This window comes from Scyliorhinus canicula, chromosome 8, assembly GCF_902713615.1.
Source record: "Scyliorhinus canicula chromosome 8, sScyCan1.1, whole genome shotgun sequence".
Lineage (NCBI taxonomy): Eukaryota > Metazoa > Chordata > Chondrichthyes > Carcharhiniformes > Scyliorhinidae > Scyliorhinus > Scyliorhinus canicula.
Window position 1 is genome coordinate 42,858,772 of NC_052153.1, and position 107,448 is coordinate 42,966,219.

The 107,448-nt window shown below is 44.0% G+C and overlaps 2 protein-coding genes across 2 annotated transcripts; one reads left to right on the plus strand and one right to left on the minus strand.

The window, feature by feature from the left end:
• Nucleotides 1-3,333: 3,333 nt before the first annotated feature.
• Nucleotides 3,334-61,258, plus strand: LOC119970200 (PC4 and SFRS1-interacting protein-like). The gene is made up of 15 exons (XM_038804449.1): nt 3,334-3,615; nt 10,502-10,578; nt 11,880-12,018; nt 17,134-17,268; nt 23,822-23,884; nt 24,592-24,658; nt 27,789-27,867; nt 30,846-31,089; nt 31,979-32,100; nt 46,928-46,998; nt 49,677-49,747; nt 51,346-51,447; nt 56,863-57,094; nt 58,507-58,636; nt 60,362-61,258. Exons 1-15 carry the CDS (start codon nt 3,544-3,546, stop codon nt 60,456-60,458), a joined length of 1,701 nt encoding a protein of 566 aa, XP_038660377.1. The 5' UTR covers nt 3,334-3,543; the 3' UTR covers nt 60,459-61,258.
• Nucleotides 61,259-67,362: 6,104 nt separating this feature from the next.
• Nucleotides 67,363-106,969, minus strand: snapc3 (small nuclear RNA activating complex, polypeptide 3). The gene is made up of 9 exons (XM_038804450.1): nt 106,689-106,969; nt 103,092-103,169; nt 99,797-99,881; nt 96,200-96,304; nt 89,145-89,294; nt 85,424-85,506; nt 82,775-82,939; nt 78,872-78,979; nt 67,363-68,991 (listed from the first exon to the last, which is right to left on the minus strand). The coding sequence occupies exons 1-9, from the start codon at nt 106,937-106,939 to the stop codon at nt 68,844-68,846; spliced, it is 1,173 nt and encodes a 390-aa protein (XP_038660378.1). The 5' UTR covers nt 106,940-106,969; the 3' UTR covers nt 67,363-68,843.
• Nucleotides 106,970-107,448: the final 479 nt, after the last annotated feature.

Genomic DNA, 107,448 nt, shown 5'->3' on the forward strand with positions numbered 1-107,448 from the left:
AATATTTTTAAATCTAAGAGGGCAGGCTGAGCATTGACATAATACCTCATTCAAAAGGAGGTACTCAACAATGTAGCACTCACTCAGCACTACTGGCGTGCCACCAAGTTTTAGACACCCTCTTAATATTTCCTTTGACTCAATTTTAACTTTTGCCTGATTACATTCCTACAAAACGCCTTGGACATTTCACTACGTTGAAGGTTCTGTATAAATGCAAGTTCTTGTTGTTTCCAACTTGGAAGGAGGTATCTTAGAAGCATTCTTGCAGAGGCTGCTAGCAGAGACGGATTTACAATGAAACACACCATTCCTAGGAACAGGGCCGAAACTACTGTTGGGGGGTTGGGAGGAGGTCTGTGCCGGCCGGTGCACTGGACATCCAATCAGAACCTGATCGCTCTGCATTTTCTGATAGGCTCCGATATCAGCAAGCAATGCAGGGCAAAGTCAGATTGGTGAGTCTGAAAGTGTGGGAAAACACTAGTCCAACCGTATTAACGGTTAACTTGAGGCGTGAGGAACAAAAAGAGACGACCAGGCGAAGAGGCAGAGGCTGCTGAGGTTTCACCATTTTTGTGAAAGGCGAGCAGATTGGCGACTCAATCCAGGGTAGGCCAGCAACAGCAAGTCATGAGGAGCCCTAAGCCACCAGAGGTGAGGTCAGCCACTGAGAGGAGCAGCAAGTGAGGCGAGCAAGCGACTCGACCCAGGGATGAGGGCAGGACAGCAACAGCGAAGAATGAGGTGCCGAAAGCCACCTTGAAGTGACATCAGCCACCGAGCGGAGCATGCGAGGCAAGGCGAGCAGGTCTGCGACTTGACCAGAGTGGGCCCTCAACAGCGAGGCGCCAAAATCGAGCCACCATGAGGTGAGGTCAAATGCAGGGCAGGTGAGGCGAGCAGATTTGTGACTCGACCCAGGACAGGGTAGCAACAGTGAGACGCGAGGCCCTGAATCAAGGCTTAGTTATAAGGGGATGAGTGAGGGTGGCTGCCTTGAAGAACCAAGGTGAGTGAGATTGGGAGAGTGAGAGGAAACTGTGATGGGATGGGGAGTGGGGAGAAATAAGTGTGTGGGGGTGGGGTGAGGAGAGGAGAGTGTGTGAGGGGGTTAGTCAGGGTTGCAGATTTGCAGGGAGGCAGAGTTTGTGAAGGCTGATTTGCATTTTGGAGGGAGGGAGAGTGTCTGATGGGGGTCGGGGTCCACTGCAAGGGAGAGTTTGTGAAGGGGATGATGGGCAGGAGAAGAGTAGAGTGAGTGTTGCCTGAAATTCAGAATCACAACTTCATAGTTAAAAGATTAATCCAATTTTTGCAGAGCTTGAAGCTGATAAAACATGGGAATGACTGTGCAAACACCTACTCTTTATTTTTGAAACTGAATGAGACTGTTAAATATATGTCTGCTTCTTGTTGATTGGAGTATTTGCTCCTACACTGGCCTGTGCTGCAGTGATGCCAACGTCTGATTTTTTTTCCACTTCACTGCTGATCAACAAGTTCCATGTTTGCTCGCCTCGAGACACACATTGCAATATTGACCATCTTTACTCTTATTCTGACAAGGTAAGCTTCGATTTCAATTCAGCAATTATTCAGACAGGCGTGTTTTTACAAGCTTAATTATAAATCTATATTTAGATGCGCACTTGCAATGCCAAGGCATTGCTGGAAAATGGGATCAGTTAGGTGCTTGCTTTTGACCGGTGCAGGTGTGATGGGCCGAATGGTCTTTTCTATGCTGTCGACCGGTGGTTTTCAAACTCTGGGCGGGTTATGAGGGCCGCAGAGCAATCAGCCACGTTGTTCCCGATTGCGGAGGGCGCACCCAACCGTTTTTCAGAATGCCAGCCGCAATCGGCCTTTAAATGCGAACGCTGGAGTCTTTCTGCTAGAAGCAGCGGCAGAGATGAAGTCACACGCTCGGTACTTACACTGATGTCACATGTCCTGTAGGTCCATGCTTTGGGTACAAAATCACAGAGGAGAGATACCTTCACTTTGTAGCTGCCAGCAAACAAGCAACAGGACTGTGAAGAACTGAAGATGGGTCATTTTGTAAAAATGAAGAGCAGGCCAGAGACACAAACAAGCCAGATCTCACAGTTGGAATTTGCTGGAGAGAGCTTCTCAGGAGAGTCCACTGCAGGACAAAGCAGTGTTGGTGTGAGCTTCAGGGGCTCTGGTGACTACCCCATTAAGATGAAGCTGAAATCAGAAACAAAGCAGTATAAAGATGATTTCTTAAGGTATGGCATTGTTAATTGTGCCAATGCAAATCAGGATGCACGCCCACGGGTGTTATGTGCAGGAAAGTGCTGGCAAATGAAAGTTTAAAACCCTCAAAACTTTAAAAGCATTTGAAGACTATGCATGGTGAGTTCGAGGACAAACCTTATGATTTTTTTCAAAGGATGCAGCAAGAACGTAAATCATCTGCTGAAGTCTTGCAGAAATGTAACATTGAATGAAAAAGCAATGAGATTATGAGTACTAAGCAGGCTCAAAAGTGGCATTAAAGGTAAGTAATAATGGTGTGTTGCGCAGGTCGGCCTGTTGGTAAAAGTGGGTCCTGGGGAAAAATGTTTGAAAAGCACTGCTGTAGAGTTCTGTGACTCTAAAAGTGATCAATTTGTGTATTTTGTGGCTTCCGCCTTTGCATTCTGTGGGGAGAGGGTGGACGGGCATGAGGGTGAGGAAGGTGCCAGAAGTTAAGGTGAGCACTAGGCCGATGAACTGTAAATCCACCTGTGGCTGCTAGCCAATAAATGTTATGGAAAATGTAAATCCAGAATATTAAATTAAGCTGGAAAGGCCACCAGGTAAGAATAGTAAAAGGTAACTGCGACTAAGTCAGTATTTTGTTCTTGAAGTGGAAGGCAACAACTTAGAATGGACTTCCCAAATGAAGATTGGAACATAAATTTTCAGCAGTTAGAGAAAAATAGATGCTGTAGCAGACTGTTTCTGGATGGACGAACTAATGTGGGCCAAATTATCTTTCTAAATTAAGTCCATTGATGCAAAATTCCAAACAAGATGCATGTTTAAAAAAAATTACATGATGGTAATACCACATCAGTCTAGCTAGGGTGAAATGCAGAAATTAAAAAAAAAACTATCATGGTGCAAAATCTTCCCTCGGCTCTAAATATTTAAATTTTTTTTAAAGTGCGCGCATATTAAACCACCTTATGATCATTTGTTTTCTCAAAGAAATCCACTAACTTGCAACGCCCCGTGCCCGGTAAACCCGTACCCCCGCTTTGCATGGTGCAGTCGCTGGGGGACAGCGCGGGAGAGGGAGAGAGCTGCGCGCGTGCACTTCGGCTTTGCCAGCGGTTGGAACGTCCCCGGGCACAGCACGCGCTCAGGGTCGACGCGCGCGAATAGAACGTCCCCGGGCAGAGCACGCGCGCTATACTCGCCTGCAGCCGCGAGCAAAAGCAAAGGCGGCGGCGGCGGGGGCGGCAAGAAGGAGAGTTAGTGACCGAGGCGTCTCGCTGCGTTTCCATTCCTCCGTCCCACTCCGAAGAGGCCATGACTCACGAGTATAAAGCCGGGGAGTTGATTTTCGCCAAGATGAAGGGTTACCCTCACTGGCCTGCCAGGGTGAGTGATGCATGGGGAGGGACACACGCACGCTGGAAAGCGAAATGCAAATTCCAGGCCGGCGGCCTGTTTGTCATTGTGGTGCTGCACCGTTCACAAGCATTCTATTTTGCAGAATTGCCGCGTTTCTACATAAGTATGTTATGCAAGCCGCAAAATGCATGCTCAGAAAGCCCTCCCCTGGGGAAAAAAAAAAGGGAGCACACGTCTTTATTTGTGGGAGTTAAGAGACTTTTTAAAGGCAGTTTCACAGTTCATGTGCACGGCTTGCAGGATATCACGGTACTACTGTTGAAGAAGGAGGCGGGGTGCTGGAATAAATGGATATCTCGATCCGCACGTGGAGTCCTGTTCAATTGCTACACTACAGATTTAAAAAAAATAACTTTTGTAGTTGCTTTTCGCGGTTTGTTTCAACAAGAAGTTGTGTATTCCGGGCAATGAAGAAATAGTTCAGGATCCCCACTGGCAATGCAATCTGACTTATTAACCTCGTGCACCATTATTTGCTTAGTGTTTCTTTTGTATACCTCCTGTAGCCTGTTGTAAAACATCGAGACCCCCTGTCATTTGATTCATATATTCTTGCCTCAATAATTGCCTGGACAATTAATCGAAACTATTCCTGTCGTAAGTTAACATTTGTGGTACCACAACTGGTGTGCAACACGGATAAATGTTTTGGTTCCAGATTAAAATACTCAAACCTTTTGAAAGTTAGCATCACAAGCACGAATACTGACCAACAGTCCTTTTATTGGACATGTGCTGGGCCACTGAGTGCAGGTACATCCCTGCAAAACAGTTTTGAGGATTGAAAAGACTTAAGGAAAATCAAATATGGATTAATTGATTTTATTTTGTGTTGTGGATTAAAGATTAGCCTGCACTCCAGGCTAATTCTCTTCCAGAGGGGCAGGTCTGAGAATTTTCAGTTGAGCTGCCGAACTTCTGGATAATAACTCATTCTCCTTCCCCATGTTAACCCTTTTCCTTTGTCCAATAATCTTTGTGTAATTTTACGGCCACGAAGTTTCCTGGACTCTAGTCTGTTTGATAGTTTTTATTTTATTAAGGGGCACTTTAGCACGGCCAATCCACAACCTGCTCATAGAATTTACAGTGCAGAAGGAAGCCATTCGGCCCATCGAGTCTGCACCGGCTCCTGGAAAGAGCACCCTACCCAAAGTCAACCCTATCTCCACCCTATCCCCATAACCCAGTAACCCCACCCAACACTAAAGGCAATTTTGGACACTAAGGGCAATTTATCACGGCCAATCCACCTAACCTGCACATCTTTGGACTGTGGTAGGAAACCGGAGCACCCGGAGAAACCCACGCACACACAGGGAGGATGTGCAGACTCCGCACAGACAGTGATCCAAGCCGGAATCGAACCTGGGACCCTGGAGCTGTGAAGCGATTGTGCTATCCACAATGCTACCGTGGGGGTACATAGAAGATAGGAGCAGGAGAAGGCCTTTTGGACCTTCGAGCCTGTTCTGCCAATTGGCTAATCATCCAACTCAAGAGTCTAATCCTGCTTTCTCCCCATATCCTTGGAGCCCATTCGCCCCAAGTGCTATATCTAGCCACCTCTTGAATATATTCAATGTTTTAGCATCAACTACTTATTGTGGTAATGAATTCCACAGGCTTACCATTCTTTGGGTGAAGAAATGTCTTCTCATCTCTGTCCGAAATGGTTTACCCTGAATCCTTGGACTGTGACCCCTGGTTCTGGACACACCCACCATCGGTAACATCTTTCCTGCATCTACTCTGTCTAGTCCTGTTAATTTTATAAGTCTCTATGAGATCCCCCACTCCAGCGCGAACAATCCTAACCTAGTCAACCTCCTCATATGAAAGTCCCGCCATCCATGGAATCAGTCTGGTAAACCTTCGCTGCACTCCCTCGAGAGAAAAGGAGACCAAAACTGCACAGTTTTATGCACAAAACTGCAGAGGTGTGACCTCACCAAGGCCCTGTATAATTACAACAACACATCCCAGCTCCTGTACTCAGCCTCTCCCAATGAAGGCCAAAGGACCATTAGCCGCCTTTATCGCCTGCTGCACCTGCATGCTTATCATCTGGTGCACAAGGACACCTAGGTCCTGCTACACACTCCCCCCTCCCAATTTACAACCGTTCAGTTAGTAATCTGCCTTCCTGCTTTTACTTCCAAAGTGAATAACCTCATGCTTATCCAAATTATACTGCATCTGCCATTGATTTACCCATTCGCCCAACCTATCCAGATCATGCTGTAGGATTTCTGCGTTTTCATCACAATTCACCCTCCCATCCAATTTGGTATCATCTGCAAACTTTGAGATGTTACATTTTGTTCCAACATCCAAATCATTAATATATATTGTGAATAGCTGGGGCCCCAGCACCGATCCCTGTGGCAACTGTGAAAAACCGACCCATTAATTCCCAACGAAAGAGAAAATGCTGGAAAAACTCCGGTGGAAAATCTCAGCAGGTCTGGCAGCATCTGTAGGGAGAGAAAAGAGCTAACGTTTCAAGTCGGATGACTCTTTGTCAAAGCTAGCAGGCAGAGAAAGTGGGAAATATTTATACTGTGGAGTGAGAATGAAAGATGAGTTATAGCCACAGAAACCCAGGGAAACCGGGTGCGAATGGCCACAGAAACCAAGGGGAAAGAGTGCTAATGGCAGCCCCCAGAGAGGACAAAAGATGTGAAAGGTCAAACAGCAGAGAAACTAACATCAGATGAACTGTAGATGTGAGGGAGGGGAAGGGGGAAGCAAAGAGGAGAAATGTAAAGGAAAGGTGGATAAGATTGGGGGGAGGGGGGAATTAAATATATATTAAAAAAGAAAGTAAAAGACCGTTAATATGAAATGAAAACAAATGGGGTAGAGCTGATCATCTGAAGTTGTTGAATTTGACGTTCAGGCCGGAAGGCTGTAGCGTGCCTAACCGGAAGATGAGATGTTGTTCCTCCAGTTTGCGTTGCGCTTCACTGGAACATTGCAGCAGGTCAAGAACAGACATGTGGGCATGGGAGCAGGGTCAACAAAATAAATTGCCCTTACTATCCTGTGGTGCAACTTTCAGCCATTGGGTAACCTGTATTCCAAGGTTCACCTGTTCCTCTATTCACCCAGAATTGCACTCTCCAAGTAATAAGTGACACCCTATTCCTCCCACCAAAGCCGACCACCTCGCATCTATACTTGTTGAACTTATAGTTGTCAATTAATAGTGCGTTCTACAAGTTCATTCATGTCCTCTTGTATAAAGCTCCCTCTTTGCCCCAGTACTACTAATGTGGCATCATTTATAAATCCAGCAGCTATTCTCAAGTGAGATTGAGGTTTAGTGCTAAATTAAGAGGCATTTTCTGTTGCATGTCTATTAAGAATTAAAGTGAGATTGCTCAGACTAGGGTGGCACAGCGGTTAGCGCTGCTGCCTCAAGGTGCCAAGGACCTGGGCTCGATCCCGGCCCCGGGTCGCTGTCCATGTGAGGTTTGCACATTCTCCCTGCATCTGCGTGGGTCTCACCCCTGCAACCTGAAGATATGCAGGGTAGGTGGATTGGCTATGCTAAATTGCCCCTTAATTGGGAAAGAAAAGAGATTGCTCAGGCTCATCTCACAATATGACCCTTAATTGTGCTAGTTTTGATTGGATTTGAATCACAGCCTTAAGAGGTGAAGTGCCTAACCTACTGAAAAACACATTTTGACAGCTCCTCCCAAACCTGTGACATCCACCACATAGAAGGACAAGGGCAACAGGTGCATTGGTACACCACCACCTCTCAAGTTGCACATCACCCTGACTTGGCCATGCATCACCATTTCTTTTCTTTTAAAAAAAATAAATTTAGAGTACCCAATTATTTTTTCCAATTAAGGAGCAATTTAGCGTAGCCAATCCACCTATCCTGCACATCTTTGGGTTGTGGGGGTGAAACCCACGCAGTCACGGGGAGAATGTGCAAACTCCTCACGGACAGTGACCCAGAGCCGGGATTCGAACCCGGGTCCTCAGCGCTGTAGGCAGCAATGCTAACCACCGTGCCGCCCGCCATTCCTTTTCTTAAATTCATTTACGGGATGTGGATGTCGCTGGCTAGACCAGCATTTATTGCCCATCCCTAGTTGCCCTTGAGAACGTGGTGATGAGCTGCCATCTTGAATTGCTGCAGTCCATGTGGTGTAGGTACACCCACTGTGCTATTAGGGTGGGAATTCCAGAGTTTTGACCCAGAGGTAGTGAACGAACAACGGCGATATATTTCAAAGTCAAGATGATGAGTGACTTGGAGGGAAACTTCCAGGTGGTGGTGTTCCCAGGTATCTGCTGCTCTTGTCCTTCTAGATCAGTGTTTTTCAAACTTTTTTACCTGGGACCCATTTTTACCCACCGGCCGATCTTCACGGCCCGAATTTTGCGACCCACCATTTTTGCTTACCTCCAATGTGACAGGTGAGCCTGCTTGGTCCTCATGATCTCACTTACTTTGTTATTCAATGTTACATTTCTGATAATGACTTCAGCTGATGACTTAAGATCTCATTGCATCCGTTGAAAAAAAATCAAGAGGTATGTCCTTGAATTCACAATGCAATAATCTTATGCCTTTGAAGTTTTGAGGGTTTTCATCTTTCATTTGCCAGTGCTTCCTGCATATAAAACACGTGAAGTTTGAATTCTGATTTGCAGTGGCACAGTTAATAAACACACACCTCCGTAATCATCTTTATGCGGCTTTGTTCCTGTTTTCAGCTTCTTAGGTTGTTCACCAGAGACCCTGGAGTTCACACCAGCATTGCTAGCAGCTGCAAAATGGTGGAATATCTGTCTTGCGTTCAAAACACATGAAGCCAGCGTGACCTCTCTGCCGCCGCTCCAGTCAGGAAGACTCTGGTGATTTTATGAAAGAAAAAAATCTGCTCCTTGGTCAGTGACTGACATCAGCAGGAGGCGTTCTGCCTACTGGGCTCCATGCCTGTAAAATGCTGAGAGCCACGCATGCGCAAAATGGCCGGGATTCTGAAAGCTGTCGCGGCCAGCGTTTTTCAAAATCGGTCATGCCCTTAGGCACTACTTTCTGCAATCAAGAACACGGCTGCACATGGCCCTGCGATCGTGAACATTACTGCGCATGGTCCCGCGACCCATCCACAGGTCACGCTTTGAAAATGACTGTTGTAGTTGTTAGTGGTCGTGGGTTTGGAATGTGCTGCCTAAGGAATCATGGTGAGTTCCTGCAGTGCATCTTGTAGATGGTACACGCAGCTGCCACTGTTTGTCAGTGGTGGAGGGAGTGAATGTTTGTGGATGGGGTACCAGTCAAGCGGGCTGCTTTGTCTTGGATGGTGTCGAGCTTCTTGAGTGTTGTTGGAGCTGGACTCATCCAAGCAAGTAGGGAGTATTCCGTTCCACTCCTAACCTGTGCCTTGGAGGATCAGCTTTGGGGAGTCGAGGTGAGTTGCTCACTGCAGGATTCCTAGCCGTTGACCTGCTCTGGTCGCCACAGTATTAACATGGCTAGTGCGGTTCAGTTTCTGGTCAATGATCCCCTCAGGATGTTGATAGTGGGGGAATTCAGAGATGGTAATGCCATTGAATGTCATGGGGCAATAATTAGATTATCTCTTGTTGGAGAGATGGCCGTTGCCTGACACTTGTGTGGTGCGAATGCTACTTGCCACCTGTCAGCCCAAGCCTGGATATTGTTCAGGTCTTGCTGCATTTGGACATGAACTGCTTCACTATCTGCTTCAGTGTTTGAGGAGTCACGAATGGTGCTGAACATTGTGCAGTCATCTGCGAACATCCTCACTTTTGACCTTATGATGGAAGGGAGGTCATTGATGAAATAGCTGAAGGTGGTTGGGCCTAGGATACTATCCCAAGGAACCTCTGCAGTGATCTCCTGGAGCTGAGATATTGACCTCCAACCACCACAACCATCTTCCTCTGTGCCGGGTATGACTCCAACCAGTGGAGAGTTTTCCCCTTGAGCCCATTGACTCCAGTTTTGCTAGGGCTCCGTCAAATGATGTCAAGGGCAGTCACGCTCACCTCACCCTTATGGTTATTAGGTCTAAATCCTGTATTTCTCCACCCATGGATTGTACCAGTTCAAGAATTATGTCCCACCACAGTTGCAGCAAGGACCGGCTGGTCCTGTTGGTGATGTTGATATCTCAATTAGTTTTTAAAGTTGAGAGAAGTTTTAACACTTCCACATGCATTCCTCCTGTCTCCTGGGTTGTACCACCTGTCTTGGATACGGAGCTGACAGCAACAAAGGAATTTCCTCTGGGCCCCAATCGAAGTCCAGGAGTCAAAAGGTAAACTTTTTGTTCTGCCTTGCCTATTCCTTGTAGATTAAACTGGGTTGTGCTGGAGAGCTTTGAGAAGTAATAGTTGGAAATTTCAACACCATACCATTAGAATCGGGCCTGAAAAAGGCGATACTGGTCCAGAAAGTACTGATTTAAGTTCACTTTAAACGTAGATGGATAATATACTTGAAATAAGCAAAATGTGGACGCTGGAATCTGAAAGAAGAGCAGAGCATGCTGGAAAAACTCAGCAGGTTTGGCAGCGTCTGTGGAGAGAGGAAACCCGAGTTAATGTTTCAAGTCCGAATGACTCTTCATCAGAACTTCTGGTGAAGAGCCAAACAGACACTGTTTTCTCTCCCTACAGATGCTGCCAGACTTGCCGAGGTTTTCCAGCATTCTCTGTCCTTGTTGGATAAAATACTCTTGAGTAGTTGTACCAAACTTTCAAGCAGTGCTTTATGGCCAAGTACTGTTATCACTGGTGGGGGGGTTTCACAACTTGTAATCTGATGAGTAATGGAAATGTCTTCTTTCTTTAGATTGACGATTTTTCGGATGGAGCAGTAAAATCCTCAACAAATAAATATCCCATTTTCTTCTTTGGAACTCATGAGACGTAAGTAGTGACGAATACTTTTGGTATTCGTGGCAGAAGTGGTTTTAAGATCTTTACTGTCTGTCAGGCCAGAATTCACTGTCGCCTACCCATTTTGAAGGGAAACGAGCAATATTGCCCCATGGATTGTTCAGCTTGGTGTCAGCCTCTACTCAAGTGATAAGCATTCTGGTCTTTCAGGCAGAAGGTTGTGGGCTCAAGTCCTACATCAGAGACTTTGGGTGCATGCTGGTACTTCACACCTCTTGATGCTGTCTTTCAGATGAAGCGTCAAACGGAGGTCCTAACCGGCCACTTGAATGGGCCTCTTGATATCATGAAAGACGCTTTATAAATGGGAGGTCCTTTTTATGTCTGCCTTTCTTTAAAATCTTTTTGTGCGCCCCTGAGTTAGGTTAGGTATTTAGTTTGTTAATGCCTTGTTGTGAATACTTGCTACAGTAAAGTTAGTATGAAACATTCCTGCGAATCATATTGGCAGTTAGCTTTTGAAGCATTTAATAAAAGATAGCTGCTGCTCTAATATGGGCTAGTAAATGAGCTGGTAAAGAAAGAACTTGCATTAATATAGTGTCTTTCAGAACATTGCAAATGCTTTACAGCCAATGAAAATCGCTTATTGTCACGAGTAGGCTTCAATGAAGTTACTGTGACCCTAGTCGCCACATTCCGCCGCCTGTCCGGGGAGGCTGGTACGCAAATTGAACCGTGCTGCTGGCCTGCTTGGTCTGCTTTAAAAGCCAGTGATTTAGCCTGGTGAGCTAAACCAGCCCTGAATTAAGTTCTGTTAAAGTGTAGTTACTGTTATATTATGAAGAAACATGGCAGCAATTCAGTAATGATTAGATTGTTGTTGGTTGAGGCGGTAGAACTCCCGTGCTCCTCTTTAAGTAACACTGTTGGATCTTTTAGCTGCACCTGAGAGGGCCGATCTAACCTGAAATCAGTGCCTGAACTGGAAGACCATACCTTTTGACAGGTGTGAAATGCTAGTCAGTCTCTCACGTGATAACGTCTGGAGTGGTTTGAACCCACCACCTTCTGACCCCAAAGTAAAAGTGCTATTGATGGGCCACAGCTGACTCCTAAATAATTTTTTAATATCAAAATTAGCAATAAGAAGATGTGTGCGTGGAAATATAATAGTTCCCTTCTGTTTACGGATTTTATGTTGTAGTTTTCTGTGGCCTAAGGGTAATTTTGCCAATTGCAGAAGAAGGGTTGCAATGCTTGACGGATATCGCTCTGACCTAGAAAGTGTCGAAGCTGAGCATATTTTCATTTTTAAAAAAACTTTTCAGTGCCTATTTGGGTCCACGGGACATTTATCCATATGAAGAAAACAAGGAGAAGTATGGGAAGCCCAACAAAAGAAAGGGTTTCAACGAAGGACTGTGGGAAGTTGAAAATAATCCTACTGTCAAATTTCTAGGACAGCAGGTGAGTTCAGCAATTAATTGGTGCAAAATGAGTAACGGCAAGTAACAGAAAATGGTGGAAAACTTGTAGTTAGCAAAGTACACCACTGAGTTGGTGTATAAGAAGACGGAGGGGGATTGGTCAATCCTTTCTGTCCTCCATTTCCATAAAACCATAAGACATGGGAGCAGAATTAGGCCACTCGGCCCATCGAGTCTGCTCCGCCATTCAATCATGGCTGATATTTTCTCATCCCCATTCTCCTGCCTTCTCCCCATAACCCCTGATCCCCTTATTAATCAAGAACCTATCTATCTCTGTCTTAAAGACACTCAGTGAATTGGCCTCCACGGCCTTCTGTGGCAAAGAGTTTCACAGATTCACCACCCTGTGGTTGAAGAAATTCCTCTACATCTCTGTTTTAAAGGATTGTCCCTTTAATCTGAGATGGTGTCCTCTGGTTCTAGTTTTTCCTACAAGTGGAAACATCCTCTCTACGTCCACTCTATCCAGGCCTCGCAGTATTTTGTACCTTTCAGTAAGATCCCCCCTCATCCTTCTAAACTCCAACGAGTACAGACCCAGAGTCCTCAGCCGTTCCTCATACGACAAGCTCGTCATTCCAGGGATCATTCTTGTGAACCTCCTCTGGACCCTTTCCAAGGCCAACACATCCTTATGTAATGTACATTCCAAATGTAATGAGCTTGGCTGAGCATTAATTCTAATGGTGTGATGAGGCGAAACAAAGTTCTTGTATGTTTTGACAAACAATGTTAAAATTCCAGCTCAAATCAAATGAGTTCCATCCTTTATCAAAGTTTATAGCACTGGCTTTATAGATGCATTGGAATGGTTACACCACAGAACGAGGCCATTAGGCTCACTGTTTCCATGCTGCTCATTTAAAAGGCGGTAGTGGTCGCCAGTCTCAATAAATAAAATACCGATAGCGGCCATTGGGCGCTTCTCCCGTGATCGAGACCACCGTGGGAACGTCTGCCCTGGCCAAAAGCGGGTGCCCTACCGACATCGCCTGCCACCCACCCGCGAGTCTTGGCCCGCACTTTGAAAATGCCTGACTTCGGTAGTTGTTTTGAACTGGCGCAGACACAATGGACTGAAGGGCCTTTTCTGTGCTGTTGGCTTCTGTGACTCTAAAGTCATAGGGCTCAGAGACCCTGGATGCCAGGCCAGGCTTAGGAAATGTAGATGGCTGTTCTATATTTCCCTTTGAATTTGTTCTCTGGAGCCCACAGGGGTCGCTAGTGTCTCTTCAGAGATAGTGAGGCACAAGGTGCTGCAATATTGCCATATAGCTCTGATTGTTTGAGGGTAACAGCCAGACTTAAGTTTGTTGTTTTAAAAGGCCCTTGTCCAGCTTGTAAAATTTTAGAAAGTAACTACTATGTATTATGTGCGGCCAGTGAATGCTTGGAAAGGGCTCTCGCGGGCTTCCGGGCATCTTCACGCTCGCGGGATCCACCCAAGTCCAGCGAGGTGCCGGAGTCAGAATCCCACCCACAAGGGATGTGACTAAGCAGCGAGTCCCGAAGCCGGTTTAAAACCGACTTTGGCAACCTTACCAGCGAACCACTGGCCACGTGGGATCTACCGACCTCCCCAGCGAGGCCGCAGGCTGTGCGCCGTTCAGCACTGGTCCACACACGTGAACCAGGTGGGACGGCACCCATGGCGTCTCCCAGGCCATCGGAAAACCCCTGGTTGGTCAGGGTCAGTGCAGGGTGACTCCCTGGCCCTCCCCCTCGAATGCGGATACCATGGCACTGCCACCCTGGCACTCCCTCGCTGCCCGATGGCACTGCCAAACTGGCTGGAGCACTGCCTGGGTGTCAGTGCAAGGGTGCCCAGCTGCCAGAATGGCATTGCCAAGAGTCAGGGCCCAAGGGGGGCCATTCCCATGAAAAGGGGGTGGGGGCTAAACCGGTGAGAAACTCCCCAGGCCCAAAAGTGTCATTGAATAGCGTTGGGAACTCGCCGGCGGGGAACTCCCTGAAAAACCCATCATAAATTAACTTAGAAATTTTTTGGAAGAATCATGCCCAAAGTGTATGATTGGCCCCTTTTCATCTCTCTATAATTTTCCTGCAAATTTGCTTCTCTAGGCAAAATTCGAGGGAATACACCCAATTGTGTAATGATATCTCTATTATTGTTTCTTAAGTATAACCAAATAGATTCTGTCAATGGCCCTGCACAGACTTATTTCTTTCAGAACTAAAATATTTCCCTTAATCAATGCTGTCACCCCTCTTCCTCTTTCCTGAACACCTTGTATCCATAGAAAGGTTACAACTCCGGAGGAGACTATTTGGCTTGTTGTGTCCGTGCCGCTGTCTGCAAGAGCAGCATAACTAGCCGTGCTCCCTTGGCTTTCCCCCATTCCCCTGCAATTTTTTTTCTTTTCAGATAATAGTCCAATTCTATTTTTGAAGGCCGTAATTCTGCCTCTTTCCACATTGATAGGCATTGCGTTCCAGATTCTAACCGTTTGCTGCATAAAGTTGTTCCTCGTGTTGACAATCATCTGAAATTGGTGTTGTCTAGGCCTTGATCCTACCATCAAGAACATTTTTCCCCCTACTCTGTCCAGACACCTCATGATTTTGAATACATCTATCAAATCTCCTCTTGATCTTCTCTTCAAAGATAACAGCTTCTCCAGTCTATCCTCATAATTGAAGCTCCCCATCATTGGAACCATTCTCTCAAATCTTCTGCACCCTCTCTAAAGTATTTGCTTCATTCCTAAAGTGTGGTGCCCAGAACTGGCCACACTATTCCAGTTGAGGCTGAACCAGTGTTTTATACCATTTATTATAACTTTATTGCCACTCTATGCCCCCTATTTATAAAGTCCAGGATCACATATGGTTTATTAACAAACATGCCCTGCCACCCTCAATGATTTGTGCACATATACCCCGGTCGCTACGCTCCTGCACCCTTTTTAGAATTTTACTCTGCACTTTATATTGTGAATTTTTGTTTCACACTTCTCTGCATTAAGTTTCATCTGCCATTGTCTGCATATGTCCTCCTGAACTCTTGCTTTTTTTGGAAAACACTTTTATTGAACTTTAAACATTTTATACAAATCAAAACAAGACAACAGTAAAACATGTATCAACGCCAATAACGACAAACTCCCATCAATAACTATTAACAACATTTCCCCCCCCCCCCCCCCCCCCCACACTAACAGCGAACAAATCCTTAAAGTGCAATATGAAAGGCTGCCATCTACGATATCTATCTACCCCCTCAGTGAAGTTGACCTTCTTGAAGTACAAAAACTCCATCAAATCACCTAGCCACCATGTGGCACTGGGTATCGCCTGCCTTCAAATCAGCAGAATCGGCTGCCGAGCCAGCATTGAGGCGAAAGCCAAAGCATCTGCCCCCACATCCGTCCTCAATTCCAGCTGGTCCGACACCCCAAGTATCTCTATTAATGGACAGGGCTCCAGTTCCATGTTCAGGATTGTCCATATGGTGTTGAAAAAACACTTGGGGTCGGACCAGAACATGTGCGTGTGGTTCACAGGCCCTCTCGAGCACCTCTCGCATATACCTGATGTGCTGCCCTTCTCCAACCCCACACTGGAGAATATCCTTTCCAAGTGGATGGCGGCGCATCCGGAAAGGTCAAAAAGCCCACAGAACCCAATTGCAGCGCAAGAAACTACCTGAATACCCCACCCGCTCCCAAAGTCCTGCTCTCCTTCAGCTCCCAGCTAGCAAACTCACCCTCCAAATACAAGTCCCTTACCCTCTCCAACCCCTTGCCTTTTTCCACATCCCAATTCTGATATCCAATTTTGCCAGTATGATCAGATGGTTCCTACAGATAGCTACCGACAGCTTAAAATGCTGGCGGAGTTGCTTTATAACATGGTGATGACCCCCAGATTCAAAGAATATTTCACTGGGGCAAGTGGCAGAGATGCCATCACTAACGCCTCCAAGCAAGATCCATTGCATGACCCCGACTCCATCGTGCCCAAGTGACTTCCTAGTCTCCAAACGAATTCAGTGCCTTCTCCACATTATCTGCCCAATAAAATATCAGGTACGCAGCTGACTATCTTATTCATCACGCTTTGTGCATTTCCTTAAATGATCTGTAAACCTGAATTAAGTCTTGTACCTCAGTGCCTTACTATTTGTGCAAATTGCTGTTCAGATTTAATGAGGCAGCAATCCTAACACGTCTACTGTAGCTGAAATTTGTTTTGTGAATGGAAAGGAGCAACTTGTGTGATACTTCAAAAATTAATTTCTGACTGGTGAAGTAATATTGGACTTAAAGCCTGTACTGCTTTGCAGTATGGAAAGCACTTTCGATTAGGCACTTTTAATGGCTATATTCTGAGCAATTAGTTTTGTGTCCCAAACCTATATTTAGAACATAGAACAGTACAGCACAGAACAGGCCCTTCGGCCCTCGATGTTGTGCCGAGCAATGATCACCCTACTCAAACCCACGTATCCACCCTATACCCGTGACCCAACAACCCCCCCCTTAACCTTACTTTTTAGGACACTACGGGCAATTTAGCATGGCCAATCCACCTAACCCACACATCTTTGGACTGTGGGAGGAAACCGGAGCACCCGGAGGAAACCCACGCACACACGGGGAGGACGTGCAGACTCCGCACAGACAGTGACCCAGCCGGGAATCGAACCTGGGACCCTGGAGCTGTGAAGCATTTATGCTAACCACCATGCTACCGTGCTGCCCCTTACTTCCATAGTAACGTTACTTTCTTTATACCGATGCTGGCTGGGTAGTAATGACATTCTTCTCTTCTCTTCTCCTCTCCTCTCTCTCTCTTCTCTTCCCCCCCCCCCCCCCCCCCCCCCCCCGCCTGCATGCCCCCACTATTTGTTGCTGCCTCAGCTAACTCGACAGATTGTGTTTAAAACGTTTTGCCTTTCCATGACCGTTGTAGCTCAATGGTCACTCACTGAATCATCAGAGGAGTTTTTAACATTGGCACACTACTCCATGACTAGCAGTGCATAACATCCAGTGGGATGGCTGGGGTGGTGATTGAATCTGCTCCTGCAGTGTGTGTCAACTAGTTACAATATTTGGTTACATTTTAGGGTTCTAATAAACGCGCTCGCAAGTTGTCAACCGACAAAGATGCTGAAGAGGGGAAGGAAACAGTTGGTTCAAATCTGGGAAAAGAGGAGTCTGATGCTGCCAGTTCACCAGAGTTCGATAAGCATAGTGATGAAGTAAGTAATGCACATCATCAAATGACCATTGTGTGTAACGGCCTGTACTTATGAATATGAATTAAAGGGCACAGTGTTTGGTGTTAAGAATTTACAATTTTTTCCTGGTTTACCATGTCTTTCTTTGCTGTGTTTTGGGTTACTCATGCAGGTAAGACCTAACTCATGGTAGTCTGAATGTTTCACTTCTAATTCCCATCAGACTAACTTGATTCATCGAGTGGCAGTAACATCATAAACAGTCCAAGGTCTTTCAAGGAGGGTAATCACATAGAAATTGACACCAAGCCAAATAAGGTTCTGAAAGGTAGGGAAAGTGGCAACAGGAAAATGTTCATGGAAGCACCTTCAGTGGGTGAGACCAAAATGGCTGAATACTGGCCGGATGGAGGAAACATGGAACCATAGAATAATACAGCACAAAAGGAGGACATTGGTCCATCATGCCTAGGACGTGCTCTTTGAACTATTAGTCCTACTTGTAGCCCTGCAAATGTTTCCCATTCAACTAAGTCCCGAAAGATGTGCCTGTTGGGTGAATTGGACAGTCTGATTTCTCCCTCTGTGTACCAGAACAGGCGCCGGAATGTGGCAACTAGGGAATTTTCACAGTAACTTCATTGCAGTGTTGATGTAAGTCTACTTGTGACACTAATAAAGATTATTATTATTTATTCAATTTCCTAACCTCCCTTTTTGAGTCCTCTGGTTACTGACTTGCTGCCACCAGAAACAATTTCTCCTTATTTACTCTTATAAAAAATACCTCATTTAAGTTTCCGGCTTTGAAGAGGAGCCCCGGTTTCTTTAGGGTCACCTAGTAACTTGCGTGATGAATCTTTAGGGCGGCACGATGGCGCAGTGGTTAGCAGTGCTGCCTCACGGCGCTGAGGATCCAGGTTCGATCCTGACCCCGGGTCACTGTCCGTGTGGAGTTTGCACATTCTCTCCGTGTCTGCGTGTGTCTCCCCCCCCCCCCCCCCCCCCCCCCACAATCTAAAGATGTTCATGGAAGGTGAATTGGCCACGCTAATTTGCCCATAATTCAACAAAAATGTTTAAAAAGTGATGAATCTTTAATATCATTCTTGTAAATTTGTGCATAATCTTTGAACTGTAACATCTTCCTAAACTGTGGTGCCCAGAATTGGACAGAGTGATCCAGCCAGGCCCAATGAGTCACTTATGAAGGTTTAACACAGTTTATTTTTATCACTCCACTTTTACGCCTCTATTATAAAGCCAAGAACTTCTGCTTGTATGTTTTTAATAGCCTTCTCAACCTATCCTCTACAGCCAAACATTTGTATGAATATATATACCTTCAGATATATATCTGTTCCAGCACTAGTTTGTTTACATTGCCTTCCCTCATTCTTCAACCAGAAGATATCACTTCCATATGTGTGTGTGCGTTTCACCAGTTTTATGTCCATGAGTCTGTTGGTACCACTAAGATTTGCCTCCATTCCAAGTTTTAGTCATCTGCAAACTTTTAAGTAATGCTCTGTATCTCCAAGTTCAAATCATCAGTCTATATCAAATAGACCAGCAGCTCTAATACTGACCACGAGGAACACCACTGGATACACTTTCCTGCACTGTGGAAAACAATTGTTGACCATTACTCTCTGCATTCTGTCCCTTAACCAATTGCGTATCCACACAGCTAGTGACGCTTTAATTCCATGGGCTTTAGTTTTGCTAACAGGTCCATAATGAAGCATTTTATCAAGTGCTTTTTGAAAATCCGTAAATACAACCTGAACCTTTAAAGAATTGTCAAGTTAGAGGTACACAATTTACCTTTAACAAATCCATGTAATCTTTTTTAATTATTAACCTATATTTTTTTCAAGTGACAAGTTTTTTGTTGTGGATTATTGTCTCTGCTAGGTTTTATCCTCTTACATTTTTGAACAAGGGTGTAACATTTGCAATCCTCTGAATTTAAAGAGTGTGACCAGAGTTGCTATCAGCAGCCTGATTTACCTTGAGTTGGAGGCCAGTGATGTAATGATGTGGGAAGAATTTGAACATGGGTTGGGATGAAGCTGTGGAAGGTTTTCAACAAAGCCAGGACTTTGAATTTATTGTGTTTATTAGAGACCTGGGGCGGGATTCTCCGACCCCACGCAGGGTCGGAGAATCGGCGGGCAGCGGCGTTATTTCCGCTCCCGCAGGGTTTTTAAATCTCCCACCAGCCAAAAACCGGCGTTGTGCAAATCCCGCCGGCAGCCTCTGAAAACAGCTGGCGCCGGCGGGATTTGATTTTTTCTTAAGTGTCCACAAATCTCCGGCCCGGATGGGCCGAAGTCCCGCCGACGTGGCCACGGGTCACGTCGGCGAAAATCACAGTTGCTTTAAAACGTCGTCAACCATTGATGATGGTTGACGCCGTTCAGTGTCGGGGGGGGGGGGTTGCTGCATGGGGGGGGGGTTGCTGCATGGGGGGGGGGGTTGCGGCATCGGGGGGGGTTGCGGCATCGGGGGGTGGGTTGCGGCATCGGGTGGGGGGGGTTTGGGGGCAGCGGCGTGCAGAGAGGGGGGGGCGACGGATGCCCGGGGCCAACACACCGTCGCCCCCCCCCCCCTCTGTACGCCACTGCCCCCTACCCCAACCACCCCCCCCTCACCACCCCTACCTCCCTCCAACGCCCCTACCCCCCTCCCCACCACCCCTATCCCCCTCCCCACCACCCCAACCCCCCTCCAACGCCGCCCCCCCATCCCCCCTCCAACGCCGCCCCCCCATCTCTCGCAACGCCGCAACCCCCCACCCTCAATGCCGCAACCCCCCCTCATCGCCGGGTCTCCCCCCCCCCCCCCCCCCTCCCTCAACGCCGGTACCCACACACCCCCCCCCCCTCTCTCCTCCTCCCCCCCCTTCCTTCTTCCTCCCCCCCTTCCTTCCTCCGTTTGTTGGGGGGGGGGGGGTGCGGCGTTGGAGTGGGGTAGGGGTGGTGAAGGGGGTAGGGGTGGTGAGGGGAGGGGGTTGGGGTAGGGGCAGCGGCGTGCAGAGGGGGGGCGACGGTGCGTTGGCCCCGGCATCCGTCGCCCCCCCTCTCTGCCCCTGCCGCTGTCCCTACCCCAACCCCCCCCTTCACCACCCCTACCCCCCTCCAACGCCCCACCCCCCACTAATGAGGAAGGAAGGGGGGGAGGAGGAAGGAAGGAGGGGGGGGGTGTGGGTACCGGCCTTCAGAGGGAGGGGGGGTGTGGGTACCGGCGTTGAGAGGGGGGGTTGCGGCGTTGCGAGAGATGGGGGGGGCGGCGTTGGAGGGGGGTAGGGGGGGGCGGCGTTGGAGGGGGGTAGGGGTGGTGGGGAGGGGGGTAGGGGCGTTGGAGTGAGTGGGGGTGGTTGGGGTAGGGGGTAGCGGCGTACAGAGGGGGGGGGGGGCGACGGTGCGTTGGCCCCGGGCATCTGTCGCCCCCCCCTCTCAGCACGCCGCTGCCCCCAACCCCCCCCCCCCCCCCCCCCCCACCATGCCGGGTCGCTCTTCTCCCCCCACCCCACTGGGTCTCTCTCTCTCCCCACCACACAAACGCCGGGACTCGCCACTTCCGCAGCTGGAGAAACTGACGCCTATCGCGTCAGTCCACTGCTGGCCCTTCCGGGAACGGAGATTGCCAGTTTAAAAGAAGGCCCAGACGCCGGAGTCATGCACACCGCTTTTTCCCGCCGGAAATGGGCGTCCCGTCGGTCCACGGAGATTTTCGCCCCTGGATTCGGAGGAGGCTTCGAGTGTAGGTTGGTGAGTAAAGAAAGATCTGGAACAGAAAGTAGGCAGTGGAAGTTTTGAAAGCTAGTTTGTAGAGGAGGACTTCAGGCTGTTGATTGAAAGCTGTATGATAGAAGAGTCTTGAAATAGTCTCAATAATTCATTAGGCAATAAACCTGATATTCTGACTAATCCATTCGAGATTAGAATGAGATCCATTAGTCCCATGGTAATTTAATCTCTACTGTGAACTAGTGATTTCTCTGGTAAATTTTAAAATTACATATTAACAAACAGTGAAACCTCCAATATCCAAGTTCCAGTTATTTGTCCTGAGTAATCCAGCAGACATTTCACTCTGAACGTTAATTTAAAAAGATAATAAATTTAAAGTGCCCAATTCTTATTTTTCCCCTTGAGGGGCAATTTAGCGCGGCCAATCCACCTACCCTGAACATCTTTGGGCTGTGGGTGTGAGACCGACGCTGACACGGTTAGAATGTGCAAACTCCACACGGATAATGATCCAGAACCGGGATCGAACCATGGTCATTGGCGCGATGAGGCAACAATGCTAACCACTGCATCACTGTGCTGCCCCTCACTTGGATCATTTAAATGCAGCATTTTTGCATCGTACTTGCCTTTATGATGTGTAGATTAAATGTGCAAATTTAGACTAAAATGTCAGTGCCTACCAGAGATCTTTTAATTTATTTGTTCACTGAATGTAGGTTTAATTTGTATGTAGGTGTAGCTTATCTGGCTGGCATTTATTCTTTATCTTGGCTACCCTGAAAGAGCAGTGGTGACTTTTTTTGAGTTATTTTTTGTTGCAGTTTGATACAGCTAGGAATCTGCTAGGCCACTTCAGAGGACGGTTAAGAGTAGAACTGAAATTACATATGATCCAGACTGGTTAAGGACAGCAGATTTCCTTTTTATAGGACATCGGTGAATTAGCTGCATTTTTGTGACAATCCAACTGCTTCAAGGTTACTTTATAAGTCGGGATTTTATTTGCAGATTTTCTGAACTAAATTCAAATTTGCAGATTGCCACAGTAGAATGTAAACCTGCATTCTCTTAATTTATTAGTCCAGACCTCTGGGTTGCCCACACTATGACATCCCTGTATTAAATTAGGTTTTGAAAGTTATACTTTAGATCCAGATTTCATATTGTTATGGGCCAGCGTTTAAAAACTTCAAAAGTGTATTATGGAGTTCACCTGACCTATAACTTTTTGTTGAATTTGGCTGGGATGAGCACAAGAGCCTTCACTTGAGGTGTGATTCAACAGTCTTCCTAGACACTTAAATCAAAGCAAGCTTTATTCTTTAAAAAAAAAAGTTAACATTTTTTAAATAAACAGCAAGAATTTTTATTAATTACAAACATTAAAGACAGCTACAGTAATCTATGTATAACACTTAATGAATTCTCCCTTAACTGTTCCAATTTAAAAAACAAAATCCCATAAATCACAAACCCCTTTTCAAGGGCGTGGCCCAGCACTCTGCATTCTCACTTGAATGAGACTGGCTTTCCCTGAGATTCTAATCCTGTCTCGCCAGCAGATTTAACTCCTTCCGGAAAGCAAACTATATATTTTAAGATGCCTAAGCAGGTAACTATAATCAATGTTTCTTTTCCTGGAATGACTCTTTAAAATGAAAATAGGGAGAGACAGGCCAAAACACTTATTTTCTCTGTCTGTAGTACACAGCAGTCAAATCGAAATGAAAGCGAAATCAAAATCCTCACAAAGCCACAGCCCAGCTCCACCCACACAATGACATCACTGAAGCCATGTGATAAGCCAAAAAAAGTTCTTAAAGGAACACTCGCTTGACAATATGATCGCCTCCAGTGGTTATGTTTCATCCCTGTGTGACATCGCTGACTTTGTAGTTCCACAGGAAATAGATTAGCGTGTAAAAATTAACGCCCTGATTTGTTTACCCAGCTCCAAAAATGAAGTTGCGCTTCTTGTGTCCCTGCAGTGAGGTTTGTAGCATTTTAACAATGGGCATTCAAGTCATTGCCCTCTGTTGCCAGAGTAGTCTTGAGCATCATCACTGAGACTAGGAATCTGCTGCTTGATATTTTTCGGTGCAAATTCAAGTGGAGTACATAATCCTAATCTAGTGGAGTGCATAGGGCAGCACGATAGCATAGTGGTTAGCACAATTGCTTCACAGCTCCAGGGTCCCAGGTTCGAGCCCTGACTTGGGTTACTGCCTGTGCGGAGTCTGCACGTTCTCTCCGTGTCTGCGTGGGCTTCCTGTGGGTGCTCCAGTTTCCTCCCACTGTCCGAAGATGTGCAGGTTAGGTGGATTGGCCATGCTAAATTGCCCTTGGTGTCCAAAATTGCCCTTAAGTGTTGGGTGGGGTTACTGGGTTATGGGAATAGAGTGGAGGTGTGGGCTTGGGTAGGGTGCTCTTTCCAAGAGCAGGGGCAGACTCGATGGGCCGAATGGCCTCCTGCACTGTAAATTCTATGATAAACCTACTCTCATTTCCAGAGGAGAAGTTGTGAATCTTCCCCACAAACCTATTGCTTTCCATTACATTTGAGCAGGTCTAATCCTTTGCTGGGGAACTTTGATTTGTATCAGACTGTAGAATTTGAGATGAGTTATGTAATATCCCACCATGATCTTTTGCTTGAAGTAGTTACCTTGTTCTTCCCTTGATGCCTAGGTCTAGATTAATTTATACCCCCAAGAAAGTGCACTTCAATCGTGTCATATTTCTCTATTTAAATTGCCGCAGGTTTAAGCTTGTGGTTATTCGGTACATTTTGATGGCTTTTTGTTGTTTAATAGGAGACTCCTGCAAAGAAAGCTCCGGTCGTACAGACTCCGAAGAAGAGGGGAAGAAAGCGAAAGGTAGAGCACATCTTATTGGTTTGTACGAATGCTTAAAGGAATTTGCCAGTTTCTGTGCTATCTTTTGGATCTAGATGTGTCAACAGTGAACACTAATCTGGCTCTGATGTTGTGTACAAGTACCTATATCTAGGTTTATTCGTCAAATCCATGTGAGTGGGTTAAAATGGACCCCTATTGTAACTATTACTTTAAATGTTAAAATGTAGCATTGTTGTTGCATACAGAGCAGATTGGATATTGTTGTTTTGGTGTTTGTTGACATTGGATTGAATTGTTACAGGACCTACCTAGCATGAAATCTACTTCCAGAGATGGGTTTAGTTTGTCCAGACCAATCTAGTTCATAGAATTCACCCTGACCATCAGTTACCCGCCACTGATGACACACGCTGATCAGTGGATGGAGGTGTAAGAGTCTGGCCTCTGCTTTGCACTTTACCATGGGAGTGCAGTTGGGTTCTGAATCACAATGAACATTTCGTTTCACAAAAAGTTGGGACTAAATATGCCAGTCCTCCCTGCATCATCTGTGCGTGATGACAATCTGTGTTGGGCATGCAGCGAGAGATTATCTTCTTGCAGTTACCTGCATGTATGGTGGAAAGGAAAATTTAAATACTGCTAATACACATTCTGCTTACCGGTTTATTCTCGACTTGAGTTCACTTTTGATCTGAAATGTATAAACTCTCCTTTAATTTTAGATTGATCAAGTGGAGGTTGGTTCAGAATCGGAACTTGAAAAGCAGAGTGCCAAACGGAAGAAACAAGGTGCGTAATCTCTTCCAAACCTTCAGTCGAACTCAGTTGAATAATTGGCCAAGTTGCAAAGTGTGTCAAACTTGCCAATCAAGGAATAAATGCAATTGGCAAAAGGCAAAATATTACAGAAATCTGAAATCAACAAAAAATGTTGGAACCACTCAAACCTGAAAAAAACATCTGTGGAGTGAGGAAAAACAGTTGATGTTATAGGTCTGATACCTTTTTGGAGGACTGGAAAATTTTAATAATGATACCCCCACCAACCAATCCCATATTTATGCAAACCACTCCCCCTTATTTGCTGATGACGACCAGATCCTTAAAGAAGGAAATAAATGGCATCCATCTCTAATAGAACCCCTCCTGTGACCCTCTGGCGTATTTTGATTTTTTTTCCCCCAAGTACAAAAACATGCCGTTGTCCTAGGCGGCTCCGATCCACTCCACCCAAGAAGAACCAGCCTCTGGACTCACAAAGAGGTGAAGGCCAGGACATCAGCATTTTCTGCAGCCCCGGCTCATCCGATACCCCAAAGATCCCCACCCATGGGCACGGCTGCACTGTAACTTCACAAATCTCAAAGAAGGAAGCCCAGAACTCAACCAACTTAGGGCAGGACCAAGACAAAAGCGAGTGGTTCACTGGCCTGGTGAACAACGCTCACATCTATTCTCCACTTATGGAAAGAACCCGAGTGATAGTCATGTGTGTCATATGCACCACTTTAAACTGAATCAAACTCAGCCTTGTGCACAAGGAAGTAGAATTAATCCTATGTAATACCTCGTCCCCAAAGTTGATCCTATGCAAGAAGTCTCCATCTGCCTCCAAACCAACCCGGGGTCCACAACCTTCCCCCATGCTTCCTCAATGTTTGCCATCCAGTAGCTCCTTTTCCCCTGTTGATTCACCGGAAAACCTCACTCTTGCCCACATTCAATCCACATCCTTAGAAGGAACCAAACTTATTTTTAGCATCTCCATTATCTTTCCCATGTTAGAGAGAGGTTCTGTAATATACAATAGTAAGTCGTCCGCGTAATGGAACACCCGATGCTCCCTACCTTCCTCTCTCCCCTTCCACTCAGTTGACGACCTAAATGCGATAGCCAATGGCTCAATCGGCAAAGCAAAAAGTAACGGGGAAAGTGGACATCCTGCTTGTACCCCTGTACAACGAAAGTACCCCAAACCTAATGCGTTGCTGCAAACGCTCGCAGTGGGTCCCCTATACAGCCATCTGAGCCATGAAATGAATGTAGGCCCAAAGCCAAATCGCCCGAATACCTCAATAATGTACCCTCACTCCATCCGGTCAACGCTTACTCCGCACCCATGGAGATAATTACTTCCAGCTCGACCCCTGACGAAGACGATAACACCACATTCAGGAGTTGGTTGATAATTACTGACCCTTAACAAAATCCCTTCAGATCCTCAGAAATTACCCCCAGCAGACACTCTTACAGACGTGTTGCCACCAGCAGCTTTGGGTCTACATAGAGATGGGCCAATATGACCCACACTGCACAGGATCTTTATCCTTCTTCAGGATTAAGGAAATGAAGGCTTGTGCCAATGGGGCCGGCAGTATCCCCCAAGACAATGAATGGTTAAACATGTCCCAACAGATGTGGACCTCCGCTCCGTTGTAAATTTTTTGTAAACTTCTACTGGGAATCCATCCGGGCATGGTGCCTTCCCAGACTGCATAGGACAGATAGACTTTGCAATTTCTTCCAGCCCGAGCAGCATTTCCAGCTGCACTCTTCCTCTCCGCCACCAGAAAGACCAACCCATCCAAGACCTGCGCCATAGTTGAGTGTTCCTCCAGAGGCTAGGACCTGTACAACCCCCGGTAAAAGGTTTCAAATATCAGCCTCCCGGGCACCCTACCCTGATCAGCCATATCTCAACCGCAAGGAAGTACAATAAGGCCCCACCTCACCTAGGCTCAAGGCTTGCCCAAGATGGTGATGGCCACTGCCACCCTCCCCTCAAACTAGTATCCCCACAACAAAACATTCAGTCTTCAGTAGCCCGTTTTCCCCCCTCCCCTTGAACACCAAACGAAACAACTCGCCCATCAGCCCTCTTTCATCCCACAAAAAGAAAACTCAATGACCCCAGCCCCCCCCCCCCCCCCCCCGTAACCATCCACAGCTCTCTTCTCCCACTTCTCACCCGTTAACTAGCACCTCTGATAGCAGGGTGACACCCACCTGGGGGGAAATACCAGTTCTACGTGGAATAATACCACAAACAGCCCCCCTGCCAGAACCCTGCATCCTGTCTAGAGTTGCCCGAATTGGCTCAACCACCTTTGCCAGATCGTCCATGACCCCTGCCTCTGCTTTTAAAGAGTCCACTGGCCTCTCCGTTGTCAACTGAGAGGGCAATGACGTCGCCAAGACCTCTGCCATTTTCTCCCCTCCTACAACACTCGAGCCTTCAGAGTCTGAAGAGGAGCCTGTATTAGGCTTTTCTTCAAATTTAGCTTGCAGCCATCTCGTGCCGAAGGAGGACCCTAAACTCTTCAACTGCTCCACTTTTTCACCTGTTAAACTGGCAAAAAGGGCTATAAACAAATCCCAAGCAGGAGCCACCTTATCTGTGACCTCTCACTTCATGGTGGTCACCGGGAGTCCATGATGCGTTTCTTTATTCATAAGAATTGAGAGGAGTCAAATGATTTCAACCGGGTGGGGAATGATGGCGGGGGGTGGCCAGAATCTCATTTCACCACCACCCTCTACCTGGCTGAAAAAATCATTGTTTTTCATATAAACTGGTTAATGAGTTACCAGTGGATGGAGTAGACTTGCTTTTTGGGAATGATTTGGCAGGAGTGAAGGTTGTAGCTCCGAGGGAAGTACTGCGGAGATGGCGCGTGAGATATCAATGGCAGGTGTGGGAATTAGGAAATCTCACTGGGCATTAAATGACTCAAAAGAAACGTTGAAAGACACAAATTAAATGACAACGGTAGTGAATCTGATTCTGCTGATACTAATGAAATTATCTCTAGGAGAATGACTCCTCACAGAAGTCTGCCAAAGATAAAAGGCAGTGTTTTGAGTGTTGCATTTCTCAAGGTCTCTAGTTTATGGATCACTTTGTTCTTTCTGCCTACAGCTGTTGAAGTGAAGACTCCAAAGCCCAGAGGAAGGCGGCCCAAAGTCATGGTGATGCCTGCACGTTCAGGCAATGAAAGGTTAGTGGCTAGTTAATCTGCAAATAATTCACTGGTTAAGACTTTCAAGGTTAGCGAATGATTTGTATGATCTTCATTTAGTATCATGGTCTCAACAGAAACCTGCATGAGGACTTTCTCTACTTTTTATTTTTTGAGAAATTATAACTTATAAGCAATTAACTACTTTCAAAGAAAGGTTTGCAGTGTATTGTACGACCTGAGGATACCCCAAAGAACTTTGCTGCCAATTAAACACTCCTAATCACTCGTAATGCAAAAAACATAGCAGACTATTTGTTCATTGCAGGATCAGCTAACAGCAAGTGTAATCAGTATTTTGTGATCAGCATTCTGCCATCAAGCAAATTAACAACATTTTTGTTTTTAGTGATGCGAGTTGAGGAGTATCCCATGCAAAGTAGTGTCATGGGATCTTTTTCAGGGCTTTGGTTGAACATCTCATCTGAAAGATGTCCTAAAGAAATCTCCAGTTGTACAATTCCCTTGACCAGGAGAAACTCGTGAATGATGTTTTTGGGAGGCTAAAGCTGGGAGCATAAAAACAGGAGTGGACCAATACAGTTCCTTGTGCTGTCCTGCCATTTAGTTAGGTTATGATTGATCTATACCGCAACCGCATTTACCCGTCTGTTCTCTGTATTCCTTTGTCGTTGTTTTTTTCAAACTTTTTTCACGGGACCCACTTTTGCCAGCTAGTTGACCTTTGGGGCCCACTTGATGGCCAGCACAGATACGATGGGCCGAAGGGCCTCTTTCTGTGCTGTAAAATTCTGACACTATGAAAGTAGAGAGATATTCAAAGTGCAGAGGGGAGCCACGAGGTTGATGTCAGTGTTTAAATTATGGTAACACAAGATGTGAATTTTGCTAGCACCTTCGCAACTATATGAGCACAAAGTATTTGCAGCCAATGAAATACAGTCGCTGCTGTAATACCAATTTATGCTCAGCAAGCTCCCACAAACAACAAATCAATAAAGAGCAGATAATTGTTTTTTTGTGATGTTGATTGAGGGATAAATGTTAATTAGGACATCTTAGGATCTTATTAGGATCTTATTGAATGTGCCATGGAATCTTTTCCATCCACATAAGAGGCAGAGCCTCCATTTAACATGACATCTGGAAAACAGCATTTCTAACGAGGTTGCACCCCTGCAGTACTCCATAGGGCTGTTGGCCTAGATGTGGAGGTGAGCTCACAACCGTCTTGTCTGATGTAGATGCAAGCGCATTACTCGCTGAGCCACGACTAACCCACAGGAAAGACTACAGAAGTTTAGGCTTAACAACCCTTAATCTGAAAGGTAATCTTGCAGGAGAAGATAACGTATGCTAATAAATGGTTGGGAAAGGTGAAACCAGAACTATTTTTTTACACTAAACTGAGTGTAAGACGAGCGAATACAGGTTTAAACTTGAGAAAGCTGCTTTTAGATTGATAGCAATAGTTATTTCACTTACAATGCAATGTATATTTGGTGGGTGGCGGGGCAAGGGGCAGTCACAGACAAAGACAGCGCGATTCCATAAAGTTCGAGGGTTTTCCTTCAATTGCTGTTATGAAAGAGTCTGTGTGTGATTGTTCTGTGCCAGGTTTAATACAGTAAATGCAGTGTGTTTTGCTGCGGGTGAGGATCAACACCCAGACCCAGATAAAAAGCCTGTTTTCTCCACACCTTATTGTCCCTCCAGAAGGTTCTGAATGGGTGCATAAACTCTTCAACCTGGTGTTTGGCTTCCCAAAAGTTCCTTCCAACCGGAGTACTGAGAGAGTGTGTATATATGTGGAGGGCTTGCAGGGTGATGGTCTCTGCTAGCTCCTCTACAGAAATGAGAACTGAGTCGCTTGGTGGGTGATCCTGAAAAGCTACTCAATTTAGGGTTAGTTAATTGAAAGACTTCAGTTGAGTGAAGAATCGGACTGATTAGTGTGGATGGAAAAGATTCCGTGGCACATTGAATAAGATTAGGGATGATCAGATGTCCCTTTACTCGGCTTCAGTCTTGTGCATGTGATGTTTCTAAATTACAGTTAACTGTTTGGCTTGCTGCTGAGATTACTTTCAGCCGGCCAGTCCACTCTGCTTCTCACCCCTGGGCCATGCATTCTCTCGTATCCCTCGTATCTCCCCTCACAAAAAACATTTTCGTGACACTCTTTCTGTTTGCCATTCTGCTGACCTTATATAGAATTTACAGTGCAGAAGGAGGCCATTCAGCCCATCGAGTCTGCACCGGCTCTTGGAAAGAGCACCCTACCCCTACCAAGGTCAACAGCTCCACCCTGTCCCATAACTCAGTAACCCCACCCAACACTAAGGGCAATTTTGGACACTTAAGGGCAATTTATCATGGCCAATCCTCCTAACCCACACATCTTTGGAATGTGGGAGGAAACCGGAGCACCCGGAGGAAACCCACGCACACACGGAGGATGTGCAGACTCCGCACAGACAGTGACCCAAGCCGGAATCGAACCTGGGACCCTGGAGCTGTGAAGCGATTGTGCTATCCACAATGCTACCGTGCTGCCCACGGTAGGGATACTTGTGTTAATTTCAGGATTAATTTCAATTTCAGCGATTTCAGGATTCGCTCGCCTTACACTCAGTTTAGTGTAACCCTAACACTAACCCTAACCCTTTATACACCCGCCCGCACCCGCGGGTCATGACCCCCACTTTGAACAAGCTTGGTCTATGTTCTTGCCAAAAATAATCTTATCAATTTTAGCTTTTAAAATTGCTACTTAGCATTCCCAACCTTTTGGAGAAACAAAATAATTGAAGAATGGCGATTTCCCTCACAAATGGCCTACGTGGTGTGGAGAAAGTGATAGGAAATGTGATTTAGAATAGAAATCTCTGATCAAATGGCTGTCTTGTCTACTAAAACCTCTTGTTTTTAAGTTCTGCTGGAGCTTAATTTCAAGTTTGAATGTTATGTAACTGCTGTGTTGCATGTACTGCCAGTGAGAATGATGCTTTGAACAAAGTTGAGGAAAAGAAGGCAGTCACAGAGGAAAAGCGGAAGAAGCAACAAGAGCAGAAGAAAGTAAAAGAGGAGGAAGAGAAGAAAGAGGAAAAGAAGATTGACAAACCAAAAAAAGTAGTTAAAAAGGAAGGGAAGAAGGACCTCGCGGAACCCAAGCGAAGGAGGAATACCAAGACTAAGTCAACTTCAGAGTCTGAAGAGGAGGAACCAGAAGATGAGGAAGTATGTACAATCTGATATCTATAAACATGGATTAGAACTTTATTTTATTTTAACCTGATTCGGGTTTACTCACCTTCCTCCGATCAAACTAATCAGGGCGTCAGTATATCTTTTAGGATTTGCTAGATTCCGGTTTGAAAATCAGTAACTTGATTCGACAATGCCTCTGTTCCTGAGAAGTAAAAATTGGATTAGAAATGCATTTTGGAAGTTGGCTCTTTGTTGTACTAACTGGCGGGACAGATGTTTCCTTTTTTGGGTGTTCCTGCTATGAGAGAAACCTTGAAAACCATGTAGATGGAATCTTTTCCCAAAACGTAGGTAAATAAGTGACCTATGTTTTATGCTGTGGTCCTACAGTAACTATAGCTGGTGCATACAGATATAATTATAAAGGGCTGCTACATTTTTGAAGGGCTACCAAAAGCATGTAGTTCCATGTTCTGTTATGGTCCTTGAAAGGCGTGTTGATACCCCACTTATTGTCTGAGTGAGCAATTTCCTTCAACTGACATACCCGACCCCCTCCCACAAAGTTTTCCACCTGAAATAGAGACCAGGATCATGGTCGTTGTTCAGTTGTCCACTGGGTTTAATTATAGAATCAAGATCTGATTTTGCTGCTGAATGTGATTGTTCATCATTGTGGACTGTGCAGTTGTTCAGTTTGGTCATTGCGAAGGAGAAATTGTGGATTTCTGTGAAAACTGGAATGTTGCAAATGTGTCTCGGACACTAACATCTTGAGACTAAGCTAATAGGTCAGCTTATGCTCAACTGTAAACTTCCATCAACGAACAGACCTGTGTGCATTTCTCTAATACACCTTTTATCTTGTATCCTCTTTACCTTCACCCGTCTGCAACACTTGTTGACTTTGTATTGAAAGGAAGAGAAAAACAAGAAAACAAAGTGGGATGCTGCTAATAGACGAAATCTACTGAAAAAGCAAAATGAAAAGGAACAAGAAGAAAAGCTTCGCAAAGTGGAGGAGAGCAAAAAAGATGAGCAGTAAGTACCACTTTCTGTTGATGCACTTCTGTGCATTGAACAAAATGACATGTTGATCTATTGAAATACTTTGCATCAAATGTCAGTACTTGATGCCCTAATAATTAGGCCAGTTACAAACCATGATTATTCCAGAAAATTTTCTTTCTGTGGAGCTAGAGGATTGTTGCACAGGAGGAAACTAATTGTTGTGTCAGTTGTTTAGTCTTGTTCTCTTTCTTCTCCCCCCCCCCCCCCCTTTTATTTCCTCTGCATCAAATTTTTAACCACTTTTTTTCTCCTGAACTGCTCCTTGTGGCACAGAATTCTGTTTCATTGACCGTGGCTACAAGCAGATTATTGATGCCTAATTATTATTTAGGCAAACAATTTTGCCATATTCCTTACTTAACTATCCATCTCCAACTAAAAAATTTATGTTGAATACTAGTTACCAAAGTTTGGGAAACTTACTGCATGTTAGTGAGAGCTAAAGATTGAAGTATATGCAACATTTGTTGGGTTTCTGATGGTCATTGCAGTGAAATACGTAGCTACATAGGACATTGGCTGTCTGGAGCCAAGTAGGAAGAATCTCAGTCCCCAGTAACTGATCCGTATGTTAGACTGGCTAATAGGTTATCAGCAGTACCCTGGAGTATGGTATCATTACCAAATCTGCCATAGGATTAATTTGAATACCTTATTACCAAGCATATTAGTTTGAAAGCATCTTGTTTCCTCCACCTCACCTCACCACTCACTCACCACAACATAATGGTGTTATGTTCTTGCAATTTATCTTGATGCCCATATTCAATGCTGTGTGCCTTATTTGTGACTAGGTACTTAAACCAGGATTGCACATAAGAGACTTTAGCAATAAGATATGTCCTTACTGAGGCTGACTTTCCTCCTCAGTATGTTGGGTGGCAGGTCTATATGGACTGGTTACCCTTACTTAGTAGAAATCTAACTCCCAGACTGATCCTACATGTAGCACACTGGGAGCTACCCTGTAAAGCAGTCCATAACACAGGACCGCTTTATAATGTCCTTTCAAAAGCACCATGCCAGTAGCCGGAATAAAAGAACAAACAAAAGAATGGGGGGGGGAAATAAAGTAATTTTTTTTTCTCTAGTATCCGAAACATGAACATATATATGCAATCGGTCATTATTAAATGGATGGACATGTAGGAGAATCAGCAATTTTTACCTGTTCACATTTATCCATTGCCCCTGCTTTTGCTATATTTAGCATGTGTCACAGGTGCAACAGTTGATTCTTCATTGGCTCTCGCCATCTCAGCTTCTTCTAGGTAATGGATGACTGTCGGGGATTGGTCTTTGCATTATCTTTTTTAAATGTATTTTCTTCTGGGGAGCCCCTGGGGCGAACCAGAACCAAGAATGGTGGACCCAATAGATCCGCCAGCCCAACCAATGATGGGGTTCATCATAACGGAACTCCAGAAGCATAGAGAAATGGTGAAAGAGGATCTCATGGTGGCAGTGAGGTCAGCAGTAGAGTCTGCGTTGGTCCCCATAAAGGACAGAGTGGAGCGAAGACTGGGGGCCCAAGGGGCAACAGTGCGGGACCTGAAAATGGTAGGCACCGACCAGGGGGAGCGGATCATCTCGCTCGAAGCCGAGGTGGCAATTTGTGATGACCCAGAAGGGACTGAAGTGGAAGTTAGACGACCAAGGAAATGGGTCCCACTGGCAGAACCTGTGGAGTGGAGGGGAGGAACCTGACCGAATTTGTGGCAGCGATGCTTGGAAAGCTGGTCGGGAAGGAGGGCTTCATTAAGCCCCCAGAGGTCGACCACGCCCACGGGTCGCTCCAACAGAGACCCAAGCCGAGAGAATCACCAACGGCAATTATAGTGAGGCTCCACAGATTCCAAGACAAAGAACGGATTCTGAGTTGGGCAAGTGGGAGGAACACAGCGTTCGCTTGTACCAGGACATTGGAGCGAACTTGGCCAAGCATCGGGCAGAATTTAACGGGTCAAACCCCGTGCAGTTTAAAAACCAGGTGTGGTTTGGCATGCTGCACCCGGCTAGACTATTGGTCACACATTGGGGAAAAGAACGCTTTTAAAAAAAAGATTTTTATTCACATTTTCACAAAAAAGAAAACAATAACAGAAAATTCTAAGAACAAAAAGAACAGACCCCCCCCCCCCCCCCCCCCCCCCATATATACTAAAGAGAAACAACAAACCAACGCCCGTCGTTGGCAAAAAACAGGTATTCAACCCAAAACAAAAACAAAGAGACAACCCCCACCACCCCCCCCGGGTTGCTGCTGCTGCTGACCTTTTGATTTTACCGTTCTGCCAGGAGATCTAGGAATGGTTGCCATCTCCTGTAAAACCCCTGCACTGACCCCCCCCTTAGGCAAAATTTCACCCTCTCCAATTTAATGAACCCTGCCATATCGTTGACCCAGGCCTCCACGCTTGGGGGCCTCGCATCCTTCCACTGAAGAAGAATCCTCCGCCGGGCTACTAGGGACGCAAAGGCCAGAACACCGGCCTCTTTCGCCTCCTGCACTCCTGGCTCCACTGCAACCCCAAATATTGCGAGTCCCCAGCCTGGATTGACCCTGGATCCTACCAGCCTCAATACCATCCTTGCTACACCCTTCCAAAATTCCCCCAGTGCTGGGCATGCCCAGAACATGTGGACATGGTTTGCTGGGCTCCCTGAGCACCTAATACACCTGTCCTCGGTCCGAAAAAACCGGCTCATCCTTGTCCCGGTCATATGAGCCCTATGCAGTACCTTAAACTGTATGAGGCTAAGCCTCGCACATGAAGAGGAGGAGTTCACCCTTTCTAGGGCATCCGCCCACGTCCCCTCCTCAATCTCCTCACCCAGCTCCTCCTCCCATTTATCATTCAGCTCCTCCACCGAGGCCTCGTCTACCTCCTGCATCACCTGGTACACTTCCGAGATCCTCCCCTCTCCAACCCATACCCCCGAGAGCACCTTGTCCTGAACCCCACGCGGCGGCAGCAGAGGGAACCCTGCCGCCTGACAAACGCCCTTACTTGCATGTACCTAAAGGTGTTCCCCGGGGAAGCCCAAACTTCCCCTCCAGCTCACCCAGGCTCGCAAACTTCCCGTCTATGAACAGGTCCCCCAGCCTCCTGACACCTGCCCTGTGCCAACTCAGGAACTCGCCATCAATTCTCCCCGGAACAAACCGGTGGTTCCCCCATCGAGGCCCCACCTCCCCCCTGTGCCGCCTCCATTGCCCCCAAATCTTGAGGTTAGCTGCCACCACCGGGCTCGTGGTATACCTCGTCGGAGGGAGCGGCAGCGGTGCCGTTGCAAGTGCTTCTAGGCTCATGCCCACACAGGATGCCATCTCCATCCTCTTCCATGCTGCCCCCTCCCCGTCCATTACCCACTTACGCACCATCGCTGCGTTGGCAGCCCAATAATACCCACAGAGGTTGGGCAATGCCAGCCCCCCCCCCCCAATCCCTGCCCCGTTCCAAGAACACCCGTCTCACCCTTGGAGTCCCGTGTGCCCACACAAACCCCGTAATGCTCCTGTTAACCTGCCTGAAAAAGGCCTTTGGGATAAGGATGTGGAGGCACTGGAACAGGAACAGAAATCTCGGGAGCACCGTCATCTTGACTGACTGCACCCTACCCGCCAAAGACAGCGGCAGCATGTCCCACCTCTTAAATTCCTCCTCCATATGTTCCACCAGCCTTGTGAGGTTTAGCTTATGCAAGGCCCCCCAGCTCCTGGCCACCTGAACCCCCAAGTACCTGAAGCTCCTGTCCGCCCTTTTCAGTGGGAGCCTCTCAATCCCCCCCTCCTGGTCCCCCGGGTGTACCACAAACAGCTCGCTTTTCCCAACGTTAAGCTTATACCCTGAGAAATCCCCAAATTCCTGGGGAATCCCCATCACCACCAGCATTCCCCCCACCGGGTCCGCCACATACAATAGGTCGTCCACATAGAGCGACTCTCGGTGCTCCTCCCTACCCCGGACCAGCCCCCTCCAATCCCCCGACTCCCTCAGCATCATAGTCAGGGGTTCAATTGCCAGAGTAAAAAGTAGGGGGGACAGGGGACACCCCTGCCTCGTCCCTCGGTATAGTCGAAAATACTCCGACCTCCTCTTATTCGTGGCCACACTCGCCATCGGGGCCTCATACAACAGCCTCACCCAACTGACAAACCCCTCCCCAAACCCAAACCTTTCCAGCACCTCCCACAAGTACCCCCACTCGACTCTATCAAAGACCTTCTTTGCATCTAGCGCCACCACTATCTCCGCCTCCCCTTCTACCGCCGGCATCATAATAATGTTCAAGAGCCTCCATATATTAGTGTTCAGCTGCCTCCCCTTCACAAACCCCGTTTGATCCTCGTGGATAATCTGTGGCACACAATCTTCTATCCTCATGGCTAAGATCTTTGCCAACAACTTGGCGTCCACATTCAGGAGTGAGATCGGCCTGTATGACCCACACTGCAGGGGGATCCTTGTCTCGCTTAAGGATCAAGGAGATCAGCGTCCGAGACATCGTCAGGGGCAAAGACCCCCCCCTCCCTCGCCTCGTTGAAGGTCCTAACCAACGGAAAAGAACACTTTCAACACGGCGGTGCAGGCAAACATGTTTGGAAGAAGCAGTGAGGGACGACTACCTTGATATGGACTTTCACGATCAAGGGTGAAAGGGATAACTACTTGGGCACACAGAGTGTGGGGGGGGGGGGGAAATGAGAGGATGGATATGAACAAATCCATTTCCAGGCGGTAGCCACCACAGTAGTGAGCAAGCTGGTGAACGGGAGTAAAAGGGTGGGGGTGCTGCAATACAAATCCCAGGAGGGAAGGAGTGCCTGGCAGGGGGGGGGAAGCAGCAATCCAGGGGGGAACGGGTGAGAGACAAGGGATGGGGGGACCACATGGGCAGAGGGGGGAGGGGAGGAGGAGGAGGAATGCTGGTTGCAACAGGTTGGAGATGGTTGGAAAGAAGACGGTGATGGTCCACGAACAAAAGGGAAACCCCGATGTGCAGGGGCACTTCCACAAGGTAAGTATGGCGGACCCCATAGGAGGGATGTGACAGAAACGCCCCCCCCCCCCATCCCCAAAAAATGAGAATAGTCACCTGGAACGTGAGGGGACTCAACAGATCAGTGAAAAGATAGTCTTCACCCATCTTAAGAGCCTGAGGGTTGATGTAATCTTTTTGCAGGAGACACATCTAAGAGGGAAGGACCGGCCGAGAGTAAGGAAAAGCTGATGGGACAGACTTATCAGGCATGCTTCGACTCCAGGGAGAAGGGGGTGGCCATTTTGTTTAATACAAAAGTAGCATTCACAGCGCCAAACACCCTACTGGACAGATTGCTAGTGCCGGACTCTTGCTAGGGGACAGATATATACGGGTGACTGTTCGAAAAGGTTAGGGCTCCACTGGACGAGATGCAAAAGAGATGGGGGAACGAACTTGGCATGGAGTTGGGGGAGGACTGGATCAAAGCTCTGCACAGGGAGGACTCCACCTCCACATGTGCAGGGCTGAGCTTAACACAGCTAAAGATGGTGCATAAGGAGCAGTTAACCACGACAACGATGAACGGGTTCTTCCTGGAGGTGGAGGAGAAGTGCGAGCAGTGTCGGGGATCTGACAACCACACCCACATGTTATTGTCCTGCCTCAAACTCACCCAGTCCTGGACCGCCTTCTTTGAGGCCATGTCCAGAGTGGTTGGAGTGAAGAATGAGCAATGCCTGTTAGTGACGGTCTTTGGGATATCGGAGCATCCAAAGCTCTTTGTGGGGAGGGGGGCCAGTGCCCTGGCATTCGCCTCCCTGATTGCCCGGCGGAGATTCCTGCTTGGATGGAGGTCGGAGCCTCACCCAAGGTCTCAGACTAGCTATCCGACCTAGAGGAGTTTCTAAAATTACAAAAATTAAAATATGCCATCAGGGAATCGGAGGATGGTTTCCACCACACGAGGAAACAATTCACCAGCCTCTCCAAACACCGATTCATGACCAGCAGCTAGAGGGGGAGGAGGAAACGGAAGTGGGGGTGGAGGGAGAAACAAGCTGAGGTGGGATATAGGGAACGGAGGAGGGGGCGGGGAATGGGGAGGAGGGAACACCCATACCACGCAAGGAGAAGGAGAAAGCTGCAGAATATAGAGGGTCATGAGGGGCCCATGCATGGCAGCACAATGCTGCCATACATAGGGTGTAACAGCTGTGCCAGAGCTCATCTCTGGTTTCGCTCCATCCTGGGGTGCGGCACTCGCTCAGTATCCATCGCCTCTGACCACAAAGGGGCAGTTCGGGCCTTACCCACATTAGCTTAGCTCTTTTGCCAAATGTTTTTCTTTTTTGCTGTCTTTTTTTGTTTGGTAACAGTAATGTAAATTTCAACCACATGTATAGAAAAAGGGTGTTAATTATCTAATCTCAGTTATGAGTAATGTAACTACAATTGAACCGTATGATGTTAGACTTGCCTGTCATAAATGAAAACATTGTTTTTAAAAACTCCTCTTGCTTTCAAGTAATAATTTTTACTAGTATCACAAGTAGGCTTAACACTACAATGAAGTTACTGTGAAATCCCCGAGTCGCCACACTCCAGCACTTGTTTGGGTACTCTTGAGGGAGAATTCAGAATGTCCAATTCACCTAACAAGCACGACTTTTGGGACTTGTGGGAGGAGCCCGGAGCACCCGGAAGAAATTCACGCAGGCCCAGGGAGAACATGCAGACTTCGCGCAGACAGCGATCTAAACCGGAAGTCGAACCTGGACCCCTGGCACTGTGAAGCCTTCAAAATCCATCACCTGTCTGAAATGTAGCACCAGGGCATGTTTCCAGGAGTTTTTGACATAGCCGATTAATGTTCTTTCCCAGGCTTGTAGATTCTCTTTTTTTCATATTGATTTCTTCAGACTAGTTGTCCTGTCTTCCTTACTGTCTGCTGTTCTCTACTGCTATTAATGTTGGGGAGACGGTAATGTGCCAATGCCACTGGACTCGCAATCCAGAGTCCCAGGCTGATGATCTTGGGAGATGCACCAGAGCAGTTGGTGGAATTTGAATGAAATTAATAAATCTGGAATATAAATCTAGTTTCATTAATGTGACATGACGGCTATCATTGTTTGTTGTGAAAACCCATCTGATCCACTAATGTCCTTAACCACTCTGGCCTGGATGTGACTCCAGGCCCAGAGCAACTCTTAATTGTAGTTAACTATTGCTAGCCCATTGCAGAGGGCAGTCCGATCAAGGGCAACCACGGAAGGACACTAGGAAGCTCGGAGGATCTTGAGATGCTTGTCCTCAGATCCATGACGGAACACTTGCCTTTATCAGTCATGGCACAGATTCTTAAGAGCAGGGAGGTTATTTTTTTTAAATTATTTTTTTTATAAATTTAGAGTTCCCAATTAAGGGACAATTTTGTGTGACCAATCCATCTATCCTGCACATCTTTGGGTTGTGGGGTGAGACTCACGCAGGAACGGGGAGAATGTGCAAATTCTATATGAACAGTGACCCGGCCAGGATTGAACCCAGGTCCTCGGCGACATGAGGCAGCAATGCTAACCACTGCTTCACCGTGCCGCCCAAGAGCAGGGAGGAGGATATGTTGGAGCTGTTAAAATGTTTGGTGAGACCACAGCTGGAGTACTGTGTGCAGCTCGGGTTGCCTCACGATTGGAATGATGTGATTGCACTGGAAAGGGTGTAGTGGAGATTCACCAGGATGTTGCCTGGGGTGGAGCATTTGAGCTATGAAGAGAGGTTGGATAGCTTTGTGTTGAAGGCTCAGGGCATTTTTGAGTTGTATGAGATTGAGGGGCATGGACAGGATAGATGGGAAGTGTAATGATATGTACAGTACCACTGTAGTAAAGGGTTAACACCTGAAACTGTAAATCAAACACTAGATGGCATTACTAATTCACTGTATATACGACAGCATCTCTAGGAATTCTGGGAGAAGCTGAAGAGAACATGAGAGCAGAGTGAGAATTGAATGTAGTGATATAGCACGAGGTCAAGTCCTAGTGTAGTTTAACAGTTAGATAGAATATTAATTGCTGTACTACAGATTGAGTATCATTAGTTTAGTATCTGTAACTCAGTAGTGTGAGCAAACTTTATTTAGTTTAGTGTAAAATAAATTTGATTTGATTCAAACTTCTTATTTTTATGTTCTTTGTCAACACTGCATATCTTGCTATTTAGGAGGAAAAGGTAAGGAATATAACATGGTACCAGGTTACTGCTGAAGTTATTCAGATAGATTAATTAGAATCTGTCTAACAAAAAAAAAACTAGGACACGACTCAGACTTCGAAGAACAGACTGCTTACAGACCTGCTACTGTAAAACACAGAGCATTCTGAACTCGGAGAAAGTTCAATCTCTACGACAGCTCACAATATCTAGTAAACTAGATGTAAACTGGAAAGTTTTTAAACCATAGTTTCAGCTACATCTGTCTGCATCTGATTTAGACAATGCGAGTGATAATCTGAAACTAGCATTATCCTTAACGATGGCTGGTCCACAAGCCATAGAACTGTATAAGTACTTTCAATTCGCAACAGATGAAGATAAAACGAAATATAATGTTGTCATAGAGAAATTTGATCTACACAGCAAGACTCAAATAAATCAAACATATGAAAGGTTTATCTTTAAGAAAAGGATGCAAAAAGATGGGGAATCCATTGAATGCTTCATAACAGATTTAAAGCTCAAACATGTAATTTCTGCATATTATCTGACTATGCAAAGATCAGATTGTCTTTGGAATCGTAGATGAAAAGCTCGGAGAACATTTGCTAAGACAAAAAGATCTGAAGCTCGAAAATGCTATTGAAATGTGTTGAGCGCATGAATTGTATAAAAGTCAGTATTCTGAGATTCTGAAAAAAGAAAAGTGCGCGAAAACGTGCCTCTAGACCAACTGCGTTGGAGCTGTGTTGCAGTTCAGGAAAATGCGGCGTTCGGACGGCAGCTATGTTGCGCATGCACATTCCCGACCTTCACCAAAAGACGAGAGATGGAAGAAGGCCGATCTGCACATGCCGAAGACACTGCGCGTGTGCGTGACAAAACAAATGTCATGACGTGTGGACGCTGCGGACACACCCACCCACGTAAAAAATGTTCTACACTTGGAAAAACGTGCTCAAAATGTTGCAAACTCAACCACTTTGCTGTGCAATGCAGAACTTCACTTAAAGCAGCACAATTTAAATCTGCAAATCTACCGAAGACACAGAAACATAAGTGTAGACACAACTGGAGAAACTTTTAAAAGTGGTCACTCTGACAATGATCTTGATGTTTATTGCTTAGAAGATTCCTTTTTTCCCCCGGCATAATTGAAAAATTTGATGCTACTGTAGATGTCTCCTCCTCAAACAGTACAATCTAGTAACACGGAATCCGAATGGAACACACCGCTTCAAATAAATAGTTCTGAAATCATTTTCAAGCTGGACACACGAGCTTCCGCGAACTTGATCAATACAAATGACCTTTTGCAATTTAGTCAACCTCCTAAAATACAGAAAACAGATTGTCAATTGTGTGATTGGGATCATGCTATCTTGTGACAAATCACAACACCGTTACCTCCTTACGATTTGAGATTGTTTAATCCAATGGATCTTCTCTCTCTCAGGTGCACAAGCCTGTCAGGATCTTCACCTAGTTCAAAGGATTTATAGCACAAGTACACCTCTTTCACCTGTCAGGTGGGTGTACCTTTAAGAAATGGATGTTTATCAAATTGCTGCAGTGATGTTAGTGTGTGGGTGCAGCTGGGCTGTCTGTCTGGCTTTTACTTTTGTTTTGAACTGGAAGCTGCAGTGTATTTAGTTTATTTTTCAGTTGGAGAGCTGTCACAGCAAGAAGATGTTCTGATCGCTCTCTGCAATCTAAAGAATGTCTGCAAATCACTTGATGATTTCAAAGTAATACCTGTTTCTGTAGAGAATTTAAACCTGCTGTCTTTATTTTAAAAGGGTTTAACTTATGGATGTTGTTTGGGAGGTTATTAAGGGTTATCTATAGAGTACTGTATCTTTTGGGGGGTTGGTAGTTGATAAACTGTTTACTGTGTGTTTATAAAATATTAACTGGATTCATAGAATAAACATTGTTTTTGTTTAAAAATACTTTTAGTTCACTGTTCCATCACCATACCTGAAAAGCGCGCCCTGTGCTCCCAAAACCAAAATATATTTAAAGTTGTGGGTCAGGTGAACTCCATGGTATACTTTGGAGGTTTCTAAACCCTGGGCCATAATACACCTGTTCAGGAAGATATTTGAGGAATTCGTGATAGATTTCCTCATGTCTTTGAAGGCGTGGGTACTCTTCCTTTTCAATATAATATACAATTGAAACCAGATGCCAAATCAGTGGTACACCCTCCTCGAAGAGTTCCTGCCCTGCTTTGTGAAAGATTAAAGCAAGAACATGCAAGTGTGCAAAAACTTGGCAAAATCTCCAAAATGATTGGGTCAGTTGAATGGTGTGCTTCCAGAAACCATCTGGAGAATTAAGAATGTGCATAGATCTAAATAAAAATATAAAGCATGAACATTATCCAATACCCAAGCTTGAAGAGGTCACCAGTGAAATGGCAAATGCAAACATTTTCTCTAATCTGGATGCCTCCAGAGGATTTTGGCAAAGGCAGTTAGATGGCACAAGCAAGAAATTGCATACGTTCAACACACCGTTTGGTCGATACTGTTTCAACAGAATGCCACTTGGTATTATTTCAGCATCGGGGATATTTCATCGTGCGATGGAACAAATGACTGAAGGTATTGATGGAGTACGAGTTTACATGGGGCTGGTTTAGCTCACTGGGCTAAATCGCTGGCTTTTAAAGCAGGCCAGCAGCACGGTTCGATTCCCGTACCAGCCTCCCCGGACAGGTGCCGGAATGTGGCGACTAGGGGCTTTTCACAGTAACTTCATTGAAGCCTACTTTTCATTTTCATGGATGATATCATCGTCTGGTCACCTAACGTGAAGAGCATAAGTCTACAAGTCTATAAGACTACAAGTCTTCCAATGTATACACAAATTTCGTTTTAAAACTAAACAAGAGCCAAATGCGATTCTGGTATCTCAACTTTAAAGTTCCTGGGAGATCAAATTTCGGAACGTGGTGTGCAACCTAACGAGACAGGATTGCTGCCATACAGAAGATGACAGTCCCAGAGGACAAGAAAGCAGTGTTGATATTCCTAGGCATTGTAAATTTCCTTAGAAAGTTCATTCCAAACTTCTCTTCCAGAACTATAGCTTTGCGACATCTCGCCAAGAAATCTACTACATTTTCATGGACTGATGATGTGGTTCTGAGATTACAGCATATTCTTATGAAGTAACGACGATACGATTTTCAACTTGTCTACACTTCAGGCAAAGGTTTAATAATTGCTGATGCATTATCTCATTCTGTCAACTCAAAAGAACGACCACCATTCAGCACATTGAAGCTCAAGTACAGCTTCGAGCTGAAACCTTGCCTGCGTCAGATGTCAAACTTAAACTCAACAGCGATGAGACCAACAAAGATCCAATGTTGCAACTTGTCATTAACCATTTGAACAATGGTTGGCCCAAAGGACACTCTTCCAAATACAGAAACATTCAAGTTGAACTCCCAGTTGTTGATGGTTTTTTACTCTGTCTCGATCGCATAGTGATTCCTTTGACACTTAGACATGTGATACTACAAATAATACATGAAGGTCGTCTAGAGATAGAGAAATGCGAAAGAAGAGCGAGACGGGCAGTATATTGGCCAGGCATCAACGAGGACATCACTAACCTGATTCTTGAGTGTGAAACATGCAACCAATCGACTCAATCCAAAGAAACACTTCTACCACATAATCTTGAAAAGACTCCATGGTCAAAGGTTGGAATCGACTTATTTCACTTTTATGTTCGTGATTATATTCTAATCATTGATTATTTCTCAAACTATCCTGAAGTTATCAAACTGACTTAACTGCTAAATCCGTGATCATGTCTAGCAACTAAATTTTTGCTAGACATGGGATACCGTGCAAAGTCACCTGAGGAAGGAGCAGTGCTACGAAAGTTATGTTTGAAACAAACCTGTTGGACTTTAACCTGGTGTTGTAAGAATTCTTACTGTGCAACGTCATGACAGATAACGGACCTTGTTTTGATAGTTATGAATGGACCGAATTTGCTGAAGCATATAATTTTGCTCATATTCAAGTTCTCTCTATCCAAGTGGAAAAGTTGAAAAAGGGGTTCACATCATGAAACAACTTTTCAAAAAATCTCTTGATTCTGATTCTGACGTGAACCTAGCTTTACTTAATTATAGAGCAACTCCTCTTGCAACTGGTTTCTCTCATGCTCAACTATTGATGAACAGAGCATTGAGAACAACTCTTCCATGCATTAGACTTCTTGATCCAGATCTTCAGCCAGTCATTTTTTAAAAATGCAACATCTACAAAGCATTCAGGAGAAATACTACAATCAACATGCAACACCACTGGAACCACTGAATCGAGGTGATCGATTCGTATTCCCGCTGGAGGATGGTCTACTATTGCTAAGGTATTCGTCAAGCAGAATCACGCTCATACACCATTCACACAAATTAAGGTTCAATTGTTCGAAGAAATTGAAGAGCACTTATGAAAATTCGATCTCCCAGTACGATCTTTCCTGATCTTCAAATGAATTAAGGTTTATTTCATACTATATTAACATCTTCCAAGATACCATAAGACTTCCAGAAAACGTTCAAGACTTCTGACATTCCACTTACTGGGTTGAGAAGATCACCCAGAATAAGAAGGAAACCGAACAGACTTAACTTGTGAAGACTCACAAATGAACTGTTTGATTAATATTTTTTCTTACTCGCCTGTTAATTTAAATATATATATATATATATCATGTATTCTGTAACAGTGTTATATATTTTTTTTCTTTTAGTCGTATAGAAATGTCTTTTTTTTTAAAAGTGGGGGTGTAATATGTATAGTACCGGTGTAGTAAAGAGCAGCACGGTAGCACCGTGATTAGCACAGTTGCTTCACAGCTCCAGGTCCTAGGTTCGATACCTGGCTTGGGTCACTGACCGTGCGGAGTCTGCACGTTCTCCCCGTGTCTGCGTGGGTTTCCTCTGGTTGCTCCGGTTTCCTCCCACAGTCCAAAGATGTGCAGGTTAGGTGGATTGGCCATGCTAAAATTGCCCTTCGTGTCCAAAAAGGTGGGATGTGGTGGAGGTGTGGGCTTGGGTAGGATGCTCTTTCCAAGGGCCAGTGCAGACTCGGTGGGCCGAATGGCCTCCTTCTGCACTAAATTCTCTTTACATCTGAAACTATGTGAAAATCAAACAGTAGATGGCATTACTAATTCACTGTATATAAGACAGCATCTCTAGGAATTCTGGGAGAAGCTGAAGTGAACATAATGAAAGCAGTGAGATTGGAGCGATAGAGCACGAGGTCAAGACATAGTGTAGTTTAATAGTTAGATAGAATATTGATTGGTGGACTACAGATTCAGTGTCATTAGTTTAGTATCTGTAACTCAGTAGAGTGTGCAAACTTAATTTTGTTTAGTCGTGTAAAATTAATTCATTTTGATTCAAACTTCTTATTTTTATATTCTTTGTCAACTCTACATATCTGGCTATCTTGGAGGAAAAGGCAAGGAATATAACAGGAAGCTGTTGTGCCCCTTAGTTGAAGGGCCAATAATGAGAGGGCATAATTTTAAGGTGAGGTTCAGAAGGGATTTGAGGAAAACCCTTTTCACCCAAAGGGTGGTGGAAGTCTGGAATGTACTGCCTGGGAGGTAGTAGAGGCAGGAAATCTCCGCAGACCATTGTTCTCCTTTTATAAACTTGCAAAATACTGCACTGGCTCTTGCATCTTGCTAACTATCCTTTTCTGGCTCCAAAGTCTACTGGGCATTGGGATTTCCATTCATTTGTTGGCAAAACCTCTTGACCTGAGCTTGAATAACAGGTCTAGATATGGGATTTCCCAATGGTTCTCTGCTGCGTGACGCATGTGTATATCACCTTGTCAAGAGGTATGCTGTATTTCGGACTTTTCCATCTTGCTTGACAATCTTCATCCATCTCCAACACCTATTGCAACTTCTCTGGACCTTTGAGCCATCCACAAATCATTGATTCAGCAATCCACATTCTTTTGTAAGATGAATGTTTGCATAGTGCCTTCCTTGATTTGAGCAATGATTTTCAACTTATTGCGAAGGATTTAAGATTTTCCCTTTTATGATTCTGTATGCAAGCTACCTCGTATTAAGTTGATCTTTTCTCTACACCCTAGCTACGACTGTAACATTACATTCTGCAGTCTCCTTCCTTCCCTGTGTATGGTATGCGTTGTCTGTATAGCATTCAAGAAACAATACTTTTCACTATACTAATACATGTGACAATAATAAATCAAATCAATTTTGCATTGAGCATTCATTATATGGGCCTTAATGCAAAGTTTTCAGAGAAAACTGGCACCTTAATAACTCATGAGGTTGCCAGCTTGTTGGCTGGTTCATAATGATTTGTGAAGTATTTATAGATCAACAATGTTCTAAATGATACACTTGCTTGAAACGTTTGGAGTCCCGATGTACTTGGAAATAATTATGCTATTGCATGCAAAGTTCTGAACTTGGTTGCAGAATTTGTTTCTCTTTATTCAGTTATGAGAAATCGTGCAGGTGCAGTTCATCCGTTAAAATTCAGATTTATTCTTCCACCTAGGCAAACCAAAGAGGAGAAAGAAGGAAAGAAAGAAGAAAAACTCAATTTCAAGAAAATAGAGAAAAAGAGAGGTATCGATCTGCCTGTTTAATGCACCATTATTATAATAATAATATTTATTAATGTCACAAGTAGGCTTACATTAACACTGCAATGAAGTTACTGTGGAAATCCCCTAGTCGCCACACTCCGGCACCTGTTCAGGTACACTGGGGGAGAATTCAGAATGTCCAATTCACCCAACTTCTCTCGGGACTTGTGGGAGGAAACCGGAGCACCCGGAGCAAACCCACGCAGACACTGGGAGAACGTGCAGATTCCGCACAGACAGTGACCCAAGCCGGGAATCAAACCCGGGTCACAGAAACATAGAAGATAGGACCAGGAGGAAGCCATTTGGCTCTTCGAACCTACTCTGCCATTTATCACGACCATGGCTGATCATCCAACTCAATGGCCTATTCCTGCTTTGTCCCCATAACCCTTGATCCCATTTGTCCCAAGTGCTATATCTAGCCGCTCTTGAGTGTATTCAAATCTTAGCCTTTACTTCCTGTGGTAATGAATTCCACAGGCTCACCATTCTTTGGGTGAAGAAATGTCTCCTCATCTCTGTCCTAAATGGTCTACCCCGAATCATTCAACTGTGACCCCTGGTTCTGGACACACCCACCATCGGGAGCACCCTCCCTGTATCCACCCTATCTAGTCCTGTTAGATTTTATAAGGCTGTATGAGATTCCCCCCCCCCCCCCTCCCTCATTCATCTGAACTCCAGCAAAAACAACCTTAAACTAGCCAATCTCTTCATACGAATCAGCCTGGTAAACCTTCGTTGCACACCCTCGAGAGCAAGAACACCCTTCCTCAGAAAAGGATACCAAAACTGCACACACTATTCTAGGTGTGGCCTCACCAAAGCCCTGTATAATCGCAACAACACATCCCTGCTCTTGTACCTGAAACCTCTCGCAATGAAAGCAAACTTATCGTTTGCTGCCTTTACTGCTTGCTGCACCTGCATGCTTATCTTCAGCGACTGGTGCACAAGGTCATCCAGGTCCCACTGCACACTCCCCTCTCCCAATTTACAATCGCTCAGATAGTAATCTGTCTTCCTGTTTTAGCTTTCAAAGTGATTAACCTCACACTCATCCAAATTATACTGCATCTGCCATTGATTTGCCCAGTCACCCAACCTGTCCAGATCGTGCTGAAGGATCTCTGCATCCTCGTCACAGTTTTTCCTCCCACTCAATTTGGCATCATCTGCAAACTGAGATGTTACGTTTTGTTCCCTCGTCCAAATCATTAATATATATACTGTGAATGGCTGGGGTTCCAGCACCGACCCTGTGACATCCGACTAGTTGCTGCCTGCCAATTTGAAATGGACCCGTTAATTCCTACCCTTTGTTTCCTTTCTGCCAACCAGTTTTCTATCCATCTCAATGCACTTCCCCAATCCCATGCGCTTTAATCTTGCACGATATTCTCTTATGCGGGACTTTGTCAAACACTTTCTGAAAGTCCAAATATACACACTGACTGGCTCCCCCTTGTCAACTCTTCTAGTTACCTCTTCAAAGAATTCCAATAGATTTGTCAAGCATGATTTCCCCTCCATACTGACTGTGTCTGACCCTGCCACTGTTTTCTAAATGCTCCACTCTAAAATCCTTGATATAATAATCTTTATTTTCACAAGTAGGCTTACATTAACACTGCAATGAAGGTACTGTGAAAATCCCCTAGTCGCCACATTCCGGCGCCTGTTTGGGTTCACAGAGGGAGAATTCAGAATGCCCAATTCACCTAATAGTTTTCCCCACTATCGACGGTCTATAATTCTGTTTTCTCTCCACCTTCCCTTTTGAATAGTGTAGTTACATTAGCTACCCTCTAATCTGCAGGGACTGCTCCAGAGTCTATAAGAGTCCTGGAAGATGACCACCAATGCACCCACTATTTCCAGAGCCACCTCCTTAGGTACTCTGCGATGTAGATTTTCAGGCCCTGAGGATTTATGAGCCTTCAATCCCATCAATTTCCCCAGCACCATTTCTCTACTAATATTGATCTCCCTCAATTCTACCCTCTAACTAAATCTTGCATTTTCCAACATTTCGGGTATCCGATTTGTGCTCTCTTTTGTGAAGACAGAGCCAAAATATTCAATTGCTCAGCCATTTCTTTGTCCCTTATAATGCATTCCCCTGTTTCTGTCTGTAGGGGGCTTACATTTCTCTTTATCAATCTCTTTCTCTTCCCATATCTATAGAAACACTTAGTGTCGGTCTTTATGTTCCCTGCAAGCTTGCTTTCATACTGTATTTTACCCTTCTTAATCAATCCCTTGATCCTTCTTTGCTGAATTCTAAACTGCTCCCAACCCTCAAACCTATTATTTTTCTGGGCCAATCTGAATGCTTCTTCCTTGGATCGGATAATATTTCTAATTTCCTTTGTAAGCCATGGATTGGCCCTCTTCCCATTTTACTTTTGTGCCAGACAGGAATGAACAGTTGCCGTAGTTCCTCCGTGCGTTCCTTAAATGTTTGCCATTGTCTATACAGTGTCATCCCTTTAACTCTCCCCAATCTATCAAGGCCAACTCACGCCTCATATCTTCATAGTTTCCTTTATGAAGATTCAGCACCCTAGTTTCCAAATCAGTACTTCCCTGGCGCAAAACGGTTAAGTGGATTTTATTTCATAAAATCTGACTTTCTTTCTCCTTGGTTCACAGAAATGTCAATGGAACTGAGACTTCAAAAATTGCACAGTGAAATTAAGTTATCACTGAAGATCGACAAACCTGTGAGTACTGAGTAATTTGAATACAAAACTGATTCAACTCCTAACTCTGTAGTTTATGATGAAGAGAACAATCTGTAAGTTCCATTTAAGAATAATAGAACTATGCCAATTGTCTATATTACGAACATATGAATTAGGAGCATGAACAGGCCTCTCGAGCCTGCTCTGCCATTCAATAAGACCATGGTTTATCTGATTGGAACTTCAACCCCACATTCCTGCCTAAACTTTCATCCTATTATTAATGAAGAATCTTATCTGGTTCTGCCTTAAAAATATTCAAAGACTGCGTCCACTGCCTTTTGAGGAAGAGTTCCAGAGACTGACAACTCTCTGAGAGGAAATAATTATCTTCATTTCCATTTTAAATGCGCACCCTATTATTTTTAAACAGTGACCCCAAGTTCTAGATTCTCTGACAAGAGGAAACTTCGCTCCACATCCACTCTGTCAAGACCCTTCAGGATCTTAAAAGTTTTTGATCGTGTCGCCTCCTACTCTTCTAAACTCTCTAGAGCATACAAACCTAACCTTTCCTCATAAGACAAACCCCCCATTCTTGGTATTAGTCTAGTAAACCTTCTCTGAACTGCTTCTAACGCATTTACATCCTTCCTTAAATAAGAAGACCAACATTGTACACGATACTCCAGATGTGGTCTCACAAATGCCCTGTACGCCTGAAGCATAACCTCCCTATTTTTGTAATCCATTCCCCATACAAATTATAACATTCTATTTGCTTTCCTAATACCTTGCTGTCCCCGTGTATTAGCCTTTTAAGATTCATGCATTAGGACACCCAGATCCTTCTGCACCTGAGCTTTGCAATCTCTCACCATTTAGATAATGAGGTTCTGTTTTATTCTTCTGCCAAAATGGACAATATCACATTTTTCCTCATATTCTAATTGCCAGATTTTTGCCAATTCACTTAACCTATCCATGCGCCTTTGTTAGCCTCCTTATGTCCTCTTCACAATTTGCTTTCCTACCTAACTTTGTGCAGTCAGGAAAATAAACCTGCGGAACTTTGGGACTAGTCAGAGGAATGGTACTGACTGGATTGCTCTACAGAGCTGCCGTGGACCAGATGGAGTGAATGGTCTGTGCCACATGGCTCTAGGCATATTGTAAATCCTATTGGGTTCATTAAATCCATCAACAAAATTAAGTCTTGCTACAAAAATGAGCATTAAGGTGTTGGTCTCCACAGATATTGTGAATGCAAATTATGGCAGTGTGGTCAATAGAGGCTCCAGTGTTACATGTATAAAGCATTATACTTTATGCAGTTTTATAAATGTGACATGATGTTGGCACTGGCAGTTTGCACCAGTGTTCTGAAACCAGGTGCCAGTCATACTGCAGATGATACAACAACACATTGCTACTGACATAAGAGTTAGGATTTCATCTAATTATAATGTTGTTCCAGCCCTATAAATTGTACTGTTCAACTTAAGGATACCATCCCAGGTTTAAACCAAATGACAAATCTAGGTTTTGTTTTTAATTGTTGTGTTTAGGAATTGTATTGCAATAACTGCAAATACAAAACTGATATTGTGCTTTCCCATAAACTTCTGTTCCTTTAGGATGTGAAGAAATGTGTTGAGGCCTTGGATGAACTTGCTGCGCTTCAAGTTACTCCACAGCATCTGCAGAAACACAGCGAACTGATTGCAACACTTAAGAAGGTTAGATGTGGTTAGAATTTAGAGCTGACTTTTCTCACTGGCCCTATTTTACTCTGCTGCTCTGCCTATCTTTTCCATTTGCCCCTCTTCTGAAAGTGCTGTGAGGTTGGACACTGAATGTTGGTGGATTAGTTAACTGGAATCTTTACCTGACATCTATCTGCTTCTGCACTTTTCAGTAGTCATCACTGTATAACAAGTAAGAGAAGGAATTACTTGGATTGCTTCCCTCTGTGCAATACCCCCTCCCCTCAAACAGGCATTCTTTGTATCCATAACTTGTGACAAAATTAGCAAGTATTTAGAAGTGAGGGCAGCCAGATTCATTGGAGGCAAATCGTGTTTGTCAAATTTTAAATAAGTAACTAATGGAATAGACCAAGAATGTAGTAGTTGCATATATGGGGCTGGATTCTCCGCTGTGCCACTTTTCTGCCTCGACCCGCTGGCAGGATTCGCCGTTATGCCGGCCGGTCAATGGGGTTTCCCATTTTCCTGTCAGGAAATCCCCATGCGCTGGCAAAACGGAGAATCCCGCCAGTGGAAAATCCCGCCCAGAGACTTTCAGGAGCCTCCTTCCTGTGCTTGAAACTGGATTGACTGGGCTTATACTCGGTGGAGTTTAGAAGAATGAGAGGGCATCTCATAAAATATATAAAATTCTGGTGGGAGCTGGACAGGCTAGATGCAAGAAGAATGTTCCCGCTGTTGGGAATGTCATGGATTAGTGGGTCACAGCCTTGGAATAAGGACTGAGAGAAGGAAGAATTTCTCTCTTCTGAGATGTGGAGTTGTGGAATTCTCTACCATAGGAAACTGTTGGGGCCAGTTCGTTGGATATATTCAAGAGGGAGCTGGGAGTGGCCCTTGCGCATAAAGGGATCAACGGGTATGGAGTGGGATACTGAAATTGCATGATCAGCCATGATCATATTGAATGGTGGTGCAGGCTCGAAGGGCTGAATGGACTACTGTACCTATTATTTGTGTTTCTACACATTTGGATTTCTGGGATTTAAGAGGAATACATCACGGTACAGATAGGAAGTTGGCAGACGAGAAAAGAGTTGCAATTTTTATAAAAAGTGAGGCTTGGATTAGGGTAGGGTCGGAATGTGTACACTCCATGTGTCAGTTCTGGGCCCATTTCTTTTCTTGGGAAGGAAGACACCAAAGTATATAGAGAACCTGCGGGTAGACACATCAGGATGATTTTCGGGATGGGAAATTGAGGTGACAGTGGGGTGATTTCTGTGAGTGGCTCTTAACCAGATGGGGGGGAAAGCTAAACAAGACACAGATTTGTTTTCTTTGATATTAAGTTTATTCAAAGGATGCAGCATTACTCTCTCTGCCTTCTAACATCCCAGTCATAGTCTTCATAGATTTATTTTTAGTCCGATTAATTGATAGTGAATTCTGTAAATCATTCTTTTAAAAAAAATCTTTTTATTGCCATTTTCCACATTTATGTATATATACATTTTTTTACCGCGTTAAATTATTTTATTGTACAGAGAGGTTTATTCTGTCCTTCCCTCAATTTACTTTGTGTATATCTCGTCAGCCTCTGGCTCAGCATGTGGTCCCTTCAAGGCCCCTTGTGTCTTCCCTTTCTCCCCCCCCCCCCCCCCCGGTCGACTTCGGCTGGGTTTGTTTTGTCCCATCTCCCCACACCTCTTCCCCTTTTTGTGGCAATCCAGCCTTTTCTCTCTCTCTTCTTCCCCCCTCCCCCTTTTCCAGGTTGCACATTCCCTTGGTTCCCCCTCTATCTTTGTTTTCCCCTTGTCTTCCCTCTTTTACTTCCCTCTTTTTCTTCCTCTCTCTCTCTCCCATTTTCCTATCTTACTCCTCATTTCTGGCCTCGACCAGGTTTTGGAACAGGCCGACAAACTGCCCCCATGTATTTAGGAAGCCTTCCTCCGACCCTCGGGTGGCATATTTAATCTTCTCCAAGTGGAGAAATTTCAAAACGTCAGCGAGCCAGTCTGCAGCTCTGGGTGGTGCTGCCGATCGCCAGCCAAGCAGGATTCTCCGGCGTGCGATTAGAGAAGCGAAACCAATGGCGTTGGCCCACTTCCCCATGTGTAGTTCTGGCTGCTCCGATACCCCGAAGATTGCCACAATTGGGCATGGCTTCACCCTCACCCCCACAACCTTGGACATTGCCTCGGAGAAGGTATCCAGAACCCAGCAGCTGGACAAGCCCAGAACATGTGGGTGTGGTTGGCCAAGCCGCTTTGGCACCATTCACGTTTGTCCTCCACCTCCGGGAAGAAGCTGCTCATTCGGGTTCTGGTCAGGGCGGCATGTGGCACAGTGGTTAGCACTGGGACTGCGGCGCTGAGGACCCGGGTTCAAATCCTGGCTCTGGGTCATTGTCCATGTGGTGTGTGCACATTCTCCCCTTGTCTGCGTGGGTTTCACCCCCACAACCCAAAAGCTGTACACGTTGGGTGGACTGGCCACACTAATTTGCCCCTGAATTGGGGGAAACAAAATAATTAGGTACTCTAAATTTATTTTTTAAAAAGGTGAGCTCTATGCACTACTTTGAGCTGCATGAGGCTGAGCCTTGCGCCGGAGGAGGTGGAGTTGGCCCTGTTCAGTGCTTCCCTCCAGCGTCCCCACCCCACCTCTGTCCCCAGTTCGTCCTCCCATTTCCGTCTGGTCTCGTCCAGTGGTGTCCAAGCTCTGTCCAGTAACTCTTCGTATATTTTTCCACGTTGTCCCCCTTTTGTTGCTGCTTATGCCTATCTGGTCCTCTAATAGTGTGCTTTCTGGAGCCCTGGGATACCCTACTGTCTCCTTGCGTAGGAAGTGTTTTATTTGAAGGTGTCTCATTTCCTGTCCTTTCGGTAGTCTCCACTTCCTCGTCAGTTCGTCCAGTGTCGCCAGTCTGTGTGCTACGTAAAAGTCCCCGACCATCAGTGTGCCCCCGTCCTGCCTCCATCTTTTGAAGGTGGTATCGAGCATGGCTGAGGGGAATCTGTGATTGCCGCAGATGGAGGACATCTTAGTTAGCCCAAAGTGCTGTCTCAATTGGGCCCACGTTCTCAGCGTGGCCGCTACCACTGGGCTAATTGTGTATCTTGTTGAGAAGGATGGGAGTGCTGCTGTAGCCAGGGCCCGGAGGGTGGTTCCTTTACAGGAGTCCTCTTCCACCTGTACCCACTCTCCGGGTACGTGTACCCATCCCCTCACTCTCTCTGCCGTTGCTGCCCAGTGGTAGTATTGTAGGTTCGGTAAAGCCAAGCCACCTTTGATTTTCCTCCTTTGCAGTGTTGGCTTGGGAATTCTGTAAATCATTCTTAAATCAGGAACCGTGGGAAGCATAGTTACCAGGATTCAAGCCTGCTTTGGGATACTAATCCATTGTATTGATGTCTTGCCCACGTATACAGGCCTTTTATATTCCTTTGAGCAGCAGTAACACAAATTTAACAAATTAACCAATTTTTTAAAAAAAACACACTTAAACCAGTATTTAAGGCAGTGTTTTCCAAACTTTTTTTCCGAGGACGCATTTTTACCAACTGGCCAACCTTCGCGACCCACACCGGCCAACATTCATAACTTACCATTTTCTGTTACCTTTAATGCGAGAGGTAAGCCTGCTTGGTCCTCATTTACTTGTTTGCTGCTGACAAAATGGAGGAATCACAGATTGCGCCCAAAACACGTGATGTCGACCTTCGGGGGGCGTTTCCTGCTCTCTGCCTCCCTTCAAGCAGGAAGATTACATTGAATTTTTTTTTAAATCTTCTGATTCTCATTTGCGCGCAGCAGCCGTTTTTTAATAATGCCTGCAGCGAGTGGCCTTCAAAATGGCGTCCGCGGCCATATTTAAAAAATGCGGGCGCACTGCAGAATCCCGTGGTTCTGCGCATGCGCACCGATGAGCGGGCACGCATGCACAGTGCGCCCGCATTTTAAAAATATGGTCACGACCTTCATTTTGAAAGCCGCTCACAGCCAGCATGTTTAAAACCGGCTGTTGCGCGCGAATTTGCGCAATCGGGAGCGCTGCGACGCACGGCTCCCTGACCCACCCGTGGGTCATGACCCCGACTTTGAAAATGCCTGCCCTAAGGGAAACTAACTAAAGATAAAGATTTAAATGATCCGTACCAATTTGAATTGCAATGTCACTTTGGGGGCTAAAAATGCACTCCACTCCCTGCTCTTTATACTCCGATCAAATTAAACAAATGGCGACAAAAGAGAATTTTTTAAAGGAACCGTATGAAGTCAAATAAAAATTCCTGTTTGGGGCTTAATGAGACACTCCAGCCCCCATAGTGCTCACTGGTCATCAAGGGCTTCGAGTGTCCCAGGGGACACTGCATGCTCCCTTTTCAAGGACACCGGGCTGTGAATGTGCCCTCTTAGCATTCTCAGTGCTAATCAAACAGTGCCCATTATCTGTATATCTCTAACAACATAGCCTTTTTCCCCAGCCCGCCCACTAAGATTGGGAATCCCGATGGGGCATAAAATCCTGCGACAGCCCAGAAACCGATTGGAGCCTGGCAAGTCTCCAGCCCCTGCCAAAACAGCTTCCTACCCGGAACGGGCGGGAAACCTATCATTATGCAGATCCCCTCTTTCAATATCATTAGCGGGCTTGAACCCTGATGCTTACCATCCTGCTATACACCCCCCCAAAGTGGGAACTCCCGCGGGCTTTAGTGCAGTTCTTGACGGAAGTTGGCCTGGCGTCATGCACCCCAAGGGGATAAGTCCGTTGCCCATGTGTGCTGCAGCCAGGCTACAGAAGAAGTGCCCCCCAAGGGTCTTGGGGGTAAAGGACTCTTACCAGGGATGGGGGTTGCATGTCTGTACTGCCATTTCTGGCCTGTGGCAACCTATCAGTCATGGCATTGTAATTTCAGCCAGCTGACTGACCATAATGCTTATCCTTGTCAATTTTGCACTTGGACTTTCACTTTGAATATCGGCAGAGTATTAATGTCTCATAGCAGCATCCCATGCACTGGTGCTGGAGCTGTGCTAGTTATGCTCATTGATTTTGCTCTCTCAGCCTTCCAGATATATCCATACCCTGGGACTGCAGGTTTTGTGGAGTAGTGCAGCAGCTGACTTCAAACTACACAAAAACACTGCTAAAAGCTTGTAGTGCAGCAGGGTTTGGACTGATTTTACAGAAATCATAAGAGATTTTTTGCATAGATTGTGACACAGACACAATGATTGCTTATTCTTGGCATTGTAACTGAAGCATGGGCTACCGTTGGTTTTGGTATTTGATGTTGTAGTTACCTGAGCTGTAGGATTTATATCCTCAAATGGTGTGTGTGTTCTGAGAAAAACCAAGTCTTAATTAGACGGTTCCACGTTTATTTGGGATCAGTAGTGTGGGATTATGTTTTTATTGGTTTTCTCTCGTGACAGATGCGAAACTACAAAGCCAGTCAAGACATCATGTTCAAGGCAGATATGATCTACAACAAATTCAAATCCATGTTCTTGGTTGGTGAAGGTGATTCTGTGATTGCGCAAGTGCTGAATAAGTCACTCGCTGACCAGCGGCAGCATGAGGAAGCGGTCAAAGCACGAGAGCAAGAGAAGAAAAGTGATCAACTGGAAACTAACAAAGTTGAAAACTCGGAAGAACAGTTGACTGGTAAAGTTCACCCCTTCTCCTCCCTTGCCTACTTGTGAATTAACTGAACACACTGGGTTCTGTACTCTTGAATACGGTCAGCAAAAATTAGTCTCCTGTGACTTGTGGCATGAGGCAACCCATTTCTTCAACTGCTTCTGTCCAGAGCAAGATATTTGACTGATCAGTGTATCCTTACAAACTCCCCTTGTCTCTGGGTACCAAAAGATGTTTTTTTTCTTAGACAGATTATTTGCCTGAAGCACCCTGTCAGGGGAACCAGTGGGCAAGCCTCAAGTGTTCTCTACGTTTTTAAACTTGTCCAGCTTGTGTAACCCAATTAGGATTCACACTCTTAGCAGTTCAGCACTCCAACTCCATAGGAGCCTTGCCACCAAACAAGACAGACTCGGAGGAAGAACCTCCACAGATTCTGAGCAGCAAGCTTTGTTCACCTTCCGTTGTGTTCACGTACCACGTGTTATTTATCATGTTTGTTGAGCTGACGGGGAGAGGAGACTGGAGGGAGAAGGAAGCTTTGAACTTGAGACACTGTATATCTCGAGCACCCAGTGCTTTCAAATACATAATGTTGGAGAAATGTTTTCACTTGTTTAAAGCCTGCAGCCTCTCCTAGGCGCTCGGCTACGAAATGCAGATGCACATGCAGAAGCTTGCTGTTTGATCAGTGTCCTGATGTTGAAAACGCTAAAGCTGTGCTGCAGTGGGTGGGGAGATGATCAGTCAACGATCTTTTTCCTGGTTATCGAAAGACTGATGTGTAGACGTTTTGAGTGTGGACAAGTTGAGGCTTTGTGAAGTATCCTGCAGTTGACACTTGCTGCCTTTGTTCATATGTAACAAATGACGAGAGTCAAAACCTCTAAGAGAGGGTAGAAAATTGGGGCGGAATTCTTTTATACAACTGTAGTTTATTGCAGTATGAAGTGAGCTTTTTAATGTTTGCTTCTGCACTAAGGTCCCTGGAAATGCTAATGGTGTGGAATAAGTATCATGTGCCACATATTCAGCCCTTGTTAAGGGTGGCACAGTAGCACAGTGGTTATCACTGTTTCTTCACAGCTCCAGGGTCGCAGGTTCGATTCCTGGCTTGGGTAACGTACATTCTCCCCGTGTGTGCGTGGGTTTCCTCCGGGTGCTCCGGTTTCCTCCCACAGTCCAAAAATGTGCTGGTTAGGTGGATTGGCCATGCTAAATTGCCCCTAGTGTCCAAAATTGCCCTTAGTGTTGGTTGAGTGGGGTTACTGGGTTATGGGGATAGGGTGGTGTGGGCTTGGGTAGGGTACTCTTTCCAAGAGTCGGCGCAGACTCGATGGGCTGAATGGCCGCCTTCTGTCCTGTTTTTTAAAAAAAATTCTATGAATGCATGCACCTTCTGCAATCTAGCTAATCTCTTTCCTACCTCCTATCAGCTACTAAAACGGTGAATGGAGAAGTTGCATCACAGGATGCAGAGAAAGGCCAAATCTTGAAACGAGCAGAGAACAAGTCTGGAGATGAAAAGAAGAATAAATCGGACACTGTGCAGCCGCCTCAAAACAGGTCAGTGCATTGAAGTGAAAGTTAAAGCTTGGTGTGGAATACAATCCATTACGAGGACCTAAGTTTGAATGTGCTCGCCACAATTATTTAGATTGTGTTAGTTACGTTCCCGCGTTTTGTAGGTATGGCCTATGCTGGGGATTTTGTAGTTACCTCTCAACTGTCTATTGGCAATGGGTAGGATGGCAGAGTGAAGGCTGATAGGTGTCACTAATTGGTTAAGCTGTAATGGAGAGATGCCAAGATCGTTGTTTTTGCACTTTGCAGTCAGGGGAATGTGGTCTTTTGGTGCTGAGCAGTGATAGGCACAGCTCAAGGCTCCTGGCACTCCTTAGTTCCGTCCCAACAGAATCGCCTTCACCAGGAGATACACAGCGACGTTTTCAATGAACACAGACGTAACATTAGCTGGCACGAAAGTGTATGCTTTCAATGCTAAGTAAGAAGCATGCTGCAAAAGTTGAATGTGCTTCCCAATTCTACGCTAATTTTTCAATTGCTGCTGCTGCTCCTCCAAGGGAGCTGAGGCCTACCCCTCTCTCTGTTGGCTGTGCATTCCTTCTGGGGGATGGCTGTAGATTAACTGCCTGCTTCAGCTCTGTTTATCTCTCAATCTGATACTATTGATAATTGATATTTATACAGTAGCTTTAATGTAATAGGTTTGACACCAGGCCAAAGAAGGGTTGAGGAAAGGCTTGGTCAAAGCGGCAGGTTTTAACAAATGTTTCAAAGAAAGAGAGGGTTCAAGTGACCAAATCTAAACTTGTGTTACTTTGAATAAAATCTGAACAATGGTATTATTATGACTTTTTCTAATCTATAAATACATAGCGACTCTTTAGTAACATGCCACAAAAATTCCATAGGCAATCTTATCAATTTGAGTTTAAATCCAGATCCTTTTTGTAGTACAAATACAAAGGCTTAACCCACTGTGTATCATGGGTAACTTTGTTTTCTTGTGCCCCCTTGACATCTACTGAAATATGACTGATGAAAAATAGGAGTAGAGCTTATTTTTGTGAAGAATGTTATACCCCCATACAAATTTGCATTGAATGGCATTGTAGTTCCAGAAACCTGGCTGCCCTCTGTGGCTTCATGTATTCCTAAACCTTAACCAGTGAATTGCATTCAAACTCCTTATTGAATGCGTACCAATTAGGTTGGAACTTTTACTTTCTGGAAATGCACCCTGAGCACTTTTTATTGTAGATAATTACAAGTATTTTCACTTATGCTTTTACATTGCACCCCTTTCCCCAATTTCTATCTCCTCTTCAGAAAACTGTAATATTTCCCAGTACACCAGGCCAATTGTCATTTTCCTTCTCATTCTCCTTCTGAGAGTGCCAGAGGATTGTCTGTTGTAAACTCCTGCAATTCACTGGACTAAACTACGCGGGATTGCAGAGTACAGTATAAGGAATGCAACAGCTGAGCCAGATCCTGTCACTGCTAAAATTCTGCGAGCGGACGGATGGGAGAAGAGTAATTACTGTACAGCAGTTGAGTGGGAGCTCATTTTCTTGAACCCAGGAGCTTGGTTGAGACGAGCACAGATCGGGAGCCCTGCTGTCTTTGTGCTGTCTTCACTAATTTAGCTGATGGGCGTGAGGAAAATAACAATCTGGTCTCCTTTTTGAGTCTGGAATGAATGAATGGTATTTTAGTGGAATAAAATGCATCCATGTAACTCGGTACCTTTTCTCTTTACTTCAGTGAACTGCATCAATCTGATGCATCCCAGTTGGCGAAACAACCACCGGCCAATATTGAAGCTGGGCAGATGGAGACAGGACCAGCTGCTGAAAGCTGAGCAGCTCCAACCTGAATATTGTCACCAAATTTAAAATGTAGCTCCTAGCAAGGGAGGGGGTGTTAGTGCTTTGGTTTCCCTATTTTGAAACTGTTCTGATTTATAGACAACTTGCTACTTAACACGGGATATCCATACCCCCAAACCTCCCAGAAAAGCAGCATAGCAACAGAAAAGCACATGTTGGTATTTACCACATAGAACTGCCGAAGCCTAGGTGTACATTTTTTGTTTGGTTTCTTTTCCTGCCTTTGTTTAAAATGTTTTATATAATGATTGGAGGGTGATGGGTTTTGCCTTATTTTTGGATGTGTATAGTAATTCAGTGGCGTTCTTATGTTGATATGGTAAACCTTTTTTTGTATTAACCTGTTGAGGCCAAATCTGCTTTAACGCCAAATAATGAAAACTAGTTTTTGTTCCTGCATGTTGAATTGCAGGTAGTGTCGTAAAGAAACCCCCATCTGTTTTTTTATTAAGTCCTTTTTTTAAAAACATTGCTTTGTTTTAGTAAATCTTCATTATGTTTTTGCATAACAGCATAGTTGCTCTTTTTTTGTGACATCCTGTACGATTCAATGTGAAGATGTTATTTGAATGGTTATCGTAAACAAAGAGCTCCAAATTGCTTATTTTTTTATACTAATGTCTTTGTAACAGCAAATGCTTCCACTTCAGATGAGCCCCAGAAGCATTTCTGATGTGTTGCATTTTGCTGTCTGTCGTGAAAGGCTTTAGGCCTTAAAAACTTTGCTGTAAACTTGGCACCAAAATAAATGTTTGGTTTGTTAACACTGTGATCGATCCTTCTTCCGCTTTCTTGTTTTTTAAGAAAAAGGCTGCGATGTGATGACTGGTGTGAATGTACCCAAGAGCCGTGCAAAGAACTTGAGCTCTGTTAGTTTTTTAATACACATGCTGTAAAGTTGTCCCTCATTTGCTTGTCGAGCTTTCACTAAATGCATCCGTACTGTTTGCATTAACAAATATCTGAGAGTTCCATCTTATTGTTCTCCATCTATTGTACCAGTTGTAACAATGGTCCAGACATCAGAATTTGGTGACATTAGAAGCATTAGTTGACCCACAAAGATCCGTGTCATAAACTAGTTGGTTTCTTTTCACTACATGGTGCAAGTTAGCTAGCTTGCCCTACTCCAGTTGTGATCAAGGGTCTAGGGGTGACGATGCATAGCGGTAATGTCACAGAGTCACTGAACTAGACACCTGGAAGCCCAGGCTAATGCCCGGTGGGGGGGGGGGGACATGGGTTCAAATCCACCACTGCAGTTGAAACTATGATCAATTCTCATTTTAAACCAATGTGGTTCACTAATGTGCTTTAGGGAAGAAAATCTGCCGTGACTGCAGACTCTGCTATACCATAATGCTTTAGAAAAGCCAAAACAATGTGTACCTGCACCAGATGGACTGGAGCAGTTCAAGAAGGTGGCTCACTGCTGCCACCTCAAGGGCAGATGGGAATGGGTGACAATGCTGGCCTTTCCAGAAATGCCCTCCTTCAGGTACCCTGACCTCGGAGGGTATTGGTGACTGTGAACTTCCATTGGATTATGCTTGATAAAGTATTGCAGTGGTTATAACAATGTCCACATCCTATGAAAGATGAAGGGAAAAAAAACATAGGCCTGAAATCCTATGTGTTGTTACAGTCTCACACACAAGTATAGTTTTATACTGAGAAAGCCCAACCTGTGTCCTGTAAAAGTATTGATCAGACCCTGCATTTGAGTACTAAACAGAACTAATTCAAGGCAAAACTCAGTTTAATTCTGCTGAGGTTTCTGTTTTCTAACAAAAGGTAATAGTTTAGCTACTCAACCTAACAGGGTTCCTGATTGTAGAATGTATTTATGGTGCTTAGTTGTACCAAAACCAATTTGATGATATAAAGGTGATGAGAAGTAGATGGGGACCATATCTGTGGCATTTTTAAATGAGTTCTGTGGGAGCCTTTACAGACCAATTAATCAAATGGGTTAAATCCAGTCATAGTAATTGGATTTAACCATTAGCAAAAGCATGTTGGAAATTCCTCTACCACGCAATAGGTATGGAATATTAGGATAAAGCATGTTGTTAGTGAAATGGTGCAGGAGGGAATGAGGATTATAGATTCCTGGGACATTGGTCCCAGCTTGAACAGGTCTCTCCTGCCCCAAAATTAGTCCCAATGTATTGATGGGAACGCTAACTAGTGCTGTGGAAGAGGGTTTAAATCTGCTTGGCAGAGGGGAGACACCAGGATGAAATATTGGAGGATACATAAGTTGCAAGAATTGAATCATATCATAGAATTTAGTGCAGAAGGAGGCCATTTGGCCCATCGAGTCTGCACCGGCCCTTGGAAAGAGCACCCCACCCAAGCCCACACCTCTACCCTATCCCTGTAACCCAACCTAACTGCACACTGACGGCAATTAAGCACAGCCAATCCACCTAACCTGCACATCCTTGGACTGTGGGAGGAATCTCACGCAGACACGGAGACTCAGACTCTGCACAGACAGTGACCCAAGCCGGGAATCGAACCTGGGACCCTGGAGCTGTGAATCAACTGTGCTAACGTGACGCCCCACGGTGAATGAAGTTACTGTGAAAAGCCCCTAGTCGCCACATTCCGGCGCCTGTTCGGGGAGGCTGGTATGGGAATTGAATCGTGCTCTTGGTCTGCTTTAAAAGCCAGAGATTTAGCCCAGTGTGCTAAACCAGTCCATGTATAGCGTGAGAGTACTGAGAAGTTCAGAAAGGTTGGATCAAACAGTGTGAGCTGTAGGCACAAGCCACCACATAGGATTCTACTTATTGCAATAAAAGACCAGGCTCCAACGAGGATTGGGAATTTAATATTCTCTGCTGCAAGACAAATAGGGAAGGAAAAGAGGTGGGGTGCTGGCAGTATTGAAACGAAAATACTTATTACAGTACTAGAAAAATGAGTTGAAGTGTCGAGGACAATTTATTTAGATGGAATTTTGTTCTAAATGGCCCATGTTGGTCATAAAATAACATTCTTTGAGAGTGATCACAATTTATCCCTTCTCATGCTTCCAACCTGTCTGTTGTTTTGTCATAGTTGACCACCCCATATTCCTCCAATTCATCTCCCCTTGTCATCTAACTAGGTGGATCTGCCCTAGCCGGTTTCCATCTATCTAATTATAGCCAGAGAATAGACCAGGGGTGGGCAAACTTTTCCGTGCAAGGGTCACATTCAGAAAATCACAATTTTAAAGGGCCGCATAGTAAATTAATAGTCCCGGTTGTAATCAATTACGGTGCGGCATATACCTCAGCGCTTCCCCCGGTGGCATCCTGCATTTAGACCTCTTTTTCTCTACTTTTCAAAAATGGCGCTTCACCCGGTTATGATTCTGGGCGCCTCATATAGAACATAGAACAGTACAGCACAGAACAGGCCCTTCGGCCCTCGATGTTGTGCCGAGCAATGATCACCCTACTCAAGTCAACGTATCCACCCTATACTAGTAACCCAACAGCCCCCCCCCCCCAAAATTAACCTTATAAAAAATTAAAAAAAAAAAAAAATTTCCAAAAAAAAGATTTTTTTAATGACTTGATCTTGGTGGGCCGCATGCGGCCCGTAGTTTGCCCACCCCTGGAATAGACTAATGGCTTCAATTTGCACTCTGTTATCTCTGGCACTCCTGAAGAATCTATCCTTTGCCCCCATCTCATTCTTACCTACATACCACATACCACTTGAGTGATATTATCTAAAAATACATCACATTCCATATGTATGACAGTGACATTTAACTCTGTTACATCTCATCCTCCTTGGACCCTCTTGGCTGTCTACAAATCATCTCTCAGCTTATCTGACCTCCAGTACTGGCTGAGTAGAAATTTCCTCCAACCAAATGTAGGGATGACTGACATCATCATCATTAGTCCCAACACAAACTCAATTCCATTGCTGCCAACGGTCCAAAGCTGTTTACAACTTTGATGTGTTTGACTTCAAGATGAGTGTCCTGACCCCACATCCGCACCATCGTCGAGGGTTTAAACTAAAATGGCAGGGGGAGGGAATCTATACAAGGAGTCAAAGGAGGGGGCAGCACAGACAAGAACAAATGACGGGAATAAGAACAATAATGGGCAGAGAAACAGGATCAGAATCTAACAGGGCCACGGTGAAAAATAATGGGAACCGGTCGAGGAATGCTAAAAAGGACAAACTTTGTGCTTTAATGTGCAGATCATTCGCAATAAAGTGGATGTATTGCGTAAATTGATGTAAATAGGTATGATATAGTCAGGATTACAGAGACATGACTGCAGGGTGACCAGGGATCGGAATTGAATATCCAAGGGTATTAGGAAGGACAGACAAGAAGGAAAAGGTGGCGAGGTTGCATTGCTGGTTAAAGAGGAAATTAGCGCAATAGTGAGGAAGGATATTCGCTCCGACAATATGGAATTTGTATAGAGCTGAGAAACATCAAGGAACAAAAAACGTTAGTGGGGTAGTATATAGACCCCCAAACTGGTAATGTTGGGAATGGCATTAAACTAGAAATTAGAGGCACATGTGATAAAGGAACATCTGTAATTATGGATGATTTTAATCTGCATAGAGATTGGGCAAATGCAATTAGTAACAATACCACAGTGGAGGAATTCCTGGAATGTGTATGGGATGATTTTCTGGACCAATATGTTAATGATAATCCTTTATTGTCACAAGTACTCTTTTATTGAAACAAGTATGAAGTTACTGTGAAAAGCCCCTAGTCGCCACATTCCAGCACCTGCTCGGGTAAGCTGGTACGGGAATTGAACCCGTGCTGCTGGCCTTGTTCTGCATTACAAACTAGCTGTCTAGCCCACTGAGCTAAGGAACTAAAGAACCAACCACCCTAGGTAGGGTATTATGTAATGAAAAAGGAATAATTGGCAATCTAGTTGAGGCCTCGAGGATGAGCGACCATAATAGAATTCTTCATCAAAATGGAGAGTGACTTAGTTGATTGAGACTTGGGTCCTGAATCTAAGTAAATGAAAGTACAATGGTGTGAGTTGGCTATAATGGATTGGGGAATGTTACTTAAAAGGGATGACTTGTGTGAACTGCAACAATTGTTCATTCCTGTCAGGTGCAAAAATAAAACCAGAAAGGTGGTCAAACCATGGCTTGCAAGGGAAATTTGAGATAGTATAAGATCCAAGGAAGAGGCATACAAATTGTCCTCTGCTGAATTCTAAACTGTTACCAGTTCTCAGGTATGTTATTTTCTCTGGCCAGAGGGATTGATTAAGAAGGGGAAAATAGAATACGCGAGTAAGCTTGCAGGGAAACATAAAAACTGTAAAAGCTTAAGGCACAGTTGCCAATAGTGACAATTAAATTTGGAATACTCAGGAAGTTTGAACTGGAGCAGACTTGCAGAACTGAAGGAGGCTAAATATGTGGGGAAGGGCCCCAGATGCATTTGAATACCAGTTTGAGGATTTTATTCAGACAGCAAGGGCAATGGGTGAATGGGAAGCAGAGTTTTGGATCCACTCAAGTTTATGTAGGGTGGAAGATGGAGGCCAGTCAGGAGAGCATTGGAAAGAGTCAATTTTAGAAGCATCAAAGGCATGGATTGTAAACTGAGGCAGGGCTGGGTTCTCATTGTTTAGAAGTAACATAGAAACATGGAAGATAGAGGCAGGAGGAGGCCATTCAGCACTTCAAGCCTGTTCAACCATTCATTATCATAGCTGATCATCCAACTCAGTAACCTGTTCCCGCTTCCCCCATATCCTTCGATCTAGGTCTTGAACCACTGCAATTCACATGGTTACGGTACTCCCAAGATTATGATCCAGCAAAGGAACTGTGACAGATGTCTAAATTGGGATGATGTTGGGCTGGGTGGGAACTACATGGTGAAGATAATGTTCCCATGCACCTCCTGCCCTTGCCCTTGATGGTGGAGATCATGGATTTAGAAGATGCTGGCAAAGGAATGATGCAGATGGTAGTGTAGGCATGATGTACCAGTGATAGTGGATTGGGTGCCAATCAAGCAGACTGCTTTGTTCTGGATGGCGCTATGCACAGAAGAGAGATTGTTGGACATGCACCCAACCATGCAAGACAGGCGCCGGAATGTGGCGACTAGGGGCTTTTCACAGTAACTTCATTGAAGCCTACTCGTGACAATAAGCGATTTTCATTTCATTTTCAAGTGGAGAGTATTCTACCAATGTGGCATGCGCCTTGTACACAGCAGAGGCTACGGAGATGAACCATTCACGGCAAAATACCCAACCTCAGACCTGCTCTAGTTATCACTGCATTAATGGCACTGGTGCAGTTGAGTTTATGTTCAATGATGGCACCAGAGTGTTGATGAGGAATTTTGCAATGGGAATGCCACCGATTGTCATTGGGACATGGTTAGCCACTTGGAGATTGTCATTGCATGGCACTAATATTATTTACCAGTTGTCAGCTCTGGATGTTGTCCAAACGTTTGCTGCATGGAGCCATGAACATATTTATTGTCTGAGGAATTGCAAATGGAGCTGACCTCTCCAGGCTATTGTTTTGTATCCATCTTTGGATTACTCATCCGGTGACATAACTACCAAGCTGTTTGATGTTGGCAGATTGGGCATGGTGATGGAGTGGGTAAGACAGTGTTTTCAAATTAAAATGCAGACACAAGAAAGTCATAAAGTTACTCAATAAATTACATACATCCAGGTGGAAAATACTGCACGGAAAGGGATAAATTGCAGTACCCATGTTCTACCACTAGATGGAGCTCAGAGGCTTGTACTGTATTGTAGTGACCAGGGAATAAGGACAAAAAACTTGCACAAGTTTTCCCAAAGTTTCAAGAACATTACCACATAACTAAGATTAAATAACAATTTTAAATCCAAGTTTATTTGGTATTCATAAAAAAGACAACACAATTGAAAATTTTGGAAAATATCCTCACTGGAGTTCTGGTGTGACACAATCCAACTTAAAAAATTAAACTTACATAATGAAATTATTTACATCTTACACATAGCACAAAAAGAATGCAGGGGCAACAACCCATGAGAAACAATCTGCAACCCTGCCACTGGGACTACTCAGTCCAGTTGTGCAATATAAAGATATGTCCAGGCTCCTCGTCATTTATCCTCTATGGCTTTATTCCATAAAATAAGCTCACCTCTATCATTATCCCATCCCAAAATAGTTCCACCAGGAAGGAAGCAAAACAAAGCTAAGCAACAGTCTCAATTAAATGACTGGGTTTTAAAGGTCTATGGTGCAGAGTGCCTTTCTTCCCCCTCCTATTGATATTGAGGAATCATGACTGCACTGCACAGATTTGGAGATGTCTTTTCCTAATTGGACCCAACAATTAATCTGTCACAGTTAATGATTCATTAATAAAAGTTTTTTTAGGGACTAGTGCAATCTGCCCCTGGCGACCATTAGAGAAATGGCAGATGATTTTGATGAATATAAGCTTTTATAATTTCAATTATTGGATCACTTTACTACCAATAATAAAGGGCCATATCTTACTGGAGAAAGAAACATTTAGCATTAACTGATGTTTCAATAAAATTTAAAATGCTGGTTCTCAGAGGAGAGGGATGGAAGACATACATTTCAGGCACTCACCATCAACGAGCACTCAGATCAGGCAAGGCAGTTTGATACACAGTACAGCTACATCTTCTGCCTCAACTTCATCAGTACAAAAAACTCCATTGATCTCTAAGATTAGCATGTGGTGCCAAATTTAGACGTTTTGTACTCATCGGCTTGTTATACACTTGGAACATGGTAAAGACTGCCCAAACTCATTTCACATAGGGCCTTTACAGCCAGAAAGCAGAGACTTCCATTCATATCAGTCTGGGTCAGGTCTAAAAACAAGTCCCAGAAGTTGAGAGATCAATGTCTAACCTACTCCCTAGTTTTCAAAATAGATAACTTTGAGAACAAAAATGAAATCCTCTGGGAGAATGGGACAGTAGTGTGAATCAGAGGGCTGTGTATGAGTGTGACTGCCGCATGAAAGCACCACATAGGCACAACTCCTGCCAACATTGGCCACAGACACAGTTTAAACAAGTTCACAAATGTATTCAGCCTACTGCTTAAAACACAAAACTGACATTTAAAAGTTGGCTTTAAAGCAGTTTTAACAATGAAGAAAGTGGATACTTTGTATGACTAATCATTGTTCAAGAATTTCTTCACTTTCTTTCCAGTATGTAGGTCTCGTGGAAACTTTGGAAACATGCACAATAAGCTTTCCCACCAATTTCAATCAAACCTCAAGAAAGATTAACGTTCGACAGGAAACCGACTTGGCTACTTTGTCATAGCTTTCAGTTAAATATTCCCGGATCAACATAGGGATATGCAAGGAAGACTCCCATTTTATTACCATCAGCATCATAGTGAAGCATCCTGAAACACATGTCACAGAAAAAGCCCGGGTCCTCAGGGGCAAAACTATCATTGTTGGTCACCCACCTGGAACAAAGAAAACAGTAATGCAATTTAAAAATTATGCTTGGATGGCAACATCCCGCACAACCATGATGAAACATGTAATCTCATTATCTTTATTCCACCTATTCAATAGTGGATTTTATACACATTTGCATGGTGCGTTTTCCCCCATCTGATTCTCTTTGACACACAAATATTAAGAGGACACTACAAATAAAAGCTGATAACATTACTTCAACCCCACTAGTGATCTGTAACAAAGGTCTGAGTTTTTTTATTTCATGCAAGCTTTATTATTTAGCATTTAAATGAACAGAAATGACGATATTATCCTGACCGTACAAATAAAACTCAACCAGACAGTGGTCTCCAACTGAAACTTGCCAATCAAACTGTAGTGTACTCCTCCATTTAATTCATACTACAGGTTTACATCTGTAAAATGTTTCAAGGCATTGGACAGTATACCAAGAATATTATAGCATTCAACATGTCAAACAGACATGTTTCATAAAGAGAAAAAGACTTACTGGCTTGTAAAAACCCACAATGTCATCATGAATGATGTCCTGTCTAGCATACTGACACCTCCACACAAGACTAAAACTAGAGCGAAGACATGTGTGATAATATTACTGATATTTGATTATTTCAGTCATTGCATATTCAATTTGCTAATCTTTGATTTTATTATTTTATAAATTTGCAAAGTCTCAGGATTCTCCTGCTGGCTAATCACAGGTGAATTTTAAAAAGAAACCAGCACCACATCAGATCCTTTGCCCAGCTCGTCTTCACACATTCCATTTTGGTGACAATCAATCCACGTTTGTTTTTGATGGGACCTTCGCGGTGTGTTTTATTTTAAGTTTGCAAGCAACTGGAGCAATATATTGGCTGTGCTGCCAAATGAAGAGTTGTCATTGAGTGTTCTTAAATTCAAGGATGACACCGACTTTCTGCCACGGATTTTCACGCGACTGACAGGCCAATTTGCAACCACATATCTTTGGACACCTGGACAGAACACTCCACCAAGGTAGAGGGATTTGAGTGAGCAGAGCCTGCCCCTTTACTTTCCTTATCTGCCGCTGTTCCACATCACCAAGACATTGTGACTGAAAGGATGATGCAGCTTGATGGACAATTTGTCACCATTCTGGATTGATAGCAAGCTCCTCCCAGTAATTAATGGCAATGCTGCCACACTTTGCTGAGTGCTTTAGATTGCCTTTGAAGTGCTTCCTTTGTCCTCACTAGAACTTTCTACCTTTGAGAGTCAAGAAAACAGTACCTGGCAAGGGAGTTAGTTTTTGGTCATCTGGACAGTGTCCAGTGTACAAAAGTCAAGTTTGTAAGAACTTTGTATAAATGCTTGTGGTGGTGACTTCAAGGACAAGAGTGTTTATTTGAGAGTCCCCCAATTAAATCTGGAGTATGTGGCTGAGGCATTGCTAATGGAATTTTCTAAGTGCTCGTATAAAGAACAGTATGGTGGCACAGTGAGTAGCACAGCTGCCGCACGGTGCAGAGGGCCCAGGTTCGATCCCGGCTCTGGGTCATTGTTAGTGTGGAGTTTGCACGTTCTCCCCATGTTTGCGTGGGTTTCGCTCCCACAACCCAAAGATGTGCAGGGTAGATGGACTGACCACATTAAATTGCCCCTTAATTGGAAAAAATTAATTGGGTACTCTAAATTTATAAAATAAAAATAAAGAAAAAAGAAGAGTACAGCACAGGAACAGGCCCTTCGGCCCTCCAAGCCTGTGCCCATCATGACGCCCTAACTAAAAAAAATCTTCCCTTACTCAGTCCGTATCCCTCCATTTCCTCCCTATTCATGTACCCATCCAGATGCCTCTTAAATGTTGCTCACATGCCTGCTTCCACCACACCCTCTGGCAACACATTCCAGGCACCCACCACTGTGTGAAAACCTTACCCTGCACATCTCCCTTAAAACTTTCCCCCTCTCACCTTGAACCTGTGCCCCCCTAAAATTGACATTTCCATCCCTGGGAAAAGCCTCTGATTATTCACCCTGTCTATGCCTCTCAATTTTGTGGACCTCTATCAGGGGTTGGTTTAGCACACTGGGCTAAATAGCTGGCTTTTAAAGCAGGCCAGAGCTCGGTTCAATTCCCATACCAGCCTTCCCGAACAGGCACCGGAATGTGGCAACTAGGGGCTTTTCACAGTAACTTCACTGAAGCCTACTCATGACAATAAGCGATTTTCATTTCATTTTCATTAGAAGGAAACTTGTATGAGGTGGCAACAGCTGAACTATTATCATTTAATATGCATCCTGACTAATTATGGGCAGCAGGGTAGCATGGTGGTTAGCATAAATGCTTCACAGCTCCAGGGTCCCAGATTCGATTCCCGGCTGGGTCACTGTCTGTGTGGAGTCTGCACGTCCTCCCCCTGTGTGCGTGGGTTTCCTCCGGGTGCTCCGGTTTCCTCCCACAGTCCAAAGATGTGCGGGTTAGGTGGATTGGCCATGCTAAATTGCCCGTAGTGTCCTAATAAAAGTAAGGTTAAGGGGGGGGTTGTTGGGTTACGGGTATAGGGTGGATACGTGGGTTTGAGTAGGGTGATCATGTCTCGGCACAACATTGAGGGCCGAACGGCCTGTTCTGTGCTGTACTGTTCTATGTTCTATCAGGACTCCCCTCAGCCTACATCTTTCCAGTGAAAATAATCCTAGTTTATTCAACCTCTCCTCTCAGCCAACACCCACAAGGCCAGGCAACATCCTGGTGAACCTGCTTGGCATTCTCTCCAAAGCTTCCATGTCCTTCTGATAATGTAGTGACCAGACCTGTATGCAATACTCCAAATGCAGCCTAACCAAGGTTTTACATAGCTGCAACATGATTTCCCTACGCTTGTACTCAATGTCCCGGCTGATGTAAACAGTAAGGGGGCTATCTCACAATGCTGCTTGAACACATCCAGATTTTGTTGGTGTCTGTTTCAGATCTCCCACTCAAGACAGCTGCAGTCATGTCAGCATAAAGCACTTGAAGAAATGTCGTGGATGTATAAATATTTGGAGCATAATCTACATAGCCTCAAGATCTATCGATACAAATGTTTTGGTCGGGTTTTTGGTGCAATGAAGAGTTCCTGATATTGTTTACTACATCTATCTTGTATTTGTCTGGCAACAAAGACCATGTTGGAGGTCCCCCTGGAAGGTCTAAAGCCACACGATCAGAAATGTGGTAGTCCAATAAATATGTCCATAAGAAGCTCAACTACTTACAATGTAGGTATGTGCGGCAGCTCTTTAACATCAGGTGGTTTAACATCAGCTGACAAATGAAAACATACTGTAGGGAGCACACATGTCACATTCCAGAGGGAAGATGGAGCTAGGCCACCCTGTCCCACGAGCCTGCTCCGCCATTCAATAAGATCATGGCGAGTCCGATTGTTACCTCAATCCACATTCCTACCTACTGCTGATAACTTTTCAACTTCTTGCTTATCAAGAATCTACCTAGTTCTACCTTAAAAAGTCACACGCTTCTCCCACCACCTTTTGGAGGAAGAAACTTCTAAAGACTCGCTAACCTCAGAAAAAAAATCACTCATCTGTGTCTTAAATGGTAGATCTTTAATTTTTAAATGGCGACGCCTAGTTCCAGATTTTCCCACAAAAGGAAACACCCACTCAGTCAAGATCTTTCAGCATCGTATATGTTTCAATCAGGTCACCTCGTACTCTTTTATTAAAATTTAAAGTACCCAATTCTTTTTTTTCCAATTAAGGGGCCAATGGCCAATCCACCTACCCTGCACATCTTTGGGTTGTGGCGTGACCCACGCAGACACAGGGAGAATGTTACTCTTCTAAACTCCAGTGGACACAAGACGAGTCTGTCCAACCTTTTCTAATGACACAACCCACCCACTCCAGTATTAAGTCTAATAAACCCAGGGCAGCATGGTGGCGTAGTGGTTAGCATTGCTGCCTCACGGCGCCAAGATCCCAGATTCAATCCCGGCTCTGGGTCACTGTCCGTGGAGTTTGCACATTCTCCCCGTGTTTGCGTGGATTTCGCCCCCACAACCCAAGATGTGCAGTGTAGGTGGATTGGCCACGCTAAATTGCCCCTTAATTGGAAAAAATGAATTGGGTATTCTAAATTTATAAACAAAAGTCTAATAAACCTTCTAGTGCATTTACATCCCTCTTTAACTAAAGAGACCAATACTATACATGGTACTCCATATGTGATCTTACTAGTGCTCTGTATACCTGAAGCATAACCTCTCTACTTTTGTATTAAACTCCCCTTGCAATAAATGAGAAAATTTTATTAGCTTTCCAAATTACTTGCTGTACTTGTATACTAACCTTTTGTGATTCATGCACCAGGACACCCCAATCCCACTGCATCTCAAAGCTCTGCAATCTCTCATCATTTAGGTAATTTGCTCCCATTTTATTCTTCTTGACAATATTACATTTTACCAAATTATACACCATTGCCAGGTCTTTGCCCAGTCCCTAAGCCTATTTATATCCCTTGTAGTCTCCTTGCGTCCTCTTCACACCAAACTTTCCTACCTATCTTTATATCAGCAAATTTAGCAACCAAATCTTCAGTCGCTTCATCCAAGTCATTTTATGAATTGTAAACAGTTGAGAACCCAGCAAGGATCCCTGTAGCAGGTTACTTGCTATATATCTTGCCAACCAGAAAATGACCCATTCCTGTTAGCTAGCCAATCTGCTGTCCATGACATATGTTACCTCCTACATCATGAGCTTATATTTTCCACAATAATCCTTTTTTAAATAAAGTTAGAGTACCAAATTCTTTTTTCTCCCCCCAATTAAGGGGCAATTTAGCATGGCCAATTCACCTATCCTGCACATCTTTGAGTTGTGGAGGTGAAACCCACGCAAACATGGGGAGAATGTGCAAACTACACATGGACAGTGACAAAGGGCTGGGATCGAACCTGGGTCCACAGAGGCAATAGTGCTAAAAACTGCGCCACTGAGCCGCCCTCTTCCACAATAATCTTTGTTGTGGTACCTCATCAAATATCTTTTGGAAATCAAAGTACAGTAAATCACACAGAACATAGTGCACAAGGAGGCCATTCGGCCCATCGAGTCTGCACCGACCCACTTAAGCCCTCACTTCCACCTATCCCTGGAACCCAATAACCCCTGCTAACCTTTTTGGTCACCAAGTACAATTTCTCATGGCCAATCCATCTAACCTGCAATTATTTGGACTGTGGGAGGAAACTGGAGCACCCGGGGGAAACCCACGCAGGCACGGGGAGAATGTGCAGACTCTGCACAGACGTGACCCAGCAGGGAATCGAACCTGGGATCCTAGCTCTGTGAAGCCACAGTGCTATCCACTTGTGCTATCGTGCTGCCCACTATCCACAGCACGTTACTAAAGAACTCCAATAAATTGGTTCAACATGATTTTCCTGTCATAAAACCATGCTGACTTTGCTTGATTACCTTGAATTCTTCCAAGTGTCCTGTTCGAAGGTCATTAATAGCAGCTTCTAACATTTTCCCTTTGACAGCTGTTAAGCGACGGAAGCCAAGACATGGAGTTCAAAGCCACAAGAAGAGTATTGGAGCTGACTAGGAGGAAGTCTACACAACATAACGCTCAAAGTAACTGCGTACGAACATACAAATTAGGAGTAGGCCATCATTTGTGCCTGCTCTGTATTCAATGAGATCGTGGCTGATCTGATTGTAATGTCAACTCCATTTTCCCACCCATCCCCACTACCTTTCATCCCCATGCTCAACAAGCCTTAAAAATATTCAAAGGCTCAATGAGAGCAATGCACCTTAATTTACAGTAGCTGGATGTAAAGGCCCAAGATAGAATAGGATGGCACTGATTGGTTACTGCCATATGTGCCTTGGTGGCATCAAGAAGAATGGCGAGTTAGGCATGATGTCCCATGCCACAACAGTATCCCTGCCATCAGCTAAAATTGATACTAGCTTACACATTATTTCCTGGAGATGGTCATCTATTTTCATTGTTTTTTAAAATATATTTATTCTCTTCCTCCTTCACATTTTCATCCAAATTTACACCCACCAACAAACAATCAACACTAACAAATACAATGTCAATCCTCTGGCCAACAATTCCTCCTCCTCCTCCCCCACCTGCAATGTTCGATGCCATCCAATTCTTGAAAGTGCATAATAAACAAAGCCCATGAATTGTAGAACCCTTCCATCTTTCCCCTCAACTCAAACTTCACCTTCTCAAGTGTTAAAAACTCCAACAGATCCCCCCCACCACGCCAGGGAACAGGGTGGAGAGACTGACCTTCACCCCAACAGGAACTGCGAAGGCTAAAACATCTTCCACACCTGCTTCCAACCCCAGCCGATCGGATACCCCGAATATGGCCTCCAGAGAACCCGACTCAAGTCTCACATGTACGACCTTCGAAATTACCCTGACCACCCCCCTCCAATACCCCCCAAGCTTTGGACAGGACCAAAATATATGGACGAGGTTTGCGGGCCTCCACCGCCACAACGTTCATGAACATCCTACATCCTCCACCTCCTCAAAGAGTCGGCTCATCCTTGCCTTTGTGAGATGTGCCCTACATACCACTTTCAGCTGCATCAGCCCCAACCTTGCACACAAAGTTGAGGCATTTACCCTCCAGAGCACCTCACACCCCAACCCCTCCTCAATGCTCTCTCCCAACTCTTCCTCCCACTTTGCCTTAATCCCCTCCAGCGGTGACTTCTCTTCTCCCAGAATCGTCCCATAAATCGCCGTCACCACCCCCTTCTCCATTCCCCCCATCGTCAGCACCTCCTCCAACAGTGTGGAGTCCAGCTCCACCAGAAAGCTCTACATCTCCTTAGCGAAATCACGGACCTGCATATACCTAAACAATTCCTCCTGCCCCAACCCATATTTCGCCCCCAGCTCCTTCAATCACGCAAACCGGCCTCCCAGAAACAAATCCTTTAATGCCCTGACTCCCTTCTCCTCCCATTCTCCGAAAGCTCCCATCTCACTTCCCTGGCTGAAATCAGCGATTCGCCCGAATCAGCATTTCCCATGACCCTGCCCCCAGCCTACAGTGCTGGCCCGACTGCCTCCAAATTTTCAATGTCGTTACTACCTGACGCGCCCCCCCCCCCCCCCCCCCCCCCCCCCCAAATCCCGAGTATTTCCCTGGGGTCATCGTGAGTAGCGCTGTTCCCAACGCCCTCAGCCCTGACCCTCTACACAGACCCTCCTCCATTCTAACCCACTGGGAGTGTGTGCGCCCCCCCCCCCCCCCCCCCCCCCCCCCCCCAACCCAGCTCCTCAACTTCTCCGTGTTCGCCGCCCAGTAATAACATAGTAAATTTGGAAGACCCAACCGCCGATTGCAGTCCTCTCTGCAACAACGCCTTCCTAATCCTAGCCCCCCCCCGGCCCGCCCAGCCAACCCCACACCCCCCCCCTGTATAATTAAGGTTATCATCTTTTCAACCTCCTTGAAAAATGCCTTTGGCAGGACGATCGGCAGGCACTGAAAAATAAACAAGAATCGTGGCAACACATTCATTTTAAATGCCTGTACCCGACCTGCCAGTGACAGAGGGAGACCATCCCACCGTGCCAAATCAGCTTTCAGCCTCCCCAACAAACTGGTAATGTTATACCTAAAGAGCACCCAATAATTTTTTCCCCCAATTAAGGGCCAATCCACCCAGACACAGGGAGAACGTGCAAACCCTCACAGACATTGACCCGGGGCCGGGATCGAACCCGGGTCCTCTGTGCCGTAGGTAGCAGTGCTAACCCAGAGTGCATTGTCAAAGTGAATGAAATAGACAACTACATCAATCAAATCTCTCAATTGTGTGCTGAAATTATCTTTGGCGTCTTTTCAGGTCAAATTGGTTCGGAAACGGGCTTTTGGTGGCGATAGGAGAAGTTCGCACATAAGTAGCTCCTGCCGTGGTCTTTGTTTTTAGAATTTTCAGCCCGTTTCCTAGGGATTTTGGTCATCAAAACCGACCTATTGCAAGGGATAAGGAATTTGTCGGCGAAAATATGTCAAAATCTATGAAGAAGGCTGGTGGCAAGAAGATTAGAGGGTAATCCTTCGACGAGACCAGAAAACCCGCGAAGCTCAGCAGGGGAGAAGATGGCAGAGGGTCCCATCTTGGGTGTGGCTGCTCATATTACGGTGGAAACACTGATTGGCAAGATGGCGCAGGAGTTTGAAAAACAGTTTGTAAACCATTTTGAGAAGCAGGACAGGATGATAATGGAAACCCTTAAGCGATCATTTGAGACGCATCAATTGAGACACTTGCTCCAATTTAGGAAAATCTGGGAGAAACCTTGGAGGCAGTGAATGAGCATGCAGAGGTGCTGAAGGGTGTGGAGGCCGCCTTGTTGTGGCAGAGTGATCAAATCACCTTGTTGGAAACTGGAGTGCTGCTGGTGGTGGAGAAGAACAGGACTCTGAGGGCAAAGGGGAAGATGTCATCACCAAGCTTTTGGTGTGTGTGTGTGTGTGTGTGTGAGACGTGTGTGTAGGGGTGGGAGAGAGAGAGCAAGACGGAGTGATTTTTCAGTTGAGAGATAATTTTTTCAATACGTCAGAGGAGACAGAGGCTTTTGTCCAGAAGCATGGCCTTGGACTTGATTGAATGGATTTGATTGCGACTTTAAGGAGGACGGTTGGGAGGGTTTGTATCTGTTGTAAGTTTGGGATTGAGGGGGCTATGGTTGTCCGAGAGTATTGGTCAGGATAACAGTATGGGGATATGGTTCCTGGGAGGGGGAGTTTAAACATTGTATGGGTGTTGGGATTTGGTTACTCTTCCATAGATGGAACCGGTTGGGACCATCATTTTTCTTTGTTCGTAAAGCATACACCTGGGTGGGGGGGTTACCTTAGGTAGCTTTAAATTTTCAGCTACTGAACGGGAGTGAGGTGCTGCGGCTTGCTGGACCTGCTTGGGCAAGGTTCAGTGAGCCTGGCTTATTTGTTTGATGGGGTGGGTGGGGCAGAGAGAGAGGGGGGTCATTTCTCTGGAAAGCAGGTTTCGGGTGTATGGGGGGGGGGATCTGACTGGAACAAAGTTTTTCTTGTCTTGGCTCTTAGGTGGGTCCTGGGCCTGTCAGAGATGGCAATGTTTGTCTTCTAACTTTAGGAATTGGTCACAGTTGGGGGGGGGGGGGGGGGGGGGGGGGTGTCTGTAGGTTTTTATTTTTTTCCTCAAGGGTAGGGGCTTGTCAATGATATTTAGTTTGTTTTGTATGGATTTGTTTAATTTGTATATCATAACATGAAAACTGGAATTTAAAAAAAATTGATTTTTAAAATTGTTTCTGAAACCAGTTAAGTAGCATACTTGAAGTGGTTTGATCATCTGAGGCAGGCAGGTCTACATTACTGCCAGCGCTCTTGATTGACAAGATATGGAACACCAGATGTATTAATGGGATCAGCCTCTGACAGCAGAATATTTAGTGAATAGGCTGGTAATAGGCTAGCAGACAGGCAGAATTTGGTCGGATGCATGGCTTTTAGCTCATACACAATATGCTCCCATGCCACACTCTCAAGTACCAACTCCTGCTAATTTCTTCGAAGTTCTTCAGGTACAAGTGATGGGGACAGTGTGTGCATTGCATTGCAGGCAATCAAATTTTATTGATGTGGTTCTCTCAGCAGTACTGTTTCACCAACGATTCTGAAACATAGCACGGCGCATCTGCGCATGCCAGACCCACGACTTGCCAAAAGGAAAATAAGCTAAACATATTGATTACCCCTATTTGAAGCATTTCTGTAAAAAGTAATACGAAACATGAAGATTCTTTAACGCAATATAATGCAGTTATCTACCTACCGGACTATAAATAATTTGCAAACCGAACACTTCCGAGTCCACATCCAGGGCTTTTTGATCACACATGGATACAAAGTTTTATCTAGGCAATCATCACGATGGGCAATTCTGTGACAGCAAATAACATAAGTGTTAGTGTTTACGTCATTCTGAACTTCTTCAGGTAATCTTAAAGCGCACTATACTCCCGAGGGCACGTACAACAAAGTGCTTTGGTTTAAAGTTACATTCTGCATTGAATGATTAAGGATACTTGCATTTTTATATGAAACCTTTATACACTTTAGGGCTATAATGAAAAATGCCAGAGTTATCAGGTTGGAAGCTCATTGCAGATAACTCACTTCAGCACAAGTTGAGTGACGAACAAATATTAAGACAGTTTTGAACTTCAGAAGTACGTAGACATATTGGATTAATCATAGACAGTGGCAGATGAATTTCAATGCAGAGAACAGTGAGGTGATTCATTTTGGCAGGAACAATATGGAGAGACAGTATAAAATAAAGAAGAAAAACTTCAAAGGAGGTGCAAGAATAGAGGGATCTCAGTGTACACAAGTCATTGAAGATTACAAGCCATGTTGAAAGAGCAGTTAATAAAGCACACAGTATCTTAGGGTGTATTAATAGGGGTATCGAGTACTAGAGTAAAGAGGTGATGTTGACATGATAAGACCCTAGTTGGGCCTCATCTGGAGTAGTTCATTCAGTTCTGGATGGCATACTTGAGGAAGGATGTGAAGGCATTGAGAGAGTACAGAGGAGGTTCACAAGAATGTATCCAGAGATAAACATCTATTGCTATGAGAATAAATTGGCGAGGCTGGGACTGTTTTCCAATGGAGAAAAGAAGGCCGAGAGGAACATTCAAAATCCTGAGGGATATGGACAGAATAAGTAGTGAGAAACTGATCCCACTCAGGACAGCATCAAGACCTAGAGGACACAGATTCAAAATAATTGGCAAAAGGAGCAAAAAAGTGATGAAACAAACATTTTTCTGGTTGCCCTTTTTTAAAAGAAAGTATCAAATGGGACAACAGAGCTGCTTTGTTCTGTACACTTTTTCAAATATTAGCCCAAGCATTTCTATTCTAAAATCCCAACATGGAGGCTGGGAGATCCAGCCCAAAGATTGTCAATCGCTCAAGATGGCAAAGCATTTGCGCAAGTATAAGAACAAAAGGCAAGCTCATACCTCCCACATTCTAGTCTTGAAGACGGGCATGCAAATTAGGTAAACACTCAAAATGCAATATGGAGAACTATATTGTCAGAAGAGCTGTCCTGCAAATGAGAAATTAGACACAAATGCAATGGATACTATGGCAAGGACGACTGTCTGACCAACATAATTCCTTCAATCAACACTATCAAAAGGCCCAAAATACATCCAAAATAGCATGACAAGTCTTCTTCCCACTGAAGTTTCCACTCATATCAGCAAAATGTAGGTAGCAGAGTGGCACAGCGGATGTGCGCTGGGCCCACATCAGCAAAATGTAGGTAGCAGAGTGGCACAGCGGATGCATGCTGGTCCCATATCAGCAAAATGTAGGTAGCAGAGTGGTGCAGCGGATGCATGCTGGTCCCATATCAGCAAAATGTAGGTAGCAGAGTGGCACAGCGGATGCATGCTGGTCCCATATCAGCAAAATGTAGGTAGCAGAGTGGTGCAGCGGATGCATGCTGGTCCCATATCAGCAAAATGTAAAATCCAACCTGAATCAATGCAATCGACTGTTTTGGAGCAGAATTTTTAAAAAAGATTTTTTAAAATTCCTTGGTATGGTTAAGAGTGATAACCTGGTGCAATTTGATTAATACAGCTGAAAATGATGTCACAAAAAAATGCATTTTAATCAGTGTCTAGTTCACCACCAATTTTAAATCAAAATGACAAGAAAATCTCTACAGAACAATTTACTAGTTATAGTAACATACGAAATAGGAGTAGACTATTCGGCTCATCAACTCTGTCCTGCCATTCAATAAGATCATTGCTGATCTGATTGCGGCCGTAACTCTGCTTTCCTGTCCGCCCCCCATAAACCTCGACTACCTTATCAAACAAGTCTTTTTAAAAATAAATTTAGAGTACCCAATTATTTTTTTTCCAGTTATGGGGCAATTTAGCGTGGCCAATCCACCTAACCTGCTCATCTTTGGGTTGTGGGGGCGAGACGCACGCAGACACGGGGAGAATCAATCAAAAATCTAACTCTGCTACTCTCTGTAGAATAGAATTACAAACACAAATTACCTTCCTAGAGAAGGAACTCCTCATCTCTACAAAATACAATTTGCACAGAACAAAATTTGAACTTGAAATTTCACGATCCTTTGCACTTGTTTGACTGATTCCAAATTAATCGTGCAAGAACATTTCACGATCTTTTGCGCTTGTTTGTCCGATTCTGGATGAATTGTGCAAAAACAAAAGTGCAACCTAGCAGAAACTCCTGCTGAAATATTAAAGAGCCCCACTTGGAACAACAGCCTTGTGAACTGTACATTTTCCCCACTGGACTGGTGGGTCATTGCACATTTTTTGGAACCTTGTTGACGGCAAAATAGTTAGTGCCTACATAATAATGAATGACCGTACTTCAACATAATGTGTCATCTCTGAAGCTTTTCCAAGGCATTTCGCAAAGCATAATATAAGCCTTTCTTCTTCCTAACTGTTAGGTGAAAGATTGACTGATGTTAATGTATTCTCAGGGATATAAATAGGGTAAATAGGATATAAATAGGCTAAACAGGATGTTCAAGTAATAGGAATGATTGGACAAGTAAAAAGGCAATGTAGTTTATAAACCACAAATCAATGGTGTCTTTCTGAACAACGGGGATAAAGCCGGTTATTTTGTCATCAGCTTTTATGAAAGACTGAAACAAAAATGTTAAGATAGTCACCATAAAGTGTTCTCTGTGTGTTGTGTATCCAGTGAGCAACTGAACATTCTGACCAGCAACATCAGAGGTTTCATTCTCAGCATGCACTGAGCAAATTGATCTCACTGGAGTGGTTTTAATGCCCCTTTCAATGCCCCTAAATTAAGGAGAGGAATAGACACAATCTGCCCTTGAAATCTGACCAATTACCTTTGCTGGAAGTGAATACATGTAGATATTGGGCAAAGTCTCCCCGACCTACAGTAGATGAATACCCCAACAATACTTAGTACTAATATTCAAGAGAAAAGAAGGAACACTTGGGGTGATGGAGGACAGACAACACCTCTAGAATCCCATCAATTTCAGGATGCAAGAGAGTAGGGGAGGGAGAAGGGAGAAAATTAAAAGTAAAGACCTCTAAACACAAGCACCTCTTTAAAAGAAAAAAATCCAATGGCACAGTGGGTTAGCACTGCGGCCTCACGGCACCAAGGTCCAAGGCTCGATCCTGGCTCTGGGTCACTGTCTGTGTGGAGTTTGCACATTCTTCTCGTGTTTGGGTGGGTTTCACCCCCACAACCCAAAAATGTGCAAGCACCTTCTGATGAGCAACCTGCACTCAAATCGAGTCAACAAAAAATCCATTATAAATACAAAGAGTCAAGGGGGAAAACACTCAGCCTGGTTAAATGACAATATTAATTTTCTGCCTCATTTCCAATAAATTGATGCAAAACACTTAAATATTGTGATACCATCCAAAGATGATCAGAATGAGAGAAAAGGAAACAAATCTTCGGTAGGACAGTGCTTTGGAGCTTTAGTTAGTTAAGCTCTTGGGGGTATCCGAGCTAATTCTGTAACTCACTTCATGAATTATATTGACCCTCAATTTCTTACTGCAGAACAATAATGTAAAGACAGCACAAATAACCTCCGTGCTCTGATGTTACTAGTATTATCTCAGAACATTTCTGCACCCAAAATTAATGAATTTACCTGACATCTGAGATGATGATGAGATGTTCACAGTCACCCTGATGACAATATAAGTAAGGATAGCCAACTTTAATGCACATGTCATTGAATGTGTAGTCCTCCATTTTAGCTGTACTAAATTTCCCACAACCTCTGTCGTGGGACTCTGCCCATTCAATAATGTTCCTAAAAAGACAGTAAATAGAGATCATCTTATAAATCAAAACAGATTGTGAAATCATAAGGATACAAGTGAATTTGACGATGTAAATGGAGGAAGCAGTATTTATATAATTAAGTTAAGCTAATTTGTAGATTATTCATTACCCATTAAGCTTATTAGAATGACAACCATTCAAAAACACACAGGTCTAGTGAATTACCAGAGGAGGATATGAAATTGGATAGTGGCACTGTCCTGGTATCGTAACCAACATACCTCTTAACGAAATGCAATTTAAAAAAATGGAAGTTAACAATCTTGGTACAGCCAATACTTTCCTGAGCATAAAAGCTAAACACGAGTTAGCTTGTATATCATAAAAATCTTTCCCTGGGATCAACACAGTAGAATAATGGATTTGATTAGGCCTCGAATACCTTGGGCATGTTCTATTCAATACTGGTCTCCACAAAAGTGGAGCAGATGGAATGGCACTCGTGGGAGTCTTCCAGGGGATTGGAGGCCCCCAGGTGCATGCCCTTTGGACAGGCTGGTATCCTAGCACTGCTGATACCAGCTGGCCCCCTGGCAGTGCCGCATGTCAAGCTGCCATTTTTGATTGCGTGCAGGTGATCAGGACACCATTTTTAAACGCTGTCCTGATCTTTCCCTGCACTGATGAGTTTCGCCGAGCGGAGCCCCTCCGTGCAGGAAACACTGTGCGGAGGCTGCATGTTACATAGAATTTACAGTGCAGAAGGAGGCCATTCGGCCCATCGAGTCTGCACCGGCTCGTGGAAAGAGCACCCTACCCAAGGTTAACACCTCCACCCTTTCCCCATAACCCAGTAACCCCACCCAACGCTACGGGAAATTTTGGACACTAAGTGCAATTTATCATGGCCAATCCACCTAACCTGCACATCTTTGGACATGTTCTCCTCGTGTCTGCGTGGGTTTCCTCCGGGTGCTCCGGTTTCCTCCCACAGTCCAAAGATGTGCAGGTTAGGTGGATTGACCATGCTAAATTGCCCTTAGGTTAGGTGGGGTTACTGGGATGGGGAGGAGGTGTGGGCTTAAGTGTGGTGCTCTTTCCAAGAGCTGGTGCAGACTCGATGGGCCGAATGGCCTCCTTCTGCACTGCAAATACTATGATTGCTGATATGAATTACAACTCACTTGGAATTACATTTTTTTGCTGTCTCAAATTATAGTCATTGCTACTTTTCATTTTGTATTCCTCCACCTCTCATAGGTGGAGTCTCTTGTTAAATATGATTTCAATTAAGAAATTTCCTGAGCCAAACTTTGTTGGGGATTATTTGATATGTATATCTATATAGCTGGATAACATTTCTGCAGTTACAGCGCACTCAACCACACTTTCATCTCTGCTTTTAATGCCCCAAATCACTCTCTCACACCCTGGTTCCTTTCCAGAGTAAACATCTCTTATTTATGTTCCGTTACATGCAAGGGATGTAGACAGTAAGGGATGAGGCAAACAACGGATTTTGCCATTCACTGCCAGATCTGGCTGGACCATAAAGCACCCTCCGATCCTGCTCTCTTTTGCTAAAACTGCTCACTATTACAGGGTCACCCTGGAATACAAAGGTAATGCCAGGCTTCACTGCTGCAAACCATCTTCTTAAACTCCTCTGTCCAGTCTTCACCCTCATCACTGAATGTGAAGCACTCATGGACTTAGCTTGTCACTAAGGTTGGCCCCATCTGATCAGCTGCCCTGTAACTTAGCTCTCTTCCCCAAGCCCACCAGGCAAACTTCCTCTAAGATTCTCCTCTCCCTAGCCTCAAGTTAACATCTTTTTCCAGCTTCTCGTCTATCCATTCATATTTCCATATCACCCCAAGCCTTCCGTAAAGTTACCAGAGTCCATCTTTGCCGTAGCACATCTGCTGCTGAAACCTGTGCCCTCAAGCATCGACCATTCTGGTGCATTCCTGGCTGGTCTCTCAAGTTCTACCCTCAAAATCGGAGTTATCCAAAACTCTGCTGCTCAAGTCCCTTTCAATCATCAACACTACGTTCACTGACCTACAGTTGTTACTGTTTATGCGAGGATTCGCCCCTCCATATTTCTACAATCTCCTCCAGCTTGACCACTGTCTGGAGATTGTTGCAATCCAATTCTGGTATTCCAGCATCCCTGATTTTAATTATTCCACCTTTGTACCATCAGCTGCCAAGGCCCCAAGCTCAAGACTTTGTTGCCTAACGTCCACCTCTTACTTCTCCCTTCAGACACTGCTTAATCCCTACCTTTTTTATGATTTTGATCATCTGCCCCAATATCTCCAGATGTAGGTAGATGTCAAATTTAGCTTGATAAATCTCCTGTGAAGTGCCTTGGGATGCTTTATACTTTGAAGGCTCTGATGAATTAAAGGCAAGTATTTACAAATGCCATGCATTGGATGACCGCAACTAATGGGTCAAAAAGGAAGTTACACTGCATTGTGAAATTTTGAGAGAGCCACTGTACCTGCTCAAATCTCTGCACTCAGAATATCTCGTGTCATTAAAGAAGGTTCCTTCAAAGAAGAAAAATGCCGACTTGTACAAGTCCTATAAAACGTGAGATTGAAAATTTTATTAATTGCCTAGTTAATTTTTGATATTAAAAAGTAAATTAGGTGAAACAACAGCCATTAGAAATAAGTGAAAAAAATGATTTTAATGAGAATGGGAAAGAAAACGGAAACAATTTACTGAAAACGGAAATAATAAATTGGAGAGCAATTTATATATCAATATAAACTGAACAACAGGGGAAACATTTAAAATGTTGAGTAATAGAATCCATGAAAAATGCATCCCATCAAAAAGCATGACCAAACTAGCTAGTAGTAAACTAGCTGGATATAACGAGGGGTCTGCACAGTGATGATTGGGAGAAACTGCTACTGTTCCTAAAGAATTAAGACCAAGATTTTTGTTTCCCCCCACTCACCAGGTGGTTACGGTCTGGAATGCACTACCTGGAAATGTTGTAGAGACATGTCCAATTGAGGCATCCAAGAGGATTACTTGAAAGAAACAATGTGCAAGGGTATAGGGAAAAGCCAGGGGAATGGTGCTCGTTTGGAAAGCTGGTGCGGATACGATGAGCCAAATGCCTCCTTCTGCGGCATAACAATTCTTTGATTCTGTGACACTGGCCGGAATTCTTCAGCCGTTGGGATTCTCTTTTCCTGCAGGCAGCGCACCCACGCCCGCAGGTTTCCCAGCAGTATGGGGTGGCTTTAATGGAAATCCCACTGACAAGCGGCAGGAGTGGAGAATCCCACCAGCAGCAAATGATGCGCTACTGGGAAACATTCAGCTGGGGGGGCTGGAGAATCCCACACATTATGTATAAATAAAAAAATAAGGAAAATATGAAACAAAAAGGCATAAAATAAATCCATACCCCACAAATAATAGAACAAAGGGGAATACACAAAAGTTGTAAAGAAAAAACAAATTAGTAAGGCAAAACAAAACGATAAAATTTAATTATATACATTGTAATAGTGAGATACTCTGAATACAAAAATAAAATCAACCTCGGGATAAGGCCACTAATGAATGCTCACAATAAACTTACCAGGCAACGACAATGAAAATGGCAGAAATATTGCATTCTTTCCTTCAGTATTTACTAGGACGATTAAAATAGCAGATATAACATTAGAAGAGATTGATAAAAATACTTTAATGATATCCAGTGACGGGGATGTGATGAACAGTTGCACATCAGGTGGCTCTCCTCCAGAATACAATCAAATAGGCACTTTTAGAAGAATTTAGCCCGAATATTCAGACTTATTTCACCCACAAGTAAGAAAGGGAGAGACTAGGTGAGTATGCCAGCAGGTGGGAGCTCAACAGGACGCAGAGAAGGTAGAAGCGGAGGAAAAGGTCAAGAACGGCGGGTGAGCAAGATGGCAGACCCACAAGGTGATCTCAGCCACCCTGGAGTAAGGGAGACTGACGATTTGAATGGGCCGCGCCCCCCCCCCCAAAACTTCCGGCGGCGAGAGAGGCGATTAAAGTGCCGATCCAGTTGGCAGTCTGGTGGCAACCAAGGGGGCCCTGAAGTGCAAGGTCAAGGGTCAGGAGAATTGGTCCCGGCACCAGAATATCCGGATCATGGGACTGCCAGAGGGGATCGAGGGCAGGAACCCGAAAGACTATGTCGCCCAGATGCTGGGGAACTTAATCGGGAGGGGCAGCTTCCCCAAGCCGCTGGAGATCGACAGGGCACACAGATCGTTCCGACGGAAGCCCAAGGCAGGGGAGCAGCCAAGGGCAATAATTGCCAAATTACGTAGATACCAGGATCAGGAGAAGATCCTGCGGTGGACCAGACATAACTTCAAAAATGGAAATAAGCAGGAACAGTTGGGAAGCCAATCCTGGTAACAGTCGTAATGCACCAAGACTTCAAGCTTGCCAGTCCTTCTTGACACATCCACATCAGTTTTCAGGGTTACTGACTACACTGATCAAATTGTTTTTTGTCAGACGGTTTGCTTCAACTGCTGACTAATGAATTAACCAAATTGCATTGAAATTCTTTTTTAAATGTCACACATGGTGCCCATCATTGATACAGAGAGAGAAACAGGGTTAAAATTTTGAGTCAAATATGACTTAGAACATAGAACATAGAACGATACAGCGCAGTACAGGCCCTTCGGCCCTCGATGTTGCACCGACATGGAAAAAAAAAAACTAAAGGCCATAGGAAAAAAAAAAACTAGAACAGAGTTCTAGTCCAACCAGAACTAAGAAATTGATGGATATGGTTCTAGGGAATTAGTTTATTTTCCAAGTACTAAATTGGACTGCAAAGATCAAACTACTCAACCGTAAAAAATCCCCACCACACTGCTCCTTGCACAGAGTCTGATCCCGTCTTCCCCAGATGTCCACGAGTGCATTTTCAGCACAAGCCTTTGCATAAATATCTGTAGTGGCTAATTCTGCCTTATTCTACCTGTTGGGTCTTCAGGTCACTGAGGTCAAATCAAAACTGTCCCAGTTGAATACAAAAACAAGATAACTTGGGACCTTCCAGTTTGTTCTGCAAATTGTTTTTCTTTTTTCTTAAATTTGGAGTACCCAATTATTTTTTCCAATTAAGGGGCAATTTAGCATGGCCAATCCACCTACCCTGCACATCTTTATTTTGTCAGGCTCAAACCCATACAGACATGGAGTGAATGTGGAAACAGTGACCCAGGGTTGGGATTGAACCTGGGTCCTCAGCACTGCAGGCAGCAGTGCTAAGCACTGCGTCACCGTGCCGCTCCAAGTTTCTGCAAAGTACAAAACGGGTAAACTAGTGCACAATGCAGCATTGTCTAGGGTGGGCAAAGATAAACAAAAGGTTATACACATACACATGGCAATCAATGCTAGTATAGTTAAAGTGAATGTGCTTCATCGCTGTTTAAACATAGCTGCTAAAATATTAATGGATCAGTGTGCCTTGTAAACTCTGGAAATTCAGTGGGAAATGCTTAATCTCTTGCTATGTACACACCCATCTGGATGGAAGCACTGAATGCCCAGATCAGCTGGACAACAGTAATTATCCTGTGAAAAGTAGCAAGGGATCATTCAAAGTCAAAACTTTGGGCAGTGCCATCGGAGACACAAGAAATACTCTCTCAAAGATGCCAAGAAATCCTTGAAAAATACCTGCAACAGGTCTTGCAAGGCAACTTTGCCTGAAATATGACCATATTTGACAGATGGAGATGCCCAGAGTTTAAGATTTTGTTTTTGCTCTCAGACGGCACTGACCCTTTTTCTGCTTTTAACGTATGATGCAATTTTGCATTCAGACAGTGCTGACATTTGTTGTGTTATTGCCATCTATTCTGGACCAAAGTGTCCATGCGGTCATTACCACTCCTTCTGTCTTGTGTTCCATGACATCTTTGTCATTTAAGCTCTTCTGCCCTCCAACCAATCACTGGCTTATTTTGTTCCATCTGCCCCTTCCACATTTTTCAACAATGCAATACTCATCACATTTCTACCTCTCCAGTTCCAAAGAAGTCAGATTGCATTTCAAACATTTATGCTGTTTCTCTCTCCACAGATGCTGCCAGACCTGAGGTTTTCCAACATTTTTTGTTTTATTCAAGATTGGTCCATAAGCTTTTGTATACAGGGTCTAGATGGATCTCAAAAGGTACAGAATTGCATACCTTGGAAATATGTTCTGGAGCTAGGTCTGGAGTGTTGCTGAATTCACCACCAATTTGAAGGTCACTGACACAAGAGATGGCATCCCTGAGCTCAGTTAGCTTCTGACTGCCCAACATCAGCAGTGTATGGTGGGGCTTCTTCTCCCTGTGCTGTTGGTGAATAACTGAAATGTTTCAATGGCATTACAATATCTTTGAACAATATAAAACATTATTTCACTAAACAAAAACACCACCAAATGGGCTTGCAAATTATGTAGCTGTCAGCAAAATGGAACTGTTTCTACATTAGAGTTTTGCCAGGTATTTTTCTGTTAAAGTGCTTCAGAGCATACCAATGGCAGGTTTATAGTGACTAGCGGAGTTACAGAGATGGGGAACATTCTAGATTCAGTTTCCTAATAAGATAGTCTCAGCAACCATGACAGGAAAGCATAACAATCAGGCTCAGCATTCAGCACGAGAAAGTCCATTAGGGCACCTTCTACTTGTGATTACACAGAAGCCATTGCAGGAAGAGTCATTTGGATGTAAAACATAAAAAGGATCATGTACGGCAGTAATGGCACTAATCAAATAGCCTGCTGATATTTAACAAGTGTCACATCAGAACATTACAGCATTAGTAACTAACATGCTAAACTTGACTTGGAGACGTCATTAATCAATAAAAGAACCTGAAAACAATAAATCAGAGTACTGCCTAAATGGTAAAAAGCAAGAAGCGGTGAATGTCGAAATGGACTTGGGGTCGACATACATAGATAATCAAAACATTGTGGCCATTGACAGAATGGTCATAGTACCATAAGGTTAAGGAACAATCTAGAATACAAATACTTAATTGCAGGAGGGCCAATTCCAGTAGCAAGAAAACAAACTGGCCCAGATACATGGAAATCAAAGATTTGCAAATAAAACTGCAATTGAACACCGGATTGCTTTTAAAGAGATTGTTTGGGTGGAATTAAGGTACATTGCCACGAGGAGAGGTAGACAAACCAAGCCACAGTTTATGGATGACATGTGATAGAGAACGAGGTGAAGCAGGAAAACAGGTGGATATGAAAAATGTATGGTTGATGATACAAGGCTGAATATAGATGTCCAGAGGGAAAGTGAAAAAGGAAATAAGAGACAGAGTGTATGGGAAGAGAGTGGCAGCAAGCAAAAATGTGAATCCAAATGTGTTCTACAGGCATATAAATAGTAAAAATCTAACAGAAGGGGGAATGATTACCAGAAAGATCTATGCATGGAGGCAGAGGGCATGACTGAAGATACAAAATCAAGTTTGTACTTTACATTCTTCTTTCCGAAAGAAGGAGATGTGCCAAAGTCACAGCAAAAAAGAAAGTAGTGAGATAGGTTACAAAACGAAAAAGATGATATACTAGAAAGGCAGACTGCACTTAAAGTTGGTAAGTCAGGAGAGGATGGAATATTTCTGGAGATGCTGAGGGAAGCAAGGGCAGAAATTATGAAGGCATTGGTACTGATCTTCCAATCCTCCCTAGACATGGGAGTCGAGCCAGAAGTCTGGGGAATCGCAAATGATACACTTGTTCAAAAAACAATCCAAGGTTAAACAAAGCAATTACAGGCCAGTCAATTTAACCTCATTGGTGGGAAGTGGAGGGATTTAAACTCACTGCCCGAAAATATGAGCCTGGTCTCTGGATTGCTAATCCAGTGATGTTACCACTACGCCACTATCTCCCATGATTCAAATTAGAGTAGAAAACACCATAAATAGATCAGTTAATGTAAATGTTCTTCGCGTGCACATTTACTACCGCTCGTCAACCAAGGAAGTAAAGCACAATATTTGCTGTTTTATTCAAACCTTCGGTTGATATTGAGTTGGGCTTTGAGCATAGTACTGAAATACAAAGTGAATGTTTTTTTAAATGTTGATACTGGAGGACCACTAGCAAATTTGGAGCACCAAATTTTTTATTACTGTGCTACTGACTTTCACTGGAGCCCACTGGATTCTGGATTACCGTTGCATCCAGTGTGTGCTCACAGTGATGAGCATTTGCCACATAATATAAAGTCAATTCAAGTCAGCATTGCATTAATAATATTTTTTTAATAATAAACTTTATTGTCACCAGTAGGCTTACATTAACATGGCAATGAAGTTACTGCGAATATCCCCTAGTCGCCACACTCCGGCGCCTGTTCGCGGACACCGATGGGAGAATTCAGAATGTACAATTCACCTAACAGCACGTCTTTGGGACTTGTGGGAGGAAAGCGGAGCACCCGGAGGAAACCCATGCAGACACAGGGAGAACATGCAGACAGTGACCCAAGTGGGAATTGGCCCTGGAACCGTGATGCGGTGAAGCAACAGTGCTAACCACTGTGCTGCCATGCGCAGACTGCATATCACACATCCACGACTTTAACACAAGTGGTACTTTTCAGACCTGTTTTATGTTTTATGATACATGACTAATAGGATAAACAGTTCTGATCAGGGCCCCCAATATAGTGTCCTAGACAATTCATGGTATAAAGAGGAAACCAGCTTTGGCATCTTGCCCCTGGATGAACAATGAGGTGGACAGGAACTGACTGCGACACATAGGATGAGAATGTCAGAAAAACAACTTTAGAGTGGACACAAGATCCTTGGAAACAACAGGTGACAGGATGGGGTTAAATCATGAGCTGATCACAAGTCATCATTTTGCTTAAAGTAAATTTTATTGGATAATATAAAAGTGACAGCTAAGGATTGGATCAAGTCCAACTGGGGTAGGCTATTGATTTTTGGGAAATCCTGTAATTTGTGTGTTTTTGCCCATGTCAGAGAGATTGATTTTGGCAGTTATCCAGATCTTTCTCATGTCTATGAACCAAGCTTGGAATAATAAAGCCCTCTTAACCAGGTTCATGTGTCTGCAGATCAGTGTATTAAGTTGAGCCATAACTAAAAGGGAGGTACCCCACGTAAAAGCTGGCTCAATACTCAGGCCTTGGAAACACTCCTACATATGGGTCTTTCATCAGATTGGAAGAAGGTAAAAATTGATGTTCCAAAGGGATCAGTTTAATGCCATATTTATTCATATTCTACATTAATGATTTGGGCTTAAGAAAAGTAAAGCAAGGGGAGGTGATGGTAGTGGTACTGTCACTGGACCAATAATCCAGACACTCAGGGCAATGCTCTGGGGATCCAGGTGCAATTCCAATGAAACTTGAATTCAATAAACATCTGCAATTAAAAGTCTAATAATAAAACTATTGTCCACTTTACAGGAGAAATCTGCCATCCTCACCTAGGCTGGCCTGCATGCGACTCCAGATCCACACCAATGGTCTCTGAAATGGCCCAGCAAGTCACTCAGTTCAAGGGTAATTAGGGATGAGCAATAAATACTTGCCCAGTCAGAGATGCCCACATCTCATGAATGAAGATTAAAACAATTATTACAATTTCCAGGATACCAAATTAGGCCTGCAGAACAGACAGTTAAATTGAAAATGAAGTTTAACATAGACTAGATAGGTGATGTGGTGTGATGCACTTTTATTGGAAATGCATTATTTACATCTTCGAAAATAGCAATAAAGGGAAAAGGATAAATTAATAACTGAAGATATTGCAGTTTAGCAAAGCAATTAAAAATATTAACAAAGCTTGGAAATTCATTGGATGTGTGAGAATGGCACAAGACAGACGAGTGTGACATATCAAGACAGCAGATCGGAGCAGCTACAAGTAGGAAGCTATTAAACTCGTATAGGACACTGGTCAGGCTGCACCTGTGATCGGTTCTAGTCTCTATACTTTTAAAAGGCATAGAAGCAATGGAGAAAATGCAAAACTACAAAAACAAAACTTAGGAATAGTAGCAGACAGAAGTTTCAGTTTTCACATAAACTAAAAGGGCATAATAAAATGCAAGACATAGCACAGATCCCAATGAATGGGATAGGTACAAGGACCAGTAAAGGGTCACCAAGCAGCTTATAAGTGCTACTAAAAGAGATTATGAAAGGAAACTTGCAAGGTACATCAAAATCAATGGGAGTAATGTTATAATTATATAATGGGAAAGTGGGTGCTGAAGAGCAATGTAGGCCCACTAAAAGCTGCCAATTGAGATATTGTCAGTGATAATCAGGAAATGGCAGACATGTTGAACAATTACTTTACCTCTGTATTTACAGGTGAAAAGGAGGATAACGTTCCAAGTGTCCCAAAAAAATAGTCCATAGAGGACAGGGACTTAATACAATTAACGCATGGGCTTCATCAGTAACTAAGAAATTAATGGAGCTAAAGAGTGGCAAATTCCCAGAACCCGACGGTTTCCATCCAAGGGTGTTAAAGGAAGTACACTGAAACACATTATAGATGCCCCAACTATAATTTTCCAGAGTTCTCTAGATTCAAGAGTAGTCCCTCTGGATTGGGAAATTGCACATTACTCCACTTTAAGAAGGGTGAAAGCGGAAACCAGGGAATTATAGGTCAGATGGCCTAACATCTATGGTGGGGAAATTACTGGAGCCTATAATCAGGGATGGGGTAACTGAACACCTCGAAAAATTTCAGTTGTTCAGGGAGAGCCAGCATGGATTCATAAAGGGGAAATCATGCTGATTAATCTTTTTTTATATCAATTTAGAGTACACAGTTCTTTTTTTTTCAATTAAGGGGCAATTTAGCATGGCCAATTCACCTACCATGCACATCGTTTTGGGTTGTGGGGGTGAGACCCACGCAGACACGGGGAGAATGTGCAAGCTCCACACAGACAGTGAACCGGGCGGGGATCTAACCCGGGTCCTCGGCACCGTTAGGCAGCTGTGCTAACCAGTGCACTGCCCCATGCCTGACTAATTTTATTGAATTTTTTGAAGAGGTGACTAAGGTAATAGACAGGGGAATATCTATGAATGTTATTCATACGGACTTCCAGAAGTAATTTGATGAAGTCCCACGCAAGAGACTGTCATCTAAAGTGGAAGCCTACGGGGTTGAGGGAAAATTATTGACACGGTTAAGAAATTGGTTGAGTGGCAGGTGACAGAGCGGGGTAATGGGTAATTACTCTAAATTGGCAGGAGGTGACGAGTGGTGTACGACAGGGACCTGTGTTGATACCTCAATTATTCACACTATTCATTAATGACTTGAGTAATGCCATACACAAGTCATATATACAAACTTGCGGATGATACAAAGTTAGGTGGTATAGTAGACGGCCAAGATGAAAGCATTAAATTGCAAGGCGATATAGACAGACTAGGTGAAGGAGAATAATTGGGGCAGATGGGATTTAATATAAGCAAGTGCGAGGTTATCCATTTTGGACCAAAAAAAGGGCAGAGCAACATACTTTCTAAAAGGAGAGGGGTTAGGCACAGTGAATGTCCAAAGAGTTGGGGGTTCAGGCGCATAGATCCTTAAAATGCCAGGAAAAAATGCCAAAAAAAGGCTGATGGAATGCTAGCCTTTATATCTGAAGGACTGGAATATAAAGTCATATAAAGGGGCTATGTTGCAGTTATATAAAACCCTGGTTAGACCCTACTTGGAGTACTGAGAACAGTTCTGGGCACCACATGTTAGGAAGGATATTTCGGCCTTGGAGGGAGTGCAACGTAGGTTTACAAAAATGACACCTGGATTATAGGGGTTAAGTTAAGAGGAGACATTATTGAGGGTAGCATGGTGGTTAGCATAAATGCTTCACAGCTCCAGGGTCCCAGGTTCGATTCCCGGCTGGGTCACTGTCTGTGTGGAGTCTGCACGTCCTCCCCCTGTGTGCGTGGGTTTCCTCCGGGTGCTCCGGTTTCCTCCCACAGTCCAAAGATGTGCGGGTTAGGTGGATTGGCCATGCTAAATTGCCCGTAGTGTCCTAATAAAAGTAAGGTTAAGGGGGGGGGGGTTGTTGGGTTACGGGTATAGGGTGGATACGAGGGTTTGAGTAGGGTGATCATGGCTCGGCACAACATTGAGGGCCGAAGGGCCTGTTCTGTGCTGTACTGGTCTATGTTCTATTATTCAAATGAGACCTGTTTTCACTGGAACTTAGAAGGTTAAGGGGTGATATGATCAATGTATTCAATTTATTAATAGGGAATGGGTAGATAAAGATAAACTATTTCCACTAATTGGAGATTTTAATACTAGGGGGTACAGTCTAAAAATTAGGGCTAGACCATTCAGGAGAGAGGTTAGAAAGAACTCCTTCACTCAAAGAGTAGTCGACGTTTAGAGCTCTCTCCCACAAACAGTAGTTGAAGCTAGATCAGTTGTTAATTTTAAATGCGAGACAGACAGGCTTTTGTTGAGCAAAGATATTAAGGGATATGGGCCAAAGGCAGGTATATGGAGCTAGGTCACAGATCAGCCATGACGTCATAATGGCGGGACAGGTTTGAGGGGCGGAATGGCCTACCCCGTTCCTACGAAAGTTTGCACAGGTTGGGACTCTTAAGAAAGGAGAAGAGTTAGGGAGGGTCTGATAAATTAATTTAAAATTATCAATGAGTTGGGTTGGCAAAAATGTTACTACTTGTGGGAGAATCCTAAACCAGGGCCATAAATACAAGACAATTACTAAAAATACCAGTAACAAAGTTAAGGGGAAATGTCTTTCCTAAGTGGGATTAGTATGTGGAATGTCTGAAAGTGACTAAGGAAAGAGTGCAGATTTTGTTTATAAGGAAACTAGACTAGTAAACAAGCCAAAATGGATTGGAAAGGTACAAAGACCAAACTGAGGCAAACTGAATGGGAAATTGGGAGAAAACTCATGGAGACTAAAATTCAACCCAATATAGTTGGGGTGAAACTCTGTGACCCAAACAGTTTTGCTTTGCCAATTTACAAAAAACACGAAACGGTTAAAGTCCATACTTGCATCGTGTGAATGAGTATTGCGATCACATGGCAAAAGGTGGTGTCCATCACCCATTTTCATTGACCAATCAGACATGCAATCTGACATATCTTGATCGCTAAATAGTCAACCTGTGACTAGTGACTAACAAAATGGTTGAACTTATAACACAATACCCACCTTAATAAATATAATAGGAGAGTAGACGTTAATAGTTAGGATCACTTCTCCAGCTGCAATGGAATCTTCTGGATGACTGGGCTTCCTTCCTACAGTTTGCATTTCCTGAATTACACAAAATAAAGGAAAAAAGTGTCAGACTTTCAAGCTAAGCAGAATTTTGAGATTTTTGAAATTTAGCAACATTTAATTCCACCTTAAAGAACTGCATGACTTGCTTCACCTAGGATATGAAACATTTAACATTCAGTTCCACGCAAATTAACAAGTCCTTTATGGGTTTAGTGAGTGATAATGGATTAACATTCCCAACTATTTCCTACAGACTAATAAAAAAAACCCACAGAAAGGTAGGCTTCATAGTAGTGAACATTTTGTGTAAAAGAGATGGCTAGGGAAATTGCAGATGCACTAGTGATAATTTACCGAAATTCACTAGACTCTGGGGTGGTCCCGGTGGATTGGAAATTAGAAAACGTGACGCCACTGTTTAAAAAAGGAGGTAGGCAGAAAGCAGAAAGCAGGAAATTATAGGCCAGTGAGCTTAACTTCGGTAGTAGGGAAGATGCTGGAATCTATCATCAAGGAAGAAATTGCGAGGCATCTGGATAGAAATTGTCCCATTGGGCAGACGCAGCATGGGTTCGTAAAGGGCAGGTCATGCCGAACTAATTTAGTGGAATTTTTTGAGGACATTACCAGTGCAGTAGATAACGGGGAGCCGATGGATGTGGTATATCTGGATTTCCAGAAAGCCTTTGACAAGGTGCCACACAAAAGGTTGCTGCATAAGATAAAGATGCAAGGCATTAAGGGTAAAGTAGTAGCATGGATAGAGGATTGGTTAATTAATAGAAAGCAAAGAGTTGGGATAAATGGGTGTTTCTCTGGTTGGCAATCAGTAGCTGGTGGTGTCCCTCAGGGATCCGTGTTGGGCCCACAATTGTTCACAATTTACATAGATGATTTGGAGTTGGGGACCAAGGGCAATGTGTCCAAGTTTGCAGATGACACTAAGATGAGTGGTAAAGCGAAAAGTGCAGAGGATACTGGAAGTCTGCAGAGGGATTTGGATAGGTTAAGTGAATGGGCTAGGGTCTGGCAGATGGAATACAATGTTGACAAATGTGAGGTTATCCATTTTGGTAGGAATAACAGCAAACGGGATTATTATTTAAACGATAAAATATTAAAGCATGCCGCTGTTCAGAGAGACTTGGGTGTGCTAGTGCATGAGTCACAGAAGGTTGGTTTACAAGTGCAACAGGTGATTAAGAAGGCAAATGGAATTTTGTCCTTCATTGCTAGAGGGATGGAGTTTAAGACTAGGGAGGTTATGTTGCAATTGTATAAGGTGTTAGTGCGGCCACACCTGGAGTATTGTGTTCAGTTTTGGTCTCCTTACTTGAGAAAGGACGTACTGGCGCTGGAGGGTGTGCGGAGGAGATTCACTAGGTTAATCCCAGAGCTGAAGGGGTTGGATTATGAGGAGAGGTTGAGTAGACTGGGACTGTACTCGCTGGAATTTAGAAGGATGAGGGGGGATCTTATAGAAACATTTAAAATTATGAAGGGAATAGATAGGATAGATGCGGGCAGGTTGTTTCCACTGGCGGGTGACAGCAGAACATGGGGACATAGCCTCAAAATAAGGGGAAGTAGATTTAGGACTGAGTTTAGGAGGAACTTCTTCACCCAAAGGGTTGTGAATCTATGGAATTCCTTGCCCAGTGAAGCAGTTGAGGCTCCTTCATTACATGTTTTTAAGGTAAAGATAGATAGTTTTTTGAAGAATAAAGGGATTAAGGGTTATGGTGTTCGGGCCGGAAAGTGGAGCTGAGTCCACAAAAGATCAGCCATGATCTAATTGAATGGCAGAGCAGGCTCGAGGGGCCAGATGGCCTACTCCTGCTCCTAGTTCTTATGTTCTTATGTAAACCACTTGAGTAAACATAAATAATGTACACATTGGCCAGCAACCTGTGCAAGTGGGGGATACCCTATGAACTGCAAACCGCCACAAGTTCCTGGACACATTGTGCTGCTCTGCCGGTTGCTTCACAAAAACACAACCTTGCCCTCAACTTACTTGCGAGTTTCATAATATCGCTGGATTTTCACATTAATTGCCCATTAAACTTGCCACAGGAAATTAAGTTTAGCAATTAATAGCACAAGACAACATTTAACATTGGCAAATTAGGCAGCAGCTGCGGAGAGAACAATAGAGTTAAAGTTTAGAATGCTCATTTTTGATGAAATGTCATGGATCTGAAACGTTAACTCTATTTCTCGCCCCATTTCCAGCATTTTGTTTTGATTTCAGAGATTGAGGGCTTTTCCCTGAGAGGCGACTTAATAGAGGTTTATAAGATGATGAGGGGGATAGATAGATAGAGTGGACGTTCAGAGACTATTTCCTAGGGTGGATGTAGCTGTTACAAGGCGGCATAACTATAAGATTCAGGGTGGGAGATACAGGAGGGATGTCCGATGTAGGTTCTTGACTCAGAGAGTGGTTAGGGTGTGGAATGGACTGCCTGCTGTGATAATGGAGTCGGACACTTTAGGAACTTTCAAGCGGTTATTGGATAGGCACATGGAGCACACCAGAATGACAGGGAGTGGGATAGTTTGATCTTGGTTTCGGACAATGCTCGGCACAACATCGAGGGCCGAAGGGCCTGTTCTGTGCTGTACTGTTCCATGTTCTATATTTCCTTTTTACTTTTGTTATTATCATTATTGACGGCCAATCAACCACTCTGGCCCAGAAAGCAAAGAATTAAAAGCACGGAATCTCATTCCTTCAGGTAGCGAGATGTGGTAATTTTTTTTAAATGTCCATTTTATTCTTTTTTTTACCCTAAATTGCACTTCAGAAGACAACCCCATTTTTCTAGCCCCAAAGTTTATGTATTTGATTATACTTGGCATACAAGTTGACAACACCCACCCATTTCAGTCATGGCATGTTGCGCTCTCATTGGTAGTCAACCTAATCTTTAATCCCACAAACGCATGTCTTACTTACTGGTACTTTATAATTGGGCACAAGTGTTTAGTCAAGGCGATACAGACGAGTTCAAGTTACACCCACTCTCTGCATTGGATGCCACTGACATTGCAAAATGACAACTATCCATGCCAGCAGTTTACTGTTATACTCCACATACAAGTTGAGCCCCACTTTTGAAAGGATTGAAGCTTGAACGGCCAAGTTATATGCTGAAACGTACTTGAATTTGTTTCTCATTGCTCTCTCAATCCCAATTTTTCTTTCCTGCTCGATTTCTCTTTTTACACCCAACTACTTTAATACACCACCACCTTAATCCATCCTCTGCTTAATTATCAATAAACCTAATTGGTTAAGGAGCTACAAGGCTGTACAGTCATTTGTCAAGGTGTACGGTGCACTTTCAGTGAACCCCCAAAGGTTTAATTTTTTTTTTACTTTACAAGCTTTTTTCATGCTCAATTTTCATAAGTTCAGGGAGCAGTGAGTCAAATAAGCATACATTCAAATAGAATTTGCTGCAAAAATGGTTTCTAAACTAAAACAATCAAAATGATGATAAAGGTAAATAAACCTACATGTTCATAATCAAACGTTTCCTGTCTGCAGGTACGATCATGTACCAAACGTGCCTCTCGCTTTTCAATTACTTTCCTTCGGATTCTGGATAAGAAAATAATTTTAAGGTAAGGACTTTAAGTTTGAAAACAAATATCGAGAACAGTATCTAACTATTTAGCTTCAATATTCTTCCTGAAGTCCATCCCAAATGCTGACCATTCTTTGGATGATGAATTTTGACAATGGCCTATATTTGGTCTTCTTTGATATTTTTATGCCCACGAGTAAAGGTAAAGTCACCATAGTCCCAGATGACCATCAGATGTTTTCCCCTTTGAGGGAGAGAGCTGACTGCTGGTGATTTAACCTGAGGATCAAGTTTGAGAAGGTGGGGCCTTGATGAATAACCTCAGCTGGTATGGGAATTGAACCCGCACTGCTGGCCTTGCATCACAAACCAGCTGTCTGGGCAAGTCAGCTAAACTGGCCCCCAAATATAATTTAAAACAGTTTGTGCTAATGTTTCTTCATCCACTTATGTGTATATAAAGCTTGTGTGAGATTTATTTTATATGATTAAACTGGTTTTCAAACTGCTAATTCAAGTAAATACCATTTTCTCTGTGTATTTTTCCATTATATACCTGTCAGGATTTTGGTGGTAAATGCAGTTAGGAAAGCAATGGTAATTTTAAGGGATTTATATTGGTTAACATTAGAAATAAGGTATATTTTTTAATGGGTTTAATTTAAAGCTTCTGTGTCTGGAAGGGTTAAAACTATAGTTAGATTCATATTGGGACAAATATGTTTTGTATGTGTGGGGTGGCTTAAGTTCCCACTGTGCTTAGAGGGGCCTATGGCATGAAGAATAAATAGGCCAGCAGAGGTATGCAGGCATTGCATAGCAACTGGGGCCTTGTAAGATGGAGAAACTTTGAAGCCTTTAAGTTTTAGTTTAACTAATTTGATTGCAGTTAGTAGATAGATAACGAGAGAAAAGGCAGCGCTCCCAACTCTGCTAGAAGCAGTTGGTTTTGAATGCTGGAGAACGAACATCTCTCTCGGCCTTGCTAGAGGAAAAGTCATACTATGGAGTAATGGTTAAGAAAACAGATGCCAGAAACCTAAAAGTCCAGCCAGTTAAGGAAACTGGCGAAAATAAGAGAAATGTCCAAGAAGCCTGGAGTTAATGGAAAAGAGGGAACTGGGAAGCAAAAACTATTCAGTAAAGTCAGAGCTGAAAAGGCATTCGATCATGAGACCAGAAAGAATCTCCAGTAGGGCTAAGATTTGAGAGAAATTACTACAGTTTAGGAGATATTATTTGAAATAATTGTGGAAATCAGTGGCTGGACTTCGGAGTTTGTATAAAAGCCTTTAAGATAAAGGGAACCTAAAGGGAGAGGTGTAAACCCTGAAAGCAAAACCTTGATGGAAACAGCGATGGGAAAGCATAATTTAAAAGAAGATTTGAGAGTATGTCTTTTGAAAGCGGAATTTGAAAGCAGAATTTGAAATCACTCGTGTGGAAATTGCAGTTCAGTCAGACAAGATGACTCACAGTATAAGAATCATCTGGGGGGGGGGGGGGGGATTTTGAGGTGAAATCCACAAACATTCACTTGGGTTCAGAGAGGAGTATGTCTTATCACAGTCATCCTGTGTAGTTTAAAGTGATTTTTTGTTTGAATGAGACCATTGCTGTTTAAGGAGTTCTTTGTAATCCATGTTAATCTTTAAATTTAAGTTAAGGGAGGTGTAAAGGAGTATTATATTATAACCTCATTTTTCCATGTTTAATAAATGTTTTTCTTCTTGTTAAAACTAATTCGCGGAGGGGCAGCATGGTGGCGCAATGGTTAGCACTGCTGCCTTACGAAGCCGAGGTCCCAGGTTAGGTTCGATCCTGGTTCTGGGTCACTGTCCGCATGAAGTTTGCACATTCTCCCCGTGTTTGCGTGGGTTTTGCCCCCACAAGATATGCAGCGTAGGTAGATTGGCCACGCTAAATTGCCCCTTAATTGGAAAAATTGAATTGGGTACTCTAAATTTAATTAAAACTAAAAAAAGCGAATTTGCGGTTCTGTGACTCCAAGTTTTATTTTAAAAAGTTAAAGATCTGATCTTTCAGCCAGGGTGCCATTCTGGGATCATCTTGTCCAGTTATAACATCAACTGGGACGTAACAAAAGTGGGGGCTCTTGTGGGATTTCAAAACGTGGAGAAAGGATTATTGGACACTGGCCAGTAATAATTTGATTACATATTTTGAAACGTGGAAAGCAAGTTACTGGATGCTGAATAGTAAACTTTGTTCTGTGATTTATTGTTAAATGGTGGGATCTGTGAATCCTTAAAAAAAAGTGAAGTGAGGTACTAAGGTACTGGACAAAGGAATTGGATACTGTGCAGGTTAGAATCCAAAATGGCATTGGAAAGACTGATTATCATATAATTTTTATTAGGGTCACAAGTAGGCTTACATTAACAGTGCAATGAAGTTACTGTGAAAATCCCCTAGTCGCCACACTCTGGCGCCTGTTCCGGTACACTGAGGGAGAATTCAGAGTGTCCAACTCACCTTACAGCTTTCAGCACTTAGTGAGAGGAAACCGGAGTACCCGGAGGAAACCTATGCAGACTTACCTATATGTCCAACGTTTTAACTTGTAAATGTATGTGCTGCATTAAAGGCTATCTGTAATTCGTTATCAGATCAGGATCTAAAGGGAGAAGACTGTGTACCATTATGCCAAGCAGTGTTTTTACAAGGGTGCGACACACAGCTGGGGAATGAATACAGAAATCGTTTTTTAAATAAGCTATATATTCTACTTAATTGCAGAATTCAAAGTGCAATGGGTTGGTGGGTGGATTTGCCCTTAATGCCACAAGTAGCCCAGGAAAAGGCAATAAATGGGGCAATAAATTCAAGAAAGGTCACTGCATCCAATGTCATCTTACATTTTGGCTCATCCATGGTCCAATCCCCACACCAGCTGTGGTCTCCTTGTCTTGCCCCATGCTTGGTGCGGAGTGGTGCCCCTCAAGCTATATAAACACTTATGTCTCTCTCTCTCTCTCTCTCTCTAACAGTGAGCGATGACTACGACCCCTTGTGGACTTTGGCTAACTACCTAACACAGGACTAGAGGGCTTTCTTAGTCCCTATAGAGTCTAGGAAAAGATATTCCTCTCACACAAAAGCCAGGAGGTCATGTAATTGCTGGGGGTAGAGTGAAAATGGAGAGATGGTGATAGGTGAGCTCAGGTGGAGATGGACAAACATATAATTTTTAAAATACATACGCCAATGTGACGAGCTCTGTATTTTCTGGGATGACTTCTGTATTGGTCTCCTCTTCTGTGCAGTTCAATGTATCCACACTGCAAAACAAAGAAATATTTCCATTGGGTGTTGTGTGAACCTGCAGTCCAGGATGGCTGTCCGTATTTCACAAATGAGAAAACACTACTGAACACGCCATCCGGAATTAATCTTATACCGTGTACATAGTTGGATATGGTCACATTTCCAAATTACATCATTCAGGGGCCTTTATTTTGTCTCTTCTGCCTATGAATTTATCCCAACAAGCAGGGCAAGCATCAGGACAGCAAGATGGTCTATACAAACTGTTAATGTCTTCCCAAAAACATTTGATTCATAATTCATCACCATGAGACCACCCTCAATCAAAACATTTCACAGTATTTGAAGATGTAAGATATCTCCACATCAACGCCATTTAACCATTATGGTTGCCAAATCTTAGTCCAATTATAAAAGCAATTTTCATCCAATCGTAACTAACTCAACTCCCAGTAACCGTTGCTTGACGGCAAATTAACCAAAGCACAATACTCCAAAAATTCTATTTATTTGAACAGTGAGAGTTGGGGAAAAAAGATCGAAGGCAAACAATGGAAGTGAATTTTCCCTGCCCATGCAACATTAGGCTAGTTTCACTCATGTCAGAACCTCACTTGTGGCCTCACCTGTGCCCGATCGTCATGAGAACCTGGGCAGATTACCTTGATATTGCTGTCAAGTCTGATTCACTATAATTCTCCCGAAGTCAACAAAGGCAGCCTCCAGCAGAATCCACTGGACACAAATTAAAAACAAGAGCCTTGTCTGGTTTGTCCTTTACTTGCCCTAAAAGTCTCTAGTCCTGGTCTATTTCTCACAGCTCAAAAATCGTAGAAACTCTACAGTGCAAGAGTCCATTTGGCCCACCATGTCTACACTGACCCTCTGAAAGAGCACCCCAACTAAGATCAGTCCACACATGCAACCCTGTAACCCCCACCTAACCTTTGGATACGAAGGGACAATTTATCATGGCCAAATCCACCTAATCACATACCTTTAAACTGGAGCACCCAGAGGAAACCAATGCAGACATTGGGAGTAAGTGAAAACTCGTCACCCAAGGCTGGAATTGAACCCGGGTCCCCCGTTGTAACTACTGTGCCACCCCTTAATTAAACATCACTGCTAACCTTGAAGAACACATTTTGGCTTTTACAAAGTCACCCAAATAAATCAAAAAGCAATTACGTTTTGGAAAGAAAAGCAAATCATTTCAGTCTAAAATCATTAATATTGTGAGAAACACCAAATTCAATGACAACTGAATCGTTAAACATATAATTTTTTGTAAAATCACTATGACTAGAAAAGAAGCCCTCCCTTGTCCATTGCTAGTGCTCGACAGGATGACTGACCCACTTCACTTCAAACTAGGGTAATATGCCCTATTCTGGCATAACATTCACTTATTAGACATCCTTTTCAAATGTTGTCAAATATTATTTTCGGACAGTGCTTTGCATCGTTATGTCATGCCTTGATAGTGTTGGGAAATTTACTAGAATAGTGCCAGGGTTCAGGATTTAAAAGTTATGTGGAGAGGCTAAAGAAACTAGGATTGTTCTCCTTATTGCAGAGATAGCTAAGCAATGCTTTAATATAGAGGTGAAAAGAACAGAGGTAAAAAGAAATGAAGGGGTTTAATAGAATGAATAATGAGAAATGAGACTACCTCCTTCTTGACTTTAGAATTCTCTATTTGCCATTCTTCCGAATATACAATGGATGACAATCATAGAATCAGCAGTGCAAAAGGAGGCCATTCAGCCCATTGAGTCTGCACCAGCCCTTGGAAAAGAGCACCCCACTCAAGCCCCACACCTCCACCCTATCCCCCTTTATCCCCATAACCCCAGCCAACCTTTCTGGACACCAAGAGCAATTTAGAATAGCCAATGCACCTAACCTGCACATCTTTGGACAATGTTACGCATGTACAAAACCATCTTGAATAGCATAAGTCCTCCTTAAAGTGTTTAAATCTTACAATCAAAGCATGCTCTGAACGAAGTATGTTATTGGGAGTGATGGCATTGTAGTCAAACACAGAGTCATAACTGTGACATTATTACACTGGCCAGATCCACGGGAGTAGCTGAACTACATTAAGTAAAATTCAGAATAGCAGTACCCTTCAGACATTCCCTCAAAACCAGGACCACAACGTAAAAGGATTATAATCAAATAAAACTGTAATCAAAGAAAATGGAGATTGGCCTTGTATAGATGATTTAAATGGGCTAAATTCATGAAGAAAAGCGAGCAGGAAAATATAGTAATTGGATCTGTATTAACACAGTAGCCATCATCAGAAGATGCTACATATTTGTGACTTTTTTAAGCTCGGCAGCATTGAATCTTTCTTTCCATCTATCTTATTCCAAGGCAGTGAATTGAAAATTCTTAAATATCATTTATAAGCTAGAGTTGTTCCCCTTGGAGAAGATAAAGAGGAGATTTAATGGAGCTGTTCAAAATCATGATGGACCCAGACAAAGTAGATATGGAGAAACTATTCTCATCCGTGGAAGGATGGAGAACCTGAGGATGATTAAGGTGATTGGCAAAACAAGCAATGGTGATATTAGGCAGCAAGTGATTAGGATCTGGAATGTACAATAGGAGTGTCCAGTGAAGGAGATTTAATCTTCAAAAAGAGTATTGGTTAATTATCTGGTTAAAAAAAACACTAAGACGGAGCGAAAGTTGGGGAGAGGGACTAGGTGATTTGTTCTTGCTGAGAGTCAGTACAGACTATACAGGCCAAACAGCCTCCTATGCTGTAAGCATTCTCAGATTCTGAATCATATTCTTTGAGAAATGAACATTTTTTAAAAAATGTTTTGGATTGCAGCTGTTATTTCTATCACTACCAAACCAATAGTTTCAGAAAATTGAACATATGACTAATTGCATTGTAGGAGTCCGAATGTCATTTGTGCGATTGTGTGAATGGATGAGAAAACAGAAGACCAGAAGGGCTCACTTCGCCTTCCCCACTCCCTCAAATGTTATGAAGTAAGAGCAGCCTTCTAAAAGATTCTTCTGCAATTTGTCCCCTTATAATGGATTCTAGCTTATCCATTAAGCAGAGAAATTATCTTGAAAGGAGTCTCAAGTGTCCAACCATAAACCAATTCTGTAAAGTCTTTCTTATATTTTAGGGTGCCAATACCATCAATTGCAAGTTGCAGCATGAATATGTGACCTGCTCCACTATGGGTATGCGTGTTAAGCAATTAAAGACTTGTAGGTTTACGTGGGGCACTTAGCATTTTTCAGCAGGCAGACTAGTACTGGCCCTGGCTCCTTTATCCCGGTAGTCAGCATGCGATATTAAGATCCTCTGGGCAGGAAAATATCCCACATGCAAGCTTTCAACCAATGAGAGAAATCTGCGGTGGTGCTTCTGCAGACTCAAATTCTTGCCTCGGCAACGGTTTTCCCAGTCATTGCGTCTATGGAGAGAAACAGAGCGGCATCGTTTCCCTCCCTTTTCCTAGTCAGCGAGCTCCAGACATGGCCCTCACCCGCACACCAGCTGCAGCTCCTCCACCATGTCGGCGGGAAGCTCCAGCTGCGTCGCCAGCTGCTGCTCCACTTGCACCACCTCTTCGCCCTCCTCCAAGGCCAGGTGCGCCTTCTCCAGCTTCTCCCGCCACAGGCTGCCGAAGGAACCGACGCAGAAAACTTTCGAGTTCACGTTTAGCAGCTCGTAGTCCGGAATGCGGCAGAGGCTGGAGGCTCCAGCAGTCCCGGTCCCGCTCGGCCCCGCCGCCATGTTGTTCCCTTTGGACGAAGTAGGGGCGGGGGCATTGTGGGGATTGTAGTCCAATCCGCCGGAAATGTCGTCACCATACATTCCCAGAGAGCAACGCGCCAAGGCCACTCTTCAGGTACAATTGCTGCATCAAAACTAAAAATGAAAAGAGTTTCTTCACCATTGCCACTGATGAATGTCCTTGAGGGAAGGAAATATCTTGTTCTTATCTGGTCTGACGTGCATGACTCCAGATCCACAACAATATGGTTGACCCAGCCTCTTAACTGCTCTCTGAAATGACCCAACAAGCCATTGTTGCCCACTGTAAAATAGTCTAATCGTGTAGGATGGACCGCCTGTCACTGGACATAACAGAGACATAGGCTAAGCCAGTCCCCCAAATGTCTCTTCCATAGAATCCCTACAGTGCGGAAGGATGCCATTCGGCCCATCGAGTCTGCATCGACCCTTCGAATGAGCACTCCACTTATTTACAAGTTGCTACCCCTACTTGTCCTCATAATCCC

Bases quoted from the DNA above. Each gene is read 5' to 3' on its own strand.
- LOC119970200 (XM_038804449.1), top strand. From the start codon at position 3,544: ATGACTCACGAGTATAAAGCCGGGGAGTTGATTTTCGCCAAGATGAAG. The intron at 10,579-11,879 runs GTAAGTAGTGAC...AAAACTTTTCAG, and splicing joins TTCTTTGGAACTCATGAGAC to TGCCTATTTGGGTCCACGGG. The intron at 24,659-27,788 runs GTGCGTAATCTC...TTCTGCCTACAG, and splicing joins TGCCAAACGGAAGAAACAAG to CTGTTGAAGTGAAGACTCCA.
- snapc3 (XM_038804450.1), bottom strand. From the start codon at position 106,939: ATGGCGGCGGGGCCGAGCGGGACCGGGACTGCTGGAGCCTCCAGCCTC. The intron at 103,170-106,688 runs GTGAGGGCCATG...TTTGTTTTGCAG, and splicing joins GAGCTGCAGCTGGTGTGCGG to TGTGGATACATTGAACTGCA. The intron at 78,980-82,774 runs GTAAATTCATTA...TTGCTGTCACAG, and splicing joins ATCATCATCTCAGATGTCAG to AATTGCCCATCGTGATGATT.